Raw genomic sequence first — 144,179 nt, forward strand, 5'->3', positions numbered from 1 at the left:
AAACAGAAATGTCCTTCACTGAAGTTCAGGATTGACAACCAAGACAACAACCAAGTCTTTCAGCCCAGAGGTTCTAATCATAATCAGTCCCAATGTTCTTTCTCAAGGCTCAAATTCCAGCCATCCATTTTCTAGCCAGCTTTGTCCAGTACAGGGTTGCAGGGAAGCCAGAGCCTATCCCACCAGACATCAGGAGCAAGGAGGGATACAACCTGGACAGGGCGCCAGTCGACGCAAGTTCATCACAGCGAACATGCACAGACATGCACACACTCACACCTAAGACCAGTTTTCCCAGAAGCCTATTAACCTACCAGTATTGTTTATAGGAGGAACCCAGAGCACCTGGAGGAAACCCATGAACAAGGGGAGAACATGCAAACTCCACACAGACAGCATTGCAGGTCTGGAATTGAACCCGGGGCCCCAAGACTGTGAGGCAGCAATCCTAACAATGGGCCACTGTGCCGCCCAGGGCTATATATACAATCTGCAAAACATAATTTCACCTCATACATCCCTCATCCGCCTTTGCAACTCCTCTTCCTCATCCTAGGGCCAGGGGGGTGACTCTCAGCCGAGTGGGTGAAGATACTCAATAAGTATCCTCAAACACATCTTGGGTACTGTGACTCATCTGAAGCTGTTTTCAGCAGATTAACATGAGATGGGTTTGCAGGCCAAGACACTGTGAAAAGCTGCTCCTGGACGCTGTGACAATTGAAAAAAGAACAGTGCAAAATTGTTCTGACACTGTTCTGAACTTTGGTACAACTGAACACAACCCCAGCACAAGATTAGCAGGCAAATTGAGTCATTTGTTGACGGGGGGAGAAAATGTAACTGTTTTAAATTTTTGGCCACTTATCTGGATGCTTGTTTTTAGTTTAGATAATAGAATGCATTTTTCACCAGTGATTAGTCAGACATTGCTGGCATTTATAAATGCAAATCAAAGTTAAATTTGTTCCATAAACATGAAGACACAAATGATTTAGTCCTGCCATATGTTTGGAGTCCCATTTCCAAATGTTGCCATGTTGCCAGCCTGCCTCGGTGTCAATGAATATCAAACACTGCAGAATTGCTTCAAGTGGTTGCTGTTGCTGTTGAACCACGCTGCTGAAATCTTGAAATGTACTGCAGTTTCCAGGTTTCTGCTGGCGTAGCTCAGACTCAGGGGCTGGTAGAGGAGCAGGTTGACTGAAAGAACAAGTTTTTAAAAAAAACCCACCCGAAATAAAATATGAAAATGATTAGCCTAAAGGAAAATGTGTTTAAAGTTTTCTGCAGAAATTAACCCCCATGATACACAGGCCTCTTGGGGGTGGGGGGAAAGAGCTAAGGGATGTGACGCTGGAGTCATTAGAATAATAACTGTGCTAAATCACGTTTGAATGCAGAGTACCTGACAGGTGTAAGAGCAGGAAAGATCTTGTCGGCTGCAGCAGGTGTGTTTACAGTTCTCATCTTTAACAAAGGGCCTTGTCATATCTTCCGTGATTGATGCACGGGCATATAAATTGTTAAACGGAATTTGCATTCATCCCCCCTGAGCCAACTGCAGGTAAAGGTTTCTGCTAGGCCATTGTTTGCTCTTAACAAGCCTCGTGTAATACTTGCAAGACAAACCTGCAGCAGCAAGCTGCTCCACCTGCTTTCCGTTAATGAAGTCGGTTTACTGCCCTGACAATGATTTACTGCACAGCTGGCTCCATGGCTCCTTCTGCAGCACTGTGTTTGACCAGCGCCTCAGAAAAAACAACACATGACTCATGTTAGTACCAATTTAGATGTTAATGTCATTTCGACCTGTTTGAAATGAGGGTAAAACTACCGAACTACTAATATTTCAGGGAAAAAAAAAAGTGAAATAGAAGTATTTAAAGGAATTTAAACTTTACAAAATACAGATTCATGTTCATTGTATTGCCACATTGGCATTAAGTAAAGAAGGTTGCAGGTTCGAGCCTGTCGTATCATCAGCTGACTGACTGGCATTCTTCAAATAGTGGCGCACACTCTTAATGGGAAGAACGGCCTCCTTTCAGTTAGTCTTGTATTTGCTGTAGCCTCCTTTGTGACAGTTTGTAGTTGTTCTAAAGTGAACAGCTTCTTTACATGATCACTGTATTATCCAGCATCCTATATGATGTACAATACAGTGCTTTTTCATACTTGTACTGGCAGAGCTAGATAATGCAAAAAGACACAAGTTCCAACCATTCCATGTCTTTTGTATGCTGAAATATAGGTCCTGACTGGCCTTGTACAGCAATTATTGAACAGTTTGTTTCAATTGCAGACAACTAATGCAGAGAGAGTTCAACACATTAAACAGTAAGGGTTGCAAATTGCATTTATTACAGAATACTACCCTCTTTTTAAACATTTCCCTTTTAAAGTGTTTAGTTTAATGTGCTAATTATCTCTTTGCTCATTCTCCATACTTTAAAAATATTTAGAGCATAAATATTTATGTTTACAGTTAGACCCTTTTGGAGAAAAAGAGTGATATGTTGCTTTATATTTGTGTTTTTTTTTCTTCAAGGAAGTGTTTATAGGGACAGTAAACCCCTGGAGTTGCATAAAGTTTGTTGTTTTTTTGCAAGAACACTTTATGTTTAAAGTCTGGGACAGAGCTTCAGAGACTGTGGCTGTCTGTGCTGACAGTTGTATTCACTGGGTTCTAGTGCAGTGCCTGTAATTTAACAACAGTGTATAGAAATCCTCCTCTTATAGGCCAATCGTTACATTTGACTTCAAACTCCTCTCTGGCACACATTAACGCCTCAGTGCAAACACTTCTCATTATTCCCAGGAGACCTGTGCGGGTTATTAATCACACAATGTACCGTCAGTAATATTGAGAGACCAAACTTGTTAAAGAGAACAGTATTCACATATATAAAGACCCCCACCCCATAAGTTGTGCCTTTCATTTTGTACTCAAGAAAAGTTAGGGAAAAGTTTAAGAAGTGAAAGGCAGAATACTACCCCCAATGTTGAGATTTACCAAAGCGCAGATCTGTACAGAGTGAGGAACTGAAAAGCAGGCTTTGGACATTTCCTCTACAGTAAAAATTACCCTTCAGTCTTTAAACTCCAACTAAATAAATTTGGAAAATAGCCCTGCAGTTACATTCAATTCCGCACAGCTGTTTAAGGCGAAGGATTTCCAGTTTATGGATAATGAAAATATTTTAATTGCAGCTTTCTCTGAGAGCAAAACCCCAAGGCCTCTGGAGTAATCAATATTCATTAAAGCCTGAGTTGCTGTTATGAATATTAGTTCTTGAATAAAAGAACATGTGAAGCAAATGACTCAGGTTTGGCTGTGCACCTCTCCTTAAACTCGCAAACAAAAAAGCAGTTTTTGTTTGAGTCATTTGCCTATTGCCAAGATGACGGGCGTTTGGAAAATAAATAAGAACTGCAAATGCAGTAATTAAAAACACAGCAACTTTCTCACATGCGCATATCTGTGAATCATCGCGAGCTACATGCAGTAGATCAAAACACTTCTGATACCCCTGTCAGTACTCATGAATATGGAGAAAAAAACTGCCTCAAGTGCAAAGAAACAAGAATGAATTTAATAATAAATAAATCGGACCTTTCCAGTAGAAACTGTGTTTTGAAACAAAATAGCTCTTGTCTTCCACACAGGGAGGTGTGGAGACAGGCAATCACTGCTCACTGCTGGCACAGGAATGCTTAGACAACATACAATTACAGTTACAACATCCATGCTATATAACATCAGAATTTTGTGTTTTCATTTTTTTCAGACTGATTACACAAAGGTACAAAAAAAAACTTTACAAGTATTTTAACTTGGGTGCTTATTTTTTTTTACAAAAAGCTTATTTAACGGAGACATGGAGACAGTTAGTGAATAAGGTGCCTTTGACGTCTTGGTCATTTTTAAGATGTTAATGATAGGCCTTAATACGATTGCCACTTATCAAAACCCATATTTTAAAATTCAGCCACCTGCATTTATTTTAATGTTTCAGTTTCCATGTAGTTCATGTCCGTATCATGACAATACTGTACCTCCTAAACTAAATTGGAGTGACTTTCTCTTTTGGAAAGAAGTTCTCATAATGCAACATTTATGTTTGTGATGTAGAGTTTAGATTTATGCATTAAACTGCTCATTTTTGAACGATAGGTTAGAAATATTGGTTCCGGGTCTCTCTTTATTTCGTGCGGCTGGCTATATTTTTTTATAAGAGTTAGGTAGGCAGAACGCAGGCAGGACAGGAACAAAAAGATGCTGAAAGGAACAAAATAAGAAGAAAAATCAGAATGTGTCTGTTGGGGCCTCTTGAGCACCAAGGCAGGGTTAATTTGAGTTCTGTTATCAACTGTACAATGTAATTAACTTTAATTCCTTCTGCAGCTCTTCCTTTTCCATGGTCTCTAAATGCATGTGACATCTGTACAGCCTCAGCAGACAAAATGCAATCCACCTTTTGAAGGTACTTTGAATGTGACAAAACATGTCAGTGTCCTGTTCATCCAAAGCAATCCCTTCACCTGTTGCATCAGAGACTGAGAAGCTTGATTAATGTTTCGAACAACATCTCTGAACACCAATCTCATTTCCCTCACTGCGTTTGTCTAGGTCAGGAGAGGCAAGGCTGCGTCGTCCACAGAGCCTGGTTTTGATTAAATTTACATCAGTATCGACATGTGTTGATCACTTGGTGACAAAGACAATTCGATTTCTTTTCTCACCTTTACTTCGGCGATGTCAGGTGCAATCTCTTTACATGCTGTAATGTGACAGCCTCGCATGGATCTGAGACAGGAGCTACAGCAGGGCTAGAGCCACATCAGATCACAACATGACAACATGGCATTTCTACACAGGAAAAATAAATAATACCATCCCTGCTTGATAAAACATTGGTGTAGTCCCAAAATGTCATCAGATACAATGGATTGCCAATATTAGTTATAAAATATAATCTCTCCCCCATCTTTAAGTAATAGGGGGACCAGCAGACAAACTAGTGTTTAACATTAGATACTGTAGCTCATTGGGATACACCTGGCTTGGTAACATACATACAGCTCTGTTACACAACTGTAGCACCAAGTCATAAGCTAACAGTGCCAAACTAAGACCTTTGCATGGGAATTTCCCTAGATTCTGACTGGCAGGAGGGCATGTACTGTCATGGTTGTGAGGCCTGACCATCATTTCCAGAACCAAGAACAGTTTCACTGCATTCTGAGATCCAATTACAGCCAACAACAGACCTGCCTGCCCGGGAACCATCTGCTGGCTCTCTGGGTTAGAGATGACAACACTAGAAAGCCTTAATACTTCAGTCAACATAAGTAAAAACCTGCATTTTCAACCAGCTGACTATGGATCCTCATTGAATTTCAAATACTCTGCTGAATTGTACATGGTCTAGCAGGGGATTCGCTATTTAAAGCAATCATTTTCTATTTATTTTCTGCCAAATGGACTGGTATAAATCCCATCTGATGTCCTGCTCCCCTCACTTTGTTAATGCACATGGTGTTATACATTGATTTTTTTTAAGCTTGCATGTCCGATAAAGTCTTTCATTTACTAAAGGACCACTTCGGCAATTTCTTCTTAGACAAAAGTAGTGATACAATTATTCTGCTGTTTTATTTATGTGATCAGCACTTAAATTCAGGGTATGGGAGATTGTTCTTGCCCTGACACAGAAAAAATAAACCTTAGTCCGCACTGAAAGTCAGGGCTGTGGTTTGTCATGCAAAATTTTCAATGATTAGGTATGGCAGGCTGTGTTTATTATAGGATTTAATGTAATGCCTGTAGCTGGTTACTGAATCTTTAGACTTTAATACTGTATCAACTGACTGTTTTGCTGTTCACAGTACAAGTAGGCACATAAATATTTCTTACAGTTCTCATTAAACATAAATGTAAAAGCTACTATAAAAATTTATTGTACACTCGATATACTAGAGAGATAATAGAAATCATAAATTATAAATGATGTTCTGGTAATTTAGTTCTGGAAAAATGTCATTTGAGGCTGCTGTTCATTTTCCAGTGTAGCCGTTTATAAAAAGATCTTTTAATCCACATTTACAGAACAATGCAGAACATGGCCAAAAAATTAAGACTTTAAACAACAGCATTATGGCATTTAGCATGAGAGATTAAGAGAATTTTTAGGGAAAGTTGATCCTGAAAGCTTAGTCTGAAAAAATCAATCAATAAAATTCACTTAAAGTATTACACAGAAACTAACGAGTGCAAAAGTAAAATAGGAATGGCCTTGGCAGAAAAGGTTCTGCTAGCAGCAGCAGAATGGACCGCAAGCATTTACAGAGGGAAGGTCTGTATTTCCATGCTCACTGCATGTTTTATCCTGGGGAAGGTTGCAACTGAGTATGGGAGAATGATGCCCTCTTGCAGGGCATAGAGAAAGGGCTGATTTAGCACAGCTGATCTATATTCATCGATACTGATCTGAGGTTCAGGTCTAAATGTCTGACCCCTGGCACAGCTTTATGTCCTTCATATCCTGAGGAAAACCTATGTCCTCACTGAAGACTCGCCTCATATTCTTTATCAGTCTTTTGAAGCTTTGTCTTCAGGAAGACATTTTCGCTGTCCACAGTGTGAGACAAAATGAAGGCCACCAGGCTCGCAAACAATGAGTATAAAGAAGTTTTATCAATATGATCTCTATATCATAGAGATCTCTATATCAGTATATATCTACTGTATATCAATATGATCTCTATATCAATAGAGCCTCCTCTGCAAATGTACTGTAATTGTACTTTATCACTTTCTGAAATATGGAATGAACTGATAATTATTTCATTCTGTAGAATAGGACGGAGTCCCTACGAAGCACACTTTAAGGATCTTTTGTTGTTCTTGTTTATTTTTTTCTTAGAATTGTCATGATACCACGTCTTTTACTGTAGAGAGTCCAGAGGAATTCTGGCCCCGAGGTTCCTCAGTCTGTCGCTTGAGGAACAGTGAGGTCCCGGGGGGGTGGGGTAGAGGGGGAGAGGTGGCGGTGACCTGAGGTCAATTCTGCCCCCTGTTGCCCTCACTTTCCCTCTCACTCATCCACTCCAGCCACAGCTGTCTCCCTGCCTGATGTCCAGTGGGGAAAAGGTGATCCCTACAGTAGTTTTATATATACAACTCTCATAGGACACCTCACAGCTCACTCCTGAAGAAAGCTCTCCAGCCGAACACGTTGTGTCTCTCTGTTTTATTTTTCATTGTGGAATTAAACTTTACTTGTTCCTGTGCAGCCCACACACTGCAGTCCCAATTTCCTTCTTTATTCTTTATTGACACACAACAATAGTTGGTGGAATTCACTTTCGGTACAGCAAAGAACACAGATGAGACATACATACATACAACATACACAGGTGGGTAGCTGCGTCAGCATGCGTAGGCTGCAAAGGAACAACTAATAAGTTTATTCCATGCTGAAAAGAGAAGAAAGAAAACACAATGTTTCGGCCGTGGCAATAAACCTATTACTTGTTCCTTTACAACATACTGTATACAGTACAAATTAAAATAGGACAGAAGACAAACAAACATTGTCACACTCAGCCTGGTTATTAAATCTCAGTAACAAAATAAATGCATTGACGTTATAGACCAAATGTACTAGTTTTGAATCAAGCCCAAAATCATGAACTTTGTGAAAGGACTGAAGTCCACATGTAGTCGCAAACTTGCATTTGAGTTCCCACGAATTGCAATGTGAAGGAGCCCTTCCTGGTCACTAGTCACTTTAATAACTAATGTAATGTGATGTGCGAGCGAATAAAAACAGGTTGTGCAGCAGACATTTCACAACAGAAATGTTACGACGTGAACTGCATGCAGAGTTAGAGTAGTATTGGTCAGCAAAACCGTGTTGAAATCTAAAGCAATATTTCTCTAGGATTAAGAGAGGTGTATTCACAAGTCCGCTCGTTTACAATTTTTAATAGGACAGTTTCACGTCACCAGAAGTTTTGTTGTATTGTTCTGAATCGCAGAACATGGCACTTCACAGACCTGGAAATTCAATCTATTTTGTGCTGTAAATTGGAGGTTTCACAAGTAACTGTGTACATTTTACTTTCATTGCAGTTTAAAATGCACTCATCAGTGCTGATTCTACTGTATCTGACCGCGAAATATGAAAATAGCGTTGCAGTTCCCCTTTAAAACAAAAATACAACACACGATGTAGAAAATTTTACAAGCAGACGACAAAACATACAAACTGTAAGCATGTAGTACAACAAAAATATACTGTATGATCCATTCCCACTTCCTGTGCAAAGACTGTTAGGGTTAGGTGGGAGTCCAGCATATTGACTGGTTACCACTGCCTCTCTGGCCAGTAGCAACTGCTATCTCTTTCTTCGAAACCTGTTCTTTCGTCCACCTGCCCCTGAGTTTCTCAGACTGTATTTCACTTAATGCAGCTTAAGTCATTGTGATATACACTAGACAGTGCAATGTAAAATGCACACATCAGCCTTAAAAACACATCCATAAGTATATAAAATGTATTAGTTTTCATATAGGGAGGAAGCGATCTTAGCAGGTCTGTCATATTCTCTCATGGTTAATTGAACAGAATAGTTTAGTGTTGCAATTAATTACGATCTGTTTAAGAGACGTATGGCTCTGGCAGGACTGTTGGATAATAATAACAGAGATTTATTCACTGGCACTGTGCAGGCCCTTCCAGCAATGTTAAATTGATACACTTTTTGGATTCAAATTAAAGAAGAAAAGAGGGAGGAAATTATGTCAGATAAATGCATTGGGAATCAATGTTGTTCTTGTAGAAATTGTAAATGTAAAACTGGATGAATTAATCTTGTTAATGGAATTGCTGACACTCGCGTTCAATATTATGATTTTCGACCAAAGATGGATTATATAACCCACTCCTTATTTACTCCCTGGAAAATGGATTGCCTGCAGTCTTCTGGAGCCTCTGAATAAAGAGCTGCCTGGAAACGAAGAAAAAAAATAAAAGAAAAAACTTTTAGCAGATGTCTTGCATAGTAGAGTACATTCATGCTCCGCTGCAGTAAAAGTGAACGAGTCATGTAAAACAGAAAGTCAAAATTTCCAAAAGAGGTAGCAGTAGTGTAATGCACAGCTCTAATAACCTATGATCTTACAAGGATCAGGCAACTGACTGTTCTGCACAGGATTACCATATTAGACATATGATTTGTGATGTTGGCAGGCATATATTATCAATTTCTCTGCATATAAAAATAGGTCAACACCTGGTCATTGGATTGTGCAACGAGATACTAATTGAATTTTTTCAGGTGCCAGTGTGTTCACTGTATCTGTTTGTTCATGTTACAATAAACAGTTGCTCAGACAGATCATAAGAACGCAAGTTCAAACAAATGAGATATCTGCATTGTCACGTGTCAGATTCGTGGACTGTGGTGTGGGAGAGGTGCAAGTGTTATATCAGTTGTTCCTGAGGGTACTAAAAGTGCCCTAAGATAAAATATAGTATTAAAAAGTATCAATATACATTGCCCACAGTGTACCACAACCTAATGGATCACTTGCTGTAATAAGCAGTTGCATTTCAGCCAAATATAAAATAATCCTCAATAATATTATAATACTATATGCATCAAGCAATAAAGCAAACAATAATCCTGGTCTTCATTATTGGTGGTTATTTTTAAATGATTATTTCTGCATTTTATTCTACATGGGTATACTTCCCTGACCTTCTAAAATTAGAAAAGATCATGAAATATTGGATTGGATGTGAGATCATATGTGCAAGAGGAATTACATTTTCCCCATTAAAACTTTACTTTTCGGAGATTCAAAGCCTGCCACTGTGAGAGCGTTAATGTAGATTCTGTTTCTCTTCAAACGCAGGGCTAAAGGGAAGGAAATCTTGGTGTAATGTGAGACTGACAAATGCTTATTAATATCTGAAAAGGAAACCAAGAGAAGGCTACATGATTTTACAACAGCAAATACTATTTTACCAGAAGAGTTAACCACTGTGTTCTCTTGGAACTAACCGGCAGTACCATACAAGTGCCAGCATCATTAAACAGATGTGAATTCTTTGAGTCTGACAATTAATTTAGCTGTTGACTGACTCCATAGAAGGAAACAATTTTATTAAAAATCTGCTGCCCTATCAAAACATTAGAGGATCCTTACAGTGGTTTGATCTGCTTCTGCTAAGAAATTCCAGTTGTAAAAGCATCAATTCCAGTGATGTTTATGTCACCATCGTGATGAATATCCAGATGTCCACAGTTGTCTATCAACCTCTGCCTGGGAGCCCTTGAGGCTCTTTGAATTGGTACATTAGCCAGGTCTGCTGTTGCCTTTGAAAATGAACTAATGCCATGTCCATCAACTCTCATACCTTTTATTTGGATTCTTACCTCAGCCTTTTTTTCCAAAACACAGCACACTGCTCTGCTCCTGCTTTACATTTCTCTGGAAAAATGCTCAATGTCACAAACTATTTTGTGAGTGACTTTTATGGAATATACCATTCTAGAATTTTGTAGGACCGTTGTTAGAATTGTATAAGCAAATATTCAATTCTAATGTTTAAATATTTATATTTGTATAAGAGTTTATTGAGTAGTGCAGCCTGATACATATATATATAATACAGTATATATTATTTGCTTTATAGTTTAAATACATACATTGATATCTTAAATTTACAGGTAAGTTTGCAGCACAGCTGATCGAAGTTTCCGATGAGGAAAACATAACTAGACCGAGAATTATGAAACATTTAGGACATAGAAAAAATTATCTGATAATAAAGTGGTTGACTTCTAGCTTTCCTCTGGGATTAGAATCATTATGTCACAGATCTTCACACTCTATTCTCCAGCCAGTTAAACAGTCACATGTTCCCTCACCTGCATCTCAAAATAGACAGGTGAGATCCCAAAGCAAGCTGTATTAATTCTGTATTTTGATTTTGTGATCTTTAAAAATATTTTTTAAGTTATACAATCATTTAATTAAGGCAGGGCATCTTGTGGACTGTAGCCTTGTTTCTAACCACTAACCGTTCTCCATATAATAAGATGGTGCTTTGAGAGTCTGATCCAATCTCAAAGATGATATGACAAAGGTTCATAACCAATAAAAACATACAAGGAGTGCTGCTAGGCTTGCATACATCTTCAAATACGACACACTGTGCATGAGAATTGAAGCACTCCCAGGCAAGACTTCAATTCATTGGCAGAACAGATTATACTAATTATAAATCAAGCTAGGTGATTAAGTTAAATACATTTCACTGGGTTTCTAGGCATATCAATTAACATTGTGGATATATTAAACAGAAAAAGTTAAATGAAATCCAATTGTACAGTTTCACAAACAAATGTTATTAAGTGGGTTTATGTTTATGGATAATTAATGCATTTTTTAATTAAATGAGATGGATTATTTTAATTGCATTCAAATAAAACTCTTCTTTATGCATACAATAAGGATAGTTATTGTAATGAAACTATATGAACAGTGAGATGCAATTAATACTTCATCTACTGGTATGGAATGCATCCAATTATCTCCTGGCATGGTCATAAAGATTTGTTTTTGTGACAGTTGTACTTTCCAATCTTGATCACTTCAATCTTGACAAATAATTGAATTTAAACAATTTTAACTTTAAAGGTGTGCAATTTAAACAGAATGAGCATTTGTTTTGTAACGTGTCTTAAACCAATAAACACAAAACAGATGATTTGCTGCTCTAAAAAGAACATATTGGTGCCTAATCATTCAATGTATTGAGTGAATGCTTGATTAGCTTGACTTTATCAGCTAAATCATGATTATACAGGAACACATTTCTCATGTGTTCTCTTCAAAAACACAGTAGAGGAGGCATGGTCATAAAAATCACATACAAATTGGTTTAAGCTTTATGAAAAAGAGGAGGTGGAGAAAGCCACAGATCTCCTTGCCTTTATCTACAACTACTCAGAGAGAGCCCGAATTCTCCCAGCCTCTCAGATAGCATTGTTTTCCTGATGTATCACGTTCATAACTACAATCCCCCTTTGTCTGCTTGACCAGTGATCTGCAACCTCAAGCCAAGTCAATGAAGAGCCCATGTGTGACCCATGCCACATGACCAGTCACATCTCCCTGGCAGCAGTACTGACTCGTTTGACAGGACTTGTTCTGTGTCTGCTGTTTGTAGTTGTTTTCCCCTCAGAGTGAATCGACATTAAAAAAGAAAGATTCTAGAATTTGTTTGCAAGAGGTAAAACAGAGAAAGAAAATGAATAACACATTTCACTGATGCTGTTGACTATAATCATAAGAAGAAGAATAACAGGAAACACAACAATAACAAGAAGAGAATAATAAGGAGAGGGATTAGTGCTCAGCTGTAATTTCACATGAAAAGAAGATCAAAGAGTTGACTTGCATTAAAATGATTTAGATACAGTTGTCTTAGGCAGCTGCTATGCTAATCACATTTATGCAGTTGTCAGCTGACGGGCACTGATGAGCAGACTTAGCAGCAAAATCATTATTAGATCCCTATTGTGATAAATGTTATTTATTACTGTCAAGCGGTATTAATGTTTAATTCAGCAATGGGAAATGGGCAACACAGACACACAGTTCAGCCATTCACGGTCAGTTATGACAAAAGGGACCATTGAATGCAAGCCAGATGAACTTCATTTCTGTGAAAAAGGGGAATAATGGATTTAATTTGCATGTGTTTTAAAAGGGTAATGAAGTAATATGATGTTTATCTTGTCTGAAGAGTTTAATTTCTGTTGGCGGTCCTCCAGTCATGTTCATTGCTTTGTGTGCAACTGTGACAATTTCAGCTGGGAGAGAAGAATGGGTTTGAAAACAGCAGATGTGTGTATGGTTGGTGTGTGTGTGTGTGTGTGGGGAGGGGGGGGTTGGCGGGGTGCTGTGTGTTTCGATGGGGGGGGGGGGTTAAAGAAGGGCCACAGGGTGCAGACAGGGGTGCGTGTGGAATGATTAATTCATTAACACCACAAACTAACAGTCTGGGTATATTTGCTTTCTGATCACAGTAGCAAATGTGTGCGTCTCTGTTTACACCTTACTGGGCTGCTGCAGATTAATTGATTGTGTCTTTACTTCATTATCTTCAGAGCGTTCACTCTGATAGCGACTCCAGAATAATATGTTGCGCTGCTTGGCTCAATATGCTTACATGGTAAGGTTGTCTTGAAATAAATCTTGTGCCATTGGTGGTTCAAAAACCTATTTTGCTTTATCACCGAATAAAAAAAAAAAATCTTTGTGATCTTCTTCTATTTGTGTAATATAATTTGATTATATTTGTGACAATGGTAGATGTAGGTTGGTGTGAGAGGGCTAGCTGTTTAAAACTAAATTAAAGTTTTAACTTATTACACACTTTAACAAAATAGCCCATTAGGTTTGGTTGTTTTGTGATCTGTTATGTATGAAAGGGTTGTGTATCAAAAAAAAACAAATGAAGGTGAAATAGATTTGTGGCAAAGCAATTGAAAAGAATGTTTTGGGAAGGTCTTTTTTTACTTTAAATAAAAATTAGGAGAAAGTTTTTTGGCAGCTCACTCTACAAGAAAATGACTGCAATGCATATATATTTGGGGAAATATATTTATTCCTCTGGCTCTAATGCTCCCTCTCTCTGTCTCTGCCTTTTGCATACACCATGTGTAGAATTATTTCAATTTGAAATCTGATCTGGGTTTAATAGGGAATAAAAACACTTAAAATACTAGTGCCTTTTTAGCTCTTTCATAAGCGCTGACCTCTTTAATTTATGCTGCACAGAATATGTAAAAACAGCTGTGCTATTATCTTCACCTCTGTATTAAAAAGCCAGTATTTTTTAAAAACTTAATAACACTGTAAAACATTAACATTAGTGCCAGTCTGTGTCAACACCAGGAACAGGGGTAATAATTATTCCAGAGGATTGTAATTGCATTAAGGAAGTAGATCCTCAGTTAACCATCTCTTTAGCAATATTAGGGAATATTACTGCCTGAACATGAACAGAGCTGCTGTGTCTATTTTAAGCTCAACAAGCATATTGTGATAAAGACAGTTGACATCATCTAAACTGCACAGCCCATTTGTAACCAGGTTACCAGCTATCTTTCATCTGTAATTGAGAGCATGGAGCTTGAGTCAGAAGTGTATCAACAATACAAAATGTTGTTAGCCTTCCATCAAGCACCCTCTGAAGGGAATTAATGGCTATCATCTGAAAAGAATAAGAGGAAAAGAAAAAAAAAGTGTTTCTTGTGGAACTGAAGAACGCACCTCTGGAGTTTATTATTGTAATTTACGGTGTGTGTTTGTGAGCTGGGTGGAGGGGGGTGGCAAGAGTGTACTGGAGAGTAAATTACAGCACTGGAGTCTGTACACAGTTGGGAGACAGTGTAGGGGTGTGAGGTCGGGGTTTGTGGGTATTGTCTTAGGCTTTGCAGTAACTTAAATTGCCCAAGATGGCCTGTGTCCATGCCTGGAATGTTCTGGATTAACAGTATGTAAGACAGGCCTATGGTCACAGATGTCGGAAGGGGCAAACTGTGGAATGGCAGGAGAACGGAAAAAGACCCTATGCGAAGCAGCGGAACGGGGAGTTAGCCCAGGCTCAGCAGTTCAGGAGTTCAGGAATTACCGTATAGAAACCGTATAGAAACCTATGCCCTCAGGCCACGGAGGGAGCCTGGTGCTAGGCAGCTCTCAGGACATCCGAACGTCAATTCTGAGCCAAGGTGAATGAGTGACCCGGAAATATATCGTCCCAGAGAGAGAGACACCGGAAGGACAGCAAAGCATGGAAACTACAGACAGGACAAAGTAGGAACGCCCTCAGGCTGCAGACGGCGTGACACCTATAACTTATTTTTCTGAATTGAAACTGCTTACAGATATACGTACAGTAGGAGGAACAGCACACATCATGCTACCTCATCAAACACTGTTGTTCAACACCCTTGGCACATCAATGACTGGTTCACCCAGTTTCATCTAAACCTCCCTGACCTTCTTCTCTGAGTCCATTGACTGGTAGTATTTACAGAAGATCCAAATTCCACAGTAGGGACACTACTACACAGCACATAGTATAGCAGTAGTAATATACAAAGAAATAGTAAATCATCTCAAATAATTTTCAGTGCCATCACTATGTTATTTTTTTTCTGCATCTGACCCTGATGAGCTGGTTTATACACATATACTGTTCCTGTGTTACTGAATTACTGAATGCAATGCCAAGGATTTTCATAAACATTGTGTGGAGCAGGTACAAAATAAAGAAATAAAAAGGACATATTTTGACATATGGATAAAATATATATCTTTGCACAATTCTAAAAGCATTGGGCTTCTGCATCTGTTTGGTTCAGTATTGTTGCCTTGCAGCACTGGGGCCCTGGGGTCGATTCCTGAAAGGAATTTGTATATTCTCCCTGTGTTTGCTTAGGTTTCCTCCCACACTCCAAAATCATACTGATAGGTTAATTGGCTTCAGGAAAATTGTCCCTGGTGTGAGAGTTGTGTCCTTGTGTGCCCTGCAATAGACTGGCATCCCATTGTGTTATCGAGTATCTGATCTTACACCCATTGCTTGCCTGGATAGGCTCAGGCTCCCTCATGACATTAAATTGGATGAAGAGGATAGAAATCTGTGGTTGGTTGGATGTTCAATCAGAAACAATAAACCAGTCCCTACGCTGGAGAAACAAAGGTGGAAGAGATGGCTACCCTGTGGCAAGTCACAAAGATCAAGGATCTCAGCTTTCCAAATTTCAGCATTTCATATTTCTGCAATTTCAAATGAATTGTTAAAAGAATCCCTCTGATTGAATGACTTTTCAGGTGAAGAAAAAATTAGCAGACTTTGTATTATGTGATAAAGCCAGACAAATGGATTAAAATGTAGAAAATGTCAAAATTTAAAATGAGTGTGTCTGGGAACTAGAGGCATTAAGTAGTTTGATATAATGGGAAATTTAGTCTTGTCTTGTTTGCCTGGAAGCTGAACAACTCCAGAGCACTGCTTATGTTTGCTCTAATTACAGACAAGATTAGAACAGGCAAATTAAATTGCTACAAGCAACTGTTTGTAATTGCTACAAGCAAATGTTTGTAATTATGAACAGATTGCTTTACTGTCGATAATTAAAACAACAGAAAACTTACTTAATGACTGTCTGAAGATGGCACTTTAAAATGACAACATAACTAGTGGAAATTAGTTTTTCATCTCTGCATTTGTTTCTCATATTTTCGTTTTTGTGTTGTCTCTTTTCCAGAGAATGTCTACACATTAGTAAGAACAAAATGGTTCTTCAGAATCTGTATAGCATCACCCGGGCGCTAGCGGGGACAGGTTAATGATGTTACTCCCGATTTAGTTATTTTTCTTGCTAAGAAGAAACAAGCAATTTATCTCTCTGTGTTGAGGTATTGATACACATCCAATGTTTGTTCTGTGCTTCAGTTTGAGTATATTATTTGAATAAAAACCATCTTTATGCATGATTAGCAACAGTCATGAAAGCACAGTGTTACTGGAGCAAGTGCCTGGAGTTTGAGCCGAGGGATTGAGTGGACTGGAACTTGGTAGGGAGTAGGGTCTTGACGCAGGGGTTATTGGTGCTGTTCCTGAAAAGAGCTACTCCCTATTTTCCTTTTGCTTGCTAGCCTTTGCTTTCAGAGTCTGTGTTTTTGTGCGTTTGAGTGTGTTTGTGCATTTGTGATATCTGTTTCCCATATTCGTTCTGTAAAAGTCCCACACTCTGTGTTTTGTTCTCTGTTGAGGACATAGCGGAGAGGCTCTGTTTTTCTGGAGACTGTGGGTCTGTGAGTATTCTCTGAAAATAATGTGCTGCTTCCAGGGTGAACTCTTGGTCCTATGTGGTTTTCACACCATGTTTTATAATGCTGCAATGTAGCCATCAAGCATGATAAGCACCTTTTGCAGTCATATTGATGGAATATATCACAAAAGTCTACTGTACATTATTCCAGTGTTCTTACATATACATATGTACATGTGATATTCACAGAAACTGACAAAAAAAAATTGAAAGTCTTATTTCTTATATTTGCAGTCACTAGAGTGCAGACATGGTCTTGCATACTGCTGGCACAGTGGTGTATAAAGATATCTCAACAGCCAATGTTCATTAGATGAAAATGGCACATGGAGAAGAAACTGTGAACTCTGCTATACTGAAAGCCTTCATCACACACGGCCAATTGGGGATACGCATTAATAAAGACAGCATCACAGGCAGCTCGCTCACGAGAGAGGGCAGCATGAGTCACACATGCACACAACAGTCCCAGGTGTGTGTATTTATTTATTCTTCGTTGAACGGTATTCTGTTTGAGGGACAAATTGTTATTTCTGCAGAATCCAAGTATAATGGTCAAAAGGAAACAGCTTCATACCTGCATAAAAAGCATCATCTCTGCCCCCCTACCCGCCCCTCCCAACTAGCATCATTACAACGCAAATCAGCCCGAACACAGAAGATTGTATTCTGAAACAGCATGAAGGTCTGATGAGCACCCACTTGTAAGACATCAGACCTGACGCTAGCCACGCCCTCTCCTGGAGGTACGTGATACTGAGAAAACCATTCTCCATGGAGGGGTCAAAAAAGAAGAGTAAGAAAAGCACACATTCTATATACAAAATGTATTGCAATTATTAATTGTATTAATACTGTCATTAGTATTAATGATACTAATGATTTATTTTACATAATATGCTTTGACCAATCATTATAAATTGAAGTCCACAGCATGATACAGACAAGCAACCACAAAGGGTCTCATCAGTAATTAGGAATCTGACGTGGGCAGCATTATGCAGTGTGCATTAGACCTTTAACCACTCAATACTCAGAATCAAAGCAGTCATTCCTCCTTTATACTCTTATATTGTTATCATATGAGGCTCAGAGCAGGTTAATAATAGAAGGAAGCCTTCTGTTGTATGAACACATGTGTTTGTCAGCTACAGTGAAAGCAATAGCCCATTATGAGTTGGCCTGTGGACCTTTCTTATTCAACACTGTAAACACAAGGCATTATGGAGGTCAGATTCCTAAATTACTGCACATTTCAGCAACTGGAACTAGCCTGAATCTAATCAATTCGTTTATATTGTGATCAGTGTAAAGTAACCTTAGCTCCCTTGCTCTGAGTGGATTTTAAAATTAGCTCCCCCAGGCAAAAGGTCAATCGATTACACTAAACTAAAGGCTCGGGGAAAAAAATAAACAAAGAGAGAATGAGTTACGCTGTAAAAAAGTCATGATATTATCAAACCTCTGCAGCACTCTGGGGCAGAAATATGTGACTTTCTTGGGATTCGTCTGGTAGGAAGCAGTCTGTACTGTAACAAACCACAAGCCACCTGAAGCTTGTGAGAGAAGAGCTGAGAAGCTAGCTGTCAGACCAGTGAGTTCATTGCTGGTGACTTCCGTGCACAGTCTTGTCACGATCTGAGCACCTGTTGGAGGAACTGTGGTGATCCCTGCGGCCTGCAACTTCCTGCCTTCCCAGGGCTCCATTCCTCACCTTCCCTGGGATGTGTGCTTCTTCTCTTTCCACGCATTTCCGAACAGTCATAGACAATATCGCCCCACACCAATGTGAAATTTGTGCCTTTTTACTGTGTTGTAAATTACTGCTAGAGGGTGTGTACTCCATAGTGCTGCAGTATGTAATACATGTAATCGGTTAAGTACCAGATTTAAAAATGTATGCCGTACCTTGCAAAAGTATTAACTCTTCCTACCGGGTCCCATTTTGTGAAATTGAAAATGATACCGAATTTTTTAAAACTTAATATTTTATTCAAAACCTAAAATGCATGAATGTCTGTATGTGTTGCAGTAAAGGTCAGCAAAAGCTAAAGAGAAAAAAATAAAATATATCAACTGCATCAGTATTCAGACTTGTGAACTCACTATTGGGTAGAACCACCCTTGGTAGCAATTGCAGTTGTACTGTAAGTCATTTTGCTTAAGTCTTTACTGCATGTGCACACAATAAACACAATTTCTATGCTATACATAATGAATGTGCTCCCAACTGTCCATCTTCTAACAACGTCTTCCAGTTCAGGGTTGCTGTAGAGCCCAATGTTCTCCCGTGTGTACCTGGCTCTCCTCTCTTTGCGTCAGTTTCCTTCCACAGTCCGAAGACATAATGCCTTAGCTGTGGTATCAACTGGACGTCTCTAAATTGTCCTCCATATGCTTGTTGTGTGCACTGCAGCAGACTGGTATCCCATCGAGGGTGTAGCCAGCCTTGTGTTCATGGCCTGCCTGCATTCGGTTACCACCACCCTGCATCGAGCAAAGGGGTTAATGAAAATGGAGGTACGGACGTTTGTGATCTGGTGTGGATGGTGTCACGATCGCAAACCCCTCCTCTTAAGGGCGCTCCAGCCCTTCCTTGTTAGTTTCATCTCCCGCACCTGTTCCCTGTTCCAGCCCCTTTTCAGCCAAACGCTGACGCCAATCCAGGCTCTGCACTGGTTTCCGCGTCATGCGAGCCCTGGCATGTTATGCTTTTAGTTTCTGTTTCTTGTTCCCGTTCCCGTGCCCCTTGCCGGTCCCGACCCGGTTCTGGATTTTAATCGTCTGTCGGATGGATCGCCTGGCCTTGGACTTTTGCCCTGTTTTTGGATTTCCCGTTTGTCTCATCCCTGGATCGTTTGTCTCGGCCACACCTCCCCCGACCACCAGCACTCCATGGACATGGCCCCCTGTCTTCATTCCCGACTCCTGCATGCTGTTTTCCTCGTGTTTCTTCACTCTACCCTGGATCGTGCTGTCTGCATAGGGTCCGGAAAGAAGGCTTTCGTGACAGATGGGTGTAGCCCGACACACTCAAGCCACGCATTCACTGACAGGAGCTGTGGCCACAGAACACATTACTGATCGGACCCAGTCGCCTATTCTTGGTAAACAAGACCTGAAAGAAAGACATTTTCAGTGTAATGATCACATTCTATTTGCTCTTGTATTTATTATCCTTTATGGTCCTCACAATGCAGTCTGTTTGATTTTTATGTTTTAATAAGGCAGTCTTCGTACGATAACAGATGGTGTTTCATTTTCCCGGCCCCTTGCTAAAGTGCTGTGAGTTGTGATGTGTTTGATTTTATTAGAGATCAGATTTAACGCATGCATGCTACATTACTGCAATAACACTCCCATTTCTCATCTGTGAGAGAAAATGAAACTGTGATGAAATGTAATATAGTCACCCTCAGGCAAAACCAGTGGGACTGGGAATTGCAACACAATAAATTTATTGGATATTACTCCACACAAACACACACACTGACAAACTCACCCTCGGAAACCCATTTATTTTTTGTGCCAACCAGAACAGAGCTTTCACAAAATTCACTTTTCTCAATTCACATACTCCATTTTTTTTAAAGCTTTTCAGTTTCTCTGTCTGAACTTCCAATCTAATAAAGTCAATGCATTCTTTTCCAGTGTGAGAAAACTGATGATTTGGTAAAATAGGATAAGATCTATATGTTTTTATTTAAATAATATAAAAATAAATTGTCTCCTTACAGTTGGGCCTGATAGAAGAGTGTGGTTTTCTGGAAAATGTCCTCGTTCTGCTATGTTATTATTATTATATTGATTTCCTAGTTCATTCTCAACCTTAAGTATGTTACAGTATGTGAAATGAATGCGGGTCAGAAAGGTTTACCCATGAGTGGAATATAAACAGTGCACTGAAGAACACAAGGGATATGTCTTCTTTACTCAAAGACCTCTAGGTGAGCTTTTCAAAGCAATGGTAAGTCCATAGATACCATGAAAAACTGAGCTGCATGCAGTTTTTTTACATCTAAGTTTGCGATGGTTTGGAAGGACGTCTTATGCTCAAGATTGAAAATAAGTGGTGTTGCTGTTAGTCATCACGATAGAGTTTCTACCATCACACATATGCAGGGTCAATTGCACCAGGAGTTAAAAGATGTCTACACCCACACCATCTTACTACCATTTTTAAGTTCAATGAACATTTTGACTTGTAGACATTGGAGTCTTCATTCAATCCATGCATTACCCGGCATCGCTCTGCTGTTGTTATGATCTGGAAGTTGTTATGATTTGTTTTGTTTCTGAAACACTGTTTTATTCATGGATTGCAATGCAATTCCTGAGTGTCAGATTAACTTTGAACTGCTCCCTAGATTCAACACTTCTGGCAGAATCAATACACACATAGATAGCACAGCGGACTTCAGTTGATGCACACCTTCAGATACATGTTTTAAAATGTTGATGCAACGGAACCAGACTTTTAAAAAGGCTTTTATAACAATGCTGTGTGGCCGAAACATTAAATCTGACTCCAGTTCATTAATGTCAAGTAATTTGTTTTTGGAGGAAACACATCCAGTTTTCATTTCCTGTGAGTCTTGCTCTTCTGTGAGTTAATAGAAATTCTCTGCGTTGTCCATTTATAAAGGATAAGACGGAGTTGTAACGTTGGAGTAAGCAGACAAGACAAAGACAGGTTTTAATGTTCCGGAAAGGCTGCGAAAACAAAGCAAATGGATTCCAGTGTGAAGCAGCTTAGGTTTTGGAATTAGGTGAATAGATTGTGCTGGGGGAGGCAGCAAAATGGAAGAGGCATAAACAGTTAATTCAAAATATGCCAATAATATCCATATCCCTTGCCACCAGCCAGCTCTGTTATTATTCTCCTATTTCATCTCCCTTCAGAAACGACCTTCTGACATTTCTGCAAGAGTAACGGAGTCTTCCAGACAGCATTTAAGATGTTCAAGGGGATAAGCTCAGTTTTAATTATGCTAATGCAGTAAGAGAGCATATAATTTGTACACAATACAGTCCATACTGTACAATTCCGTCTGTGATTCTGGCAACGTCTGACATAAAAATGGTGTCACAAGCCTTTCAGGCTCTCTATTCCGTTCTGAAATTACTTCAGAAGCTTAGAGATATAAAGCAAAGCTTTATTGCACTGGGGATCTTGGGGTTTTGCTGGTGGTTTTCATCTTTCTCTTCGTTTAAATGTTAATGTTTGATCCTTGATTGGATTTGACATTATCTACTAAACTGCTTGGAAGTGCTCTTATTAGAGACAATAGTAGTTACTGCATTATTTACAAAGTTTGTGCTGGAGTGTAGATGCCATATATCTAGTGGGATGGGAGATGATTAAACAGCCCAATTAAAGTTAATGGATACCCCTCTATTAGACTGTACTCAGGTTGCCAGAGAAGCAAATTAAGAAGGCATTAACTCATCATGCCTTTCCTGGCCACAGCCAGGGTCAATACAAACAGATACATGAGCCACCCCACAGGTCAAACTCCCTGTCAGATCCGACATTCTTCAAGCATATTAAAGAATAATAGTATGTCAATATTGTCATTTGTCATGATCGTTTATATGATCATATTATTCCTAGCAATAGAATGCAATTATATGCAATTAAATGCAGTCACATGCAATTAATATATTTTAAAATACTTTTTGGAAGTTTGTTTTTCACTTACAAGTGAAAGGATTTCTGAGCTTCTGGCACTTTCATACTTTAACTGCAATGTCCTAAAAATAAATGATATAGTTGCATACCACATATCTCCTGTAATGCATAAACCACAATGTATATATACAATATTTCTATTCCACAGAATACATTCATAGCAGAAATGCATTCATACAACTCAAAGCTTTATTTCTTACAGCATTTAAATAAAATGTGCACCTATCTAGTAAAAGATAAATATAGGATTTAATATTAAGAAATTATATTATGATATACCTGTACTTACAATATATAGAAATGGACCTACAGTCGCATGAAATATAACAAGGGGTTAATCGCAGCTGCAGCATCTGGATTCTTGCATACCTGCAGAAACGTAAAAACATAAAAAGCAAAACCAAACGACCCATCCACACTCCCCCCCAAAAACCCAAGCCATGCCTTTTTGTTCAAATCTAATGCAATTTCACAAATGCATGCCGTCTTCTTTACATGCAAGTTAGAGCTCTGCTACCAAGGCGCTACAAGAGTTCGGCAGCTAAAAATCCGTGAAGCAGTGGACACAATGGGCAGGCAGTGTGTTGTGTGGGAATGTCAGAATGGCAACATGTGCAATGCAGGGCATATTGTATAGAACACACAATACAGTAACAGAGCGGGTTTCTCATTCGCCACGGGTACCTTGATGAATACGATGCTACACCGTGTGCCAGAGTGAATACAGATCTTTAAAGCAGCATTTTCCTGGTGTAATTCTATTCACTGGACCAACTCCTAGGCCGTCCATGTTTCTTTTGTAGCCTTCTGTGTTATTTGCTGTGAATTTGCCTCTTTCATGTTGCCTTTCATGCAATGCGCTTTATTCCACAGTGTGCTGAGAGAAAGCACAGGGTGATTTGTTACAGGAAACAGCAATGAGTAGGGGCAATGGCTGAGATTTTGCAACTTGAGCAGAATAAGACTGTAATGACCTTGTAAGCTACTATTTATAAATAATAAAAGGTTTGCCACTTGTTTATGTGATGCTGTTTCTAAGGGTTTTCTGATTCTGAAGGAGGTTAATGAGCACACATCAGAAAGAAAGTAAATGAACTGACTTTCCAATCAATTATCCTTAAGGATGTAAACTATAAACCGATTGCCTTTTTGGTTTAATCCTTTCTGTGCACTGATGGGATTGCATTCTGAGATGTGCATAATATAATCAATATTGCATAGTAACCCTTCCACTAATTCATACAGAACCCCGCACAAACAGTAGAATAGGTGCACAAACACAGATACACTTAAGCGTTAAAGTGGAAAAGGTTGTAGCATCAGAGGATTTACTTTTTTCAGAAATATTCCTAAAACAACCCCACGTCCTGAACAAACCAAATGGGAAATGACAAATCAAAGATAAGCAAGCTAAGAACGCTGAGTAAAACAGTACATTACATTTAATCTTACACACACCAGGCGATGCCCAGGCACAGGCCACAAGGAGCCTGAGACAATTCCTTGAAAACCCCCCAAAACCAGGCTGTAAATCTCGGGTTACCCATGTGTTCTGGACCCTGTTCGCTTATTCCAGGTCCTTGGCAGTAGCAGCTGCAGGGTGGCAGGCTCAAGACCGCAGGTGTTAAAAGAACACAGGGCCTACCAGGTAAAACACACTGGAACTGTGCACGGTGTTTGGTGAGGGTGGATACACTCACTACCTGGTGGGTGGTTTGAGGTAAAGCACGTCTAGGTAGGACCCAAAAAGTGCATTTTGGTTTTGAAATCTATACGCTATTGAAGTGATTCACGTTGCACACATGCGGGACGTATCTCTTGGTGGCCTCATCCAAGGAGATGGAACTGTTTTAATTACAGTGTGTCCATTGCTGGGACACTCAAATGCTTATTGACTAAAAGAGCCTTGTTTCATTTATATGACTTCCCCATGGCCATATGACTGGAGGCTGGAAACTTCAAGCAGTAGCCTTCAGCAGCATTAGTTAAAAGCAAAAATAGAGGCACCAGGGGAAGTATTATATTCTGAAAGTATTTTCCTATGACAAGATAGAAAGATTCACCACAGGTCTTTTGTCCAAAAATAATCTTAAATCTAGGAAGCCGGGTAGGTAGAAAACCTATGTTTCTTATTTTAATTTGTTTTTAATCGCAGAAATGGCCTTTCCTCATTTAAAACTGATGACTAATTAACAAAGTAATCTCTAATTATTCTAATCCGTTGTGCGAATGTAATATGATTAATCAATCAATTAATTAATTAGTCAGTCATTCAAGACTTGTCGCAAGCCAGCCAAGCTTGTTTTGCCCTTGCATGATCAGAACTACAGAATGAGCCCTTGCTCAGCTTTAAGAAACCGGTTCTGGTTCTGATTCAGACACTCTGCTCGTCACGATCTGGTGCACAGCCTCAGATTGATCTCACTGCCTCATTAGCTGTTATGATTTGTTTCTTCTTCGGTCCTCTTTAAAAGGCATTTCAGTGTTTTCCCACATTTGGAACAACGTGGGTTGGAAACACTTATTTACTCAACTATTGCTCATTATTTGTATTTGAAATGATTCATCTCTTCTGTTTTTTAAATTATTCTTAAAATATTTCTACAGAATGACATGTATATGCAATACAGTATATGCAGTTATTTCAAAGCTTATTGCACATCTTAGTTATGTGCTTGTTCTTAATCTCATTTCATTGACTGTACCTGTGAAAGAAAAGGTGGAGTTATGATTGTGACTGGCAAATGTAACAGTAATAACAAAAACAGTACCACTGCAAATGGAAAGATTTTTTAATCAAAACCCTCTGTGAAAATATCTTAGTTGTGATTGCCTCTGAGGAAGCAGTGCCTTGGTGAGGGGCTGTTACAATATTAACATTCAGGTGTTCCGTTGCAGTGAAACAATAGGAACAAATTGCAATTTTACAATGGAGAAACAAAGGGACCCCAGGGGAGGTTTTGGGGAGGTGGTGAGGGGAACACGCCGAGGGTAAACCAGAATGACAACTGAGATAATCAAAGGGAATGATTTTAAAAAGGGGGTCTTTGGGATTTAATGCTACCGAAGCCAATCGAGCTCAGAGTAACTTTATTGTTGCTGGACAAGCTGGTCGCTTAAAAGCAAATGCAGCCTGGAGGTGATGATGTCAGCATAATAAGCCTCTGTAACATGAATTTCCCTTTTTGTGTTTTCATGTGCAGACCATTTTTTCTTCTGTGCTTATTAACAGTGTCAAAACAATGAGAACTAAGGGGGGAGCATCGGTCACAAGACTGAGACTAAGAGGGAACACAGAGTAATTCGTATGGATTCTTCACGTCAGAGGGAAGCAGTATCAGTGCTGTCTGTCCAGCTACATTCCACACTTCTTAGCTTCTCAAGATGTCACTGTGTAAAAACCTACAGTATAGTACTAGAACAGGAGTCCCCAATGTTAGTTTTGGACAGCTGGTCTGTTTACAAGTTTTCAGTCCATCTGGGCTCTTAATGATCTGAGCATTATTGGTTTAATTAGTCCAATTTAACAACTTATCTCAGTTCTTCAGGTGCTGATGCTTTAAAGACAACTGGAAAGCCTGCACCGGCACCGCAGGACAAGGACGTGGGACTCCCTGGGCTAGATGAAGCATTAAACATTACACTAGTGTGCAGGTTATCCAGGTGTCTGTAAAACACCAGTATTGGAGAGCTTGAAAAAACAGACAGATTGGCCCAGTCCATCCAATTACTAGCTGATTTTGTTTGTTAAGAACTGAGATTGAATGGAAATCATGGATTCTCTCATTGGCAAATGCTAGGGAGTGAGATGGAGCTGAGGTTGGGTGAGAGCAGGTATCTGGTCCACACTGTTTACATGAACAAATATTCCATGGCTATTCAGAAAAAAGTCACATGCCTTCTGCTTTGTATTAGGAATACTAATGCATACTTCTTAGTTTATTCCCCTTGTGCACCTGTGCATGAACAGAATGCATATTGAGAACTGGGGATTGTCCTGAGCCAGAGAGAAGTTGGCCCATTGTTGCTATAGAATTCCAAAAGTGTGCAGCCTGCTGACTGAGGTCTGAAACCCTTCTCACGCTGTTTCAATGAGTGTGCAGTTGTGAGTGGGCTTTATGCTGTCACTGTGTATTCCAGTTTACATCACAAATTATACAAACTTTCCACGAATGTGCAGCGCCATATTCTGGGATTCAGAACAAGGCAACAAAACTTCCTATGACATGAAGCGGCCCTGTTAGATTGTAAACTAACAGGCTTGTGAGTGCTGTACATCTCTTTTAATCCAATAGAAATATTGCTCTTGACCTTAAGTTTTGTTGACAAATACTACTTAGTTGTTAACTCTGCATGCAGATCATGCTGGAACATTTCTGCAGTGAAATGTCTGCTGCACAACCTGTATTTATTCACTCACATCACATTACATTATTCACTACGGAGACTAGTGAGCAGGAAGGGCCGCCTCAATTCGCAATTTACGCAATCTCTTACTCTCTCTTGCTCTCTCTCGTGCTGAGACCATTGGTTTGCAGCAAAATGGAGATCACATGGTACTTTCACAAAGCTCCCATTTCTATTCTATTTTCTATTGCCATTTCTATTCTCTTGGAGGCACCAAGCCTGGGTCTTCATTCCCATTGCAGTCTGGAACAAGGTTTTTGAGGCACCTATCCACTGTGTAATTTAATCTGTTGTTTAAAGTAATTATTATTGCTTGTATTGTTGTTCAACATAATTGCTTATTAAAGGTTATTAATCTATAGATGTATCTGCCTATCAATCAATCAATCAATCAATCAATCAATCAATATGCAAAGTGATGTTCATAAGTATATTGTTTCCATAGATGTATAGATGTAATTTTTCACAGTGCTTTGTTTTACAGAAGTACACAGTGAACAGCATTCATTGGTGCAAGTTGTATAACAGATGTTGAATATAAAAGAGAATTTTTGATTGAATTTTTTTCTCATGTATTCAGCTGGGTTTATAAAAATCACTTGCAATGTAGCAGTACATCAATTACCTTCCATTTCCATGGATACCCGCTTGTATATTATTATATAACTGTTCTGCTTTGCTCCATTTTTAATACATAAAATAAAGTTCTCATTTATTTGGCTTTCCAGTTCCTGTGCTGAGTTAATAATGTCTTTTTGTCTAGCTCTGGACCTATTCAAATCTCTTTGTAAAACCTCTGTAGCGATTTCATCTATTGGAATTTCATTTTAAAGATTTTATAAATAACAACTGAACAATTTTCCTGTAATGTCAGGGGATTACTGTGCATGAAGGTCATTCTTCTGGCTGGGGCTGGGGTATGAATTTGGCAATTGCATTCCTTTAGCTGTGGATCTATCATGCCTCAATATGAGGCATATTTAAGATGTACGCATGGAGGACTATTTCATACATTAAATAGTTTTATGCAAGCTCTCCTACATTGAAAATTGAATTAAAAAGGAGAAGGAGAGAAAGAAGAAAGAGTAGAGTATAGCAAATCCAGGAAAAATAGGTCAGTATCTTAAAGTTCTGATGTCCTGAAATTTGGTAGAACTCAGAACTTGGAGAGGGAGCTCTGGGGCAGACAAGTTATATGTATTTGTATTTGTTATGGAAAAAATCTCATTTAATGCTACTCTTATCCCTGCTAATTTTCTGTGTAAAACTATGCAATCCATCAAATATCCCATTTGAATCTTTAGCTATCTTCAGAAATAAACCACATAATAGAAGCTATTTCACGTAATTGCTGCCTCTACCAATTTCAGTTCTTGTTTTTGAATGTGGAATTCCGATATAATGCTCTCAGGGGACCTGGGGGAGAAGAAAATAAGGTAGCAGTTTAGTATTGGACCTTCTTAATGGCCCTTCTGTGTCAAATGCAACAAATAGACAAAGTCCGGACAAAGAGTAATATCTGCTATTTCATAAAAAGTAATTTGGCTGAGGAAGTAAGATGGGTTGCTGTGAGGACCATCAAGGAATTTTACACAGTTTGGTTCACCAGAAGGTCTTGTCCTCTGGACACCACTGGTCAGACTGTTGTTCTTGCTTAACCAGATGATGGTGTTCATGCTAGGTGCCTTTGGTCATGTTTGCTGTATTTGTCATCATGATACACATAGCCCCTGGAAATGTGATCAGAGTCACTGTCTCTTCATTATGGGCTCAGAAACTCTTGCACAAAGCAAACCTATGTGAGTGTCATGCACCAGCAGTTGTTAAAACCCACGTTCTTGTCTCTTACCTTGATTGTTTGTTGTACCAATGTATTTTACACTTCAAAGACCACAACATAACTCTTTTAGTATGCGAAACAAGGCTGGTTTAATTTGTGCTCAGGAACACACTGTCATATCTTATTGATTCGTTTCCTCAAGAATCAAATTTCTACAAAGCTATATTAACAAATGACTTAATGGATCTGGGAATCGAATGCTTAACTTGTTAAGCAAATTGGCTTGTATGGTTGCTTCAATTTTAAAAGAAGGAAAGAATTCTATATTGTTGCCTGAATTGTGTACTTCACAGACAATACACTAAAAATATAAAAACGATATTTTTGAAACACATGACTGGTTGTGTCAGTGTGCATGTATAGTTAAATTGTATTTTAAAATCATGGACGGATTAAATACCAAGGAAAGCAACAAGTAACAGGCAGAGCGCATGGAACAATGGCAGTACTGGGGCTCATGCAGACCCTTTGTAGCAGCTGAGACTTCTGTGTAAAACAGAAGAAAGGACAAATTGTTTCCAATTTTCTAGCAAGCATTTGTAAGTAAATATTACAGAGGATGAATGCTTTCTCCCATTGTGAATCAAAAACCTATCCTGACAGGCAAGTCTAAGATGCTAAGACCTTGCTTATTTTTTTAAAAAAAGATGAGGTACGATCTTCAGAAAGCAGAAAGAATTCCTCTGAATTTTCTTTAATCCTCTTTCAAGGAGAAAATGCCAAGGCCTCCACACCCTCCCCTCTCCCTCTCACTGTTTTGTTGTGTGATTAGCACTCAAAACTAGCAGAATGTGCATAAAAATACTTCACTGGATGACCTCAATTTCTGTAGTAAGAAAGGGGACTGTGCTAAATATTTTCAGGGATCCATGCTGACACAGAGAAAGCTGTCAGGGGGAAGACAATGGACCTCATCTCCGCTGATGCAGCTTGACATATGAATGACACGGTGAATTGTTGCCATAGGAACAAATGTGTAGAATTTATGCATGCATTTTCCGCAATAGAGATTTGACTAATGGCGGCGTCTGAACATTGTGTGACAGTGCCATACAGCAGGCAGCACACCAGCTAAAATATATGCAAGGCAGGAGCCTTCATCGGGGGCTAGATTCCACTGCACCTCCCCCACGACAGAAGCCTTAGTGCTCTCTCTGGGCATTTAACCCCACGTACAATCTCTGGTCACTTTCACGATCTAGCCCAAGAACATTCACACTGCGGCAGGGGCTTAAGCTGGCAACATCATGATTCATTTTTTTTCTGGTTTAAATACTGTCATTTACTGTAAGTTCAATTGTAGCAGCGGACCCAATATCTACGGCTGGAGGAGCCAAAAGCACTAGGCTTCAAAAACTGAAATAGATTAATAAGTATTTAATTTCATTTCCAAGCTAGAGGAAATTCATTTAATTTACTGGTATACTCATTGTAATTTATTTACTTATTCAAAGCTTGTGGACTTGCATGTATGTATTACATATAAGCAGAACCCTCTGAGCAACACTCAGCACTCACACTCCATCTGCTTTCAGACAGCTGGAGAAATGGAGTTTTTTCAGGTCCAGTGCACATTGTTCCACAGCAAGGCAAAAAGTAAACTGACTACATTGAGATGCAAGGTTAAAATAAATAGATAGGGTGCCTTTTGCCATTAGTCTGTGCTATTGTCTCCCGCCTTTCATGACTCCTAAATGAAATGGCCTGCAGCACAATATGTGTAGCCAGTTTTCTTCGTTCGCTACATTTTCATTCACCAAAAATACAGAAAAAGAGGAAACGGAGAAGGAGGAGAAAATGAATCTGTCCCAGATTCACTGCCGCCCTTGCATTGCTGATGTACAAAATAAGCAAGACAAAGTACACAGCAGATCTGAAAATGAGCATTGATTAAATTTAGATTTTATGCTTGGCAGCACATGATAAGTTTTTATAGTTTAGGCAAAATACATTGTTTTTCATCCAACTGTTATTTGCATTAATGGCACATTTCTTCCAGTATGCAATACTGAAAAGCACCATCACAAAGGAGACAAAACATTAATATATTGTAAGTGTCTCCGCTGTTTGGTGAGCAGATTAGGTGCCTTTGTACAAAGAAAAGGTTGTGTGTTTTAGGGTGTTGCTTGACTGGATAAATAAACTCTCTTGATGGGTGTTGCTTTTATTGCAATAGAACACCAGGTGCTCTACTGTCTATCAACGATTAATGGGCCCTGCGAATCAGCATTGAACTTGTGTGCAATCTTAAAGAGAAACAGGCAGAAAATAGTGTGAAACAACATTAATCACACACAGCTAGCCATGGCCAGGGACAGATAATGCAGCAACTGGCCATGTAATTATTAACACCTTCCAGGAAAATGTACTACTGGAGCCCTAAAATGTAAAACACTGAGGATGCTGCCAGTGTTTATATAAAAGCTATGTCTCTACCACTAGAATCGCACCACCACAGCCAGAGACAACACTAATACACAGACCACTATACCGCACAAAGAAACACGCAATGGTATAAAAGCAGACACTAAAAATGAATTACACAATCGTGAAATAACTTCAAAGAGAAGTTAATTTCTTCCACGTACACAGTACCTGAAACAAGACACACGGTGAGGTAAGCAAAGCTAAACCAGTTGGAACAGGACGGAAAAAGAAAAGCCAGTCAATGGAGACCTGAATCTACTGCTGGGTGTAAGCTAATGCAATCATCAGATTTTGTGTTGTCAGGATAACGCTCCCAGCAGTCAGAGGAACAGTGCAGTGCTCTTTGAAAACCTGTAGAGGAAAGCTGGACAGGAAAGAAGTCTTCAGTTTGAGATGAAGCTGTGGGATAAAGCTGAACATTCATGAGTTGTCCAGGAACCAACAACAGAGCCCTGAAGTCTCCAGTCTCACCTGCTCACCTTACCTCACACTGGCATCCTGGAACAGTGAGCCCAGTAACACATACACGGTTTGCATTTATTGGGGTTCATTTATTTTATTTCTAAGCTACACTTATGCTGACAATATAAATCTTTGATGAGAACAATGCTTGTATCCCTTAGGGTGTCTGTGATACCAGGAGCAAATAAGATGTTTCTCATGGTGCGGGTCTGAGCTAACCACCAGACCAGAAGCCAGAGGGAGGCAAATGCAGAAATGAGCCTTCAATAATCCTACATAGTCCCGTCTTGTCAATTACGGCTCCACTGAGAAATCAATTGCTTAATTCTTATTTTTTATTATAGATATCTACTTATGATGGGCACTCTTTCAAGTAGCATTGCATCATGAGACTATAATAGAAATTAGAAGAATTCCAGTAACATGCACACACATCCTCCGTGGAATTTTAGAGAGATCGACCAATGTTTCACAGTACGTATCACATCTACCATCTACATTTTTTAGCAAAATATGAATTCTTCAAGGTGGTCTTTTTAACAGAAAAAAAGTATTTCCACAAATGCTGCAGATACTCTCTTGAATGTCCCAGACCATTAAGAAAAGGAATATTTCTGGCTGAGTGAACGATTCATTCACAACTTGTCACAGTGGATTTCTTCCATTATAAACCACTGTACTCTTTAAAACGTATTGGTCTTACCTTCACGGCCCAACATGTTTTTTTTCTAGACAAAAAAGGACACTTTCTATTTTTAAAAGCTACATATAGTGATTTCACGGGTGAACCGGCAGAATTAAGGAAAATTTCTATACATACTTCTTATACACTGAACAACAATTGCCAGCTCTTTCTTCCATTGATCCACTTTGTATCTGCACTGCAAAAGATCACAACAATCTCTCCTACTGCTTGTATCTGAAAAATATATCGACAATAATAGTAATAATCTAAATGGCTCTACATACAATAATTTTCAAGAACTAGCTTTTCGCCTCACTGCCTGTAGGGTCCTGCAAAGTAGCTCTATTGACCCGTAGTTAAAAGCATCAAAAATACAATTACAACACAGATGGAGGTTTTAGAGCTAAAATGTTATTTTTCTGTGTTTCCTCATGATGTGAGATCTTGAGTGTTTAGCAGTTTTATGTGATTTCCTCTCTCCCATCACGGCTACTGTCTTGTGGTTCACTGTGCTACCTCACAGCTCTTGCACAATAAGCTCTGCTTTTTCAACAAGTCAGACAGCTCTGACAGCCAAGCAATACAGATTGATGGCACCCAGATTGTAGTGGTGGAAGAATGGCAATTATATCAGCTTCAGAGAAACATGTGTCAGTATTCAATGATACAAAGTTCTTTTTTTATTGTTATTATTTTCAATAACAGGAGCTGTGTTTAGAGTGAATTACATGTCAGGGAAGAGCTCAGTCGCTTTTTCGTAGGTCTCTTTAAACATTGTGGAAAATAACATGGAGCCTTTCTTCAAGTGGAGGCATTTCACAAAGAAAAACTGGAGGAGCAACACCTATACCTGGCCCAGCTTTCATGCACTTAACCTTACTGTTGCTACTGGGCTGTAATGTAAGGCTCTTGGCCCAGCAATCTCAGAATAAGACTGTAACTGGATACATACTGTAAGCAGTGATGGGAAAAGTTACATTTAATAAATACTCCATGATAATTGCAAGTTACTTGTATAGGAGATATATTTTAAACTTAACCAGAAATTGGAGGAAAATAATTCTAGGAAATCGTCAATGACAACAGTTATGTATGAATTTATAAGTAATCCCTTGCACACATAACGTTCAACTGTAATAGATTACTTTTTAAATGAAACTTTCCCCAACACGGCCTGTAAGCAATCACTGCTTGGCAGCATTGGAAATCCTCTTCTCTTTTCATTCCCCTTTTCTCTGCGGCCCTGCACTCTGTGAGCTCGGCGTCCTGACCTTGCCTTTTTGTTTCTGGCTTTTTAATGAAGTATAACTAAGGGCTGCAGGTGGGAAAGAGCCATTTTTAATTGGTAGAAATCTCCTTTCAGGGGCATATGGCAAAAATGTCGGAGGGCCTGGGACCAGGGCAGGCTGTGTTGTGAACAGGAGGAGTTTCCCACAGAAATGCTGTCTTGTTTGGGGTCTGCTTTTTTGAAGATTTTCTCCATCTCTTTGGTTTTTCTTGTACATTTGCACTCTGCTGTGGAGATGCCTGCCAAGCGTTCAATGAGCACACACAGGCAGTAATGACCACTAAATGCTGTGAAGTATATCTATTTTAATAACAACAGTGGTGTTTGGCCTCTTTCACTGAATGCTGAAATAGTAAATTACCATGGCATAGGTGCCCCAGGCACAGGTGACTTGGAGCTGGCGAAAAAGCAGAATGTGCCGAAAGGCCAGTTCCCCTTTGCTGCTTTCTGTATCTATGCTGTTTGACCTCCCCACGCACCAAGGAAATAATTCAATTTAAAAATTGCAATTATTTTTTCAATAGCTGTTCATGCATACTCGGATAGAAACCCAACATATATAGCATGGCCAAAAAAATTGCTCAATACTTAATAGAAAAGCATCATTTTATTCAGCAGCTTGTGATATGCTGTAGCTCAGGGGTCTCAGACTCCTAAAAGGAGTGACACTAACACAGTCCCATGCCTGCAGAGGGGGGCTGAGTGACAGCTTTTCTGATTCGCTCAGGCAGGTTCCCTGGCCCGGCTCCAGCAGCTCTGCATTTTAACAGACCAACCTGGCGACCCTGCAGATCCTCTACCTGGGACCTTAATATGACACTTCATGTACACAGTCACCCCTGGACACAGCAGACTGGCCCTGCATGCCCTCAGACCCAGACAGGCTTTGAAATAAGAAGAAAACAACCCAAGTAAACACAGAGTTTCAGACAAAATGCCTAACCTTTGTGATAACTGGCATCCTTCGTTCCATAGCTGTGACTCGGAGAGAGAAGCCAGTGTATTTTTAAGTATCTGGTGTCACTAATGTAGCAATAAACGATGAAATGTAAGAGTAAAAGAGTAATTAATTAAGTGCTACAAATCAAACCACAACAATGTGCCATTTATTGGCCAGCACTGCTGTGCTAATTTATGTTAATAAGGACTGGGGCCCTTTACACAAGTCCCATTTATATCAGCAAATGACACATTTACATTCGGTGGAATATTAGGTTACATTATGTTTTACAGCCACTGTGGCATTTAGTTCTTCCTGAGGAGACAGAAGCAGAAATGCCAAAACCTTTTTTTGGGGGAGGGGGAGGGGGAGGGAGGATATTTTCTGTTGAAGCAGTTTAATAATGTTTAATACCACAAAACTACAGTACCATCACATTGCCATTGAGATATAATTGTAGATATTGGAGAGAAAGGCATTAAGATTAATTTAATCCATAAACAATGCATGGCATTATTATACAAGAGAGGTTTGCTTAAAGCGCTGTGCTGATTCTCAATAATGAGCTACAGCTGCATTGCAAAACCAGCCTGCACTGTATCTCTCAAAAGCGTGAACACACAAGCTTTCAGAAAACCGCTTTCGATGATATTTCTTCTGACAGTTCAATTTGTGAAATCAGCAGTGTAGAGTCAATTTTAGGAGCTGCTTCAGTGTATGTTTCTGTATATAAATAAGCTTCTAATTCCTAATTAAAAGCAAACAAGACACTGGATTTGGGGCCATTGAGGTATAAAGATAATGTCCTCCGACACCAGGGTTCAGAAATGTTTGTTCCTTGTTTTCAAATGAACGTCCTACCTTGTGTGTTCCCTGGGGGAATGGCGTGAGTGCAGTTTCCAGCTGAAGCCTTTGCACTATGGAGAGCATATGGCAGACTGCCATTGTTTACTTTTTAACTGCTATTTTGGGCCGACAACCACCATGTACGAAAAAAATGTTTGCTTTCAATTTAAAGCTTAAAAAGAACTACAGCCAATAAGAATGTCTTGTTAGATGATTAATCCAGTCAGCACTAGACAGAGGAGGGTTTTTAGGCAGGGAACAAGGAACAATCCAAAGGTTGTTTGATTCCTTTTAAGGGGATGGGCTACGGTTAAACACCAACAGTATATGTACTGTAGTTCCTAATAACTAAGTCTTATACGGTGTATATGTTAGTGCCCTCGGTTGAAAATGATTGTTAATCACAGAGTGCCTTATCACGCTGCTTAACTTATTTATCCTTAGAAAAAGTCTAAATTTGCCTAACAGATGTAATTAGACATAGCTGACTCTTTCTCACAGGCATTCAGAAGCTGGAGCTGGACCAGAAGTTGCAAACCTGGGCTCTTTAAATTCATGAGCAGACAAGCTGGGCTCCCTCAGTCCCTCCTGTTAAAGCACATCGAGCTACCTTTCTTGAAGGCAAGAACTGCAGATACTAGATAAGGAATCATCAGACAAATGTAGCCCTAGGGTCTCCAACCCTGGTCCTGGAGAGCCCCAATCCAGTTAGTCTTCTAGGCCACCTGTTTTTAGAGACTGGCTACACTTGTAAGTTATTGATGAATCAAGCAAGCCATCTGTCCAGTCCAGAGAACTCTGGTCCTGCAGGGCTGACGTGTACTTTAGACTTTAGTTTTTTAAGTGAAAATTAAAATGACTTAATTTAACAAGTCTGTTTAACTGATCACATTGGAATCGTTCCGTTGTGTTACAATTTGGTGATTTACTGTAATGGTGACACTATCAGAATGAGAAGACAGATCAGTGCCAGGGGTCCTTGTCGCCATTGTGTTTCATTCAGCTGGGTGCTGATCCTCCATACCTCCTACACCAGAGTGCCTATTATTTGCCTAATGAAACTGGAGATCTCAACAATAATGTAAGTGAAAAATGTTTAAAATCTGCTCTGTAAAACATGAAATCATTAAAAGGATTTGATGCATATGTTGTTTTTAAAAAAATGTAGAGAATGCCAACCACTGACATATCTCTGCTTTATTTTAATAGGATATTAAAAGATTCTTTTCCAGCAGGAGGCAATGAAAGCATGGACTAATTAGCATGAATGATGAGTACTAAAATGACTAATGCTGCAGAAGACAGCTTTTAATTGAGAATAATATAACTTAGTATTCAGTGAATTTATCAGAGTAAATTGGTGATTTGTCATCATTTTCCCCAGCGTTTTGAGAGGCCGGGGACAATTTTTATTATACAAGTGCTTTATAAAAAGAAAAGCTTTTGTCTTTGTAAAAAGAGTGTGTCATTTTCTAGAAAAGAGATGGCATCTATCTCAAACACTACAGTGCCTCACCAAAATAAATGTGCCTCCATTAAATCAGACTTCGGTTAAGCGCAACAGAAAATGTGTTCTTTAGATAAACAAACAAGAAAAAGAAAAGACCAGGAAAACCTCTGTGATTTGTTGCTGTGTGAGCAGACCAACTATGGCGTCAGGCTTATTTTTTGAGTTGATAATTAAATTTTAAAAAGAATCATAGCTGTGTTAGTGTTGGTGTGGGGATCTGAATTTCAAAGAAATCATTAATAAATGACAACACATGTCTGATACACATTCAAAAAATCTGCAAAAATGGAGGTTGCAGAAATATCCAGTGTATTTGAATCACAGGAAAACAGCCAATAACCAGTGTCCTCCCAGTAATCTTTGATCTCTCTCCGTGTGTCAGGAATTGTTGCTGAGTTGCATAATTGAGCCAGTTGCCCTGCGGGTATTTTGTACAAGACACATATATACTGTACAGCCTCATACAATCCTGGAGAAGGGGACTGTTTGGATTTCAAATGTGGAGAGTTATTTGATTTGACAACCTAAAGCATACAGTAGGACGTGCAATGTGATGTTTCATTTGTAGAAATAAATATGTGAAGAGAAATTAACTTCTGTATCCGCGGCAGATGTCAGGCAAAGTGTGAACAGTACAGCGGGATATTAATGGAATTACTTTCTAAAAACAACTTACACCAACATAAAACACTTTTGTAACCCTCATTAACAAGCATCTGTGATTCAAAGATAGTTCTGCTTGAGATAACACTTGAAATAATGTGTTTGTCACAAATGTACCTGATTATTTCACATCTGGGATATGAGTGGTTGCTTACTTGTCAGTGTGTGTTTGTTCTTAAAAAGAGTTTTTGCAGATCAATACAAAATACTTCTTTGATATTTCTTTCTCAGTAATATGTCTTGACTTATTCCAAAGGATTACTAAACCAGCGCCAAACGTTATCATTAAGCAAACAGGCAAAAATAAAGATACAATGGCCATTATTATTTAAAATTAGACAGCATCTTGATCAATACTATGGACACCTTGTGTTCTGTGCTGAGACTTTCAAAATAACAGAGAATGGATTAGAAGAAGGTAAATTACTTGCTACACAATGGTGTCTTGTTCACTGTCTCTGTGGGCTTTGGCTACATCATCCTTTCATGTTTATCCTTCAGTAGTCTGCTTGGGGCTGTATTTTATCAGAAAGCCTCTCACAGACTTCCATTTGTCAGGAATGTGCGTACTGTAACAGACTGATCACTGCTGGACTGCTGCCCTCAATAAGCTCAGAGAAATACTTGCACAAAGACACATGCTTCTCTCTTTCTCACAGGTGAGGGCAGGTTAATGCTCCCTTTGTGAAACACCTTGTTCATGAATAATGGTCAATTTAGATCAAGTGGATCTTTTAAAGTAAGTGACAAAGGTGAATTTTCATCAAGGCAACCTAGAGGTAGATTTGCAGGCACAGCAGTCTCAAGGAAACAGCAGAAGCAGATGAAAATAAAAGAAAGTCATACTAATTGTGTAATCTGTCTCTGGGTAAATACATATTTAATCAATATCATTTATTGTAACATAATAGTAGGTGGGCTTACAGCACTTGTGTCTTTGTTTCATGGTTAGTGATTTAATTTGCTTTGAATTGGACAGGGTAACTAAAGATTAAGAAGAATCAAACTGGATTACAATGGCACAAGCTTTATTACAAAGGTGGAGCAGCAGAGCAGGGGTGATGGCAGTGCAAATAAAACTATGCTGAGACAGAAATGCTCAGCTCCGTGCCATGTGGGCACAAGCATTAGAGAGCCAGCAATAGTGAGAATTTCAGCTGTAACTCATTAAGTCTGATGGGAGCCCTGGACCTCAAGATCACCTCTGTCTTAGATATGCTGCAATACCTTTGGTGACGTGATCTCCCAGAACAAGACTCTCTAAGGTTAATTGTTAATATGTGTTGATTTCTTAATCCCTCTGGCAAGAAGGAGAGCTTTTAAATGACCTTTGGTCGTCATTTATATCTTTATACTTTTTACATGTTTGACTTTATAACATCAGGGAATTTCCAAGAACAAATTACTGGAATCATAAATGTAATCATGAGACCTAACCTTAGGAGCCTGTTCTGAGTTAGGAGATTCCATATCCCTCTTAGAATATAAGAACATAAAAAGGGTACAATTGTTAGTAGTTAATTGATCTCAGGATCCCATCCAGTCGTTCATTGAAAGAAAATTAGGGATCAGCTTCAACAACATGGCTGGGTAGCTTGTTCCACACTCCCACCACCCTCTCTCTCAGGAGGTAACTTAATAAAAATAGTTCTGCTGCTTTTGTTGGGTTCTGCAGATTGAGTCCAGTGTGCTCCTGTTTTCCCCTGTCTGTTGTTGGGCCAGCTCAACAAGTTCAGTTTCAGTTTGCTTCATTCACTATTTGGATAAAAACTCAGCTCTCCTTTCAATCCTGATCAATCCCATGACGGCCTTTTGGCAGTGCTTTGCGGTGGAAGTACATCACGACCTGCATGAAAGCATAACATCAGAACAACGTTCTTTTTAAAAAAAAATACAAAAGTGGGATGTGTTTTTCAACCACGTAATAGAGAAATTTGTAGCAGTTCCAGTATTACATTTAGATACATCTCCTTATCTCTGAAAAACAGTATCTATATCACAGTATATACCACAGCCCCAACATATTTCTGCTTGAAATTGTTTGAGGAAATTGCTCAGCTCCCAGTGTGCTATGGCATCTTTTGTTTCTCCTTGATTCCCTTTAAAAATTCCTGTGTACTAATAACTATTTAAACTGATCCCATCTGCCACTGATTTGAGATGCCTGCTGTTTCTGTGTTTCTCCTGACTTCTGAGGGATTTGAATGGGTCCCTCCCTCTCCGTCTCTTCTATCTTCTGACAGATTCGATTGCACCTTGCTGATTGTTCTTATTTTAGAAACATATGTAACGTGAAACTGTAGTGTTTGTTTTCAAAACCTACTGTAGCTGTGCTCCGTTTTCCAAAAGAACCAACAGCATGCACTCCAAACAATGTTCTTTATGTATTGAATTATTATACATTGAGTCACACAACTTCAATGGTAAATGAGATTCATTTTTACAGAGCTTCATCTAGCAACGTGTCAATTGCGCAGCAAACTACAAAGTTTATCGACATATTCAAGTAAAAGGAATTGCTAACTGTCACATGTTGATGTATCTAATGATATTGAGACATGCCTCCCAAATGCTTCAGTGTGTATTGAGACTCTGATCGGAATAAATCTGTAATAATGGCACACAATTGCTCCTGCAATACTGAGTGACAAATATCGGTTCAACTTTGATGTCAACGTGTTCTCTGCCTAAAGTGCATTGTCATTAACAGAATTTCTTTGTTTGCAAGAGCATGGAAAACAAATACTTTCAAAAAAGACCCTGAGGAGAGCAGAAGATTACAATCATTATTAAGAACATGTCTAATGCAAATTAATGAATGAGCACATATATACTGAATGAATAAATACATACTGATACACAAAAAGAAATGCTGAGTTATAATGGATTTATCAAGTAATTTAAACATTGATTTCAAACAAAATCACATCAAAACAGATCAATGATCATTATACATTTTCACTATGGAACATAGTGCCATATTTAGTATCGAGTATGACCTCCCTGAGCATTAACAAAACCCCGGCAGTGCTGATGTGGATACTTCATCAGTCTCTGCACCAACTGCTGTGGGATGTTCTGCTTCTCCACCTGTACAGCTGCGCGAACGTTGGTAACATCTATGCCTATTGATGGCAATGTTGACTCGGTCAAACAAGTTCTGTTGGACTGTTGGCCAGGAGAAATCGCAGACCATGGAAGGATCTCGGCATTATTATTTTTGAAGTGATGATGGTTGTCCATCGTGACGGTTGTACTTTGTGCAGCTCATCTGTTTGGGAGGTGAGCTGAGTGAAGAAACCTGTGAGGAAAAGCTTTTTGAAGTGGGAAAGCCGTTGCACTGGGGCAGTCCCACTCTCTCGACCACAGAAGCCTGGGTCCAGCGGTACGAGTAGTCGTCACGACTGAGGCTTCCTCGGTTGCAGTGGATGGCCACGACGCCTTTCTGTGCCTTGTCATGCCCTTCGCTTTCCACAGAGTGTTGCAGCAGTATAGTGTCCCGTCACTATACTGGGGCATTAGGACCCACACAGACCACAGGGTGAGCGCCCCCTGCTGGCCCCACTAACACCTCTAACAGCAGCAATCCTAGTTTTCCCCAGGAGGTCTCCCATCCAGGTACTGACCAGGCTCACACCTGCTTAGCTGCAGTGGCCTGCCAGTTGTGAGCTGCAAGGTGATATGGTGATATTTTTGAAGTAGTGTCATTGTAATCACAGCACTACAGGGTCTCGCATTGTCCTGCTGGAAAATCCACACTTCCGGATTGGCTTGGAGGAATGGAAATATGTTTTTCTCAAGGACTCAGACGATGTACTGCTGAGCAGAAAAGGTGCCCTCAAACCAAACCAAAGGCATTCTTGTGTGAAGAACATTTGTTTCCACCTCACTTCCACCACCCTAGTGGTTTGCTTGAACAATACAACAGTCAGCAACACTAATGCTCTTGCTCACCAAAACATCCCCACACGCATTGTCTATCAAGGGTAAATGACATTTAAATAGATAAAGCTCTCTGTCACCTCCTCAGAATTTCTGTGACCCACAGAATACAGCAACATAGGAGATCTTCATTTCCCAAGAACTGATTGTATCTTTTCCTGTTTTTGTATTAATTAAAATCATACCTTTTCGAATGGTTATTTACACAGATTCTTAATCAACTCGATTTGGCAATGTTACCTCATCTCAAATGTCAAATATTAAGCATGCAGCATTTTAATGAAATCACACTGCGTGATCTCAGTGTTTCATTATCCCAAGGAACAATACCATTCCAACAAGCGATAAATGCAGTACTTCTGCTCACTGTTTGAAATGAAAAAAAACTTGATTTATGTCCCCATTGAGCAACTGGTGAAAACTTTGGATCTTACTTGTGTAACAGTACATAAATCTAAAACTAGTTGCCCCTCCAACAGTTTTCAGATCAGGTTTGTGGTGGAACAACCAGAAATATTGCAATCAGATTACTTTCTCATATGCTGTATTTTGGGGCTGGAACAAGTTACAGTCCTTAACCATGCTGTTGAAGCTGATATGGCTTCTTTAGAGAAATGGCTGAATGAGATCCTCCAATCAGGACAAGAGGCACTTCTTTTTACCTGAAGGGTGGTGGGAGTCTGGAACAGCCAGCCCAACCCAATACCCTGGCTTCTTGCTGGGAAAGGCTGAACGAGATTCCTGGATCAACTAGCTTCTACCAGATGGGCTTTAAAGGCGCCTTTCTTTTGTAAAATTGTAATAATCGTGTTGTTATTAAAAAATAAAATAACAACAAAACACATTAAAATAGTGTTAGTAATTGCTTTACATGTAAAGATCTGTCTTAAGGCTTGGTGAAGGGGGATTATCTATTTACTTAGCAGAGGTTCTTTGGTATACCTGCTTAGGCAGGGCAAAGTACATACAATTTACATTAATTGTTAGTACATGGAACCATCCTGCAGGTGTAATTAGGTAAACATAAATAAATAGTTATAAGGCTAGCACACACTGTAAAAAAAAACCAAAATAAAAATTAAATACAGCAGTCGTGAATAAAACAGGGTACAGACAATATGGAAAGATATTGGTAATGCAAACACTCACTTTGGTACAGTATGTCTATTTTGAACAGTTAGCAAGGTACAGCATATCATCTGTATGAGAATTCCAAACAGTGTAAGAGATACTTTAAGATGAAGTTGAGAGCTGGGAGATGACAGGGTTTCTTCTGCAACTGCACAGTACCGCATTCAGAAAGTAACAAAGAGGGAAAATCAGAAGCACTTGGAATCTGACTCAGTCAGGCCAATCCTACCACTTAAAAAAAAACATGTAAACATATGCAAAATGTCCATTCATGACTTCCATAAACTTCCTAAACATAAATTCCAAAGGTTTTGACTAGATAGAGGAAATTCCAAAGGTTTTTTCTGTATGGGATACAGCAATAAGAAAATTACATACTTATTTGAGGGGAACATCAAGTTAATTAGGTTAATGAATTATTTTACTTGCACATTTCTGGTGTTATACCTTAGTATAATCACTGTACACTCCTTTAATTCAATCTGAACAGAGGCCAGCACAAGATCATTTGTTTTCAGTTTATTTAACTCTGTGTGTGTGGATTGCCCATGCAAATTTGAAGGGTAAACAGAACATTTCTCTCTCCTCCACTTAAACTGCAAATACAAAGGAAACAGTGATTTCTCCCAGTGTAGCTGCCTGATGATGGTGAAACAAATCAACCTCACTCTCTGCTACTGTGCACAGTGAGAGAAACAGAATGCATTTTAAGGTTCTCCTATGCTGATGAGACAGCTCACTTGCTGACATTGTTTCAAATTATTCAAAAAGAAGATGATTACTAATCTAATAACATTAAGACCTTTGACATTAGACTCCTGCATACGTTTCATTTTTAAACTTCTTTGATTCTGTCTCAGGGGGAAAACCGCCAATTCTGAATGCAGAACACACACAAGCACACGCCCACAGACCCATGCCCTCAAGAGGAGCTGATCTGTAAGGATTAACTTTTAAAATGAACAAATTCAGTACAAACCTTCCTTCAGCGTCACCCGTACAGCTCCCTGTCTCTAGGAAAGCACACCAACCAATCTAGGACCTTGATTTCTTTTGGGTAGCTTGGCTTCTGTTCAGTCAAAAGAAATACATTTAGTATTACACCTGAACAACTTACTGGGGTTACTAAGTTTCTTGGCTGTAATGTCACGACTAAAAAGATCAATAGTGCAGTGTTTGTTTTTAGATTTGCTACCAGCAGATCTTCATCTTCAATGACTCATGTAACAGTGACAGGCTGGGCTGTTGCTAAGATTAACGTTACAGCATGCTCCAAGCTGAGAGGTGACTCGAACCACAGGATGGGAGGCTGGGTGATGGCACACGCTCTTTGTGAGAAGGCCACTCAGTGACAGCGAATGAGCGAACACCATTTGTTTCCATTTCTGGCTGCCGCTTGCTTTCAGATCTCTGCAGCAGTGATAAACCCAGAGGCAGGCGGCTGGTGGGAGTGACTCCGGCTTTGCCCCCGATAGAAAAGATGGAACCCCATGCTTTCAGCCCCCCGTGCACACACACAGCTAGTCAGCGGCTATCGGACCACATTAAAAATAAGCATAATACAAATGAGATAAGATAAGAGATAAGATCTTATAAAAATATAAAAATAAGCATAATACAATACAGTACAAGGATTCTTGATCAGCCGGACTCTGACACACTTCCTGATGGCCAAGCTGGGCTGCTTGGTCTCAGCACCCACTGTCTCCAGGACGATGCCTTTAGCCTGGGAAGCCCCACTGAAGGGGTTGGCCTTCAGGGCAGTGCCCAGGTGAGCCCTTTTGTACTGCTTATCGGGCCATTTCTGCGCACGGCGGTGATTGTGCATCTTTCTGGCTGTACGAAGACCACGACACTTACCCATGTTTCTGGTCTCAGTGCCCTAGCAGGAAAGGCACTACAATACAAGCATAAAAAAATAAGAGAGAAAAATAAGCATAATACAACTATGGTAAAACATTGTATTTCTGCGGTTTGCATGGACAGCGGAGCACAACCGCTCATGTCAAGTCTCGAGATCCTGGATGGGACGCTGAATTACCCCCGAGCAAGGCACTTCACTCAGACTGCTCCAGTAAATGCCCCGCTCTTACACTCTGGTCTTCAGGCTACCAGTGTAAACAGGAATTTGTTCCCAATTGATTTTCCTGGTGAAATAAAAAATAATATATGGATGTACCATGTGGCGTTTGGTCCAGTGTGCTTGACAAAGACTGAGCCCAAACTCACAAGGAATTAGCCCAGATAAATGGCACAGAGTTTCAGAGTATCTGTGTTATGCCAAGGTGCAGGATTATGATTTTGAAGAAGATTCCCAGTGTACGCAGTCTGTTTCTTGATGTTTCTGAATCATCTCGTGGCCCTGTATGCGTGGGGATACTAAATTCTTAAAATATATTATTGGGTTTAACGATCCAGTAGGAGCAGCTCGTTTTTTAAAAAAAGGCACAGGAGTACTGTAGACGAGAAGTTTAAGAAAAAGTCTGTCTAACGACTTCTTCCATAATAGGTCATGACGAGCTGTGCGTTTCACTACAGAGGAATTCTTACCAGTGCAGGTTTTATTTTGGTACAGACAGGTCTAAAAATGTGATATTCTCTGTGAGTTCCAATCTGGATTTGATTCCTACTTCGCCTCCCCTTCACACCCTCACAGCTATGTGTGCGTTTGAAAGGTTTTGTAAAAATGACAAATACGAAAGACAGCAGAATGATGTGGAAACATGAACAGCAGTAATGTCACGCTACACGTTTGGGGGAGTAGGACTGCAAGTGGGACTAAAAAGAAACGTCTTTGTAAAAAAAAAATACTTTTCGATGAGTTTGGATAACGCATTTTGTGTTCACACAGTAGGTACAAATTCAGCCCGTGTTTCGGTCATGTAGAATAAGTCCATAGGACCATCGGATACACTGATAGAATTGTAGTAATCCGTAGTAAACCGCAGCTGCATTAATCTGGTGTCGGGACGTGAATTAAAAGCAGTAATACACAAATCTGTGGTCACACTGACGTGATCTCGACCAGATTCTGAAAGCGCTTGCCCACTTTAGCCAACTGCATCAGGTGCAGAAGGTGAGGAAAGGGTGTGTTGGCGGAGGCTTTCAGGAAAGTAAATACTGATAAAACGTGCAAACGTCTCGGCTCCGGTGTGCCGGTGTAGCAGGAGCGTGCGCCGGGGCGTGGCCGCGGGGCCGCGGGGCGTGGCGAGCACAGCTCGGGGAGGGGCCCCGGCTGTTCACGCGCTTTACTTATTCATTATTGTGGAGCAGGAACCGTGCCAGCAGCGGAGCGGAGCGGCTCTTCTCCAACTACAAGCTGTCACCACTGGATGGGAAGACTTCTGGACTTCTGCTTTTTACTTCTTTCTTTAAAAAAAAACTTTAAAAGGGCCGTCGCAGAGGGTAGATTCCTTCATCCCGAAGGAAACAGCAACAACAACAACAAAAAACAGGGAAAAGAAAGAAAGAAAGAAGGATACCGGCATGCTGTAATTTCTCAATCGCCGCACACAAACAGCAACAAACTTAAAACAAACACTGCTGAAGCAAGAGAAGGCGGAGGGGGCTGAAGAGGGGGGAAAAAAAAGGGCGTACGAGTGCTGACGGACCCTCCTCCATCCCGTGTGCGCTTTCCCCCCGCTGTTATCAGCGTCTGAATCGGCCAGCCTGCCGGGCTGTGGGGTCGCCTCCTGCCTCTGTCGCTGCCGGTCGCGTGGCTTCTTTGTGTGCAGCAGCTGCTGCTCGATGCCTGGGCAAACACTGCGGCTCGGCGCAGCGAGAGCCCCTCCGGTTTACCTGCTTCCAGCGTCCCAACTACAAACAAAGAAGAGGATTCGAACAACTTGAATACTCCCCCCTTCCCCACACACCTCCTTTCTTCTCCCCCCCCCCTTCTGTGCTGTTTTTATTCTTACCTTCTCCCCCCCCCCCGCCTCCCACACACACACACACAACCCCCCAGAACCGTCCCGGGAAAGGTACGGGCTTGTCTTCCTCCTCGCCCCGCCGGACCGCGCGTGGATGTTAAACGAAACGGAGAGCGGCGGCTCCTGGCGATCGGGTTTCTGTCTTGATCGATTCCGCCTGAGCAACTTTGATCCGACAAAACCATGGATGTAAGGTTTTATCCGTCGGCGGGGGGGAACCCCATTCCCGGAGAACCGTCGAACCTGGATTTTCCCCACTGCCTGGGTTACTACAATTATAACAAGGTGAACGTTTTATATATATATATCTTTTTTACTTTCATTCCTGTGCGTTGGTGCCCCAGTTTTCTTTCAAACCCTGTTTTTGTTTTAACTCACTTGGAATTAGTATTTCCACAGAGTTAATGATTGAACAAACTACTTCCACTAGAATTGCCGGCCCTGTCGCAGCTGTTACTAATATTGCTCGCCTTGTTGTTGTTGTTGTTGTTGTTATTATTATAATTATTATTATTAAACTAAGCGGCACGTGTTCCAAAGTTTGGGCGTCGTTTCGCGTGTGGAAGTGTAGTTTGCTGGCAGGCTTTGGGCTGCTCTTGATTGTTCACCTCGATACAATGTTTGAGCCACGAGTTACAATGTTGGAGCTCCCGGCTGCTCGCAGGTGCACTTTGCGAGCGCCGTCCGGTAAATGCCGGGTAGGAGGCGACGAGAAAGCGGGGTCCAGCTTCCATGCTGTGGTTTTTTTTTTCTTCCGACGGTTTGATTTTCTTTCCTTTGTCTCTCAGGATGGCATCGGAGCATTCGGGCTCAGATAGCCGCTCTGTTCACTTTCTAAGAAGTGGGGGGGACTAACCCGTACCGCACATCATCTTGTCTGAAAAGCGTCTCGGGTGTAATGTTATGTACTGTCCGGTTTTCGATCTCTTTAATGTTTGGTCATGATCCTAGGGGGTGCCGACCCTGCATCGCCAGTGCAAAAGAAGCACAGAAGTTGTAGAAACTCTTCTCGAGTAGTGCTGCGAACCGTGCTTAAGCCCCGAAGCTGTGCGACTTTACAAGGTTACACACATTTCACGTCCCTGCCCCCATCCACATCCACGTACAGGACACGGCGTCAAGAGGCTGGGGAGCCGTGGACAAAGAACTGTCAGCTCGGGAGCCCTTCGTGCGGCCAGATAATGGCTGATGGGGTTGGGAAAGCAGGGTGAAAACGAGCAAAATGTGGTGTCGAGTCACATGTTTCGGAGCAGCTTAGATAGATAGATACTTTATATGTGAAGGAACTGCTCGATGTCGGGTCGGGGTTGAAGACCCTGGTGTTCGGATTCCCTCTTGGTTCCTCGGCTCTCCCCTGTAGTCCGAAAAAGTTTCAATCCAGCCTTCCTTTGCAGTTTCTAATGAACCGAGATGTCTTGCGATGTGCCGGGCTCTTTGGAAATCCTTCCCAGGTTGTCATTTGTGAAGCGTGAACCACTCAACATTGCCTGTTTCCGCTCAGAGATGCGGGGCACTGGGATGGAAACAGTCTTGTTTTAGAAGGTGGCAGCTGCGCTACGCGGAACGCTTGCGTTTGAAACGTTAAAACTCACAATATTGTGCGTCGTTTTGTGTTTGACTGCGCTCGAGCGGCCGGCTTCTGAAAGAGAATTCCGACGTGTTTGGAAAGGTGGCAAAAATGGGGGGGGGGCGATAGTTTTAATAATCGGGCAATATTTAAAATGACAAAAGGTACCGCGAAAGCCCTGATGTTTCTGAGGGGGGACCCAGGCTACTCCAGCAAGAGCGCGCCCGGCCAGAACTTGTGAACTTTGGCGGTGCAGCCATGTTTAGTCGACGCGGGTTATAGCAACTCGCGCCACTGAGCGTGTTAAGTGGACAGCTGCACGTCTGTTGCATTCTGTCGACATTAAGAAAGAAAAAAAGTGTGTGAGCTTCTTGAAGCCTTTGCTCACGCCTTTTAATGGTACGGTGGTGGTTTCTGGTTTTTAAATGCTGGTCATTTTAACTTGTCACCCTATAATCGCCATTGTTCGCGCTATTTGTTCAGTTCTTAAGCATTGAATCACCGGCGATGGCAGAAATATTCAAGAACAATATTGCGTGTCGCCTAAAATACAAGGAGCAGTACGTGACACAACAAGACGTAATACACGTGTGGTTGTTTTATGTGACTTTTTGTATTTTGTTGTAGACGGCGTGGTAAAATGCCATTAAAATGGATGAGCCTAAAGTATCATTCTAGGAAATGCTGAGAGGTAATCAATTTTTTGTTGTAGGGCATGAATCATTTTTTATTAGAATCAATATTGATCTAGGAAATGCCTTTCCATTATAATAAGCATTGTCCCCAGATTATTAACAATTGCTTTTCCTTGTAGGAAGCAAAATGAATCCATTTTGATTTTTTGGAATAGTGATGTATATTTAAATGCAAACCTGACCAGAGATTGGACTAAGCAAGACTAAGATTTCATAATTTATTGATGGTCACAACACGGTCCCATTCAGCTCTGTAAATATAAGATAATTGGCTCGAGAGTGTGTAAAATAGAGGAGATAAATCTCAGCAGGGCAATGGCCGAAGTCAGTCTCCTTTCAATTGCAATCAGTATCACAGAGTGAACTTTGTAGTCGGGTTTGTTTCTTTGTGATCAGTTCTAATTTAGTTTGTCAGATTCTATTATCCAGGGTCTCCTATAAGATTTAAGCAAAATTTTAAAATCCCAGATGTGTTTAAAGGATATTGTGCCTGTGTTGTATGGGCTGTGAGAAAGTGGGTTTTACTGTTTGGTCAGAAGAAAGCTATTGAAATAGTCATAGCTTGTGGGATGCTCTTATGTAGCACCTGGCCCAGAATATTGTGCCTGTCGTCATTTCCTGTGTCCTTTCATCCATGAGACGTGTGCAGGCAAGGGCTTTGGTTTTTTGGAGGCGGAGGATCAGAAGTCACAAGAGAGCTGTACAGTCTTAGGAGGTGAATGTGAGGTCTACAGAGCCAGTGCACTGAGGGCTTGCCTGCTTGGGTTGAAATATCAGAAAGGTGCAGAGGCTGCTGGATGAAAGAACCATGACAGATCGCCCATGGGTGCACGTGCCATGTCAAACAGCGACCATTGTCCAAACTGTAGGTACGTCTTTCTCACTCTGAACCTGGCCCGCGTGCGTTGCAGTTGACACGAGTGATTGCTGTCCTAGAACGGAGAACACAAACTCCACACAATTCCCAGCCTCTGCAGGACAGAACCATGACCTAGAAGATGCACCTGGAAATAAAGCACCCGCAGATTTTGTTTTAGTGGGGGGGCACAGCAAGGTGCACACTATCCTGAAGTGAATGGGTGCAGGCAGTGGCACGCCTCCCCTGTGATTTAGGAGACTCGTTAGGATCTTTCAGGGTCTAAGGTTCACAGCTCAGCTCTTCAGATTGTGAGGCTGTTAAGCACACTTCTACCAGTTGCCATATTTTCACTGCAGCGAAACTCAATCTGTTCATTAAATCCCTTTCAAACTGTCATCTTCAGTGGGAAGATGCTGATGAGCAGGTGAGTTTAACGGAGTTAAATGCATTGGGGGGGGTGGGGTGTAGTCAGCGAATCTCGCCTTGGTGAATAGTGGTAGGTACAGTCTTCAAATTCATTCAACCTCGATTATTTAAAAGAGACATTTTTAATAATGAGGGGCAACGTGGGAGTGGCATGGTGGTGCAGTGGTGAGCATCCTGGGGTCCTGGGTTCAATTCTGGACCTGGGGTGCTGTCTGCTCCGTTTTCCTGCCGCCGTCCAGAGTTATACTGGTGGGTTAATCGGTTTCTGGGAAAGTTGGTGTAAGTGTGGACGGGTGTGTCGGAGAGTTCCCCGCAATGGACTGGCGCCCCACCCAGGGTGTATTCCACCTTGCACCTGTGGCTTGCTGGGTTAAGCTCCAGCTTCCCCATGAATCTAAACTGGAAGTGGTTGGAATATGGGTGGATGGGTGGGGGGGGGGGGGGGGGGGGGGGACGTATAACATCAGCTTTGGTGGGAGACTCCCCTGGAGGGCCCTGGTGTAGTACATCGTAAAGGTCGCCATACATTTTCTATTTTTTAGGGAAGTAGTGGCCTTGAGGGTTAAAGAGTCTCTTCATGACCTAATTAAACAAATCGCCCGTTTAAGTGATCGCAGTCCCACTTCAAAACTGATGTTTTAATGGGTACTTATAAATCCTCCTGGATATTTGCTGTGCAGCAGCAAGTTTGGAGCCAATCTCATTTCTGGGATGAGCATGATCTTCCCCCAGTTGCTAATCTGCTAATTATGATTTTACGTTGTGTTGCTTGATCAGAAGGAAGGTTTGGAAGATCCCGGCTGTGTTGTCTCACCGTTTTCCCTGTCTTGCCTTCTTGCTGAGGAAAAGGTCTTCGCATTGAGCTGTTGTTCTGCTGGAAGGAACCTTGTAAAGTCTGTTATTGCTCAGTTTGTTTGAAAAATAGTTTTAAAAACTTCGCTGATTTTTATGACATCGAAATCTTCTCGCAAAAAAAAAAGGCAGACTCCAAATTTACTGATGCAGGAGACTGAAGAGTAGCTGTTAAACATCTCACAGTTCTGCCAATGTACAGGATAATCCCAGATGAACCTTTACAGAGTCGTAATTTGTTTGAAGAGTGAAACCAGCAAACCAGACAGGGTTTATAATTATATAAATGTGTGTGAAAAGTGGTGAGAAAATTTACATTTGCAACTGCCTGAAATTGGATCTTTTGGGTAATTAAATTTGATTTTACGGAGAAAGAAAATGACTAGAATTGTTGAAACAGCATTTTGTCAAACCATCCTATAATGGTAATATATTGATTATATTATGAAACTTTATAAACACTCTTAAGGTTGTTTCTGTGGTGTGTATTTTACTCTTGTAGAAGCAGACCATGGCATATCCCTGTATTTAATTCTTAATCACCTGAATTGTGTCCAGGTGTATGACAGATTTGTCCCAGCAGGGTGTACCTTTTAATAAAGTGCTTTGATATGAATTTAAACACAAAGGAAACAGCACTCAAGGGCATTCCTGCAAGCTCCTTTGAGGTACTAATTGGCCGGCATTTAAAAATGATATGTGAAGATCTACATTACATTTAATTCATAGGGGATAATGACTGTGCTTTTGATTTTATTGCAGGCTATATAGGATTATATAGAAAACACGTGCAGAATTAGTCATTGAATCTTAAAAACCCAAATGCAGTTTTAAAGAGTTTAATGAATACATGTGCATCCGCTTTGGTAATGATGTAATTTTTTTTTTATTTTGTTAAAAGCTTGGTTCTAACACAAAAGTTGTAATGTATTGGAGTTGATTTGAAATGCAGAGGTCTGTGGTTTCAGTGAGCCTTATTTGAAAAGAAGTTTCCAGAAAAGAACAGTCAGAGGCGTTAACATTGTTTTCTATTGCATTATGGTAAACAGGAAACTTAAAATTACCCGGCTTGTTCATATTCCAATCGCTTCCTTTTATCCCTGACTACTGAAGAAGGAAAAGGGAGAGGGGGTATCTTTCAAAGCTATTTTTAAACATGCTTTATAAATTAACAGGCTGAGTGTACCTGATACTTCATTGATTATGTCTTTTGAATTAATAAAAGCAAATATGCTCTGCATGTGTGTAGTTGAAAGGGTTTTCCAATCTGCAGCCCTCATTTTCAGCTACAAACGAGGGTCGGGCGAGATCAAACCTTACCTAGGTGTTCACGGATTTTGCTTAAGAAGACTTAGACGCTCAAGCGACCATTATTTTTATGCTCAGGTTCTTCTTTTCAAAGTGTAGCTAAATGGGACATATAAAGTGGAGTTTCCATAATCATGCACTGATGCAGACTGCAGGCTATGTCAGTGTTCTGGGGTGCTTGTAGATATTGCAAGTTATGACAAGATGTTTTTTCCGAATCCTGAACATTTATATTTAACATTCATCTCTGGTTTATGTAATGTTATTCAACTGTTGGAGATTTTTTCTTAGGAAACCAGTCATATAGTCAATTGGAAAAGGAGTCGGTTGTTTTCTAGGGATGGGGCTAAGGAATTGACTCCATCGTGCATTCATAAAAGTCATACATTTAAAAGCTTTGCGGCTTGGACTCCATTCTGAGCTCTTTGAGATATTTGCTGCAAGGTGAGGATCAGAAAGGAGCCTTTTCATTGTGCTCCATTGCATGTTGCAGTTTTCCTTTCACATTCTTAAGTTTTCTTTGTTTTTTATGGTATCATATTTTCAATTATTAACATGGTCAAACGGTCCTTCAACAAGAACTGCACACAGAAAAAGAAAACCATGACTTTCGCTGCTGGTACACTTTGAGAGCTCCCATTCATTCTACTATGAGTGAAGAATACCCCACCCCCCACAGTTAGCCCTTATGCTACAAAAACAAACAGGAAACAAAGAAGCCCTAGAAATACTAAATTACATCCCCCACCCCACTGCCCCTCAGTCCTCCCTGACCGCATTTGCTACCAGCGATGAAAAGGTTAAAGAAAGTCCCAAACACTTTGCACGGGCCTTCTATTTTAACACGAAACCCTGCACACAATGCATTCCAGAAATACTTTCCACATCGGCCCTGTGAATAATAATGCGAAACCTGGGACAGGTCAATTCTTAACAGTGCTTACAGTAAATTTATCTGTATGTGCGGGCCAACAACTATAATTAGGTGTGGTGACCTTGGGTTTTCCTCTTGGTTTTCTTTTTTGGTTGCAGTTTGATGCATCTTCTTACTTAAATGTAACCAAAACATTGTTCTTGAAATTTCTGTCTACGCTTGAACTCCTGTGAGCTACAGTAACCCGGAAGCTCCCATGATGCACTGCGGCGGTTGCCATGGAGGTTGTGATTCAGTTCAAGAATGAGTAGAGGGTTCCTGCCTCTGTTAGGAAACAAAGAGCAGAGAGAACTCAGGGTCCCAGTGCAGTGAAATAACCTATTGATTTATCTTTTGTGATGCCCTCTAACGCTCCTGGGGAGGGGGGCCTGGGTGGTGTGAGTTTATTTCTTGATAAATAGGCTGTATTCTCTTCTGGATATTTTTTTTGCTTCGTCTGCGATGTCGAGTTTGCATGTGCTTTGCTGAAAAAGGGAAAGGTTCAATATTTACTTCCGTTAAATCTTCAGTAACGGCAGTGCTTTTCTGCAACGGAAAGAGATATTCATCCACAGATTGCTGGTTTTTGTCATTGCTTTGAGTGCTCAGGCCTCAGTACAATGTGTGTGTACTTGCTCTTCTGTGCTCTGTACTCCCAGCAATAAGCTGACCTTGCACCATACTGTTCTGATCAACAATGTCAACATGCAGCAACAGTGTGCACAGTGTAAAAATAAAGTAGTCCTTTATGCAGCATACAGTCATTTATCTTCCAGATGAACTCCGCTATAATATGATTATCCTGTCAGTATGAAAGAAGCGTTGTTTGGGAGCTGGACCGAAGCATTTTACTGTAAGCATACAAGAGAGATTTTGTGCGTAATGAAATTTTCCATGTTCTAATTTAAACATTTTTTTTTGCTTGGATGTGATATGTAGCAACCACCAGGATTTTAAAAGGGCTTGAACACTGCTGTGTCATGTTAAACACGTGTGGTAATAAGTAAAGATTTAAACGTGTTAAGTTTTTTTTGTAAGTTGAGTGCAATGCTTAGGTGGATTAACTACCCCTATGATAAACCACTGGGAAGCTGTTGAATATTTAAGCCTTGGCTGACACAGACTGCTTCCCTGATCTGTTAAAGTGCATCTTTAATCTTGTTTCTCCTCAGAAATTGCTGCTATGAAATATTAAAAAAAAAATATATCTGTGCTCGTTACTTACGTAAAGCATGTGTTCGAATCATACTTCCCCAAAAAAACACATTAATTTTCCCTAAGAATAGAGAATTTTCTGCTGGAGTCATTCTGAATGAGATACTGCGATTGTCAGTAGAAATGCTGCCATTGTAGTAATTTCTGCCTTTGATCCTAGTGAAAAGCACTATATATTAATGTAATATTCAAAGCGTGATGGCCGTGTAGTCTTGGCTATGGGAACTTCATACATATTTGGATGAATGTTCTCCTACAGAATATTTCTTTTAGCAGCCCATGGGCAAGTAAAAACTAAGAGTGCCAAAGATCCTAAAATTACCAAGAGGTGCTCTAACCCTTGTTGCTGCCATTACCTTTCTTGCTTATACTGTGATGTTTTATGTTACGGAACAGCATGACACAGTATTTTGTTTACTTTACTGTAGTGCCCCCTGTAATTCTTTTCTGCAGAAAGACATAAAAAAGTGAAAATTTCCTTAAGTTTTTTTAAGACAAGAGCAAAGAGTTTTTTTTAGTTTTCCTGGCCGAAGTTGTGTACGGATGGTTCACTCGCGCTTTTGAAAAAAATCAAATATTCCATTGTTGCAGTCTTTGTTTCGGGTCTTGCAGTTGCGGAAATCCAGTTTTAAAATATTCAATGCATACATGCATAAAAAACATTGAGAGGCATGGTGATTAGCCCTGCTCTTGCATTTCATTTAATTTAATTCCATCTTGTTGTCCTTGTGCATGGAGTTTGCATGCTCACCAGCTAGGTATGATTGGCTGTTCTCGGGGATCCCTTTCGGTGTGCCCCTGTGATAGGCTGGCGAGCACTAGTGCTTTCAGTCCCACCTTGCTCCTCAGCTGGGATAGGAAGAGGCCATAACCCCCATCTGGACAAGTGTTGAAAAGCCACTTACACCTAGACACTTTAAGTATAATGATAATATATGAATATGGTTTAATATATATATATAGTAAAATGCTTATACATTATAATTACTGATATAGTGTGCATTCGTTTTTATGTATTTATAATTTATTTATACTAATAATTATTCATTTCTATGCAAAAACACTATAGTATTGCTGTCTTTGGACTGACAGACAGAAGTTAAGCCAGTGCATAAAAACAAATTGCATCCGATTATTTTGCACAGTGTTCAAAATAATCAAATAATCGAAATAAGTGTTCTTACCTAATTGGACATATTGCCTTACAACATATGCTCTGATAATCAAAATTTTCTGAGGTTATTTTTATAGCATTGTGCTTTCAGAAAAAAGCTTTAAGAGCCGGGATAGCAATTATCCACAAGGATACAGTATATCCACAAGTATCCTTGGTGTTTAATTGCTTCCTAATTGCTAATTTACTTTCTCCAATCTTGAATTTCAGAAATCATTATTATTACACTGTAATTATTTAGAGCTATAAGCCATTATTAGAAATTATAATGACACTTACAATTAAGGTGATTAAAAGTGATTATCCAGTTTTCAGGACCGTAACAATTAATAATTTTGCACAGAAAACAAAATAAAAATGAAGCGCAATAATCATGAATTTAAAATGTAACCCAGAGGCGTTTTTTAACCAGTTGACCTTCTCAGCCCAGTTCAGCTGCTTTTTGCAGTAAAATGTTATTTGGAATTTTGTCCCCCCCAGATGTGCTACACATTCACATGGTAACATTTAATAACTCAATCTTGCTTTTTAAATGGAAAAAATAACAAACGACAAACCTTATGATGTGGAAACCCCCTGCATGCTCCTAAAATTCTGCAGTGTCTAGGATAGTGAGAAATAGTAGATCTGTGCATATCAGGCCAGTGTCTTGTGCGAGATTTATTTTTTGGACTGTGAGAAGCTGTTTCAGTCTGGCTTTCACTCTGTATATCACTGACAGGATCAACTTCACTGACTTATTACAGAAGAAAAATCCCCGTGCCCTAGGAACTGGTTGTATTCTGAATTAAGCAGTTTTCGAAGGACAAGTCAATCATTTCTGGTTGGGTGATTTTATAAGTGTTGCGTCCTGCAAAATACTTTGCCTTCCAGTTAAGATGCACATTTTTAAAGCAGTATTGCTGGGTAATAGCTGCTGCATTATTGTGCACTGGGACCTGCATCTTTTTTCAACAAAACTGGGAAGTGTACAGTGCTTTAAATTTTGTCTTGCTCCCCTTTGGATCTTGTAGCTGATGTTACGCTGGCATCCATCCCATTTGTAGCTACTGTATCCAGTACAGGGTTGTGGGGGAGCCAGAGTCTATCCTGACAAGCAACGGATACACCCTGGACGGGATGCCAGTCCATTGCAGGGCACACACAGGCACACAATCACACCAGGATCAATTTTCCCAGAGGCCAATTAACCTACCAGTATGTCTTTTGACTGTGGGGGGGAAACTGGAGCACCCGGAGGAGACCCATGGAAATGTGATGGGAACGTACAAACTCCACACATATGGAATGCAGATAACAGCCCAGGAGTTGAACCCAGGGCCCCAGCTTTGCGAAGCCACAATGCAAACCAATGCACCACCCCTGTGCTGACATGCTGTCGAAAAATATTAATGCCCAGAGTCAGACAGCAGGAAGAGAGTAAAATCCTATGTGCTGTTGTCAATCTTTTTTTAGAATGTAGGGAAAAACATGGATACTGCAGGAGGGAATTACAGAACACAGTTTTTTTTTTTCATATCTTAAGCTATAGCACTTTTTCTGTTCTTGAATATGTTTTTAAATAATTACAGATAAATGTTGTTATTTAATTTTAAAATGATAAAGGTCATTCTGACTTTCAGGGGTTCATGGTATTGAATCATCAGTAACATCTACAAGGGCTATTAAAGACCCCCGAAAAGATCCATGCTTTCGGGTGAGACCTGCATGGACATTCCCACCCTAAGCCCAGCGTCCCCCCTCCTGATCAAGCAATGAAATATCACAACCTCATGTCAAAACGGTCTCGCCTCTGACCTCTTGGCCTGACATTTGGGCTGATGTAGTTCATCTGTTTGCTGGGATGTTTTTCACTGGTGGTGGTAATGATTGCACTGGTGCATTGTTCCCCAGAGAGGACAGATCTTCCCCCTCCACCAGTAATTGTGAAGAGTTGAACCCTCTCGAGAAGACTGGTGCTCTGTAAAAAATGAACACAGTCCTCAAGCGATTGCAGATCTCGGACAGTGTCTGGGCAGCTGATGTGCTTTACAGGCAGATCTAAAGAGTTATTCCTTGCAAAAGCTGGAACGTCCAGACTTAAACAGGGGCATTGCTACCTGGCTTCTCAGTTGTAACTAAGCACACAAAGACTACAAGGGCTCTGGAAATAGTCACTTATTAAAAGACATACTGCTTGAACTAATCTTATTGGTCTTGGAACCTGGAAACCATTCAAGTTCTAAATACACATCTTTTCTGCTTAATATAGGGAATTAAATGTAGCTGATGTGACAGTGTGTCATTATAACCTAATGATGATGATGATGTTTATATAACCATAGATGGAACGGAATCTGAGTCTGCTCAGGTCACTGGGCTGGAGCTCGCTTCTGTGCTATAAGGCTGGCAGTGTGCTGGACAGAGGGAATGACCTAGATGTGTGCTGTAACACTTGGCTTTTATTGTCAACTAGAATAATTCTATTGAAATTTCTCCTTTGCAACAATTGACTTTTTTGAAGGGCAGAGCAACCGAGTAATTTGCTTTGTAATGCCTGTAGAGTCAAGACAGTGACAAGCGTGTCACCTGCTAAATCTTTCATATCAGGGAGGGGGAAATGTGTTCTTCCTGGTTATTTAAAAGACGAAAGAAAGGGGATGATGCTTATCTTACCAATAGGAATGTAAAATAAGATTTGAAAGGACAGATGAACATGCAGTTCATCAATGTGCACTGTAATTGTTTGATTATTGGTCGTGCTCTATTGTGCACTACCTGCTCCTCAGATGTCCACTCGCAAGCTCGACAGTATCCTTTTTATCTTGTCCTTTGCTCTGTTCTTTGTTCTCTACCTATTCTTTGCTGAGACCTGGATTTTCCAATATGGAAAGTGTTTTTAATCCTTTGGCATGTGTCATTGGATTTTGAGGATTACAAAGTCCGCTACCTTTGAGAGCGTTGCGTCACAGTTCTGTATCGGTAATGAGAGCCAATCCCAAGAATTAAACAAAGTTTGTTGCCACCTTGTTTCCTCTACAATAATCTGATCACCACATAGGCTATGTCATTTTTTTATGCATGGCATAACAAGGAATCATCATCATCTAGCCGGCTGCCTCTCCATGACAATGATGCCAGATGTAATATATATATATAGTATGTGGAAACTACTGAACAGATGATCCAGGTAATAGACAGCAGTATTGCAGACAATTTAAAAGACATACCAACCTTTATCTGACCCTGAAGTATAAATGATGGCTTCTTGAGTAGCATGCATTCAGATGATGCTCTTTACTGTTCACGTTCATTACAGTTCAAAAAATGTTTGCATAGCAAATCAGTCTAGTGACTTTTTGTGCCCAGAATCCCCCCCATCTCTCTGCATTCTTGGGTAAAGTGTCAAAGTGGGGGAAATGTTTGAGTTGCTTAAAGAATTGAGTTTAGCTTTGTGGAAATTGAGTGAGCAGGTTGTATACTGCTAACTCTACAGGACATCCCCTGCTACGCCTGTCACTCACCTCACAAGCTGTGTCTGTGTTCTCCCACGCTTGTTCCCTGTGTGGGAAACAGTTGTTTTTATATAGTTCGGTTTTGCTCCTTTGCAATAGGTATTTTTTGTACTTTGAGATGCAGCCTGCTAAGCTTTGATTGAAGGGGGGTTATAGTTCGTGAAAGAGGCTTGCAGAATTTCTGCACATTTTTGTCTCCAATGTTTAAATGTTTCTACACATATACTTTATGCGTGTACAGTATTGAAGGCTGTTTGTTTTCTGACATCAAAGACTTTACTCTAGACAATCATCGGATTTTATCCATTGTAAAATTCTCTGTAGACGTTCATTATGTTGTGGTTTCCAGTTAACCTGTTACAGCTTACAAAGAGAGATGGCGGCTTGGCCTTATGACCTGATCTGTGAATGTAGCCATACATCAAGAATAGCCGTTATCATAAAAAGTGACTGCTAATCCAATATTACTACTGTATTAATTCTGTAGCCTTTAAAGGTCTTCTCTGCCCAATAAATATACATTAGTAGTGTTAGAGGAGGCCAATATAAATAATAGTTTGAGGGCAAAATTATACTCTGGCAGATTTTAATTGAATATTTTATAGACATGCATTAGGCTGATAACACTTTCTGAGTATTTAATTACCATGAGTTTTTCTTTTTGGCTTGAGTGGCCCTGAAAGTATTTTAAATATTAGCAGTTTGTATTTTTCATGGCAATTGCTAGAAAAAATAAAGTTCTTGTACAGCAATTCCTTAAGGTTTCTAAAAGCCTTTATATACACTCTATAGCATGGGGCTCCAGTTAAAATAAGAGAAACAGAGCTGAATTATTGCACTCTTTCCAATTCTTTCTAACGTCTTCTTATGTTTATGGAAGGGCACTTGCCTTATGTGACATATGGCAGTTTCCCCAGTTTATAGCGCTTGTCAATCGTTGTTCTCAGCACTCAAGAAGACATAAGAAACTGTTCATCGTATTTAAATGTTTCACAGGATCCCGAAGATATTTTATTTTTCTCTTATGTGGGAGGAAAATAAACCACAGTCCTGTACTGTGGCCATATCTGCTCCAAGGACACCTTATTTTAAACTAGGCAGCTTGTCGGGTGCTTTGTCTTTTATAGAGCTTGACTGTACAACCTAGACCAATTAATCATTTTGATAGCAAAGTGAACTGAGTCACATGGCGAGGTCTAGATCAAAGTAATAAGAGTAGAAAAGATGAATCCATTTTTTTACAAAACCATTTAGTTAATAAAAAAAATGGCAGATCCCTGGAAATTGCTGTACAGCTACTTCAGTTTACAACCAAAGTGCATGTTTGGAATTCAGTCCAGTTGCCTTTAATCATGCAAGAAAGTTACGCTTCAGGTGGAGCCTGATCACTGTTGTTGGATGTGTTGTGCTTCTCTAACTATTAAAAAGATGGATACCCATAATAATAGAGACCTTGAATAATTTTTCCTCAGGTGGCCAGTACTGTTATCCTTTGGTGAAGATGCATTTCTCCAAATGCACCAGAAAAAACAACAACAGGGATTTGGACTCCATTACTACTGCAGGAAATGAGGTGCTAACCAGGAATGATCGATGAAAATGAGGAATGTTTAATTTTCACAACTCTTTTTTGCTGTAGACAAGCAGAGGCACAGAGATCGTGGGGAAAAACTGCAATAGACAGAAAAGCTTTGCCACCAAGCATATGGTTTCTTTCATTTTTGGCAGCCGTTTAATATTTATTTCATGTGCATATTAAATTGGGAGAGTGGTTACTTTGTAGACTTATTCCAAAATTGTACAGCGATTGCTTCATTGCTGAATGCGATTTTATTGGCCTCAAAAGTATCCTTAATAAAAGTGGAACCACCCTTCCCTTTGGACATAATTGAATGTTGCATTTAGGATGTTCTAATAAAGACTCAATTAGTGTTACGATACAGCTGGCTTCCATCTGTGCTTTCTGAGCAGTCTTGATGTAAGAGAGAGACTTAGAAATTCACCCTGAGGTTTATTTATAGTGCTTTCCTTTAGCTAGAAAACAGTTGAGGTTATAGCATGAATATCAACACAAGAGTTACTCTCTCGTTCATCACCCACATATCACTAAACATTTATGCCTTGGGTGTCCCGATGAGGTTAATTTCATTCTTGGAATGCTTTGAATGATTTATAACTGCCTGCTACTGCAGAGTATCACATGTTGCACCACGGTACACTGTCCTGAACGTCACTTTACACACAAAATGATGCAGAAGGCCTTCAAAAGCCTAATCAAGGAGAACTTTGTAGGGATCGTTACTGTTACGACCCCAGGTGTCAGGATGGGTTTGGATGCAGGAGAGTTTCTGGTGAGGGACTTGGGAAGCGTGACAACAAAATTTTGGGGCAAAAGTGATTTGTTTACAAGGTTAAAAAAAAGCGAATAAGTGACTGGAACGTATTTACACGACACAAAGAACACAGGGGGGGACTTGAGTGGTGCCAAAGGAAACAAAATAACAAAACAATACTAGCTAATACAGTGAGGTGTAACTTAACCAACCCAAATAAACAAAAATATAAGGTCTATATATTCAAACGCCCTAACTCACCTACACTGACTGCCCAAAAACCAGAAAATAGAAAGGCGGCACTCGCCCCTAACCTAGTGTGTCTAGACAAAAACAAGCCTACGTGTGCACAATGTAACCCGACGACCTTGCCTGTACCCTTTTCCCTGGTGTGCAACAAGTTCACGGCTAACACTAACACGACGCGAGTGAACCAGTCGCATGATTATGGGAAACGGGTAAAACACGAAGAAATACAAAAGCAAGGAATGGGGTACAATGAGAACAAGTAACGAGCAACGAGCAAGGTAATGCAAGCACAAAAAACTCAAAACAAAAACTAAACAAGCAAAACAAAGCCGAGGCTAGCAAAGCAAGCGAAAGGTCGAGCAATGAGCGTTTTAAGTTGAGCTGGAGCTAACCAAAGATGAGCTGAAAGGTGATGGAGTCGAGACTTCTTCAGGTATATAAACTGTTGATCTTGGGTTCTGATTGGCCAGGAGTAGATTGGTGATGATGTCACAAATGCAGCAACCAATGGGGTGGGGTTGGGTGGGGTACCTGAATACAGGAAGTGTGGAAAAAACGCACGGACACGCACGGGGACGTAGTAGTTACCTGTAGGCAGAAACAAAAAACCCCGTAAATGCCCCTGTTTAAATATTATACACGGCAAACAAAAATTTTGTAAAAAAGCAAAAATGTCAGTTCTTTCTTTGGGAAAGACAGAGGCAAATGTAGTCATTTGGAATAAATAGCTTTTGAAGACGTGTCCCTTTGTTCTGTCAGTATATATTTCAGTATGTGTAATTTTCTCTCTTGTATACGTTTGACAGTTCTCGGAAGCAGGGTTTTGTTTTTGTTGTACAGGCAGTATCTAACCCTCGTGACTCCCCATTAATGTCTGCCTGACGGCTGGGTGGACACAGTTTATCGACTAAAGGCTGCACTGATGAATGCTGGGAAGAGGAGTGTGGGAGGTCTAGGTGCTACTGAAATTTCTTCAAAGAGTTCTTCAATGGGTCTTCAAATATTAAGTATTTTTAAAAGAAAAAACAACCACCTTCTGCATGCCATTTGGGAATAGCTTCTGCTTTTACTTGATAAGATATAGGATTCCTGTACCAGCATGCTATGAGCTGAGCAGCCAGTGATAACTATTGGCTTGACTGGCTGATTAGTTATTTTCTCAGAACATCCTCCTGCAGTGGATGAGTTCATGTACAGACCAGGACAGTATGGCAGAGAGGCTGTGCGATGACAGTGGAGCACGTCAGCGGAGGAAATAACAGCCTCCTAATTGAGATCTTTTTCTGCAGATTGATGGTCTCTATTAATTGATTAATCCATTGATTCTTTTACCAATAAACTGAAACTAGCCCTTTTTTTCAGGGCACATAATGGCCCAGACAACCTTCACTTAAGCTTTTTCCAGCACCTGCAGCAGCTTGAAAATGAGTGCTCTTTAATGAGGCAAAGGACATTTCCACAAGCTGATAGAGAAGAGAAACAGAATGATTATTGTATCGGGGAGATTATATACAGTTGATTAAAGTGTTCATTTCAAGTTATCCAAGGTTAACCTTCCATAATGAAACACTGTAAAAATAATGATACGCTGAACAGTTTTATTAAGGCTTCTTGCCTGTTAAACAGTGCTGCGATGACCTTCAGCTGTTGGAGGACGTCATCAGGGAGAACATTCAGCACCCTTGTGTTTCAGGAAATGTGTATTTCTTTCAGTGCATGGTCGACATTCGATGTTCTTGGGACTGCAGTGTTGTCAGATTCAGTGCTTGATTTAATGTACTGTATTTAGATATCTAGAAATATGAGCCACAGTAATGAGGAGCCATTTTTCCATAGGTGAAAAGTGGCAAGAATATGCCTAAAGCTTATAGACCGTGTAAGATTCAAGCAGTGCACCATCTACTCCTGTAGTGGTTATAATGTACAAAGAGAGGAAGTTGTGAGTGTTAAGTCAAAGGTCAAATGTAACAGTGTAAAGAGGAGAGTAAGTAGAGTAAACATGAGTAGAGATCAGAACTGGTGTGTAGAAAAACCATTGTCTCATGATGGCAACGTAAGTTTTTTTTTTTCCCCAAAGTGGGTTTCATATCTAGCTATAGTTTTTGCAGTTCTGCAGCAATCAATTTTTATTTTTATGTAGAGCCCCACCACAGTACACCGTCTTGTACAGCATAAAAGTCCCAAGGGAACATGCCAAACCATTTCAGGAAAGATAAAAATCCATCTGTACAGTAAAAGAACTGCATAAAACTAACTGGAGTGAAAGGCAGGTTTTTAATCACCACTTTAAAAAATATGGGAAATTCTAAATGCACAGTGGGTTAACTCCCTAGCAAACTTGTGAAATTCATGCCCACCTATTTTCCTGGCTCAGACTTCCACATGCTGACTCAATGATATTATATAGTGATGCCAGCAGCCCTATCACTCTGCAACTCACAACTGGCAACCCACTGAAGCTAAGCAGTGTGAGCCTGGTCAGTACCTGGATGGGAGACCTCCTGGGAAACACTAAGGTTGCTGCTGGAAGAGGTGTTAGTGGAGCCAGCAGGAGGCGCTCTCCCTGTGGTCTGTGTGGGTCCTAATGCCCCAGTATAGTGACAGGGACACTATACTGTAAACAGGCGCCGTCCTTCGGATGAGATGTAAAACCGAGGTCCTGACTCTCTGTGGTCATTAAAAATCCCAGGGCGTTTCTCGAAAAGAGTAGGGGTGTAACCCCGGCATCCTGGCCAAATTTCCCATTGGCCCTTACCAATCATGGCCTCCTAATAATCCCCCTCTCTGAACTGGCTTCATCACTCTGCTCTCCTCCCCTCTGAGAGCTGGTGTGTGGTAGTCGAGGGGATCCCCATTACCTGTAAAACGCTTTGAGTGGAGTGTCCAGAAAAGCGCTATATAAGTGTAAGCAATTATTATTATGATGATGATGATGATGATGAAGCCACTATATGAGTCTGTATCTAATTAGATTGAATTTAGTGGGGGGAAAAAAGCAAATTATAAATCAGCCTGACAGGAAGAACATACTGTAGAGGCTAGTATTGGAGTAAATGGCTGTATGGAAATAAGAAAAAGAAAATATATTTGTAAAATGCCTGATGTTTCATGCTTGTTTATAATTACGTTTTTCCATTAGGGATAGATTACATCTGCACACTTTGGTATTTACAATAGTAGTGATTATATTTTCAAGGTGTTGTTATATGTGCAGTGACTTTCTGTTGGTGTGCTTGTATTCTCTACTGTTGGTAATAGTCTTTAATGTTTCTGCACTTTAGGAGCTTTTTTAACTGCAACTATGCATTGATTGTTTTTGATTTCAGCAATGGCTCTCGGAGATTCTGGATCGTAAATGTTGTCAGGTTACAATCCGTCTGCTGTTCAGTGACATCTAAGTGCAGTTTGAAAGCAAATCTGGACTTGGTTTGGAACTGCAGGGAAAGCCCGCTCAGTGGATCCAGTGTGGAGAGTAGTTTTGGTACTCCCAGTGTAAACAACCTGTTCAGTGGAGGTATTTAACGAGTAAACAGTGGAGGGTTTGTGGTCTAAAAGATGGTCAGTGAAATAAGAGCTAAAGCTGTCTCCTGCAGAGAAGAAACAACCAGGTAGTTCTTACATAAGCAGGGACCATTTGTTTAATTGTTGAAAGATGTGCAAGTGTTATAAAACCGATCTGCTGTGCATTATTGTTCTTTTTAATAGCATTTCACATCTTATCGGAGTTCCAAAAGGTGACAAGATTTTCAGTTTTAATTGCGTGTAGGTGGAGATAGGAAATAATGGGACATGTTCTCATTTAACTTGCAGTTTGTTTATATTTTCAATGCAAAATATTTTAAAAGTAGCTAATTAACAAATAGTATAATTATGCAAGACGTCTTATAATAGGCAAGCCTCAAGCTGAAATAACAAAGTAGCACATAAATCAAAGAACTTCTCAGTGCCAGCTCAGACCCCCCAGGGAGTTACCTCAGCGGTTAATTAAAATACAGAAGTATCTCTTTTAAAGAGTAGGTGCCCTTAGTTTGCTCACCAGAGGCCGTGACTAAATCAGACAACTTTCCTATGATTTCCATAACTACTCTGTTAGAAAGGATCACACTCTTGCCTTTTTTCCTTTGTGTTATGGAAATTAAAGTTTCTCCAGCTATCCTAATAAAAATGAGTACTTGCATGTACTTGAGAGAGATTTAATGCAGTGAAGAAGTAAGCTAATTAGCCAACTGTATAAAAAATGATGGGAGAAAGACAGCAGAGGACAGCAAAGCTACTCTGGACACTTGGGAAACTTCAGTAGGTAGCCAGTCAGTACGAGGGGCACAATGCCATTCATTTTAATCTGGGGGAAAAAAAAACTTTTTTTTTTCTAAAGGGAGGGAATTTCTCACCTTTTGTACAAAGAGAGTATAGAGATGTATTGTAGACCCTGTGAATCGCTTTGAATTTTCCAGATAAAAAAAATGCAATTACAGGAGGGATTGACAGTCAATACCAGGAGGTAATTGGGTCGATCTCTTTAGCTTTGATGAATGTAAAGATTAGCACTCCATTCATGGGCAATGTGGGCACTGCACTCTCTCAAGGTAAAGTACCTCTATGACAGGAATGGAGGAGAGATTTCTCTTTTTCGTTTTCTTTCTTTTTGGGAGATTTTACTGAGAAGGCTGCCACTCACGCCACAGTTGTTTAGAATATAGGCAGATCATTATCCTGGCAAAAAAAAGCACATGTCTCTCATTACCTTTGAAAGAGGCTGTGATTAAGACCTATCATGGAGATCACATTGAAGAGATCCAGCGTACATTGTTAGGAAATACAACAGCTCCCTGCAGACCCTGTGCTGACAGAGATGCGAAAAAGCAGGTCAAACGAAAGCCTAATGAAGATGAATGAAGAGAAATTGCTGTACAAGAGGCATGTGTAAGGAGCTCAGTCCTGAATTGTGAGATGGATCCTAACAGCTTCATTTATCAGTGCCATATTTAGTTGTAGAGTTCACACCAGAATTCTGATTTTCAATAAAAGCAGAGGTCAGTTCTCAAAATTCTGGTGAGATCTCTGAATGGTTATTTTGGCATGGCAATGTAAAAACTCGTTTAACGGTAACGGTTTGTTTTGTGGTTTGTATGGCTTGCGAGGTGCGCACTGCGATGGAAAGTAAAATGATATGCATTTAAAGACATTTTATTGCTCACATGCTTTGTCACAGGAAGGCAAATCACTCATCACTTGTAAAGGTGACAGAATTCTTCAGTGACTAATTCTGTAAATGCGTTTATCTGTATGATATTACCAGTGAACTCAATTATCATCGGAACTGGAACTGAAGTTAAGCGGTAAATGATCTATATAATCAAAAAATTGTATAATCCAGGATTGCTTCTGCACAATTCACTTAGTGTCATCAGGTTTTGTTGAGTTCCTAATGGACTGCTTCTTACTGGGTTAGTCATGTTCAGTGCACCGTGCAGTCGTGGGATATTTAAAAGTGTGCAAATTATTCAAGTATCTTTTAATTATATTGACTCGCAATTACTACTGAAACACCCTGCAAACAGGAGTTTAACAGGTTTTACACTGTTGAATAATACAGCTTCCTTGCTTCACAGACAGCCCTGGAACACATTTGCAGGGAAGCGTCAATTGCCTGAGATCACAAAATGTTAATTGTTTGAACATTTTAATTTTAAAAGCCAGCTTTGACGCTGCAGAGTAAGGGTGGTTTCTGTTTTCCTTTGGGAATCTGCTAAAGCTGCATTGGTTGTCTGTGTAGAGTAAACCATAAATCAGGGCTACCATGAGGATGTATTACCCATGTTCAGTGAAGGCAGCTGTGTGGAGGACTGGTCAGAGCTCTGGACTTGAAACTGGATGGTTGTGGTATCATATCCCAGGTGAGACATTGTACTTTTACCCAAACTGCCCCAGTAAATTACCTTGCTGGATAAATGGGTGCAAATGTAAGGCACTTTGTATGAAAGCCGGATAATGTTGGGGTAGAAATCTTTTCTGTATTAGTGTTTATTGTATGAATCGTCCTCTTTCCCGGTTCCTATTCTGAACATGCGCTATACCTCTATTTCCTATCCATAATAAAAGAACTGGCTTCAAATGCAGGAATGGCTGAGAGTCGTGCTTTTTTCTGGGGTCCCAGGTTATCTTCTTTTAACTGGTAAGGTTCAGAATTCAGTCATTGTAGCTGACTGTAGCCAGCTCCGTTATGGCAAAACTGATGCATTGTATATCCATATTGAACTGCATACTGCACACTCCTATTATGCCGATTCAAACAGACTTTATTTTGAGAACCCTTTTAATGGGCCTTTTATGCTGTTTGTATAGCACTTTAACTTGTTCATTAGTAATTGTGTTATTTTGCATATTTTCAGAGAGACTGTAATCAATTGTTAAACCTATCAAGAGTTTAATGCTATTAAGAGCTTTACTTCACCACTAGCTGCATATGATACTAAATTGTGCTGCTTGTGCTTAAGCACATTTGTTTGAATTTAGAACGGCAAAAGGAGGGAAAGAGTTAGAATAATAAATGTATAAATCTGATCCAGAGACCCGAGCTCCAACTGAAATGATTGATTTGTCAGAAATGGGCACGTACGCCAGACCTCTCTCTGGCTGTGTTTCTCTCCTTTTTTTAAGAGCTGGCTTTGGAAAACGAAGCCACAGCTCTCTCTTCACCAGTTCAGCCATTGTTCCTGTGGTCGGAATGCTTCTTTAATAGACTAAGTTACACAATTTGGTACGATTGGTACATACATTAGCGGCTAATGTAAATGCTTAATGTAATGTTGCCCTTTGGGGAAATGCGTAATGTACTTAAGGTAAAAGGATTTTGTTTTGATAGTTCCCTTGCCATTGCAGAGATGCATCTTAAAAAGGTGATTTTCTAAGGTCTGTTTTTCCACACAATGAATGGAGTCCTCACAACAAAAATTCTAATTGTGCTTTGAAACACAGCTGGGTACTGTAAATATCAAACTCAGGTTTCATAGCTGCATTTCATGTCCAGCTCCCACTATTTCATTTTGTTTTCATTAAAAGGAACAATGTTGTAAAGCGTTGTAAGGCAGCCTCCAGACAGCTTGAGTCCTCGGGTCTCTGAGACGGTAGGACTGAGTAAAAACACTAGCCATATGGCCGGGATATTTATAATCTTCGTGCCAGTCAGCTTCATTTTTCCAGCATTAAGAAAATACAATCAGATGGAATGGGCCCTGTTTATAAACTGTTAAATTTGAATAAGCTAACAGTTGAATTTGGACTGCACGACTCAAAATGGCTCATCCTTTTAAATGTATACCGACAGCACCTGGTGCTATTCTGAGATGGAGCCTTCAATTCCATCTGCTTATCTGTTATGGCTTATTTCTAAATCCTCTAATATAATTATAAAAAAAAGGAATTAAGCAAAGCAGACCGAAAGAGGGAGCGAATGTGGCGTTTCTGATCACGGGCCTGGCAGCGATGTTTTCGGAAGTCACACGGGCGTCTTCAGAACGCAGTACACTTCGTGGCTGTTTGCAAAACGCAGGTGCCACCCTAAGTGAAAAGAAAACATATGTTTCTATAATTTAAATTAATTTGCTACAGTCATACTGTTAATCTTTACCGACTTGTTGATCGGCAGTTTCCAGACACATTTTTGGAAGGAGACCAACTGTATTTTCAGCGAGGCCTCTGTCAGTAGCACCGAGCTGCTCTGCCACAAATTGGAATCTTGCACAGAGCTGGGAATGCAGCCAAGATTTAAATTAGACAATAACCTCTGCTCCCTATATTGCTTTGCTTTTCCAGCTGTAGGCAGATCCATTTGTTTAATACAGTGAGCCCCGTAGTGTATAATAGACTGATATATGAGCCACCGCTCAGCAGTTTGTGTTTCTCAAATTTATATAGATTGAACAACTGGTTGGGATTGTACTTACTGTAGGTTCTGTCACAGGAAAAACAGGGCGAGGCTAGGCCAAGTGTGTCCACATCAGATCACAGCTCTGTTTGGAGAATGGATGGGGAGGTCAGTTTTTAAATCGTAAAGTAACTCCTGAGGTCTGGTTAGCAGCCAGCGAGAAAAGCGGGCGTTGGCCTTAACTGGGTCAGTGATGATTATTGCCTGGGTCCACATAGCAGTCAATTCTCTGTAATGGGGGCTGCATTTTGCTCTCCTGTCCCACTAATATTTTTTATGCATTTAAAAAACACGGTTGAAAAGCTAGTGCTGAATGCACTAGTGTCTGGCATTCGATTCTCTGCTTGCTCTAGAGAATGCTGGTCTCTTTTCTTTTTTTGCATCATCAGCTGTGAAAGGTCACGCTCTTGTTGGTGCTGGGGACTGATACTGTCATAGGCAGTTAGGGTAATTGGACTTGAGCAAGAATTTGGAAGATGTGGTGGAGAAACATAAGAATTCATAAGGATGTGGCAAAGGCCATTAAAGAAGGCACTATTCTACAGCAGCCACACAAAATGCTTTCCCTTTGCACACATCCAGCTACATAGAACAAGACTAACTCTAAGCAAATGAAATAAATTTATCTTTCTGTTACTTTGCAAAGACTTTTCTTCAGAGTATAAAAACTCCAAAAACATACGCCCAGCAGATATTAATCGGAGCTTTTGGTACCTCCCATCTTTAGCCAGAGTTACATCAGTTCCCATCATAGTAAACAAACTGGGAAGGGGCCTGAAGGCACGAGACCGCGCTCTGCAGCTCCATCCTCGTTTTAGTTTCTTCTGCCTTCCTGAAGAAGGGCGTCTCTGTTTGCTTACTCGAGCCGAATGCCAGCGCAGAGATTTGGAGACCCTTGGTGGTGCTTAAGCCTTTTGTGGCTGAAAGCCAGCAGTTTTGCACCCCAGTAGATCAAAGCTTAAATGTTTTTTTGGCTTTTCATTTTTTTTGCTTTCAGGGGAGCTGACCAGATTCCAGATGCCAGCTAGAGCAGATCTTTAAAACAAATTCTAGGGTGCTTGTTAAAGTATCGTATTTGAACAGTGTCTGTACATATCGTGAATTTATATATATAAATAAAAGTTTTAACAAATCTTTTCTTTTGACTATTAGTGTCAAATTCCTAAAATCTCACTTTGTGTAAAGGTGGATGTGTTCACATATACGGTACGTCGGCACCAATACAAGCAGGATACAGGGTGCAACAAAGGAATATCTATAATGCACTTTCCACAGTTTTAATATTAAAGCTCTTAGATTAATTTCAGTGAGGCATAGGAAGAAGCCACAGCCCTTCAGCTACTGCTAATTCCTCAGCTCCCTGTTCACCTCAGGACTGACATAAAGATCACAATCTTGGAGCCTCTCTAGACCATATTCTGTGCAAAGCAGTGAGAAAGCAGTAATGCACCAGTCTAGAGTTGGGCCTTTCACCTCCAGAATCACAGCAGAGACTTTTATTATGGAGGGATGTCGGCAGTTCACCATGAGCTCATAATAAAATTGACAGAGCATAGTTCTTCCTTCTTTCCAATATGTACTGATAACGGTGCTACTGAGATTAGGATGAAAAAGAGTGTTTAATTAAGATGGTGCAGTACTATATATGGGAGTATTTGAGTGTTTCTAACTACAGAAGAATTCCTTAAGCATCTGTTTAGAAAGTTTGTGCCCTTTAAATCAATCAGCTTGAGTATGAAAATGAAATTCTAATTTCTCCAAAATCCTCTGAAAGCTCTTTCTTCAATAGTATTTGCCAGCATCACTGAAATGATGGAATAAGTCGCTGTGATTTAGTAAGATTGATTTCTTACTCAAGTCAAGCAAAGCACAGGGTATATGCAGGATACATATCTGCATTCTCAAAAACCTGTTTCTCCATCTTTAAAGGCAGGTAGCCACAGTTTGCTATTTAATAATAGCTTTCCATCCCAAAACACTATACTTATAGTAGGGGAACTATTCTTCATCTTTTGATAATGCTACATTTTCAACATCATTAAGGGATTAACAATGTATAGAGCAGATTGCAGAATATAATATACAGGACAGGATCCAAAAATAGAAGCAAATGAGATGCTAGTCAAAGATTATCAGTGCAGGATCTGCAAAAAAAAAATCCCACAAAACAAAATTGTATCTTATCTCAACGCTGTCAGTCTGATAGGAGCCAAATCTCCGAAGACTCTAAAGTGCTTAATACTGTTTGCACCAGCTAATCCAGTTTCCTGTGGGTCCTTCTGGGAGAACAAAACACAAGATGTCTGGCAATCTTCTTATAATGCTAATTTAAATGAAGTCGGCAGGCTGTGCAATGCTATCTACCTGGTCTGAGGTTAGGCCTGGGTACGTTTGTTCGTGAAATGTGTTTTGCTGAACAAGCAAATCATGTCCTGGTGCTCAGGGCATAGGAACTGAAACCTCACACTGATTGTGAAATATGAAGAATCAAATACGTACCATGTGCATAGTCTGTTGTTTTCTGAATGTTTTGTTTCTGAATGAATGTTTTTTTTTTCCTGTCGCCCCAAAATTCTCATTACAAATAGGTATTATATTGTAATAGTATCGGTGTTTCAAACCATTAAAAAGAGTTTCTAGGGTATTTAGAAAATCCATCGGAGCTGTATATTATATTAGAAGCACAGCTGTTCAGTCTAATGTTAATATGCTAAATATTGCAAATAGAACTTCTATGTGTTCAGGATTATTTCATATTTTATATTGAGCATCTACATTCTAAAGTTAATTCATATTGCAGTTAACCTTAGTTTTGGGGATTGTAATTTCTTTTAATGAGAAGTACATGTACAGTATAACTTAAATTGGATTTCTGTTGGATAGACCTCTGTTTTATATGTTCACCAAACTTACATTTCTGGGCTGGGGCACTTTCTGTATGTAGTTTGCATGTTCTCCCTATGATTACTTGGACCTTTTCTGGGTCCTTTCCACCTATATTCCAATCCCACACTTAATACTGCATCATGTCTGGAGTATCTGTGTCACAGGGCTGACCCAGATGAGCTTGGGCTAAGGAGCTGGTGAAGAAAAGGACACAGAAGTCAGAGTAGAAAATCAATAGGTTAGGCAGTGGTAAACTGTCACGAGCCACTGATGGGGTTAACGCACAGTGTAAGGCAATGGCATTGACCCCCAACTTGGATTTAACATCAACTCCTCTACTGTTGAACAGCTGAAACACTCTTCTTGCACCTTAATCTCGGCTGTTTAAAAGAGCTGTAGGACTCTTGACTGTGTTGTCCTATAGCCTCCTGCATTGAGAATCTACCGAAAGCCTTTATGCTACTGCTACTGGTGCACTCCTCTTTCAGCACAGTCTTATTTTGTTATCAATTTACACTCTTTCAGTGTTTTTGACTGCAGTCTTGTATTTAAAGGCGAGGAAAACTAAGATTCCTTCTCGGTGGGGGGGATAAAGAAAATGTGTGCCATGCAGGAAAGCAACTGTGAGCAGCAGAAGGAGGAACAGGTGGTTTTTTATTGGCATTTTGATTTCCCAGAGAGATAAAGCGAGCCTTGAACCAAAGGGTTTTTAAAGCTCTGTCCACTGTGATAGCACAGTGCAGAGTGGCTTTATCAGGTAAAACAGCAGCCATGACAGAAACAAAATCTGCCTAGCTGGTCTCTGAAGTAAACATGCTGTTTGTATTGTCAGTGGCATGTCAGGACAAGCTAGCTAAGGTCCCCAAATCTTTTTTTTTTAAAGCCACGTACAAAGGTTTCTACCTTTTTCCAGTGTTGACACCTCCTGACATCTTTGACATTCACCAGAAATTCAGTCTTAAACTGAGAAATGTATGAATACTTAGTGTATGTTCTTAATGTGCTGAGAAGTACATCTAAAACTAACTTGGTGACCTCAAAGAATTTGACTTTTTGTGCGAGTGCTGCCTGCAGTGGTCCTGATGATCTTGTTTGGACAGCTGCTTGGGTAGTGGATAATTGTGTAGTGAATGAGTTCATGTTTGTCCGGGACCTTGGAAATCAAACGGTAACCTTTCAGAGATTGTATTTACCCAGCAGCAGCTGGCAAAGGCAGAAACAGAAGGAGAGGCTGCTGGGAGAGGGGCTGTTCTTGTCTGGCCTCACAGTGCCTTCTTCCTTATAAAGAGAGCAAAGCTTTCTTTTTGCCTCAACTTCAAAAACACTCAGGGCTAGTTACAGATGCCTTGTGGATTATTATTTCTGTTCCGTGAGATCACTTGAAAAGCAAATTAGCTTGGAAGGGATCTTGCAAAAGGGAAATTCAGAGACCTGTAACTTGTTTTGATTACAGAGCTCAAGATGAACCGTAAAATTGCTTGCCAGCAGCTGATAAAATTTGTAGTTTAAAAGCTTAATTAAGGTCATTCTGTTGGGATAATGATGCCCTGATTAGGAGTGCATACCTACAGCCTACCTGCTGTTAAGTGGTAATAGATCTTGATATCATTGCATGTCTGACTGAAAGAAAATCGAATGTTAAAAGGTATTCTGTTTAATTTTTATAGCCTATTGATCCTTAAAAGTATTTCTGTAATGCCTGATACCAGATTGTGTATTTCTGGGAATTAACTTGCTCTTAAGCCTTCTGTTTCAGAAGCCTCTTCAGAAGTATTTTTTTTATAATTAAAGGCACTAAGATACTAATCGTGTTAACTAGCAAAGATTAAGAAAAACAAAGAGCAAGTGATAATTCTTATTGGCTCTGTTGCTCCTAATTCAAAATGTTGAAAAACCAAAACCATATATTCACACAGAAGAAGTGTTAAATAAATTCTAGAAGTTTCCTTTAAAACATCAATGTCTGAGAGGAATGTTTAGGAAAGGGGAAGTATTTAAAATAATCTAATTTAAATTTTTATGAAAAGATTGCTGCCATCCTGTCAACCATAGGCCAGTGGTTAGCCATACTGTCACTTGACCAGTTTTGAGAAGTTCATTGATTGAAGGAGGGCAGGTCATTGCCCACAGCCTTCTGGGGAATGTAGTTCAGACATGAGTCTCCATCTTGTCTGAAGCCGTTACCCTATCACAGTGTAGAACTCAAGAGCACTGACCCAAAGTCATCACGGAAAGAAAGTCAAGCAGGCTCCATTCTAGAGCACCGGACGTGTATGAAGAGGCAGTTGCTGTGTCTCCTGGTGTTACAGTACCTACCGACAATCTGTGCTATAAACCCTTTAGCAACACTAATGTTACACAACATCAATTGAAAAAATAAATGACCTCTATTTTTGGCATAATACAAAATGTGTATAAAATGAAGCGAAAGATCAAGGTCGTGAAGACCTACTCAAAAAGGCAGCGTGAACTACTGATTACTTAAACTGCACTACCTTTCTGTGATGGGGTAGTGAGAGTGTGGTGTCCACGACTGCAAGATATAACTGTGATTTACAGTATGCTTAAAACGCTGCTTGTGGAAATGGAAAAGAAACAGCACTGTGGTATGGAAGGATTTTTTTTTTAATTGTGTGTTTGTCATACGGGTGGCAATGGCAATTTTAACCTTAGGAGGGAAGTGAGCAAACTGGGACAGGTCGTGGCCTATGATGTGTGCTCTAATCTCCTAAGGTTATAAGACACACTAACAAAATGCTCAAAAGTTCTAGTGACCTAATATTTCTCATTAGCTACTAAAATAATATCGTATTGATTAAAACTGACATCTTTGGAGAACCTCTTGGGTGTTTCCTGCTAAGGTTACACGTAAAAGACATTAATGGGCACACACACGTGTGAATAATTGGTACGTTTTTTTGGGGGGGATTGTTGGTATCATTTGGTATGAAAAGTCTTTTTAAGTGCTAATATGTAGACTGGGAGTGCAGTGCAGAGCCAGAAGGTTTCTCACCAGGAGACGGGTCAACAGTCTTACACTGGGTCCTTGAAGGAGTAAACGATTATAGGAAAAACTTGATTTATCTGCAAAAGGCTGACAGTGAAATCAATGAAATATAGTGTGAAGAAATAGCCCCAACCCCAGTTCATGTAATCTTTTCAGTTCATAAAAACAAATACTGTCCCAGTATTTAAAAAACGGAGAGCAGATTAGGAGTATGGGGAAATAAATCTCACTTGACCTGTTTTCAGGAACGATTTCAAAGAGGAAAGAGGAAAGACAATTCAACAGTTGATGTAGTCATATTTTTTTCCTTTGTATCCTCAAACACCTGTTCTGTTTTGCCTGTCCATAAGAACACTTACAGAAGGAATTTAATGAAAATAGTTTTCGTGGTTTTTAACCTAAAAACCAAGACATAATTTGTTTTTACATTTAAATGCTATGTTACATGTTAATTACATTTTTAAGTGTGGAGCCTTCCCAAAACAATGGAATTGTGCTGTTTAGGCATGTGTGCATCTTCAAGAGGCTTGAATTAAGGAAACTCCCTACAGCAACTGACAACTGTGTGAATAAAAGCCTTCTATCCTTTAGCTGTTTTAAAACCGATCCATGCTTACAGCGCTCTGGAAATGAGATGTCCTCTCAAGATGAATGCACTGAGCAGTCAATGCAGAATATTTGAAAGGCCTTCATCATTGCTCAGACTGGGGACTCTTCCTTCCTGTTGACATTCAGTGATGGGTTTGTGGTCAAGTGGTCTTTTAGATTAGATTTTTAAGCTCCAATCGATTAAATTCCTGCCTGGGAAAACATTCATCATTTATTATCCTGTGTCAGAGTACATCTGGTTGTTGTGCTTATGCTAAGAGCAAAGGCTGCTGGTTTGGACCCCCTGTTGGTGCCGAAATTCTTTCCGTGCACATTGTGCTGTTTGTGCTAATAAGGCTGAAACAGTGCTCGTCCAGCTTCTCATCTTTTAATTACAGACTGTCCATTGTCTGTGCTGACCCATTTTCGCATGGCTCCCCACCAGTAGCCCAGATTTCCCAATCTCACTTAATTTAATTTGGCATTTTGTTCAGTCTGACAGACTGTGAACACGATAAAGAAATATTAAAAAGATAACTTGCTCCGGAGTCCTAATTGAAGCCCCCCTCTCAGCCTTTGTCTTTGGAAACGAGTGGAGTTTGGGACTGGGGTTGGAGCGCAGTGCCCCTGGCACAAGCACAGCCTGCCTAGGCTCAGTCTAAAAGAGATGGAAAGAAAGACTGACTCTGCATCTGAAGCACTGTGGGTGCGGCTCCTGCAGCTGCTGTTCCTGCCTTCCTTTCCCTGGCGAAGTTAAGCAGGTGGAGATAAACCTCACCTCTCTGTTGACTGGAGAAAAGTCTCATTGCAAACTCCTTGCTGTGAGCACGCGCTGTTGAATGCAGAAGCACTGTGCTCATTGTTGTCACAGTAGCTACGTCAGCACCTGGCCCTCTAAAACCCATCCGAAGTCATGTTCACTAGAATTTCATGGCTGCTGAACCTAGAATGGTACTCTCCAGTGAATTACGCACCCTCGCTAAATTTAAACAGATCAAACACATCACATTTGAACAGTTGGGAAGTTGTTACATGACAGAATACGTAGCACACGTGACAGCACTGATCCTAAAAGTTTCGTGTTTTTGTTAAAGAAACCCATTACATTATTGCAGTGTGGATTTGGTGTGAAGCTGATGTTGATGTAAAGTGCATTTTTTTTAATTGTCTGCTAAGATAGTTTTATTGTTAGTATGAACATGGGACTCCCATACCTGCTGGTTTTCATTGCATGGGACCTCCCTCATGAAACCTTAATCGAGCAGGTTGTGCAGTTCGGCCCCTTAGAGGAAAAACCTTGTACCCAAAGCTTGGAGATTTACAGTTACTTACAGTAGTATCTAAAACAAAGAGTTCAGATTAAATCTATATTGAATTATCTAACTGATTGCTCAGGGGGAACTGGAGCCAGTGCTGTGTGTCTTCCCAGGACCATCATTCAAAACCGCTGTCCTACAGAGACATCGTGCACCTGAGCTGAATGAAGTGTGTGGCAGTTAAACTTCAGCAATCGCCCAGGACAAGGGGAACATTGCTACATGAAGCTGGGGGTTCCAGCCCACCTGAAGTAGTCTGTCCCCATGTGACATGTGATCTGCTTTGTGTGACATGGCCATGAAAGGTGAAATTAAGTATTCATCCGCCTCCAAACCGTTCCCCTACCCTCTGCTTTGCCAGAATGCTGAGCAGTCTGAGAGCTAATGAAGATCCTGTTGCCATGCTAAAAAAATAGTGTTTATTTCGTGCCCGAGCTAACGTTTTCTTTCCAGAAGTGCGTTATCTGTCTCTTTTTGGTAATACGATGGAATAGAAAGTAGAGCATAACACTTCACAGATTAGCTTCTTAAGGCTAATTACAGCTACCCTGTGACATGGGTATTCATTCTAACTCGGCAGGGTCTAGTGCTGAGGTTCTGGAAACGGGTTGGGGGAAGTGCAGGAGTGTGCCTTAAGAAGCAGACTTGTGCTGGAGCTTAACTGATAGCTAGGTGTTTCTTACCAAAGGTGATCTCTTTCTGGGTTTCTGAATGTGTAGACTTAAGCAGAGAGCTGTGATCCAATTTAGTGGCAGAGCTTCAGGTAAGAGGGTTGTAAATTTCTTGGACTAGTGAAGCCACCTGCATTGCTGAGTGCTGTGGGCCCGTGTTTCCCCACTCATTGGTGCGTTACGCTGTTAACATTGTTACTGATTTTTTTCCCCCGTTTCTCCAGGGTATATACTAATTAATGGATACCATTCTCAGTTGATTAGCAGCAGTTTCTTCGGTAATTACATTGCCATACTAACTGCTCAGAAGACAGTTTCTTTGAAAAAATCTAAAAGATTAATCCACTTCTCATTTCACTCTGGTCTTAATTAGTTTCTCCTATTGTTTGTGGTGGTTTAGATAAAAGCCATTTTTCTTTTTTAGTTTGTCCTGCAGTGATGGTGTAAAGTACAGTATGATTTGGGAGAGCTACAGTGTTCACAACATTAGGCAAAAGCAGAAGGAATGCTGGGCCTTTTCTCAATTTGACGGTTTGACAGTGAATTCCATTAAAACCTTGAATAAAAGAGCTTGTCGCCATTCCATACCTCTGCACAAAAGAAGGAAATAATGAAGTGGACACAAGAAGGTACACTGAGTTTTAGGTACAGATGTTCGCCCATAATTCTTCATTCTATGCTCCATTGTTCTTACCTGTCGCTATTGTTCTGTCTCGGTAGAAGGGAACTGTCTGCTATTCTACCACCAGGCTGTGTGGGTAAGAGTCTGGGTGTGAAACATTGCTTCCTATCACAAGCACACTACAATGGTTCTACTGCTCAAGTAGACCCGGCTCAAAACCATTGCCTTGAAAATGAATATTACGTGAACAAATGCATTCTTGTACTGTTAGGTTCTTGTTTTACACCTTAATTGCTTTCTCTCCTAGGGTTACTGAAAGTTAATAACCTAATGCTGCATCTTGCAACTTTAATTCTGTGATGCTTATGTGTCATTAATTGCCATCCTGTGGCTATGAATAGCCACTGCAGATTGTCACTGCTTGATATTGAATTCTCTGTGCCTCAGAGCCTCTTCCATCTGATGACACTTTCCCATAACAGCATGTGAGACACGAAAAGCATTGAGTTTCACTCTGCATTATAGCAGACAGATTTCTTTGAACATAGGATACATTCCTTCATATTCTTGCAATGACATTTATAATGTTGTGTCATGGAGCATTTTGTCAGTAATTGCTTTGTTACTTATCACAGTGGAGAAACACGTATTGAGCCTATAAAATACAGTTGTTTCAGGCTGGTTTTGCCTCTTTCCTTGAAATAACCTCAAATCAGACAAGGTTGCCAAAAATGTATGGGGGTGTGGGGTGGGGATTGATGCTATTGGAAGCTTTTGCAACTTTTTAGCTCATACATTTTTGCCTGTACCCAAATTTTGCATTTAAGGGCAGTTCATATTTGCTCTCTCACAAACCAACTTGTCATTTAAATATTAGCATTAGAGAGCTTTCATCGCAGCTACACATCTGCTTGTTTGTGGACGAAAGATCAATGCAGGCAATACTGTGTAATTTATACCTCACAAACCCACAATATACAGACCTTCAAAAGCTGCTTTTCCATTTCTCAGATTACTGGCAGATCAGATTCCCTGGTGCCATTCAACAGTGCTTTTATCCAGCTCATTCACTGCAGAAATAATATCAAAGAATCTAATGATCTGCTTGCTCTTTCTTTCTTGCAGTTTGGGAACAACAATAACTACATGAGCATGGCCGAAGCCAGCAGCGCCCTTCTTGCAGCCAGCGAGGCAAGTATCCATCTCCCTGTCCTTTTGATCCTTTGTGGTCTGCGCTGATGACAGAAATGCACAGCAGACAAATGAGACTGATTCCCCGAACCGGAATGTCTTTATTTTCTGTGATGTGTAGAATATGAAAGGGGGTTTAATGAGAAACGGAAAGCCGTGCCATTTCTTCATTACCCAGTCCATCTAGTTGTCCCTGCCTGGTGCACATGCCTGCAGAATAGCTGAGTGTCCCAGGGAGCGAGCAGGAGAGAGGAGTAGTGCTGGGCATGAGCAGGGTCTCTACAGAGGTCAGGGGCTGAGTCTGCAGTGCATCGCAGGAGTATTCTGGCCTTTGCACATTGTGGTGCTTGCAGTCAAGACACTTTGAAGTAGCAATTAATATTTGTTATATACAGAACATACTCCACACCTTCTATGCAAAACACAGAGAGAGAAGTATGTAGATAATTAGCACGAGGGGAGTCATGCCAGCATAAGTATTCAAATGGTATTGCTACCCTTAATATAGTTAAGGATATTGATTCAGGTGCACAAAATTACCCGAACGAGCCACGCAATTAGTTGAGTGGTCTATCTGGGCAATAATAGTAGTTCACATGAATTTGGAAATAAGTACACCTGTCTCAGAAAGGTACTGTATTTCAGTCAGGTAGATCAGGCTGCCCCTCCAAACTGAGCAGTAGGGAAACTGGTTAGGGATGCCACTGTGAGACCAACCACAGCTTTGAAAAAACTACAGAATTTAATGGCTGAGACGGAAGAAAATGGTTTAGGAGTCGACGCTGACCTCTATAACAGAGTGGGAAGAAGGAAGCGATTCCTGAACAAATCTCAGATCCTGCCTGGAGTTTGGAGCAAAGTATTTAAGTGATACTTCAAACACGTGTCAAGTGGTTCTGTGGTCAGATGACCTCAAAACAAAAGGTTACATTTAGTGCAAACAACGTGGAGCATCACCCAGGCAGCATCATCAAGCATGGCGAAGGTAGCATACGCTATGGGTCTGCTTCTCAAGACTGAGGGGAAATGGACTGAGCAAAGCACAGGGACATTTAAAAGACCCACCTCGGTCTGCTAAAGACCTTAAACTAGATGAAAATTCATCTTTTGGTAAGAGAATGACTGAAAGCACAGGGCTAAAGCTATCCTGGAGTGGTTTAAGTGAATGTGCTTCAGCAGCCCAGTCAAAGTCCCGACCCGAATTCTACTGAGGACATGTGGAAAGCCAAGAAAAATAGGTAAACTTTTCACCAAGTCGGTGAATTCTGCAAGTCAGTGTGCAATGTTGGTACTTATCCAAAAAGATTTATGGCTGTAATTGCCACCAGAGATGTTTCCACCAAATATTGATTTCATGGGTCTGGATATTTTGTAAAGGTATTGCAATTCTTTATTAATATACAGACTTGATAAATAAACTTTGATTTGATTTGAAGTGTCACATGGAGGGGCACTGTAATGCAGCAGGATTTGGAGCTGTTTGATCCAGGAAGTCATCTAATCATTTGCTTGATAAGAGTTAGGTACCAAGACTCAAAACTTACACATGGACCCAATGAACAGGTACAGAGAGGGTCTTGTCCCATGTTGTCTGGTTTCTTTCATTCTGATGTTTGACAGAATGATGGCTGTTCAAGCTCTAGGACTGTAGCTCCCCAACTTGGTCACAGGGATGAGTCACAGTTGAGTTCTTACATAATTGACCAAAGGTTCATAGTCAGGAGGAGAATGCTTTTTAACTATCGTGTTCCATGAGTCACTAAAGATTTCTGAGCAGAAAAGGAATTTAAGGTGGTTATTAAGCAACTTACTAGTTCTGCCGAGGAAGGATCTACGTTGGACTAATTGACTAAATGTTTGCGCGGTTTTTAGTTCTGGATCCAGTTTTGGTGGCTTTTTGCTTGGGAGTAATTCTGTTTGAAAGCTGGATGTTCCGATAATGTCATCCACCGAGAAGGACAACCCAGAGCCGTTTGTCCAGATTCATGACGATTCTCTTGTTTTCATCCAAAAGCTTTTATGTCAAGGCGCATTAGCAGGAATCAGGGTCGGAACGAACCACCTGTGTCCTCCTTAGTGAATAAATAAGAGCTTTAAAGCGTGGGGAGAGCTGCTAAACCGAGCCGTCCCTTTCCACTGCTTCCAGGGTCTCCACCTGCTTTCCTTTGGCTTTTCTGTCCAAAAATAAATGCACTGATGAGTATCGCTGTGAAAAACATATTCCACCCCCCTTTGCCTTATTTGAACCCATCTTTAGGATCTGTGTAATGTTATTCCCAACCACTGGGCAGCGCTGTCCTTTCGAAAGCCACGATTCTGTTTTTGTTATGGGCAGAGTAATGATCAACACTGCAGAGCTTAAAGACAACATGGGTATTGAAGTACAGTGGGGGCTACAAGAGATGGAACACGAGAGGCAATAGAGGCAATCGTTTGCGCAGGCCTGCGGAGAAGGAGCTGGACTACGGACCCGGGACTCTTCAGTAACGCAAACCCAGAAAGAACCTGGAGGAAACATACGACGGTTCATCCTCCCCACCCCTCCCCCACTGACAGACGTTTGAATCAAATGTCGATGAAAGCTGTGCTTCCACCAGCTGTTCAGAGACAATTTAATTCCAGCTGTGTTAACTCTCCGCGTCAGGCGCTGGCTGTTGTGTATTGATATAACAGCCCTTCAGATTTGCATTTTATCAAAAGGAACAAATGTTTCTAGTGTTACGGTGCAGATGGATGTCTACACGCATTCTAAAAATTAAACTTGTAACCATATAGGCTAGGTTCAAAAGTGGGCTTTAGGCATAAAGTATTGTTTATTGTAACCCAAACTGGAGGGAAATCAAAAGTACAGGCTCTTATAGTACTGCAATTTCACACAAAAATTAGTTTTCTTTTCTGCTGAAATACTATATTAATCCACTTAGTGTTTCAGTCTTCTGTGTTGTGTGCAATCAGAGTAATGGCCGTTGTTCAAGCACAAACCAGAACTTGATTTTAAATATACAACTGGGGCACTTATTGGGTTAGTTCCATAGGACTACTAAAACTTTTCATTAAAAATCAACACACACGTTAGCTGTAGACCACAGTTTCAAGCACTAACTGTACCTTAAATAATGGGTGGGAAAAGCTCATTACAGCAAGACAAGAGTTTATCTCCTGGTTTTGTGCTGTATTTCATTAAACTATAATGTCAAATGAGTCACAAATTATAGCTGCATCTGTTGCAACAGCCTGTACCCTTCACAGAGGCTGTGCAGGAGGAGCATGATTACTCTGTAGCTAAAACTCTGACAAATGCTTTGGCATTAATTTTCTTATGGCATCAAGGTTCAATGTAGCAAAGCATGTGTATGTTAAACAGATTTTTTTAAATTTCATAAGAGTTTAGTCAAATAACAAAGGAATCATGCTCTGGAACACCTTAACACTACTTCCCCCCAATAATTTACAGGAAAATTACACAGTTTATTACAGCAAATGTGATTTAGCAAATGATCTGCTTTCGAAGTGCAATATGCGGATAGTGTCCACAGCCTGTAAGTTTGAATGTGTAGAATGTGTAGTTTGAATTTGTAGAACATCATCCGGCGGCTTTGGAAGTTTTTTTCTTAACTTTTAAAATATTTACAGTTTTTCAGGTCCTGGAGCAATACAGGGTGGCACTCATAATTTTAAATTCAGAGTCCTCCTGTGTTAGAGACATAAGAGTGGAAATTATTACACTTAAATTACATGTATAACAAAAAAACACATTAATTTTCAACCATAAAGGTTGAATTAGGAAATGAATTCCCTGACTGATGTATAGTCAAGGCAAACATGTATTGTACATATTAGTTCTTTAAAATTCCTGTTGGTATTCAGATGGTTTAAATTGAACCTGGATGTGAAGGACTTTTCATTCAGCATTACATCTGTATATTTCAAGGAGAAGATACTTTATTATATTTAGCAGATAGAATCTTATTCAGAAGCAACACTTATCAGGTTTTATTTCCTAATTTAATGTTTATAAATGGAGTTTAGTTTATATAGATTTGAAACGAGTGATGTTAAAATGCAAAAAATTATACTGCTTGTTTTTGCATTGTTAAAGACCCTGTGTTTGTGGTTTCTGTGTGGTTTGTGGTTAAAACCTGTCAGTTTATTTTCTCATATCTCTCATATTCATGAAGCTGTAGCTAAGATGAACTTTGGATTCCATCTCTAGTGTCCATATGGTATCTTAGAAACACCATCACTCAGGGGGATCTTTTTTTAACATGGCATTTCATAGCATTGCACTGGTTTCCCCCAAAAGACTTTGCGAACCCTTGTTGTTATGGGTTAAATAAAGTAAAGTTCATTAATAGCCATTGCTTTAATGCAGAACGACTTGAATTTGCTTTCACATTTAGACAGCTGGGGTGTATTACAGGAAAAATCTGAACGACGGCCAAAACTCATGGGTGTTTCACCAGAGATTTGAACCCATAACCTTCCAGTTATGAGTCCAGAGTCATAACCACTGCTTCATGCTTGCATTTGTGTCTGGGTTGGGCACGTCACCATTAAGCCTCTACTTGCCCTTATTCATTAGAGTAAGCAATCAGGGGCAGGAGCTGATGGTCCTGTGTGTATTTATTTTCTCACCCCGAGCCAGTATCTGGTCTGGCGCTGTCTTACTTAGCTTTCAGAACAATTTAAAACGATAATCGGCCGCCTGACATCTGAAGAAAGTGGATTTTGCATCTTTTAATCTCAGATCAGAGTGTAAGCCTCCCCTTGCAGAATTAAGCAAGCTTTATGTGAAGTGACACTAATAGAGACCGCGGTGTAACACAGACACTGTTCCACCAGGCTGTGCCAGTCTGGCACCTCATCACGTTACATGAGAGACCAATAATGACAGCTGACACATTCTATATGCAAGTGAAGCCTCTGCTCAGTATGTCTCAATTTTCAGCTCTCTGTGGGCAGCTATTAATTGATATCATCATTAAGACTTTGAAAAGGACGACAACTTTTGCAGCCTTTAATAACGATGATCTCTGGGTCCTCTTGTCTTACTCCGTACCAAATTAAGAAATACAATTTTTTCTTCCTGTCCTTCTGAAATAACTTGTCAGCATTCTGCTTAACTCTGAATATGGGAACTCTGCATTCTCTAGGAAAGTTGGCCCAGAAGTAGACAATGTGCTGTGTAGTGTGAGAGTGTCAGGAGTTGGGGTCTTTCTGAAAGATGTAGTCAAATCATGTTGACCCCAATCATTTGATTCTTTGCATAAATATCTGTAGATTTCTTCCTTCTGTTTCTCTGAATCGGGGTGGGCCTCTTGCCTTCTAAAAATTCTTTTTTGCCAATAGGAGCTGTCGGCAGCAAATAAAAATATTTCTGAAGCTCCGAAAGGCGGCCATGTTATACTCTCTAGTTATTTGTTGCTCCTGTTTCATACAATCATTAAAAAGTGAAGGCAGTATCTGGTGAAAAACAGAGGATAAAAAGGCAATGACACACTGTAAACAGTTTTTGATTGCGAGGGAGGTAATTTGTTACACATGCTATACCTATGGGGGAGCCTGGATGAGCTGGGTTGCCGTAACAGGATGGAGGGCTGATTTAATGGTTATAATACAGATGTCAAAGAAGCTGAACACTGTTATAAAACAAAAAAGAAATGCTATTAACTACCTCTGCAAGCATTTCATCACTGCTTGTCAAGAAAGTGGCTTCCAGTGTAGGCAATGAATTTAAATTTAAGTGTCAATGTGTTAAACCACTGAGAGCCATTTTAATACACTTTAATCGCGGATGTGTTAACATATTCCCTTCTGTGCTTGCTTTCATTTTTTCACCTTAGCTCAGATAAGAGGAAAAGCTTTGTTTTAATAAGACTATGGACCGGTGGCTTCTGCTCTGTCCAATGCAGTGTCCAAAAGTAGAAATCATGAAATCAGTAAATTCTTTTTACAACCTACCAAACTTACACGGGGTTTGGTAGGTTGGTTCATTGAGCTAGTGAAAAATAAACAGACTCCTTCAATTGGCATCTTAAGATGGGTTTAAAGCTAGGTTGTCAAAGAACTTGGGCATGTGGAAACAGTGTTATTAAATGGTTTGTGCACCATGCGGCTGATGTACACGAGGCAAGGAAGACTGTGAAACTGCACACTGCAGGCTTGATCAGGTTAGGTACAGAGAGTGAAGAAGCCCTATAAGCAAATTAACTGTCATTTCTTAGGGATATAGATTAAGCCAGTTTGATTAGCAGATTTGAGGGTGCAGGCTTAGCGAAGAAAGGGAAGGGAAACAGACCTAGCCAGCTGGAATAACCTTGTAAAATATTAGACGAACCTATCTCTCAGTGACGTGTATTTTCTCCACACTTAACCGAACATCTATAACTCTAGATTAAAAGCTCATTTGTCGTGTAATCCTCCTGTGATGATTGCTGCTGATAAGCTGGTATTGGTCTTTTTTTTTCCCTGTGCCTCTTATTTGAGAAGGTGGAGCAGGCTCTGGGAGTCTGAATTTAGCCTCTGTTACTGTGCATCTTCTGTCAGTCCTCTCGCCCTTTTCTGCTTTCCTTATTTTGGCACAGAAATACCTATCCATTTCCTTACCGCGAGATTTAGTAAATAACTTTCAGTGACAAGAATAGAAGGCGGGGAAAAAAAATAACTGTCTCCTGAAATACTTCCCTACAGATGTAAGGGTGCTCTCTGTATTCCATTATGCAGTATGCTAAAATGACCAGTCACATCGTGCTCCACAGTAGCTGGCCCAGTGATGGACGATGACACTCTTCTTTTTGTCCGTGTTACAGCAAACGTTCCACACACCCAGCCTGGGAGACGAGGAGTTTGAAATTCCGCCTATCACCCCTCCTCCGGAGACAGAATCGGGAATGGGCATCGCGGACATGGGCTCGCCATTTCAGGGGCTCCCCAACCCCCCGAGCACACAGGGTGCCCGGTTTACCCCCCAGTTCCCCCCACAAAGCCTGGAGCTGCCCTCCATCACAATATCCCGCAATCTCATGGACCCGGAAGGAGCTGTCCTCAACAACGGCCTACCTGTGGTGAGTATACTCAGACACTGTGCTACAAAAGCTGGCAACGGGCAGCATTCTCATGTTGGTATTAAAACAAGCTAAGCAAGTTCTCATTTATACCTATATCCATAGCCCTGCTCAACAGACGATTCTTTTGTTCATGTTTATGTGTGTTGTTTGTGTGGTTTCTTGATATCGTCTGGTGCTGTCAAACAAATTGCCCCTTGGGGATAATAAAGACTCTCTCTCTTGTAAGGACCTTACACCAGTGTTTCTCGATCTTCTGCATCCCGCACCCAGGGACTTTTGAGGACACACGTCACCAGCCTGAACACGTTGTTGTTAATATTACAGCTCAGGCTCATCTCGGTGTTTAATCTGAGTTGGCGTCAAAGTGCACAGTTGCCTTTCCTGATGCCGGTGAAACATGGGGCGCCTGTGCCCAGCAGCTCTCAGACAGCAGTTCTTCTTTTTTTGTTTTTTTATGTCCGTCAAACTTGAAAAAATGGAGTTCGCGCCACTCACGACTCCCACAGGGACAGACTTGGAGCGCTTCCCGTCTCGTGTATGCACCGACACTTTGCTTACTACGGAGAACTGATGCATCTTAACAATATCTCATTTATTTTTCTCATACGTGACTCTTCCAAGAATTCTGTGGTATTTTGAAGGCATGACGCTGTGACGTGCCATGGCGCACTGCTGGAGAAATGTTGCCTTTTACTAATATTATAATGATTATAATAATAATTCCTTAGACTTATATAGCGCTTTTCTGGACACTCCACTCAAAGCGCTTTACAGGTAATGGGGATCCCCTCCACCACCACCAGTGTGCAGCCCCACCTGGATGATGCGACGGCAGCCGTAGTGCGCCAGAACGCTCACCACACATTAGCTATCGGTGGGGAGGAGAACAGAGTAATGCAGCCAATTCAATGATTCAATTCATTGATTCAGCCAATTCAATAATATTCCTTATTATTAACATGCTGCAAAGATGCCCCTTATACAGGGTGACTTGCATTGTCTACAGAGTTTCACCTTCGGAGGAAGCCCAAAGAAGACAATTAGGTGCAGTAAAAATAAGATTAATCAAATTACAACACTATTATAACAGGGCAGGCGTAACGATGTAGTGCAACACAAGTGCCCTGCAAGCACAAAATAAAAATAATGAAATAGTACTGGTAGTGATAACAAGGGTGTACAGACAGTGTGGCTACAGAGTGGTAATGTAGACACCCTGTAGGTATATATTCCGTTTGCAGCTTGCAAGGTATGTTACCAGCCTGAGAGTTAGGAGCATGAGGGCAGTGCAATGTGAGAGTTACTGAAGGGTGCGTTTGAGATCAGGGAGGTCTAAACAGGTGAATCTTGGAACAGACACTGCAAGGTGTTTGGGAACTGGCCGATCATATGGATTTTGCCTTCTCTTTGAGTCTTTTGCCTCATATTTCAAGTGTTTATAAAAACAAATTATGACCTTGATGGTGGTTTTTCATGTTCTTTGCTGAGAAAAGGGTGTTGAATCATGTTTTTGCTCTTGGCGGTTTTCTGGTTTGATGTGCAGATTGACATGACTGTGCGTGGAAGTTCATGCACCCTGCCATTAAAATCTGCAACCATTGTCGTGAATATGAGCCATGTTTAACACTGAATTAGTCTTTAGGTTTGAAAAGCTGACCTTTCTTTTCCATTATCTGCAGCCCACAGCAAAGAAAATAAATGGTTTGGATTGCTGCATGTGTCTATATATTATGCATGATTTTCCAGAAACACCTGAAAATACTGCTGCGTGATACACATCTGTTGTGCCGATATGAGGGCTGTGTCTGCCCTCAGTGTTTGAATGTGAAGCTGCTGTGCATTGTTAGAAATGGACAAAAGACCCAGCCATTCTGTTAAAGAAAAACATCATTTATTCTTCCGATGCAGAGTCAGCAGCCTATCTTCCTCATTTCAGAGGGTGTGGGTGGCTCTGTCCAGAAATCCTGGCTGCTGTCCTGACCTCCAGGGCTGGGGGTGAGACTCTCTGCACTCTCTGCTCTCAGCCAGAGACTCGTCCACTGCTGCCCCAAAAGGCTGAATTAATTTAATGGAAATTACCTTCTCCAATGAATGTTTTATTTTCGTTACTGCCCTGGAGATCTCAGGGGAGTGCTATCTCACCCAAGCTGTCTGCCGGTTTTTATGCTGAAACTTTTTTCCAAAGCTGTGCCAGATTTAACTGCAGTAGGAAAAGTATGCCTTTTTTATTTTAAATGACCTCTAAAGGACAGCAGAACAGTGCAGCATTTTTTTTATTTGCATTTCTTTTATCCTGTATCTATTGTTTTCCTCTTCCCCGTTTCTTCCCCTTCCCCCATCACTCTTCCCCTCTCCTTTTCTCTCCTCCATCACTCTCTCGGTTTTCCTTTCCCATCACACTCTGCCTCCCCCCCCCTCCTTTGTGTGCTGTAGGCAGGCAGGGGGCAGATGCTGTATGCCAAGGCTGTAGAGTAGCTGCATGTTCAGAGCAGGTGCAGAGGAGGTAGTGCATCAGTCAGGTCACTGGTGCTGTACAGCTGCATTGGTAACTGATCATTGTAACTTGGGAACAAAGCCCTGATAATTACTGAAAAAGCATGTCGATTCAGAGAAGGATGGGGAAAATGGCCATTGCCTTGCAGTGTCCTCTGCATGTTTAATGTTATTAAATTTTTATTATGTTTTTATTACACTTTTTTTTGCATTGATTATCATGCTGGAGCAGGCTGGTGGGAGAAAAACTGCACAGACTCCATTTCAGGATTTGGCAGTAGACTTAATTACATGTCATTAATGTTTAGAAGCAATTTGTTACAGGAACTACACAGTGGAAGAGCTAAGGGAACACTGACTTGATAGAGGATTTGTTTTATGATCTCCAGATAAAACAAAACTTCCTTAAATGAACTAGGCCCAGCACTGCAGAGAGAGAGAGAATGTCAGAGACGACTTTGTTTTTCAAGTGCTTTTAAACAAATTCAGGCTCTCCGTTTTCTTCTTGTTTTTCCAAATGTCAAGTGCATTGGAAGCTGTATGTATGAAAAACAAAAGCAGAGCTGTGACTAGATTGCCTGTGTTCCTGTTGCCGTTGTGCATTAGGTAGTGCAAATAAAAAAAAACAGTGATGCTACCTATGTCAAAATATACTTGAAAGTGTAAGCAATCAGAAACAAACACAAATGATTCATTTTGTGGGGCACGTGGAGAGTTGTGCAGATATTAGGGATATGTACATTCCAATTCCTGCACGCGCTATAAATTTTTTATTGCTTTTTCCCTTTACTGCCGGCATGTAAAATAATTGCAGCTTTTAAAATATCTGTAATGCATAATATAGCCTCAGAAGGCTTTTGCCTAAAGAATTTTCATTTCATGGTCAGTTAAGCTTCCTACATCTGGAAGAAATGGAACCTTAAAACAATTATAGTGCTGACTGTTGTCGTGACTTTTGTAGTAGATTTTAATTTTTGATTTCCATTTGGATTCTTCCTCTTTAAGCATGGAATGTGTTCATTCCAAGTAAGCTTTTATTAAAACCCCCCTGGGAATGTTTGCCTTTATTTTGTAAGCATTGTTCCATGGTAGTGTCGGGTTAAAAGAGTTGGGGTAGCATTGTGGACCGGAGGAGAACGGAAGAAGGAGAGCTTCGTGTTTCTTTCACACAAGGTGTGTGACCTTCAGAAGGTATCCAGTCCTTGGTCACCTTGTAGGCTGATGTATACGTTGCTTTTTTTACTGGTGACTTTTTTCCCATCATGAGTAAGTAGTTTTTAATCTGCACAAATGTATGTGTTTTTAAACACACAAATGGAGACTTGGACCTGTGGCAGACGAGTAAAGGAGGTTTAAGTTTGTTCCCTTTATACTACTCACTCCTGAGAAAAGACTTTAATTGTGACCAAAGGTGATCATTTCATGAAGGCTTTTACCACTGAAAGGCTTTCTGGTTGAACATCTCAGCCTGGAGCCAATGGAGGTGAAGTTACCCAAGGCTGGAAAAAGACCTTTTTTTTTACTATAGAACTGCAGTGTCCCCTCTGGAAGACTTTCTTCAACTCCTAGTCGAGTGGCAAGAAAATGTAACGCAAGAGAAATCATTTGCACTGTAAGTGTGGCAGAATTCTGCATGTCTATGTGTCAAGAAAAAAAGGAACAAAATCAAATGACTGAGAAATGGGGATTATTTTTGCTTTGTTTTTAAGGGTACATGTTATTTAATGTCTGAATCCAGATTCAGGAAAGATTAAGAACAGCATATCACTGCAATCTTCAAATTACCTCTTTGCAGACTGATTGCCAAATGGGGCACTAATTCTTCTTTCCTAATGCTCCGCGTATGTCTTGCAAATTGGGTGCAGATGCTCTGGTGCTATAGAGCAAATGCTGCCCTGCTCCAGAAATCTCTTTTCTTTCTTGCAAGCAGTGAATCTAAAGTCATTATTTATTTAATCTGTTAGCCTAACAAGCTTCTGACTTTCATTTTAGTTTCACAGCATGTGGTAGCCAGTCTTTTAGACCTTCTGATATGTGTTTAGTTTCAATCATGACCAATATCAGACTAGAAAATACCATGGTTGTTCCCTCTCTGTCCACCTGTATGTCCTTCTTGTGCTTTTAAACACACATCTACATAAGCTGTAATGATGAGATATAGATGATTGCTTCCTTAAAGCTGAATTGTTAATAGGAATTCTATGAAAAATGAGGGCATGCCGACTATAGTTTTTGGCAGATAAGAGAAGCTTTTTAATGAAGGGCACTATCTTCCTGTACTTGAAAAAAATCCTATAAAAAAACGGAACTTTGCATACAAAAACATGATGTCTTTGGGCAAAAGCCTCACCATTTCTGAGTCAAATTACATTGTTTTAAAAATGTGACCTCTTTTGTCTGCAGTTCTTAGAAAATAAACCCCGGCAAACTCCAAAACGTATTAATCAGACTTAATAATGCTTCATAATTGCTGCTTAATAATCTCGTTGCACATTAGAACCTTGCTTAGTCCATTTTCAATAATGAAGAAAATAGTTTTACTGCAGTATAATGTGACATCTAGTGAAAGTTGCATATTTTTAAATTCCAACCTTAATTATGACTCATTATATTGAGTTTTGGTTGTTGTAAGAAATTGAGGGAACAGGAAATTGAATATGCGTCTGGCTTCTGAGTCTGTCCAGCACTAGCTAAGCACTGATTTACTTTGGCAAGGGAGGGGGGGTTTGCTGTAGCTTAATAACAGGCAAAGCAGGGAGTCCCCCTTCTCCAGGGTAAACCTGGCTGGCTTCCTTTTCGAATAATTCAAACACAACAGTATTATTTCCCCAAAGAAAGATACAAGACAGTTTGTTGAAGAAAGTGCAGTTAATTATTCATGGGTACAGACAAACAAAGTGCAAAGCATGGCTACAGCCTGGGCTCAGTTTGTTTTCCCTGGGTTATGAGAGGTAGCCAAGCCCCACACATCACAAAGCACAGGTACGGACGGACAGACCCGCCCTCATTGTGGGGTTGATCCCGACATCCGCAGAATACGATGCCGAAGACCGATATTCCACCGTGGCGAAACAGGAGCACCAGAGTAGAAGAACGGGGCAGATGCTTCGTGCTCAGCTCGATCTTTTTACATTGTTCACATAAACCAAGTAAACGAGGTGGCGTTTTTGTCGGCTGCAAGAGATGATTGAAAATCTCTATAAATATGCATAAAGCAGTGATTAGACCGATGTGCTGTGCTGTCACTATGATAGTCATTCAGATACATATTGGATCATGAAGACCGATTTTAAATTGGAGACTCCATACTAATTATGTGTTTGATATAGTATACATGTATAATTTTTCTTGCACTGCTATTAGAAATATGACATGGTACATTGGCGTGACTCCACTCAATAATAGTGGTTTGCAGGATACAGTGCCTCCTTCTGCTGTTTCAAATCCTTCACCAGTAATTTCTATCGAACAGATTTACATCGGAAAGAAGCAGCTGGCTCTCAGTAACTTGTTTATTAGCTACATCCAACACTGTACGTGATAACGCTAGATCCCCATTTGATTTGCTTAAGACATTGTGATTAAGAAGAATAAGTCTGCATTAAAGCCTCAAATTATTTGATGTTTTGAGGCTAAGGAGTATTTTTATTTTCTGAATTTCTTTATTTTAAACCGAGGGGCACTTTCATGCTGTCTGTTTAGATAAGCATTGTGAAATTATTTCAGGCTACAAAATGTGACATTTCTTTGAAAATATGACTAGTGTTGGAAAGAGTTTTTTTTTACACCTTTCTCTAATCTTCCTTGCTTGCTGAGTAGCATTGACATCAGTAGTACATCAATTTCAGAAAGTGGATTTTTTTTCTTTCTTTTTTTATGAGACAGCTATTGTGACATATTGGGTCAGTCAGAAATGAAAGATATTCATGCAAGCATGCAATACTTATAATGAAGTCTCAGTCTGACCTTCTGTATGATTGATTCTGTAATTTAGTTTTCTCAGGCAGTGCCTGAAATGAAATGAAATCATGTTGAACAAGTTTTAAATACCCACAGTGCACCAGGAGAAATGGGAGAAAAAACAGCAACCCTGTAGGCTAGAGAAAAAGGGAAGGGGGGGAGGAATTGGGATTGGGGTGGTGGGGGGAGGGAAAAAAGGAAGAAGGGGGTTGGGGATAACGAAAAGATGGGGGGGGGGAGTACTGAGAGAGCGAGAGAGAAAAGAGAGAGAAACTATTTATCTTCATGGTATTATAGCCTTTGCCAGCATTCAAAATTTTCATTTTTTTCGTATTTGGCTTAAGTACTTCATTCTGCAGGTAGCTGTAAATAGAGAAAATAAAATAGTGTTCCTGCTTTAAAGCAACAGTGCAGGAATATGTGCAGGGGACTGATAAACTATCTTTAATAGGACTGACCTTTCATGCTGGTGGGAGTTACTGGGGGGACTCAACCTCATAATTACCATATAGATTATTTTATTCCTCTCCTGCAATGAAACATTTCGAAGAGCTGCACTGCTGACTGAATGGAAATTGAACTTGTTAGCATTCTTTTCAGCCTGTTATATCTGGCACAGTGTCGCCGTTAATAAATTCTTTCCCAAAATTCTGGTTCTGATATCTGTAGAGCCAGATTGGGGCTGCTTTTATTCAGATAGCTCTTCACATGTTGCCCCGCGCATATTCTAATACTGTAATGCCAGGCTTTGCTCTTGCTTCTACTTTCATTTTTCGGTGTCCTGTGGGGTTATGTAGGGGTGTGTTAGGGTATTATTGCTGCTTACGCCTTGTTCAGTAGCTTTGTTGGAGGACATGGAGGTAATGGGGTCTCAGAAAACAGTAATTTATCATACAGCTCGGGGCACGTGCTACGTGTTGGCCATTCATTGGATATTGAAGTATATGGTTGCCGACTTCTTGGTAGAATTCGAGATCACAATCGCGGTTGGAATGCCCCAGCTCTCCCCGCAGTCCCCGGATTTGTCCCCCTGCCGTGCGGTGGCGCCGGACAGCACGTGCGACGGTGATTGAGAAGAAAGCAGGATGGGGAAACCTTGCAGTGTAACATTGCACTACAGGCGCAACGGGGTCAATACTATGGGCACCATGAGAATCCCCGTCCACTGAATTTTCTTTCTACCCAAATTTTAAACACCGGGACATCTTGTTTACAAGTGCTCATCTAGTCATCTAGTCCTTCCGTACATTGTTAAATGGTACATGAGATGCTGCTCAAAAAGCAAACGTTATTCATTACTTTTTCAGAAATTCTCATGTTTTTTTATTCAGTTACACCTAATACGGTATTTACTTTTGTACAGCACGCTCACAGTGTGGGGAGAATATCATATATGCATCACAGTTATACAGAACAACCAAGTATTACTGAAATGTGGAGTATGACTGAGTAAGACTTTACTGTAGCAATTAATTATTTATTAAATGCTCATAAATATAGAAAATGAAGTGGTCTATAGCTAATAGGTAATTTACAAATGGAGCTATTGTAAATTATTTTTACACAGGAGAAAAAATCTTCTTTCTCAATTTCAGTAGCTATTTATCCTTTGAAGAGACTAATCAATTATATTTGGCCTGTATTTCATATCTGCTTTGCATGAGTGTAGAATAAACCAGAACAAAATTGTGGTTATGATGTTACATTTTTTTCTAAGGTCCTGTTTCTGTGATAAATTTTATTAGTAATAATAATTGATGTTAACACAAATATTAATAACCTTACTGAAAAAAAATCAAATACATTAATTTCTTGGTTTCTTTCAAATGTTTTCATTTCCAAAAGTATCCATTATCTATTATCTAGAAGTATGAATACTGCTGGTGGAAGATGGAAGGATTCTGGGGGGGGTTTAAGTGGTGAAATTGCCAGTTAAAAACAATGGACTAATTGGTTTCAGGTCTGCTAAGAGATGTTAAAAACTGATTTATTTAAATAAGTGATCTCCTTAGATAGTGAAGATTACTGATCATTGGACTGTCCAACATTGCCTGACTAAATGGGGAGTTATTTTCCATCGCTGATTTCTGTACAGGAGTGATCTATGGACTTGAAAACTCTAGACCTTTTCAGCTTGCTGTTGCATTATTGTTTTACAGAAACTACAAGATTGTGTCAATGTTCTCAGCAGAATTCTGCCTTTGGGATGATATAAAAGGATTATTATATAGATATCAATAGCTATCGATTAAATGACGAAGGAGAATGGTGAACTACTGTTTGCACATAAGATGTATCCTGAGTGTTCCTGTGCCTTGTGTTCTGCTTCCCAGCACATCATGTTGCTTCTCGGTGCATCTTTGATGTCCTCCAGACCTAGATCCATTTTGCAGCATTGTGAGGAAGATGAAAAAGATTTGACTAAAGACCCTGCAGCAACCTTTGGTCTTAGATTTTCAGATTAAATGCTGTGTGACAACATACGTTTAGCAGCTGAAGTATTTTACAATAGCCAGTGGAGCATTTATAACATTTGGGTTGTTCATAAAGAATGAATTATGCTTTCAATTTTAGAGTTGCCCTTTTAACCCTTGCAGGATGTTGGCTGCAGAGAATTGAATGATTACAATAATGTACTGTTTGCGTTTAAGTGAAATTTGAGAAACGCAAAGGAGAAGTGGAATTCTAAAATCGATTCATGTTCTTCAGTCAGCGTTGCAATCATTGTACAAGAGCACACAGCTGTTGGCTCATAAGAGCTGTGCAGTAAGAAATCTGTACTATGGAAAAACAAAGAACACAGAGGCAGAAAAATCAATATTGCCTTTTTCAAGAAAAAAAAGATGTATGGAATTCAGAATTAAATAAGGGGTTCGTGGGTCTTTTTAATAAAGGTTGTTGCATGAGCTCCTGATATTACAATGAAATTTGAAGAGATTGAGTTTATGCAGCTGAATACCTGATGGATGTGTTCAGGGAGAACAAATCGCTTTCTCATTGTATTCAGTTATTTCGCACAGTTCCTTGTCAGCATTTGATTCTTCTTGATCAGTCTTCCTTCTGTTGGAATGGCAGTGGCTGTAACTTGTGTTCCAGCGCAGTCAATGCAAACAATTTTACTGTATTTTCCATAAAGGCTTTTCCGGATGAATTGTTACATCTGCGTGCTGTTAAGAAAAGAAATGAGGATGCTAGATGAGGCAGCGAAAGATAAGAATGTGTCATCATTCAGTTCTTATCCCTGTGTCTTGTTACTTACATATGTACAAATATTTTCAATGTATATTTAAAATTTTGGATTTTGTATCCAGGGGTACACAGCTCCAGTCCTAGATTGGACAGAAAAAAGTCTGTGGTTTTCTTTCCATCTCTGTTCTTAATGTCTTAATTGAGCTGGTCATTAGCTTAATAGGACCAGTTTTAACACTTTTCAATGCGTTTTCAGAAGTTAATTTTTTAAAGATACCTGGAAATTCTGAAGGATTCGGACCCTCAAGGACTGGAAATGTTCATCTACTGAACATTAGATAATATATATTGAAAACAGTCAGTTGTTTACATGCTAAACACACTGGGGGTATCCTGTGATGTTCACATTAAAGCAGTGCAATCTGTACTTTTAGATAACAGAGCTGTGCAGGCTATAACGAGCTCTAATTGAAAAAAAAACGTAACAGACCTACATCTAATTCTAACAGAGTAAAACAGTTATATATATCCTTGGCCACTTGAATTAAAAATAATTAAAATATAATTCTGCAGAACTGACTGACTGCTTCTGTTTTGTTTCTGTGTTTAGAACATTTCCCAAAGTCATGTGCATCACTGTCATCCCAACACCTCTATGGTCATGAGGTCTGTGGTCAACATGAGCAACCCCTCTGCAGGGATGATGTCACGTAATCAGCTGACTACTATCAACCAGTCGCAGCTCAGCGCACAGCTGGGCTTGAACTTGGGTGGCCCCAACATGCCACACACCTCCCCCTCACCCCCTGCCAGCAAGTCGGCCACGCCCTCCCCTTCCAGCTCCATCAACGAGGAGGACCCCGAGGAAGGAAACAGGGTGAGAGACAAATCCGTACTTCCCAGCCAGTGTGAAACACTCTTCCAGCACATCTCAGGGCAGAGATCTTCGACTGCCCTCGTGCAACAAGTCCTTTAGTCAACCTGGAGCTTGACCATTGGTTTATGTGTGTGCAGAAGAATCTTAAAGTCCTCTCTACATTTCTCAGAGCATTTCTCAGGTGCAATTTACCCAAGCATTTTTAGTTCGCTAAAATGATTCTGCAGGACTCGGGATCTGAGTACTGAGTGTTCAGATCCTTAGAAGATACTCTAGTAGGGAAGAAGGCCTGAACCGGCAGATTAGAAAGACCCGGGAGAAATTAATCGTTTTGTGGCTTTTGAAAGGCACATAATTGACAGTTACTCTCCATCACGCTTCTGGAGTCATTTTGCGCCACTCACAAATGTTTTGCACATGACCTGTTTATTTTCACCTGTTGTGTGTTGGCTTGAAACCACCTTTTGTTCTTCATAATATGAAAGCATTTTATACTCAATACAATATGAATACATGATTAAGTATGCATATGCATTTTGCATTTTTCTCCTCAATATTTCATACACTCAGCATGCAGAAGTGCACATTTATCTTAATTTCAGTGTAGTTTGTTACTGTGTGATCTTGCAATTTAATTCATCGCTTAATTCGTAATTGCACGTTTGAACCCCTATTACAGATCGACAAACAGATGTATTTATATTATATATTTTATATGATACATATATTTGAAAAATGTTGCCCTCTACGCAAAGAAACTGGAACACTGAATGAGAAGAGCAGAATTTAAACTTTAGTGTTTTTGATTTTGCTGAACTTCTGAATCTGTGCTGTAGGTGATTGGAGAGAAGCGTCCTGCCCCGGACACTGGGAAGAAGCCCAAGACCCCCAAGAAGAAGAAAAAGAAGGACCCCAACGAGCCCCAGAAGCCTGTCTCGGCTTATGCTCTGTTCTTCAGAGACACCCAAGCAGCCATCAAGGGCCAGAACCCCAGTGCTACGTTTGGGGAGGTCTCCAAGATCGTGGCCTCCATGTGGGACAGCCTGGGGGAGGAACAGAAACAGGTACCACAGCCCCACACCTGTACAGACTGCAGGACGCCTGTTTAAGACATCAGTATGATCCATCCATCCATAAATCATCTGGCCATTCCTGTTTTATGACTACAATATATGGCATGTGTATATAATGATAAGCATGTGGATTTTTTTCACAATAAGAACTCAAAGAAGTACTCTTCTGTTCTTTAATTTCTCTTTTTTTGTGTGTCCCACAGGTCTATAAAAGCAAAACCGAAGCCGCCAAAAAAGAATATTTAAAAGCCCTCGCTGCCTATCGAGCCAGTTTGGTTTCAAAGGTGAGATGTGCCGATATTCAGTTACCTTTTGCCCTAATGAGCCATCACTAATAAGCCTTTTAAAATGTTAAAAGCTACAGTAATAAAAACAGAGCCTTGGCCTGTAATTAATGCATATCATATTGTGAACTATGACAGCATACAGTAGTTCACAGCTTGCTGTACAGTGTCCCTCTATTCTATTGGCTGTGCTCCAGGCTTGCATGACTTAATCTGTGCAGAGCTGCTTTCCCAGAGTACTGTGGTCCAGCAGTGGACAAAGGAAATTAGAAGAACCCTTTTTCATCCAATTGAGTGTCTGGAAGAATTTCAAAGGAGATGTGTTACATAAATATCTTATTTGGACATTTCCTTTTAATCTGAGATCTAAGATCCCAAAGTGCTTTGAATTTTGTAGCGATGCTTTGTAGACATGCACAGGAATTGCGATGGCTATAAGATATAAGAGCGAACTTCTTCATCCAAAGAAAAGGGTCAACAAATCTCTCCAGTTCTTCCTGGCAGTTTCTTTTTCTTCTAGGTTGTCCAAGTTACAATGGTTATTTTTATGTACATCTGCTTCATTAGCAAAGTTTCATTTGCATGTTTCCATAAATTATTCTATGACCAATCGGACATAAATGGGATCTTTGGTTCTCCCCACCTGTCCGCAGGCAGCTGCTGAGTCAGCTGAGGCGCAGACCATACGCTCCGTCCAGCAGACCCTGGCGTCCACCAACCTGTCCCCTTCCCTCATCTTGAACACCCCGCTGTCCCAGCACCCCTCTGTTTCTGCAACAGCACAGGCCTTGCAGCAAGCCCTCCCCAGGGCCATCGCACCCAAACCACTGCAGATGAGGCTGTCAGGCAGCCAGATTGTCACCTCTGTTACTGTCTCTCCTCAAAACATGCCCACAAACATTCCCTCACCCCTGATCAGCCAGATAGGTGGGGGTATGGTGGGGGCGCCCCCTGCAGGAGTGGCTCAGATGAGCCCTCCCATGCAGCCTCCACAGCCACACCAGTTGCAGCACTTGCAGCAGCACCAACAGCAGCAGCAGCAACTGCAGCAGCAGCATCTTCAGCACCAGCAGCTGCAGCAGCAGCAGATCCACCACCAGCAGATCCAGCAGCAGATGCAGCATCAACATTTCCAGCACCACCTCCAGCAGCAGCTGCAGCAGCACCAGCACCACTTGCAGCATCAGCAGCAGCAGCAGCACCACATGCAACAGCAGCACATGCAGTTGCAGCACATGCAGATGCAACAGCTGCATCAACAACAACTGCAGCAGCTCCAGCAGCAGCAGCAGCAGCAGCAGCAGCAGCAGCAGCAGCAGCATCAGCAGCAACAACAACAGCCACATCCACCCCAGTCTTCCCCTCCCCAGCACTCCCCAGGAACGCCGCAGTCTGTGGGAGGCTCTGTAACCTTGGGCAGTCCTCAGTCCACCTCACAGCAGCAGCATCAGTCCCAAATACAAGCTCATGCCCAGGCCCAGGTGTTATCACAAGTCAGCATCTTCTGAGCCAAAATGAATTACAAAGAGGCGGAAACTAATAAAAGCATCATCGAAGTTGCTTTTCTAAGTTGCACTTAAGAAGTGTGTAAAAATAAAGTTTTACCAAGAACTGTCCATTGTTGTTGATGGATATGCAGACATAATGGGACAAAGCACTGAAACCAATTCTGTCTATAAAATAGGCTGGGAAACAGACAGTGGGCTTATGTTTGTTCTCCACTCTTTGGAATGGAGTTGGGGCACATAACTGAGAGAACTTGCTGCAATGATCACTGGGAGACTCCGTATTCTTTTCTAATGGCAAAGCTTTATTTACACTGGTGTCGGTGTCTGTTGTGCTGCGTGAAAGGACAACCACGTTGGGTTTGGAGAGTCACTGTACCATGCGTGTGTAACCTGGATCTGCCGTGAATCTTGAGGGAAGCCCTTTATAAGATGGGGATCACAAGGACATGATAACTTACAGTACTGGTAACCAGTAATGCATCCAATGAAAAAATGGATGTTTTTTTTTTCTTTTCCACAGGCCAGTTCGTTGTAAAGGTTGTGTTTTTGTTTTGGTTTTTTCAACATTCCAGCAGCTTTCTCTGCGTAGTACTGGCTGTCAGAGCTCCTAGTCCTAGGCTTGTTCTTTTTCAGCTCTCCCAAAAAAACATGAGACAATACCTTGTCATTGGCATCCAAACTGGAGGAATTTGGAAAGAGTAATGCACATGTGCTCGAAGCAGAAGGAAGATCGGACAGATTAAAAAAACTGCCATAGACCATTCACGTCATTGTGTGTCTTTAAACTGTGATGGTAAACTACTGTAAGTTTCAAGGGGGGTGGGTGGGTATGTGGGTTGGGAAATCTGAAGCTCATTCACTCTAAACCCAAAAACAGCACTCCAAATGGATCACCCTTTTAATGTATTTGTCTTTTGTTACCTCAGACTTTTAACGCTGTCCTAAATTATGTTTATTTTTTTCAATTTTGTGTAAAAAATGCAAATATTTTATGGTAATTGTAACTCACAGGTTCTAGTTCAATGGTCTCATGATCAGTGTATTTTTAAAACCGTATGGTCAGTACCATGTACTTATTGAAAGGAAAACGAAGACCTGTAGCAAAACCGTTTTGTTGCACTGTAAAAGCCACTTGAATAGGCGTGGAAATATTTAGTGCCAGCTGTAAAGAATTCCTTTAAGAATAAAAAGAAAAAAAGATGTACATTTTTTTTCGTATCACATGTTGTAAAGTTTTCATATGTGAAGCTTTAATATTCACATTGGTAACATGAACTGTGGATTACAACATCGCATAGTGCATTTACTGCTGTTTTATACTTTTTTATGAGTTACAATAGCAGCAATTAATTTGTTTGTATTTTGCTTAACAGAAAAAAAGAGAACTGCTTTTTTATCTTGCTATAGAATAAATACATTTCAGTAAAAAACCCCAAGTGTTTTTGAACTCTTACTAGGCAAATTTATTCTTGCTTATTTACAATGTAATATAGAGACCTTCCAGAACTGATATAACATGAATTGAGCCATAAATTTGCTTAATATTTCCTTTTGTGATCTTTGAGGTATACGTGTTTGGAATGAAAATGGTAGGATAAAATTCCAAAAAAAAAACACACATTTAGTAACCTATGACTTTCCAGTGTTCTGGTAACATGAGAGAATCTGAAGAGAAGATGTACAGTACATTTTCTTTTCATACAATAAACTTGTCAGGGAAACTGAACTCTAGGTGCTAAACAACATTATTGTTGCTACATTAATATCTTCGTTTAATTTAGTCGCTATTCCTAAATCTCTGCTCGGGCAGTATTGAGCATTGTGGAGCCCACAGCCTAAATGACATTGTTTAATTTGCCTTTTTTTTTGTTTCCAAGATGTTCTCCAAATCGGTCTGCTCTCTCTGAAAAGGTGTAGAGAGGAGGGAAGGAGAGGCACACTGATGATCATAAAACCACATGACATGTGTAACGCAGCTGCTTGGTGTCTTGTAGAATGACTTGATTTAAACACTGTTTAAAATAAAAGTGAACACTGCCCTGGTGTATTTTGGAAATACCTGTAGGATAAAGTGTTTTAATATTTTTTTATTTTGAAATTTGGTGAAGAGACCGTAATGATTCTCTGAATTCAGTAGAGTTGCAATTCCCTTCTCCCCTGCATGATTAATTACAGCATCTGTCCTGTCAAAAGCTATAGTGAAGAGGTCTGGAGAAAAACTGCAAATAAGCGCTGGCAACAATCTTAAACCGCTTATGATAAAATGAAAATTAAAAACAGCGAGTGTTGTACATGACCTGAATCTTAATAGAGGGTATGGGAGAATGTTAAAGTAGGTGTCCATGACTACCAAAACACGAGACTTAAAAACACACAATAATGAGGCTCTGGGAAATGGCATTTATTATTCTGAACAGATTTATGTTGAAGGGTATTAATAATGCATGCTGCTTTTGTTATTCCATAACCCTTTAGCATTGTGTTCACTGTGTACAAATATTTCACAGCAAGGGTTGTATTTTTGGGACTGTTCAATAAAACCAAGTTACAAATGTGTTTTTAAAAGCATTTTTATATGAGCCCTCTGTGTAAAACGAATAGAACCAAAACATTTCTAGCTTCTCTTAAAAATGGGAGGAGGAGACCAGATCCTGCAGTTGACCGAAAAAGATTTGCGTTTTTGATTTGCTTTCTCCTTTTTTTTTCTCTAATTAAAGGAAACAATCTTTGTAACCCATTTAAAAACTGACAACACTTCTCCTGGGGTTAAAATAATTGGTGCGACTTAAAAAAAAACATGCCATCAGGGCTATTAGAAGACTAGATGCAATAAATTATCCAGTGTAATTTGAATGAAAATAGTGCCATGATCTCAAGAACACAAAAGATACACTCGGAGTCGTTTTCATGTGGTTTAAATGACTTCACACAGCAACGTAACCTTTTTCATTGTTTCATTTAATGAACTTTTTTGTTTCCTTTCTAAATCATTGGCGAAACATCCAGAGAAGGCCAGGGAAGAGCAGGAAGAGGCTGGCTGGAGAAGTGTCTTTTTTCCCCTGATTTAACATGGTGCTGTGTTCCTCTCTCAGTGCACACATACAATGGTGCTGGAACAATACCCCGCTGCTGCTAACCGGGAGAGTGGGGGCTTGAGTCTGCAGCCCGGCTTCTCCCCCACAGCCCCTCTCTGAAAAACGAGCCCGCCTTGCCAGTCTGTAATTAATGCTCGTCCCCTGCTCTGCGCACGCAGACTGAACCCACGGCTATAACGCCTGCTCTTTCTCGTAGCTGGTGGAAGATTGCTGGCGGCATTTCAATTCGATGTTTGAATAAATTCCGTTTGTATAGAAAAGAACGATCTGATCGGGTCAGAATGGTTATACTCGCCGTAAATAATAAAAAAGACACGTCTTAAATTCTGTTGTTATTTTAATGCTGGTAATCTCTTAATCTCTCCAATGCTCCTTATCAAGACATTAAATGGTGTGGATTGTGTATCAAAGTGAAAATAACCAAGAGCGACAGTCTGTGAATTTCCAGTCTTAACTGGAGGCTTTGTCGCATGACATTTAGCCAATTATTCTACGCAGAAGTACTGTTCTTTAATGTTTGCTGTAAACAGGTTTGCCTTTTTTTTCTTTGCAAAAACGTAACTGTTCTAAATAATTATTTTTCAGTGCCATGAGGCTGCCCAAAAGGTTAAATCCAGTAAGAAACCAGCCGCTGTATGGGGATTACAAACCTACCAGCCTCTCATGTGGCACACTATCACGTTCCCTACCTTAAGGAGAAGATGGCCACTGCCATCACTGTCTTGACAGGCTGAAAGATTCATAGATGTTTTGGGATGCATTAGAACATTATCCTTCAATTCTTTCTTCCTTTGCAAGTATCGAACTCAATACCACCATGCTCAAGTCAGGCGCCATCCGCCATGCACTGTGCTCAAGTCATGCACCATGCACTGTGCTCAAGCCATGTGCCTTGCACCATGCACCACACTCAAGTCACGCACCATGCTCAAGCCATGTGCCTTGCACCATGCACCACACTCAAGTCACGCACCATGCTCAAGCCATGCACCATGCTCAAGCTATGCACCATGCACTGTGCTCAAGCCATGTGCCTTGCACCATGCACCACACTCAAGTCACGCACCATGCTCAAGCCATGCACCATGCTCAAGCTATGCACCATGCACTGTGCTCAAGCCATGCGCCATGCTCAAGAAGTAGGACAGATGTGCAGAGTGGAAAGCCAGTGTTCCATTTTGTACTAGTCAAAAGGAAGGCACTCGGGGGATGTGGCTGGAGTATGTGGACTGACAAAAAGTATGGCACTTCTCACAACATAAGGATATAAGTGAGGTTATAAGGAGGAGGATGTTCAGTTCAGCAGTCTTGTTAGTTGCTAGATGTTTAGTGTTAGAAGTTTCTTCCACAATCTGATACATTATTCGAAAGACCTGGTCTCCCTCCTTTTATCGTTTTCCTCTTTGGGGGATTTTCGAAAGCTCTAGAAGCAAAGATGTGGCGCAGGGGGAAGGCAGCAATGGTGAAGGCTAAGGACAGGGTTAGGGAGTGTTGGAGTGCTGAACAGGACTGTAGGCACAAGCTTGGTGAAAAAAAAAAAGTGATGGTTTGATCTTTTCTTAATAGAGGGGTGGGAAAACCGTTAAACCAATAAAATAAACGAGCCTTAAAAAAAGCCAAAGCTGTTTTGTGATTGCATTATGTCTATCTTAAATTTACACTAAATTGCTGATTTACCTGTGCATCTTTTGCAATCATGGCCGATAGGATGTGGTCTCAATAAGGAAGTGAAAGGTTTGGCAAAAAGTAGTGTTATTTCTTGTTGTTTTGAAAGCAGTAACAGCCAGAACTGTGATAATGCCTCCATTATAGCTCTGAAGATCTGATTGGGTCACATTTGTTTTTCAAAACTGCAAAAAGGCTAAAGTTTTGTTAAGTAAAAGATGTTGAATCTAATTGGCTGATGTAGTATCAAATCAAATTTTGTAGTATCAAATCAAATTTTCAATATCAAAAATATGATATTGAAAAACCTTATTGGTCCAATCACCTGCACTTGACCTTTCACATGTATTTAACTGGAGCAGTTCCCATATAATCACAAAGCATCATGGGATTGCTACCTCAAACACTTGAAAGAATCAACCACAGAAAACATTAGCTGTGACTGAAAAAAACATATGATTCTGCAACAGATTTTTACATTAAGTAAAATTTGTTCCAGAAAAGAGTGTAGTCAGATTTAAACTAAGGTCATCTTCAATAAAATCATGCTGATCTCCTTTGAACACAACTTCAAAACAAAATGGTTGACACTGTTACAGCTGCTCTGGATCCAGTAGAAACAACAAAACAGAAACTACAAGCCTGTAAACTCCAAGCCCCCTCTGGCTCGTGTGGATGTATCAGACCTTGAAACCTGCAAGAAGAAAGGAGGTACACAAGGCAGCTGGGAGGAGAGGCCATGGAGGAGCTCTAACCTGTGAAGAATGGGAAACTGATCTTCACTGAGTCTCACCTGCCCGTGAGTATCGAGGCTTATCTCTGAGATCTCATCATAAGCCTGTTGTACCACGTTATGATGTGGAAAATTGTTACAGTATGTAGTATCCATAGTGTGCTTGGGCATTCCTCTAGCTGCAGATACTCTTGCTAACATCACTTTGTACAGTTCTCTACATCTTTAGTGTATTTTCTAAAAACAAGCCTCTAATCTAGCTGCATGCCCTCTTTAGTGTTTTTGTGACAGTGACATGTTGTGGCAGTGCCCCCCAGTTCACTGAAACAAAGGTTGAGCTAATCCTCTTCAGTCTCTAAGCACAATTCTTGTGAACGGAAGAGTCTTTTTTTCTGTGCTACTGACCCCAGAGTCTTGACTACGAAATGGGATCTGTACCTCGTACAGTCCTGACAGGATTAATAAAGGAGAAGGGGTCTTTGTCCAAGGGTAGATACAGATGTATAAATAAAGGTACATAAGCAGAAATTTTGAAAAGCTTGTTCTACTATTATAGGTTATGCTGTGAAGTATGACAGTATTATGTAACAAGAAAGTTCTAATTATAACAGCTATAAAGATCAACATAATTTTTTTTGTTTTCCAAAGACCAGCCACAGTCATGCTTAATTCCATGAAATGAAAAAAGACAAGTGCACCTAGATGTTGTGTCTGTCCTAGAAGGGAACACATCTGTGAAGCCAATATATATATATCAGGAGAGTCGGTTGGCGGGATAAATTCATCAGCCAGTAAAATCCATTTCAACACACAGCAAAGCGTAAAAGGTCAATCAGCTCAGTTCTTTAAAGAAGACAGGTGGCATGAAGAAATGACAAAGTGAGCTACAGTAGATGTACATTGAAAAGATACAACTGACACGAGTCCTAAATATTTACTATACACTTACGTAGCTGCGAGTTTTGAGCTAACTTATTATTCTTCTGGTTGTTGCACTGTTAGAAATGCAGTGGTGCATGAAATGATGATGTCTAGCTGCTTAAAATGAGCTGAGGCAGCTGAGAATCAAAAGCATGCGAGGGAGTCTTTCAGCCACCCTGGTCAGTCCTCCTCCAGGTCAGCAGCCATACATTACGAGGGCTGCCTGTCAGGGGCTTGTGTCTGATGCAAATGACGCACCAGGTCAACAATAGAAGAAGAAAGAGTAACTTGAAGGTCTGTGGGCTGAACACAAAGGCTTCAATGTGACCCACTTCCCTGCAGCTTTCTTCTTCCTGGATAATGGGGAAAAGGGATTAATAAGAATATCATATCACTGTCCACAACTTTTGCTATTGAGCGTAATGCCGATCAAGTAGTTCAGATGTGACTGCTTGCTTTGTGATGGATTGTGCTCGTGGAAAATCCACGGAAGGGTTTTCAGTTTGTTTCAAATGCGTGGCTCAAGGCGGAAGCGGAGATCCATTTTATGTTGCATTTGCTGGGGCTGGTTTTAGAAGCAATCGGCGTGTGAGCACCGAGTTCTCCCTTTACCTTAGGAGTTTGTTTTCCTTTCGACCACCACGAGGGCGCTAGAGGGTTAAAACGCATTCCCTCGCGATCCGCCTTGGCGATACTCACTGGAAGAACGCAAGGCGTTTCTCGGCCCCTTGCCGCGGGTCGGTAAATGTTCATCTGCAAGTTGAAAGCGCAGAATGGACAGCGATGGATGGTGCCCGGCTTCATTTTCAGTCCTCCTTTACCACCTGACCCATTGAAGTCTGAAGCCTCTTCTAGACAAATGGATTAAATATTTCACGTCTAGCTGCAGCTTGGGTGCCTAGCTTGCTAAGTGCGTGCAAGCCCCCGTTGCCCACTTCACTGAATATTTCTCCACACCGGACTTGCGCCTAACCTTTCTTTACCCCCTTTTGTTTGGCTTTTCTTTCACAACAGCTGTTATCATCGGTTTTTGGTCAGCTGTGATTGCTCGAGGCAAAATAGGAGCAGATGGTGTTTTGCTATGCATGAATGGAGAGTTAGAAGAGTTTGGATTGAATAGGCCAAGTTTGAATGGTGTCTATGCAGCACCTGCCCCCTTTAGCAGCAAGAACACATCATAGTAGCATGATCTGTCTCAGTCTCCCTACAGTCAGATGGGAAAAAAAGGGGAACCTTGTTGGATTTTGTCCATATTTATTGATCTTCCTCAGAGCAGTGGCATAATGCGGTACACAGTCAATTTGAGTTAATTGGATATGACACAGCATGTACATGTAATCTATCATTGTGGTCTCCTGGTACACTTTATCAGTTTTGTTGCCATAGTAACATGTGAGCTCAGTAATAACTTACATTAATAGGCTAAGTAAGTTGCAATAGAAAGCAATTTCTGAGTTGGATTTTGCAAAGGAAATAAAGCCTAACAATAACGATGAAGGGAACTGGTTATGAGGGAGTGCCAGTAGGGTAAAATAAACATCATTTTAATGGTCCTGGCAACAAAACAAAAGGAAATCATTCTATATATTAGTGTAATGGTGGAGATATGCTTCAGCCTCTGGTGTTTAATGTTCTATTACGATGTACCCAGCTTAGTGTAATCACTACATTAGTGAGATTGCTTGCAGTGTCTTTAGCAGCATTGGAAAAATGTGACATAATTATCTATATACAGGGGTGAATGTGTGTTTATACAGTAGGTGGGTGTGTGTGGAAAGAGGAATTCGAAGCAAATATCAACTCTCTGTAGGGAACAAACGCAAATTGCAAGTAAATGGCAAACTCCACTTACATGTGGAATAGTTCTTTGTCTTGAAATGCTATCCTCTAATTCAGAACTGAAGGAGCTTTGAAAAACACCACCAGAACAGGAGTTGAGGTGCCTTGGTGAATGTGTGCATGTGATCAGACTGCCGAGTGCCCTCAGGAGTGCTTGTTTCCAGCCGTTTCCAGTGCGGAGTTATATGATTTGATTGCGGGTCTGCAGTACTCTCTTTATTTTGCAGTACACTGAGAGTTTAAGTGTTTATACAGTGACCTTTTAAAGGTCGACACTGAGGAAACTTTCCTTTACCGAGTTTAAGGAATTTGGTCTTGTTTCGGCGGGCTCCGTAACCTTTCAGAAAGCTAGCAAACACAGAGGGGGCTTTACAGGACAGAAAGGGAAAGAATTAAAGAAAGGGGAAACGAGGCACTTCCTGCTGAGGACGAGCCCAACACCTGGAGTCCCACATGGACTGAGAGTGAGGGCTCCATGGTTTGGAGAAGGCAAGGGGTGTATTCAAATGAAGGAAAGAAGTGAGAGAATTAAACAAGCCTTCTTTCACTGAAGGTATTTCAACATGGAAACAAAAGAATAAATCCAAATATTTCAAAAACTCCCCAGACAGCTGCTGCCTGGTGAATTGGGATGGGGGGGGGGGCTGATGATTTTGGTGAAGTACCACATTAACTACAGTTTTGGTCCATAATTATAGTTGCTGGCAAGACAAAGCTGAATATAAATTAGATGGCAGAATGGGACCAGGGCAGAGTATGACTGAGCTATTCTGAATCTTAATTAATTTGGAATGTTGTGTATATTTATTTAGTCAGACCCCATGTAAATGTGTTTTGTGAGTGTGTTACAGTGTAAAACTTTCACATTTCTTTCATATGGTCAGCATGACAGTGCAGGTACTGTAGCAAACCAATCTTGTTTCCCATTGGAAATAGAGGAGATATCTAAAGTCTTTCTACAAAATTGGCCATTATCTTTCACTGCACTGTGATCTGCATTTCCTTCTTTTGTCTTGCAGAAAAGCTGGAGAACAAAAAGGCCAGCAGCTGTTTTGGCGTCTTTTTATTTCTCTCTCTCTCTCTCTCAGTGGGGAAAATTGCTTCACTCACAAGTAAGTCTTGTGAGTGGCTTTCATTAAAATACAACATAGGAATGAAACGAATGATTTTTTAACACATTGCAGAAATAATTTCTTCTTGGCTGTCAGCATTGCAATAATATATACATCGGAGTACATCGAACTGTTTGGGAAGAGATGTTTTAAACTGTGTTTGCATTGTCAGAAATATTAATTCAAACTTTCAAACAAAATGTCTCATTTTCTACTAGGGTTCTCTCTCTATCTTCGGCCTTGGAAAAACATAAACATTTAACTCGTTGAAATTTCCAGGTTATTTGCAAGAACTCTAAGCGTAGGATCCATTAAATCCATGTCCAGGAGAACCCTTGCACTGTACATCATGCAGATAAACGCAGTATTATTCAGCACGCTGTCTCCTTTGGCAAACAATCTTAAATTGAATTAAAACTAGAGGAGAGGTAACAGCTCAAACATTTTGTTTCTACTTGTAATGAGAAAGCAAGAACTTCCATTTGCTTTGATGGGCTTGAGTTGCATTAACATTCACAGAGCTTTCCCAGTTCATTGGTGTGGACTGGTTCTTTTTCAGCCAAGGTCTCAAAATCAAAGATAGTGAAGGACAGCCTGGATCGTCCTTCAAATAATGAAAGAGGTTTTCTTCAGGGGTGACCGCAAAATAAACCCCAAGCAGCATGATCGCTCAAAAACAAAAATGAGAATGTTTCCTTAATTGCTGTCTGAAAAACGTGTGCTTGCTTGTATTGTCTCCTTTCCTGAAAGCACATTCTTGAGTTAGACTTCAGGATGCAATACAGATACCTATGCAAACAAAAAGTCCAGGTTAAGAATGCCTAACTATCTTGTTAATTAATAATTAAGTTTAACATCCAGAAGGTCAGCTCAAGGACTTACATATTTATTTATTCAAGTGGGTGGAGCTTGATCAGCATGATTTGATTTCTGAACCTGCATTTCTACAGTAGGTCTGAATTGGGATGGTTCATGATGTCTTCAGTCCTCTGGCCAAACAGAACATCTGAGAACTCCAGTTAATATCTCTTACTAGGCTATACAGGTCTAGAATAGGGTGTTCTCAGAGAATTTAGTAGTGGACTGAAGGCATTGTGCTTGTTACTCTGAATGTTCATCACCCATGCAGTTCAGTTCCATTTGCTTTGCATGTTCTGTGCCTGTAGGAATCTCAGGCAACATCTTCCAAGAACTGTCTGTGGACCTTCCAGTGTGCAAACAGCTGAGGCCTAGAACTGTGATGATGAAAGGTCTCCATAAAGGCTTACAAGTTGCTCAATTATCAAGGTTTTGCACTTTCAAATCTCACCAGCTGCAGCTCTTGTTCTAATTATCAGCTGTGTTCCTTGTACTGAAGACCTGTAAGGTCATTTTTCAAGGTCTTATTTCATGCTTTAGTCAGACATCTCTTTGTGTGCATGTGTATCCAGAGATGGCAAACAGTATGTTCTGTTTTGCAAACATGCTGGGTAGGATATCATATATACTGGGGGGAAAAAACAGAACATGCCTTTATTCTTTATTATTTAGGGTGATTTGTCTGCAAAACTGAACACAGTCCCCACAGTTTTATCTATTTAATGCAGAAGCAGCATTCATTATTTCTTTGCCGGGAGGTCAGCCTCTCTTGAGGAGAACAAGTGTGGGTTGTGTTTCTGTCAAAAGAGGTTTAGTGCTTGACCCCAGAATTCATTCAGTGCCCAGAGTGATCCATTGTTTATATTCTCTCATTGTTTGTACATTACAGAGTGAGGGGCCAGAGCAGGGTAGCCAGCTTGCAGTTTGTATGCAGACACAGTACCCTTCTGACCACCTTCCAAGATCCAAACCTCTGGGCGTTTGAATATTGCATGTAAAAGCTGCCTACCTGCGCTCCGAGAGCACACTGGAGTGGACAAAGACAAACCTAGCACTGAATTGTGCAGAGCTGCTCATGGATAATTTTCCCACATGACTCTCAATAGTAATAAAATAATTGCCTTCACCATGTTACAGGATACCATTGTAATAATGTATTTGGATAAATAATGTATACAATATTTTTGTCTTTTCTAACTGGGAGAATTTTGATTTTTTTCCTTAAGGAAATCCAATACTACTCGCACACAACCTAGTATTCAAGAGCTGTGTGCTTATTCTTCAAAAGATGTGGACCGGTTATTTCCAGTGGGGCTGCCAGCTCTACTTCAGCAGCACGGTTCAAGCTGTGGTTTTATCAGCCCCTGACCTATTCTTTTTCTGACGAGATATTTTATTAATGGTAATTAATGTGTTGTGAGCGCTTGTGGTCGTCTGTCTGTGGCGAGCTTGAGTGCAGAGCAGAACATTGGCTGCTCTTTTCTTTTAATTTAAAGGCCGCCATGAAAAGCTACTACTGAGTACAGCGTTACCTTTGTCTCCTCGTTTTCACTGTGACCTCGAAGTTACTGGTATCGGCACTTCAGTTCATTTGTAAACGCTACAGCTTCTTAGGCGATCGATAGTGTACATGTGTTTAATTATACCCTCACACTGAAGTCACTTTCAATCCTTATCCTCTCTCTCTCTAGCTCTTAGTGGCTGTTCGTTTGTGGATGATGGCGTATCATTTATAATGGCTAATGAATAACAGATTACAAATGCCACCTAATGAGCAGGCCAGCAGTAAGAAGAGAGGAAATAAAGGCAGTGTGCGAACACTTCAGTATACAACTTGAAACAGTTTAATCAGTGAGTGCTGGCAATCTGTCTTTTTGTAGGACGAAATGGGGGAGGAGGTCAGTCTATTTATCATATTGGCCCTAATGTGCTAATTCTGTGTTCATAATCTGTCGCGGCATCATCAATCACTGTCAAATTGACAGAGCCTGCCCCCCCACCCTCTTCACGTAGACGGTCACGCATTCGCACTTTGGAAAATTCGGAATTGTGTGACTTCACGCAAACGCAAATGAGCAAAACCCTGTCACTGCTGATTAATGGAAACTGCACAGCACTTTTCAAAATTGTATTGTGCTCATTTCTTTTGGTCAGAGAGCATTTAAAAAGACACGGTTCATGAACCTTTTGTTCTTTAATAGAGCTACCTGAATCACCACAAGCAATTATCTCTTGCTTAATCTAAATTGGCCCTATGAGAAAATAGGAGTCACAGCAAACTTAATTGCAGCAAAACAAATTTGCACCTATTCTTACCAAAATATCCTTTCAGATATCCTAAATTGAACGGATGCTTCTATACCTTACACTACAATTTTTGTAGCTAATACTGGTTATGATTTAAAATGCCTATGAGATTTTGTGGAAATGTGGAAATGTCTGTAAGATCTCATAATTGTGTGGGCACCACATCATTCATTTCTAGACCCAGAACTTCTTTATGCATCTGGACATTAGTCGGCATTTCTGCGTGCACGTTTGTTTTGTAGGTTAGGTTTTAGCCAAGAGTCACAGCATCGTAACCAGGGAGTAAAAGAGACCGTGCCCAGCCTTGAACAAAGGGCTCCCATTCTGGAGGAAAAACAACCCCCCCATGCTTGAGAGGCAGGTGCTGCAGCTCGGGAAGAAGGATGGTGACAAAGCAGATTCAGCAGCGGAAGGTCTTGCACACACGTGCTCTGACCTTTACTCCAGCTATGGGAACAGTACCCAGTACCTCGCGAGGTGAACTACATTAAAAAGTAAATAGAGGTGCTTTCTGAAAAGGTCAAGACACATGTTTCACTAAAATCTAATATTAGTCTGTTGGTCCGGAGACCTTTCTTCTGTGAAATGCTGGGCAGAGGTAATGCTAAAAAAAGGAATGAGCACTGAGGTGTTGGTGAGTGTTTTGGTGGGGGGAGGGTCACAAAAGAAGCACAAAATTAATATACCTGAAGTGCCTGAGCTGTGGTCCAACTTAACAGCAGGGACAGAGCTGTAGTTCACAGAACGGAGATGTCCTGGCACGTGCACAGGTCTGTTCTATGTTTTCGTCTGAATGTGATCTCTGTGGCACTTACATGCTCTCCTAGTGTGTGCGTGAGTTTTCTCTGGGTGCTCTGGATTACTCCTGCTTCAGCTTGGCCAGCTTGTCTCTGTACGGTCCTGTGCATGTCCTGCAATCGACTGGCATCCTACCCAGGGTGGCAAGGATAGACTTCAGGGATAGACTCCATGTTTCTGTGAATGTCCTCATGAAAAAGCAGATTTCTGATGATTAATGGCCTGTTATTGCAGAATAGTTTTTAATAGTAATACGTTACAAAACATTCATTTAATGTTACAAATACATATGGAAAATTATACAAGGTTAAAGTGCAGGAATCCATACATGGTAGACCAGTAGTAAACTGTAACAAGGCAATAGCAACACAAGATAACACTTACACTTATATAATTACATGTGATATGCTGGAACGAAAGCAGATCTCCTGTGAAGCACTAAGACAACATCGGAATGTTCTGCCTACACAAATTACACGTACTGTACATGAAAGAGTTAGAGAGTCAATTTGCTGTTGGCCTAAGTTCTTCTGTGTCATGGTTTACTGTGATGATCCTGCATTTGACATATTTTCTCAATTCCTTTCAGCAGTCCGCATTGCGATTGTCAACAAAAGTCGGGGTTACTCGAGAGGGGGTGCATCGGGAGGAGATGAGATAGAATCGGTACTCTGTTGGCACTTGGGGTGCTCAGCCACAGTGGTCAACTTAAATTCCATTCAGAGTAAATTGTCAGGACCTTGTTAGCAGTCCAGCAAATCATTCCTTATATCTTTGCCCATGTGAATGGTAATAAAGTCCAGTTTTGTTGTCACTGTACTAGTCACACCTGATGTTTTGTATTTATAGAGAATAATGTTATTGCATCACATCTTGTAGTGATGATATACATCCTTACATTGTGTATTGTGCTACAAAGTGAAAAGGTTTCACCTTTGTTTTAAATCACCCTGAATTTGTAGGAATTTATAGCCAACAAAAGAATTAAAGACCAATCAAAAATTTTTTTTTGTAAAGCACCTCACATGAATTCAGTGCAGTAATGTTGTCTAAAGGAATGACCTTGAATGTCTGGTTTGTATGCATGATATGTGTATGTTAAAAAAAAAAACAGGGCTGCACAGGCTTCATGTAATAAATCTGCACTATAGAAAGAAAAATGTTTTTGCGGCTGCTGTATAAAATATACTCGTGTAGCATTTGGAGATCCTCTGGAAAGTCTTCTTAGGCAATAAATAATTCTCTGGCCTTGGACTTCAAAACACCTTGCAGAAGTGAATGGTAAATATCAAGTTAATGAATCTTTAGAGAAATTCTTGTTTGAAGTGCCTGCTATTTTCTTGGCGTAAGGAAAAATCACGCAGATAAAATCTCAGGTCCAGCACAAACCATGCCAACAGCTCAGTGAAAAGATTTTGCAAACACTGAAAAAATTCAAGTTCCAGAAACTGTACAATCAATACAACATGCCACTTTCTAAAGTCACCTGAAACTGCATGGCTAAATCTCTTAAGATATAAAAGGCCACAGATGCTGTGCAATGTACTGATGTAATGAAAAATGCAATATAGTTTTTATCATTATTATTATTATTATTATTATTTTCCTCAAGATATGGTTTCATTATTATTTGGTTTAAGGAGATTCTTTATTGATTCACTGCTATGATTCTGAACAAGCATTTCTTTCTACATTGCAACTGATAATTTTAATTTTCTGTTTTCAGTGTAATAAAAATTGACATGAGAGTCTGCCTCAGGGAGAGGCCTCTAATGAGAAAATGAAATTAGTTTTTCAGTTGGCTGATCAGAAACATTGTATACATAATAATCAAGCATTTATTTGAGTTTTTTTGTTAGGACATTATAAATAATATAAACCACAGGCCTACTTGAAAATGGTTTTAGTCTGATTTTTCGTGTTCATAGTTAACCTTTAATGCAGTAAGAAAAAAAAACAGGTCATATGTCGTTCTTTGAGACAGTTTGATTTAAAACGCTACTGTCTTGAGTTTACACTATTCTCAGTTCTTGGGACGGTTCTGCTTAACAAAAACAGAGAGGTTCATTATGGGAATGTGAATATTAATAAGCTCTTGCTATTTCACAATGCTAGAAAAGGACCATCTGAGAAGGTGTAGACAATGTCAAGATCAGCCCTGGACAGCTATATCACACTTATTAGGGTTTATCAGCATGACGCAATAAACTTTGACCAGTGTGACACTGACTTTGACACTGCTACACTACCAGAAGTCATGAATATTCACCCATCTCATAGTACCGTACGTGAGATTGATTGCCCTGAGAAGACACTTTGTAACCCTGAAAGATATTTGGTAGATGGAGTTGTAATCACCGTACCAATTAGTAGAAGGTTTCTTTCTCATGATGTTAGGCATTTCAGGAACTAAAGGTTATGTTTCATCTGAGGTTTTGACCAGCACTCTTCAGGGACAGACCCTGTGTGCTGACCCACACATCCCAGGACCTAGAGAAGAGCCAGTGCTTCAGTTTTTACTTCAGTTAGATCTCTACCGATGCAAAACATGACTAGCTTACATTGTGACGGTGCTCTTTGCTGTATTAAAGCTGTAACAGAGCGTAGATATTGGTCCAAAAATGTTACTCTTATTGGATAAACTCTTAAAATTTTCCTATAAAAAATATTGGATTTGTTTTCACTTTTATTGAAGTCCTGCCCCATATTATTTTAATGTGTGTATCAGTCTGGTTTTATTTGCCTTGTCCTTGCCTTAAATGATACTGTGGCTGTGCCTCTTTATTACTGTGGCCCACAGTGAAGAATGCGGCTCTTTTGAACTTGTGCTGCAGTTGCTTCTTGCTGCCTGTTCTGCCCAGATCAGGGATGGCCTGCCCAGATCCTGAAGAGTTAACTGTATATTTCAACAGGTCATGTAGGCCGCCCTCAAATCATAAATTCGTAAACATCGTGAACATGTGCGTTCTGATCGATTTAGTAAAAGATTTGGTTCAGTTAAGCCAGTAACTGCCAGTGGTGGAGCAAGAGAGTGATGGTGTTATGATTTCAATGATCTCTAAGCTCCTTAAGTGAACAAATCGCGTCTTTCAGTGGTCAAAACGAAATTGGGCTGACTGCTTAAAAATGGCCAATTTCTCGTTGATGCATGAACCTCACTGCAATGAGGTTCTCTGAGACCAATGAGAAGTCACCCCTGAACTAGATGGTCTCCATGCCACAGAAATGCCTTCTGCTTCCCGATCTTCCCAACCTCTGTATCTGCTGCTTTTCATTCCAGCTGGACTGGACCGGAAAAGGGAGCTACATTCCCAAAAGAGGAAATTGCATGCAAATTGCCGTCTAACCCCACCTGTCTCTCGTTTAAACGCTCATCTCCCACTGTTTCAGTCACCACCGCCAGCCCCCCCTACCCTGAGGGCTTATTTTCTCTCATTCTGGGCTTAATAATTAATTGTGTTGGTTTAATAAATATTTCAACTTCTGGAACAATTTCTCCAGCACTTTACACTTCGTCTGTTAATGACCTGCATGTGGTTACTCGTCTGTTAACTCAAGGTTTGGGTTGGAAGGGATTCAGACAGGGTAAAGTAACGAGAAATGGGAAGTGGTAGCAAGGCAAAGATTACACTGCCCTGCTGCTGGTGCGCATAGGTGTCTGGATTTTTACATCGTTTCTTACAGACGAAAACCCAGGGAACGTGCTGTTCATTAAAGATTTTTATTTCCCGTTTCTGCTCCTCTGAGGGAAACCCACTGAGACAACATTTGCAAATCTCGCCAGGGCTCTTTTGGCAAGTGGAGACATTTAATTAATACAATTGCATAAACAGACAATACAGAATGTGCATTAAGGATGTGCCACGAGAAATGAGCAGATTCCAGTTTGTAAATGTCAATGAGTACATGCTTGGTAGATGTCAAATGAGTGCACACATAACGTGTAAGCAGACATCTTTTCTCAAAGAATGATTAATCGGCAACGAGGCATTGCACAGAAAGTGTTATATGACATTAATTAAATTTTCAGAAAACCAGCTAATATGTGCAGTTTGGTTTGCCTCTCATAAAACATCTCTTGGTTTTATTGAAATACCTACAGTTTAGGAGACAAAGGTCTGACGTCCCTTTGCAATGTTTTACCATCATTCTGAATGCTGAGATGAAAACATTTTCATTTAGCTTTGTGGCTTTTAATCCCATTGAAAGAAGTCTAAACCAACGCTGCTTTCTTACAATGTGTACAAATTTTAAATATTTCAAGTATTAAAATTGTTCTTTTGCATACATTTCCAGGCAGCTGTACCATGTGAGTTTAAATGGCCCATTTAGCAAAGCTCATACAGAAAGAATGACCTGTAGCCTAGATCAGACTTGCATAATAATCCAATTACATCTCCCTGCACAAAAGGTTTACAAGATTGCCTCTGTGACCCCCTCCGTCAGAAACTCCTGTAGATAGAAACAAATCTCATTTAACCTGGAGCACTATCCTTGCAATCGCTAGTATCAAACAAAGTCTGTTATCAGCTGTGGTTTTCAGGACACCTGTGATGATATATTAGCTAAGGGAATGACATGCATCTGCCAAAACACAAGAAGACCTGCTCAGGAAACCCAAACAGTGTGCTGTCCTCTAGTCATCATGCACTGAATACCCACACAGGCTGACAGCCCTGACTTCCAAAGTCTTCATTGCTGCAGCCCGGGATCAGAGCCTGTCTGTTATTAGTGTCTCCTACAGGGAGAGTGAAAGCAGGGGCTTGTCAGTTCAAAAGATTTAGAATTGTTGTCAGGACATGAGATTCTGACAGAAACTGAAAGGGTTTCAATCTTCAGTTTGCAACATTGTTTGTGGCGGTTTATAAACTGTGTTCAGTATTTATATTTCCTGTGGCAAAGGAAATAAAACATTTTAGTCATCCCTATTGATAGTTAGCAAATTCAATTTGCTGAAATGTTGTGTTTCCTTTCTTCCCTTTTCAGCCTGGAATAAACCTTTATGTATTCCTTTGCAGCCTACGCATGCTGATGCAGCTACTTTCTTGAACTACTTTTACTAATTTGTCTAATTATAGGATTTAAAAATGGTATAACAGAAACAGGCATAGTAACATTTTATGTGATGAGGTCAGATGCTACTGTATGTAAATATGTGAGGAGCTTAAAAGAACAACAGTAGCAGCAGTTCCTAGAGCTCCTAGTGAGGACCACTCATCACAGTGCTGGTCACTGTCCAGTCTGTGATGGGAGATCTCTGTGCTCCAGTCTCCACTTCTCTTCTGAGAGCTGAGGGGTCTTCCTGCAGAATCCAGAGGCCAGAGGTAATCAAAATAGATAATGACCCCTGTGAGACCTCTGCCATTCTGTCTCAGGACTCGTCTGTGTTGAACAATGTCTAGAATTCGGGCTCCAACCCTACGCCCACGTCTATAATTCATCGAGGGGCATATTTTCCATTTGGGTTTACTCGTTTAAATCTTTTTATTCTACACAAAGGGTTGTGGGAGTGTGGAACGGGCTACCCAGCCAAGTTGATGAAGTCGATCTCCTGGCTTCTTTCCAAAAACATCTGGATGGGATCCTTGGATTAATTATCTACTAGGAGAAAAACAAACTGGAATGGCTCCATGGCCTCTGTTGCTTTGTAACCAACCTTCATTTGTGTGTTTAAAAACAGAATCAACGTCTCCCTTTTCCATTAATAATTTCCTACTATTTTTAATTAGTTAAATCCTGTTATCAGGCATGGCTATATTACCGAGAGAGCAATCGAATAATGCTTGCAGAATTCTGAGCACACTAATTAAGACCTCTGATTGCATTTGCAAAGGTGACGCTGCTGTAATTCTGTTGCACCTAATTGAATGGAATTGAACAGAAGTTGCTAACTGTTCTTCTTCCAGTGAAAAGGTGCTGCTGGATTGTGCTGAGGGAAAAACATTAGTCGCAGGCTTTTTAAGTGCATCACACTGTCCAGCACAGGAGCGAGGCATAACTGAATGTTTTTCTCTAGTGCCTTTCAAAAGGAATGTGCAGTTCTTACAAGAAATGCTATCATGTACATACAGTAGTTATTACTTCTGAATATAACAAGTTTAATGTAATCTGTACTGCCCTAAACTACAGACATGACTGTAGATTTTTTAAACACATTGGTTGTGGCAAACATTTCACAACCTTCTAATTACTACAATCTATTATATTGCACTATTGTTTCGCAAAGTCATCTTACTTGATGCACTAATATTATGTGACCCCTTTGCCAAAACATTTTTTTTTGAGAGAATGAGTCTCTAGCATGTATTTCCCAGAGTGTGAAATGGACTATATAAAAAAACAATAAGAGTCCCTCTCCATGTCTATAATACCTCCTCTCTGTATAGTGTTCAGGTTATTTTGCTCTGTGGTTGCTATGCAACCTTGTGAGATGTTTGCTCCAAGTAATTCAGATCTGTTCTGCTAATAATTATTGCATGTGAAACTAATGTTTGCATTTGGAGGTATTGTTAAATAAATGCAATTGGTTTTATATGGTTCAGACACTAGTGTAATATTACATGAAGCAGTGCCACAACAGATCCATCTGATACTCCCGTTATAAACTAATGCCTTGATCTATTTATCCTAAGTTATGATAGGATGGTCTATTCATATGCATTTGTTGACCTTTAAGGCATTGAAAATGAAGACATCAGTGTAATCTAATCTTGATACTGAACATAACATTTCACTTTGAATTATCCCAGTTACTCGATCCATTATAAAGTGCAAAAACTACTTTCACTTCGATGATGATAACTAGATCATATAGCTGGACTCTGGTCCCAATCAAAATGCTTATTTTTTTCTTCTGTCTTCTTATTTATCTCCTGCTAGAAACAAATTAGTGGTTTTGCTTTACATATCATAAAATAAGGCATCACACGGCTTGACTAACCTTCTGACAGAGCGGGCAATGGAAAGTTTTATGACATTAGCAAAACAGCGGAAGAATTCGGTTGACATTTTCAGCAGACAGAATCATGGACCCAGTGATGTAAATTGACAAAAATGGAAAATGATGAAACGTGTCTTTAGAGTTCAGGCCATGTCAGAAAGCGCAGTGCTCTTGGCTGCTGGGTAATTTATTAGTGAGCTTATTTTCCTGATAAGCTTCACAAAGGTCCCACAGGCCTCACCTGTGCAATTACACGGATGAGACTCGACGTGTTTAAATAACAAATCTGCTCACACTGTCAGCTGCTCTGCTCTTATAAGACAAGTCACTTTGCAGTTACAATTAAAGCTGACTTGTTTCATTATGAGTCCGTGCAAGACCTGCACCAGAGAATACCTATATAGCGAAGAGCTGTGTGGTGTTGCAATGCCCCGAAGTTACCCAAATCAAAGCCTGGTAATACAAATTCCTCTGTTAAATTAATGTTTTCATATTAATTTAGTTTGGAAAAGGGCATGTCTACATGGGCACATTTAATTAACCTCTTTTTTACAAGTCTGTGAAGTATTTGACACCGGATATTTAAAATCTACATTTCATTATCATTGTATTAACAGAAAAAGTATTTACCAGTTATTGAAGTCCCGGTACGTTCTTGTAAAGAACTTGCTTCTTAACTTTGAAAGAGTTTAAATTCCATTAACCTGATTCCTAGAGAAAATGTTCTTAAAGAAGAAATCTTGCTGAAGATGATTTGCCATTGTCAATTCAGTGGGCAACACAGATTGTGTTGTAATGTCTGGTCAAATTCTATTGATTCATATTATCAATTATATTAATTTTATTGATCGTGTTTCTGACATCATGATGGGAAATTAGGAGGTATTACTCATCAGACCAGTTTTGATTTGCATCTTCCTCAGATACCCAACAAATAAGAAACAAAACCAAAGTCTTTAGGGTTGTTGAGCTAAGGCTTTGTCGGAGACATTTCTCAACACATGTAAAGTGGTACACTGCACTGAACAAAAGCATGTCAGTAGCATAAGAAAGAAAATCATCTTCCCTAGATATTGTCTGACCCTCTGAGCCAATTCAGCCTAACGTGGGCAATTTAAGGTTAGTGACAAAGAATGGGCAGCTTTTCTGGGTTTAATGAAATTCAGAACTGCTTCAATCTTACTTTCTGAGTGGTTTGATATCTCATGAGGGGAAAATAAGTAATTTTCTTAAGCATCTCTTTCAGATGCCTTGTTTCAACCAAACAAAGGATCCAAAAGGATAAACCAATGTTGAGCAATAACCTTGCTTTACAGCCTCTTGGAAAAATACATCTTAAGGTAAACCTTTCTCTCAATGATTAATTAGTGCTTTTAGCATGATAAAATGCCTCCCTTTAATTGAATGCTACCATGGTGACACAAGAAAAGAACTGAGATTAAAAATAATAATAATAAAATAGGACATTGTGGTCTGTTTTTTTCCCAGTGTAGCTTGTAATTAATTTAACATGTACAGTGGAATAAAAATGGAGAATATCAATACTATAAACAAGTGCTGGTGTTTTACCTGCCCCCAGCCCCTATTTCTTCCCCCTGTGAAACTTGCTTTTATTAACAAAGAGGGAACTGAGGGGGGAATAATGGTACTGGTATAGAGAAAACAGAGAGTTCATTAATCATTCTTTCCTTTCATAGCCTTGACATATGAGACAAGGAAATCTCTCTGTTTATCTGGGCTTTGAGAATAAATAGAAGAGTGAGCAGATTATTCCCGAAAGAGCAGCCAACCTTTCAGAGCGTGGTTACCAGCTATCCCTCACTTGGCTAAACGAGCAGCACTTATTTTCTTACGCCATACACCAATTAGTTACAGAAATCCCCACAATATTTATCGAATTGCCATTCCCGTGTAAGATATTGTCAGAAAATGGCTTTGCAGTCAAGAGCAATTTATGTACACTATATATAGTATAATCCTTAGTGCAGGCTGGTGCTGCTTTGACAGCATCATGATAGACTGTAGGTTCTGCCAGAACTATACGTACTGTACTGCATTAAAAGGTTGGGTATCCATTCATTACCATTTGCCAATTTCTGACCCATGTTTCAATTATAAATGTATAAATGAAAATAAAACCATATTCTATTACGTCTACAGAACACGTACAGTAACCGTGTTTGTTTTCTAACTCCCACCTCCAATTAAGTTCAGTTCAGTCCCAAGTCATGAATATTCTTTGGAGTTGGACGTGGGGACGTTTGCGCTTGAAATGCTGCGAATGAATCTGTCCAACACCCAGCTCCTCAAAATGTTCTCCCCGTGATGGCTTAAAAAAAACTATTAGAAATTATGCAACGCTAAAGCTCAAAGCCATGAAAGGGTTTATAGCGACCAAGGGTCAGTATCCAGTATCTTAATCAACTTCCCTCGACGAGAGTTACAGCGAACGCAGGGGGCGTGCAATTAATTAAGCTGCATTTGTTTTTGTTAAGATCATTAAGACGGAGTTTTTTGTTTGCAAGCACAGTCTGCAGACAATGAAAGCAACGAGGCATGGGCAGTAGTGCCTGCAGCAATGGGGTGAAGGCAGTTGCAGCGTCTCTCACATGTAACTTTAGTTTCTTGAACCAGTGGGGTCCCCCTGCCCTGTGTCCTCCTCCTCCTCCTCCTCCTCCTCTGTTACCCAGCTTTCCAGGAGTAGTGATCTTAAAGACCTCTGGGGCCTGCCCTCCGCTGAGTGAAGCGGTACAGTTGTACTGTAGCTCCTGTTATGTCTTCTGGCATGCGTGCCGGTCTCTTCATGCCTCACTCCTACTAAATCCAAGTCGCATTCGTCCCCGTCCTCGAATAAGAAGTACTGCATCATCTCGTTCCAGTCTTTTGTTAACAGGACAGTTTCTGGATGCACATTGTAATTGAAAAGGATTAACGGTCCTTTTCAAATATTTGGTAATAGTTTACTTCTATCATTAAAGTGTGCAACAGCAACTCATTTGCAATGCGTTTTGCCCAGTATGAAAGCTTAGATCCTACACTGTCTTAATACATGTGTAACAATCCATTTGGAGTTTTACTTGGCCAAAATTCATCACGTGTCTTGGATCCTATTTTATTCTTTGTTTTCTCCTTTGATTCAATTTTCCCGGTAAAGGGACATTTCCACTGCTAATGTTCCCTGCCCTGCTCGGCTCAGGCCAGGAACATCCTGGCTTTCTCCTCTTTGGGTTGGAATAGTGTGTGAGAGTCGAGCATATTGTGTTAATGTGAGTTTTGTCTGTGCTTTGAGCAGCTGCTGCAAAATGTAACTTAAATTTTCACAGTGCAGCAGCATTAACGGTAATACATTCATCAGATGGTTTATTTTCTAATGTATTCTAATAAATGCCAAGGACCGTGTTTTTTTTCTAATTTAATTTCCCTGTAAATGATTCTATGACCAGCCAAGCCCAATGCAATCGTGTTGTAAACACAAGGGCACTTCTGTTTAGCCCTTTAATACGCGGCTAGCATAATACATTCAGCCTCCTTATTTTCTCTTTTTTTTAGAAAAAAGTAATGGACTTGTGTGTTTCAGGTCACGTACCTAAGCTCTGGCAGTTCTTATCAATATCTGAGATGAAATGAACTATGAAATGTTACTTGAATGAAAAACAAGGCTTCTGGGTTGTTTTTTTCTTTTCTCTTTTCAGAACCTTTTCTATACCTAATCACTACAGAAAACATGGCATTTAAATGAGCTCTTGCAATTCATAATCATGCCCAAGCAGACTTTTTGTGAAATAAAATCCACAGACAGAAAGGCATGCTAGTGTATGTGTATGGGATGTTTACATTTTTCATGACACAAGAGCAGAAGAAACATAACAAGGGTTCAGGCTTGTTGAAGGCCGAGCTCTGAAATGGGTGAGGTCACTGCATGTTGGAAACATCCTGGACCTTCAGCACATTCAAAGAAAGTTCAAGTGAACAGCAGCTCTTGGATTTTATCAGAAGTGGGGTTATTCAGCAGCTGTGGTACAAGAACAGTTGGGGTGTCTTTTTTCCGAGCAACTGTAGTTTTACACACTCTGTAATATGATAACAGTGCTGAAAACAAGGATCACCACAAGTTCAAATCACATTTCCCAATTCTGTAATGAAGCTAGAGGTAACTGTGTGTTGAGGGCTCCATCTTAACTCCTGTGCTCTCCTTCCAAGGGTCCTCTGTGGATTTTCTATCCAGTGTGTTGGGAGAAGAGACTGGGTCGAGATTAAATGAAAGAAAGTATGATTTAGCACAGGTATAAATACCATAGACTTCTCAACTTGATAGTGCTAGTTTTTGTTTATTCTTAAGGGTGTTCCTACCTTTAAAGCTGTAACAAAAAGCTGTGGATTTCATATTTACTGTAATCATTTTAAAATACAGTGCTTATTTTGTTTCTTACCGAGACAGTGAAGAAAAAAAACATTACACACCTGAATTACTTCAGCCAGTGGGTGTTGCTGGATCTGCATAAGCAAAACTTGTTTTACTTTCAGCTGCTGCAGCAGTAACGACATCTAATTTGCTGAGCAGCAGTGGTGCTAGGGAGCCCATCCCCCAGTTAAATTAAACTCCCCAAAAGGTCCTGATGTTATAATCCTTTTTTCATTATGTTTGCAAGAAGCTTTTAGGTTTTTCCCACCTTCTTCAAACCATTGAAAGTCCGCAGCACAAGTAAGAGAAACGCAAACAGATTAAAAAGCAAATGCCTTTCTCTTTGTCAGAGTTGGGAATGTCGCCTGAAAGCAGCAGCTGGAGTCTGGTCTGTCAAAGGGTGTTTAGTCAGCTGCTCTGTACCTTGCAACTCCAAAATATTAAAGCAGGCTCTTTGTGTTTTACTTTTTCTGATTGTGAGATTAGCCTAAAGTTATATAGGACAGAGTACCAGCTCTGGTTATTTAAGGTAGGCAATGATGTCTCAGTGTGCAACACTTGACCTGGGACTATTTCAAGTGCGAAGTGACCCAGTTAGACAGGAACAAAACCAACCTGAGTGCTAAATGCAAATTGTCAAGTTCTAGCCTCTGCACAACATCTGCCTAGTAGCACGCCTTCATTGGGGCTGTGAAAAACGGGGTTTCACTATCTACTCTAGTGGCCCTCTAAGTGAAGTGCAAACAAAAGATGAAAGACTTTCCTCGTGTGACCTGTAACTGATGCCATGAAAAATGTCAAGAACCATCTGCCTCAAACATGTCCAAACTGTCATCAGGTATTCTAATCCAGCCAAACATGGAACAACTGGAACAAGCCACATAACTTGCTCGGGGCTCATCAAAGGAGCTGCAAATAAGAACAGAGGAAGGGTGGGCTGGGACTATTAACTGTATAACCACAAGTAGCTGGCAGTGGGCCCATAGCTGTGAAATACAATCCCATCCATTCCCTAAAGCAGGAGGAAAACAAATGGTTAATAGGGAACTTGCCTGCCTTTAAATGATTAATTTCAGTTCTGCAATGCCATTTTCCACATGTTGTGTTTTGGAAAACAATAACATGAGGGACTTTACCCTTTACCTGGAAATACTTAAAAATAAAAACACATTGATTTAGGAGATCAGTGATTTGATAAGTAAAACATTAACACGTCATTGAACTTTGTAACAGGTGGATTTCAGTTTTGTCCTATTTAATCGTGAGCAACAGTTCTCTGTTACAGTGTGAACAGAAGACAAAAATGTCACTTTCTTTTTGTCGGCTTCCATCAAGTGAGCTGTGGTCAAATGTGTTGCAGAGAGATTATATTTTTTTATTTTATTTCACAGGCTTTGAGGGTGTTTGTGGTGGAAAAAATGATGGTGTACAATGGGAGTAAAATAATATAATAAAATAAACATCTAAGCTACTTTTTTGCACAGTTGTGGATTTCAGTATGAGCCTTTAAACTTTATTTTACTTTTATTTGTTCAGGACAGGTCAGTATTTTAGAACAAAACCAGAGCAGGGCGAGATGGATGAAAAACCCGGCTGGGAGACCATGCTCTCAAATGGTTGGTAAAACATAAGCCAAATTAGGCTTTTAGATTATCGGTTATGTAAATAATTAGTTCCATTTCGTAATTAAAAGCTTGTGGGGAGTGAAAATTAGCAGGACCTCATGGCCCCTTAAGCACTGAATTTGAAAATATTGTGTGGTGATTAGTGTTGTTACCTCTAAGCTCCATGATCCTGAGTGTTTGTCTGTGACATGGCGTTTGTGGGTTCTCCCTGTGTCCGTATAGCAGAACATATCTTATTTTTTTCTCTGGTAATCTGGCTTCCTTCCACCTTCCAAAACACACAGGATGGATTGATACAAGGTCCTCATTGCAGCTGGGTATTTGTTCTGAATTGTGCTAACCAGTTTAATAAAGGAAGTTTTGTTATACTGGGAGTGTCATGGGTGCTGTGGACTGCTGGAAAGATTATGCTCATCCACATGACTATATTCAGTTTTTTGGGGATGAAACCAACAAAATGAGATCACCTCACGGGGACGCTAGTGTTTGAATAAAACAATCGGTGGTATATTATTTTGCTTATATCTTGCATTTGTTAATTTTGGCCTGTTTTGTCTTAATAAACATTTGCCTTCACCAACAACCAGCCAGGCATGAACAATTTATCCACTAAAGCCCAGTGTGTCCTAATCAAAACAAGGTAAGCTGTGCTCCGTAATTATGTTATAATTAGCTCACTTACACTCCAATTAGTGCATTTATATTCTTAGTGATTTTAGCTTCTAGGTGCATGTAATTCTGTCAGTGGAGTAAATAATGATGATTTAACAGAACATTGTGTTGCAGTGTGGAGAGCTGAAGAGTAGCTGAATTTGGAAGTGGTTTATGAACATTAACAGTGCGAGGAGAGTCCCCTCAACAGGTGGTTTATTCTCAGCTGATGCTGTACTTGCACTAACATGCTGGAGGCTAGGGACACCGCCTGTGTTTAGAAACACAGCCACACCTACCAGAAGCTGTTGGCGTTGCGGAAGGTTTCCCAATGATGCTGTCAGACTCATGGGCACTGAATTCTCTTGGAAGGGGACTCTTGTCCCGCGAAAAGCGCTTTATCTATATGGCTACACTGTGGCTTTTTATACAGTAAGTAGGTTTTGTACCCGAGGTGGGATTGATGAATGTAAAGCACTAATCAGGGCTCTGGACTCCTGGCTGGAGGACTGTGGTTCAAATCCCAGGGCAAGGTGAACCCATTAGCAAAGGCTGTTGCTAACATCAAATTATTAGACATTATAGATTGATTATTGTCACATTTAATGTTGTACTTTTAATTTTTTGTAAACATATTGCTTTCGTATAAAATGCATATGTTGCAAGGTAGCAAATGCTCATTTAAATTGTTTCTAGATTCTCTGTGTACATATAGCTGTGTGAAGGCATCTTAAATATTTAACCTGGCTTTGAGGCAATAGTACAGCACACAGTAATTAATGTGGTGCTCATGAGCTGAGGTAAAAAAATTATATTTCACTTTCAGTTTGATTTGTATCCTCTTTTTGTTTGGTGCTGGTGGGAAATGTGTGGTTTTTAAAAGGTTGAAAGGTATCCAGAAACACACCCTGTTTTAACCAATTCTCCTTTTCCCTTTAATCATAAAAAGTGTCCAATTTACAAGAGCCTGAGTAAGCTCACAGATTTTTGCAGAGTTGAACAATCCAGTACTACTGGTAAGTGCATGCACTGTAATTATAGCGTAATCGTGAGTTTCCACCAATGTAGTGACACTCAAAGGAAAGTATGACTTTAAAAATCATCTGTTTTGTTTGGTTGGTATGGAGGAATAATACTGTATTATTAGATATAAGCCTTGCTAATGTTTTCCCTGTATGTCTCATGCACTGTGCACATATCTGTGCTGTTTGCTATGGAGTTTTACTGAATAAACACAACGGGTCCTATGCATTAAATCCTGGAACAATGTCTTGCAGTTGCACAGGTGAGGTATCAGCCTGCTCCGGTGGTCAGCCAACGTATGTTGAGCTGCTTGACTGAAATGAATGTGGTCAGAAGTGTGGTTTGCCGCTCAGCTGTTATAGGGGCTGCTCGTGTCCCAACCATTGTCTCTGCAAGCCACACACATCCTCTCTTATCTGAGACTTGAGAACAGCATCAAGTACCTGAAGAGAAAACCGTTTCAGCCCCAGCCATGCTTATCAGCCCCCAGTCTTCCATCATGTTGTTCTGCTTAACCCAACACTTGTATTCAATGTTTTAATTCCCCATCGAGCCATTGCAGTGATGATATCACAAGTGTTACAGTACCTTTCTGTCAATCCAGTCCACTTGCCCATGGTGAATGAGGAGATGTAACTGATGTAACTGAACCTTAATGACCTGTACCAGAATTGGAGCATTTAGGGATTTTGAGTTTTCTTAAAGACAATGTTGGATTTCCAGCACCTGGAATACTGGAAGGAATTGTGGGATGCAAAGATATGAAGTCATACCATGAAAACTATTGCAGGTATTTTTTGATTGATTAAATATTGATGGATTTGGTGGTGTCAGTGAGTGAATAAAGACAAGCTGCAGGCTGACAGTACCAAGTCTCTCTTGCTTGGCAAATCCTGGGTAATTGCCTGGATATAGTTCACGAGCAACAGCAAACAGAAACAAATGTGTTTTGATTTCATTGCAGCCTGAAAGGTTTTTCATTTGCTCTTAATTAGTTGTTCTAAAGCAAGTGGAAGAAATTTGGAAAAACAGACGTGATGTAAAACACCATTACATTAATTACATTTTTACAGAGAGAAATGCTGCAATTTTATTAATTCCTCACACTGTTCTGTCGACTGGCAATGCTGATAAAAATTACAGATTTTCCCTCCTCTGCAATCTAATACAACCACAAGCACCTCAGCTTCTACTACCCACTAATATTATTAATAATAATACAAAGGAATTAAATGTACAGCTAAATCCTATTGATGCTCTTTATACCCATTTACGTTTTATGGGACAAATAAAAAGGATGAAATTCCCTGTTCAGACATGCCTCTCTCTTGGGCTCTGCTTCCCTAACTGATTTTCCAGGTCTGTTTTCTGTTCAGAAACCATGCACAAAGTTTGCAGCCCATAACTCTCACAGATACATTGTCCCCCATTTTAGCACTCACCTCCCAGAGAGATAGATTATTCAATCCAATGGCATATTTAGTTTGGGGATTTTGATTTTTGACTAAGTGGGCACAGAATATTTCAGTATTCAGTAACACTGCCCACCCCCACACTCTGTGGACATATTGTGATGTTCTTTTTCACTGTTCTGTGTATAAAACTGTGGTAACAAATAGAACCACGTCCTGGAAATAAATGATACACTGTGATTTTGCCGTGTTTTCTCTTGAAGAATGCTCACCATGTACTGCATATGTCTAGACCGATAATAAAGAATACTTATCTGTAACTAAATTAAATTAACTTAGAAAGCTTAATGTATTGTATATTCATTTTAATGTGGAATAATAAACTCCCATTGAACCCACTGGCTTCAAGCTGAAGCAGCACAAATGCAAGGTTAACGATTATATTATGATGTAGATTAGAATGGCCAGCCTGCCTTGTCTTCAGCTACAGGTTAGGAATTAGCTCAACCTCACACTTCATCTTTCTGATACAGTAATATAAACATGACAGCCCGACCAGGGGTCTGTCTGGGGAGCTGGAGGTGTTTAAGATTGGACCTGAAATTGCAGTTCTCCTGACTACACCTCCCCACACAGCTCTTTTTCCGGGCTCTGTAACAGAAGAAAGTCTTTTTTTTTCATGCCATTTTGGGTTTCTTCGCATCAAGCCTAGGAAGGAGCTGAAGACAGGAGTACATTTTGAAGTGCTGTGAGAGGACCTGCATGCCAGTTGCATTTTAACAACACAGTGTATTATCATTCCTACTGTATCCAATTCTCTTTTAAATGATTTCTGTTTCTGCTTTTCCCTGTAGCTATAGAATCCTTTTTCTAAAGGACAGTAATGTGCTTGGCAGGGATCCAGTGAATGTGTGTATGTACGCATACGTTAAAGGTGTTACTAATCCACAGATGGATTTCAGGCAGTTATTAGTATGAGTAACAGAGCAGTATCTGTGTTTTTTTCTCTTTCTTAGATTTGCCTTGCATTAAAAAGTTTTTTTTTTTTAATTCACCCTCATTGCCGTGTGGCTCAGAGACATTATTAAAGTGCACACTCCCCTAGGGGCTTAAAAATGGAGAAGTCTCTTATGGGAAGCAAAGAGACGCCCTCTTATGTGTCATTTATAAGGCTGCCAATTCCACCATACTCACCACTACTCTGTGGAGCTACGAGGGACAGCTGAGAGGCTTGGTGTACTCTGTCAGTAGGACTGCACAAAGGAACTGACGCATCAAACTGTTGTATAGTCGTCTCAGCAGCACAATACCTTCATCTTCAGGTTTGTGTACTGTTAAGTAACTGTACTGTATTTGCCAGCAGCCATATCATCCTGCAGGTGTGAGCCTGGTCAGTACCTGGATGGGAGACCTCCTAGGAAAATAGTTGTTGCTGGAAGAGGTGTTAGTGGGGCCAGTAGGGGGTGCTTACCCTGCGGTCTGTGTGGGTCCTAATGCCCCAGTATATATTGTAAAAAGGTGCCGTCCTTCAGGTGACACATAATATTAAGGACATTAAAAATCCCATGGTGTTTATCGAAAAGAGTAGGGGTGTAACCCCCATATCCTAGCCAAATTTCCTCCTGGCCTTTAACAGTCATGGCCTCCTAATAATCCCCATCTATGAATAATCTATCAGGCCACATCACTCTGCTCTCCTCCCCACTGAGCTGATGTCTGGGGAGCGTACTGGCGCACTATGGCTGCTGTTGCATCATCCAGGTTGGGGCCACACACTGGTGGTGGTGGAGGGGATCCCCATTACCTGTAAAGTGCTTTGAGTGGAGAGTCCAGAAGAGCGCTATAAAAGTGAAAGGGATTATTATTATTATAATGACAGGAAACCATTGTCAGTGAGATTACCATCGTGTGTTCAGGAAATTACTGCAGCTTCATGATGTTTCAGCAGAGGCTGGAAAGCTCCTTTTTTTAACAAGTTAAAGTCTTCGTTTTCTAGCACAAACTAGCCACTTTCTGTGGCTGCCGACTGCAGCTTTTGTAATCCATGTGCTTTTGTTTTGCTCCAGGCTCCCTTGTCCTTTGAAAGCCCAGCTTTGATTGCGAAGAAATAAACAACAGCGAATGGGCCAGGTGTGTTACTAAGAGACAATCTCCTATGTGATTTAATTAGTCATAGCATTGCATTAGGCAATTATAAGCTTGCACAAGTGGCAGTGGTACATGCTATCTTGTGCTTTTAAATTGGCTTTAAAGAAAGACATCATGATCTAATAACAATGCTTCACTGCTGATTGCCATCTCCTTTTAATTAGAGACATGCAAAAAGCCTAATTGACTAAAGCATTAATTAGTAAAATTGTGTTCTTTCTTAATTAGAAACCTTAAAATGGGTAAATTTAAAGTAAACATGTTTGTTGGTGCACATTGTTTTGCCCAGTAGTGTTTATAGTCTCTGGTCCTGCCAATTGGTTGAGTGTGTTTATATTGCTATGGATATGTCTTTAAAGCTTCAGTTTATGTTAAGATCAGAAATAGAAGTTTGGAATGTCCAGGGCATTGAGAGACTCCTCTTTACACAGGTGACTGTGGGAGTCTGGAACTAGCTCCTTATCCATATGGTGAAAGTTAACTTTAAGCGTTTCAGAAGCAGTATGAGGGAGTCCTGCATCATTAAAGGGAAACCGTAAAGCTTTTTCATATTTTGGGGTTATCAGCATTTATAATAATAATAACATTTATAAGTGTATTTCAAACTGCAATAAAACTAAAATGTATACAATAGGTTCTAAAACCTCCAATTTGCTTCACAAAATAGACTAAATTTCCAGGTATGCACAGCGCCCTGTTTTGCGATTTAGAAAGAGGCAACAACATGTCTGGGGATGTGTGTGGCCCTGAGACATTGTTAACATGTAGGCTTGTGAATGCATCTCTTTTAATCCAGGGGAAAAAGTGCTTTTCGATTTCAAGACCGTTTTGCCAACAAATACTACTTACTTGTTAACTGCATGCAAATGACATTGCAACATTTCTGCGGTGCAATGTTTGCCGTAAAACCTGTATTTATTTGCTCTTACATTGCATTACATCGGTCGTTCCAGTGACTAGTGAGCAGGAAGCGCTGCATCCCGTCGCAATTCATAGGAACTTGAATGTGAGTTTGCGACAACATGGCGACTTACAGTACTTTCAAAACGTTCACGATTCTGTGCTTAATTTCAAGTTTGTAAAAAAAAATGTTTATAACGTCAATGAATTTATTTTGTTACCGAGATCGAATAACCGGTCTGAGAAATTGTGAATGCAGCTCCCCTTTAAGCCACTAGTGTCAGAAAGAGCAAAACGGGCCTAATGGCCTTCTATCATGTTGTAAGCTCTGTAGCCTTTAGTGAACAAGCGCGAAATGCATCCTGGTGCAAGATAGCACTGTTTGGAACTCAGCTGAGCTGTACAGGTTTGGTGCTGCTGGGGTGTGACCATGGCTCAGATCTAGGGTCTGACAACATATACTGTCATTCTAGTACATTACAAGGTCCATTCACCTTCCATCTCATTTAAACAGGTGAAGTCGGTGAGGGCAGATATGTCTGGAAGATGCAAGAACCTGAAAAAGCCACTTTTGAAAAGCCACTTACTATTTCTTTGCTTTCAAATGCTGTGTTTCATAAATTACTGTATTATTAAAAAGACTGAAGATCCGACTACCTGGGCAGTTTGTGGCTATAAATGATTTTTAGAATGATGATGCTTAGGACTCAGCGAGGCAGGCCTGTAACACTGGGTTCTGTTATTCTGTTAATTGCTGACTAAGCTGGATGTTTCTTGGAATATTACTGTATCTAGTCAGCTCTTTTCTTGTTTCATCCTGTTATTGAAATTTGTGGAGCAAAATACTACAATGTAAATACTGTAAGTTTCGTATTTTCATTGTGGTTAAACAACTTTAATCTATTCAAACGTTACCTGATGATGTTTGAAGGATACTTATTATATACAGTAATTGTTCAGGTGGGCCGAAACATTGTGTTTTTTCTCTCTTCTTTTTTTCAGCATGGAATAAACCTATTACTTGTTCATTTTCAGTAATTGTATGATATATCATAGGTAAGAACTAACACCTGTCTGGCCTTATGTGTTCAAGGTGTAATAGTAGGGCCCCTATAAATACTGTTACAACTATCGAGTTATGAAAATAGAGAATATCGAAAATAGACAGAGCAGGTGGTCTAATTAGAGGCACCTAGCAGAATATTTTGAAAGCTAGAGTTAAATCTCTCTATATATAAGCCTAGATGCTAAAAATGAATGGGAACCTATCTTTCTATACTAAAAAATGTATCCACTAACTAGGAGAGACCGTTTTTAACATAGGGATTCTGCGGTAAATCAGTTTCCTAAAATCAACAGAATAACAAGCTCTTTTGATTTATCCTCTGTTCCTGTTGATGACTCTTAATCATTTACCCAGAGCTTAATTAATCAAGGTGAATAAGATTCAGATTCCTTTGATCAGTGTGTCTCAGACCCAAGTAAACACTTCATTTTCTTTGTTGCTTCGTTCTCCTGAGAACTACAAATGTTGACACTAGCTAGATGTTTCACTCTTGTCCCTAGAGTCTTGAGCCTAACAACACTATACTCCTAGCAAAGCTAAGTCACTTTATTGATTATAAGTTTTATGACTTATTTTATATTACATTGGCTAATATAGAGAGTAAAACCAAGTTTTCATTGAGACAATCAGCCCATCAACTTGAGCCTCATCTTTCATGTGGTCCTTTGTAGGTTTCACAGTTGTAGCACACGAGCAGGTGTCAGGATGCATTCTGCAGGCTCTCTGGTTCAAGGCATGAAAATCTCGCCAGTAACTGATCTCATTATGGGTCACTCGGGGGACAGCCAGCAGGCTGCGTCTCAACCCACCTTGCTCACTGTTTGGGCCATAATTTGTGTAATGAGCATTTTGCATGAGCACCCAGACTTTTGAAGTCCCTGATATCCTTCAGCTTTCCCCTGGTGTCCACTGAAGCATTGCAAATAAATCTGAGGAGATTTACACAGAAGATTGTCGGCGTGGCTGGGCTCAGCATGTGCTTTAACGCGAAGCATTTCCTCATTTCTCACATCCCTGACAAAGGGACCACAACCTCAGAAGCCCAAACAGTAAAATAAGGACATTTTAAATCATCCCACGCATCTCCAGGCAATGTTACTCACAACACATTCGAGGGCTGAGGCAGGCATTTACAGAGTTACTCAGTTTACTTAATTAAAAATCTGAAGCTAATGAGACTCCATACAATGTGTTATTTTCCTCTCCCTTTCTGAATATTTTACTTTGCTCTCACTCGTGCTGCTCAGTACTTCTCTAAGCATCTTAAGCTGAAGCCTGGGCTCAGGAGAAGGAGTCTCAGTTATCTCTGCTGATGGATGGAAATTTAAAGTTATAATGATAGCGAACTGATGTTCTGTGATTCAGGAGAGCTCACTGCTCCATGACAAAGTTCAAATCATTTGAAGATGCCTTAAATCCTTCAAACCTTATCAATAAATACTGCCAGGGAGCTGGAGCAGTCTGTAATGATATTTTTTGACAAGCAGAGAACTACCTCTCAATTACAATGACTTGCGGCTGTGAGCACCAGCGTGCACCAGTCTCAGACAGCTGGTGTGAAAACACAAACATCTGTTAATTTCAAAGAGCTATTTTTGAACTATGGAATCTGGGGCAGGTTAGGGTGTAATTAGATGATTGGGGTTGATTTAACCTTTATAGAAACAGAAGGTCCAATGCAGTCTCCTTTTTTTAATCCATGGAACCTGTGCTCTATACGGTACTTCAAGTGCAGTAAGCAATGGCAATGTTTGCACACTTCAGTGTTCAGTTTTCAGCAGGATGTGTACTGCACATCTTGCCCTGAAGGAATACACCTTTTATTGTCAGAAGCTCTGCAGGATCAGAGGTGCCAGTGTGGGTGTGCAATTAATTAGGTATCTCGGGTGCCAGCATTGAATTACTAACTCTTAGTCTAATACAGGTGTAAATTTAGAATTAACAGATGTCTTGATTTACCTCTAAATATGGCAACCAGTCTATTTAACAGTTGTGCCTAAAGAGAAGTTACTGTACTGTTTATGCTCTGTGGGCACTTCATCACCCAAAGGGCTGTGGAAGAATTAAGCAAGCTTCCCGGCAATATTAGTGATGCTGATACGTTGTTTTTTCTCAGGAAATGGCTAAATTAGAGCCCCAGATCAATTAACTGCTATCAAATGGACTTGATGGGTCAAATGGCCTCCACTCATTTCTCATCTTTCTTATGCTCTCATAAATGAATACTGCAGGTTGTGCACATGGAACAATCACGACAAAGGTGACAATGAAAAGTCTGATTAGCTGCTCTGGAGAAAGGGGTTCGCTGTGTCTGTGCTCGGCTCTGAAAGGTAATTAGAGCTCTGTGGGCACTGCCCAGCCTTGCCTGAGTGCTCACCTCTGCCCCGGGGGCAGGTGTTATTACAGGGTCCTATTGAAAGCGTGGCTCTTCAGTTGCAGTTATACATTCAGAACCAGAATTCAAGCCTCGTACCAACTGAGCTTTAGATGCATTTTGTTGTTATTATTAGGATGAAGGGTTTTGTTTGTGCAAGAACAATGAAATGTTAAGCTGTACTTCCAAATAGATATTTATTTAATGCTAACCTGTTAATCATATATTATATCCTGTGATTTATGTGAGGTCTGAGTGACAGACTTAACTACAGTTGTCAAATATTCAAGCAAAGTATACCCGGATGACATGATACAGCTACCCCCAGCCTAATCTACAGTAATTATTGCATTTTATTATGGAATCCTTTGATATGCAAGTGAATAACTAACATGCAGATTAAGTTTTTTAGTAATAAGGATAAATCTTCTGTACATTTTTCATCTTTTCAGCAATTCATTTTCTGTTCACAACTTATGCAGCTTTTGGTTTCGGCCAGTTTCAATTTGAGATGCTTACCTGAACTTTTAAAATGTGTTTTTCCACTACCTGTTTCCAAAGAAAGAGAGTGGCACTGTGGCACAAGCAAGACGCCAGAGAGCAATACATTTTGGACATCAGGGAATTATACAGTAGCTGCAATTTCACAGTATGAAAAGTCAGACTCTTTTACACTAGGACACTGTCAATTTATACCATTTTCAAAAACACCCATAATACTAAGAGTTCACCTTGTGATTAATGAATGGCAGCTTAACATTTAATATTTTTCAGTTGAATATTATTGTTACTTTTCAGTGAATAAATTGGGTGTTTAGTAGCTGTTTATCATTGTTTAATGCAGCAGTAATGTTATTAACGATATTGATAGTTCTGTTCACTAAATTATGATACAATATTCTGACAACAGAGTAAGACACTAATTAGAAAGATTCTATTAAAGTTTTATGAATATTTAATTGGTGGTTAATATAAGGAAAATAAACAATAAATTATTATAAAGGTGATATTATAATGTTATGTTATTATATTCACATCATTTAGATGACAACTAGAGAATATTCCTGTAGTTTGTAAACTCATTAATTGCTTTTATTTTATACATAAAAACATTTATACGTAGCACACTATAAGGTGTAACTAAACATTATATGAGTGCTTTTAGCTCTCAAGACTTTGACTAAGGCTCTTTTCAAGACTTTAGTTTTGAACACAATTTAATTTATGAACCATGTAAAAAGCTTTTTAGTCTATAAATGTAAACAATGTATCTATAGTTAAAAAAATGTTTTATAAGTTTGTAGAGAACTAAATATACTAAATATAACATTTTGCAATTTTAATGCAAAACCTTAAACACCTTTTCAGTAGTTTATACTGTATAATAATTATTTCTTCTTTTATGATGCTACCCTGCATGAATTGCAAATCAGCAATAGAAAATCTGCTTCTTTTACAAGACATGAATAATCAATACTGTATTAAAAAATTTTTTTGTATAAACTGCAGGACCAAACACATGCAGTACATGTAACTGGGAAATCTGCACAAATTGCAGCATTCTGAGATAAACCATGCTGCTGCAACAAGTGTTACTGAACCAATAGGTGGTGCTCTTCTCTGTGGATCAGAATTTTCCAAACTGATGCAACAGTATGGTGACCGGGACTACTGTGCTGCTCTATACTGATGTCATGAAAGATTCTGTGGCACCGTTCGAGAGAGTTAGTTAATTCCTGTGTCCTGACTAAATTCCAATCTGGGCTTGCACGATCTGACCTTTCTGAAGTGCCCCCTTATTTTGACCTTTGAAACAATATCTACTGTCTTTAACTGCAGTGTTGTGTACTAGGGACTGCTGATGCAGTTTTAGAGCAATTGAATTCCTTTGGCGGAAAAAAGTGCTACAGATGCAATTTGTGTCTGTACTGCAGTACAGTATGTAGTACTACAGCCTACAGCCTGTCATGTTTCAGTGAAACATTTAGAATTTTGGTGGACAACCAGAGGTGAAGACTTGGTATGGTATGTCTAGCTCCATGCTTTTCTGCAGTCTGTGTCCATTTATACCTCATCTAGCCTCATCACTCAAGATTCATCTCATTGAGTTGACTGTTAAATTTCTGTAAAATTCTTCTTCACAATTCATCGTGCCGTGCTGATTTCACTGCCCTGGTTAACATTCTCCATCCAACAATATTTCAGTAGATGGGTGAAATTGCAAACACATTGCCTTAATTGCATGAATAAGACATGTTAGTGCTAAAGGTAGAATTCAGTGTGCATAAGCAATTAGGTTGGGAAGGCATCTGTGAATCTGAATCCTGTAACTAAACATGACTTACAGTATAATAAAATCCTGCCACTGGTCCTTTGCTCCAGCTTTTCTATGGATTTGCAGCTGATGAAAGTATTTCACTGTTGTTAGCCAAGCAAGCTGAAAATTCTGTGCTGAGATTGTAGACTGCACCAACAGCTGCACAAATAAATTAAAAGGCAATAAAAACACTAAACTCTTAATATTACTTTGGCCTGCTTTGTTAAATTCTGCTTTGATTCTTTTTTCCATAGTACCCCAGAAGGCTGCTGTAAACTTCTAAAAAACTATTTTAAAGGTCACATCTGCAACATTAAAGCTGGAACACTGCCATACCTATTCGTGAAGCTCATTAAAAGCTCACCATAACGAGGTCTGTATTGGGGACGAGTCCCTTCAATTCTGTTGGGCTGACTCCATTGGGATCCCTGCAGTGCAGCTTTCAAAAGATTTGATTTCAAGTTTCCTTAAATACTTCTGTTCTCCAGGTGTTCTCCAACGCCTTCTTTTTAATTTTGCATAATTTTAAGCATACACATTTAATTCTTTTTAAAATACTTAATCAGCCTCACAATGCTACAGTGAACATGTCTCCTAGGGATTATTAGATCGATCTGATATGAATTGAGGTTCATTCTCATTTAAATTTTTATTAAAACCTGTTGTGGGCCAGAATCTATTTTACTCCATCAATGTAGAGTCTGCATGTACTTAAAACTATTTGAAAATAGGTTAGCAATAATTCATACGACATAATGGCACTACAGAAAACATTTTACTGTACATTTTATGAAAACATGAGCAAGACAAAGTTCACAAATGATTTGAATTCCTGTGGTATTTGATTTTGCACTGAGAATGTTGGCAAAGAAAATAGAATTCCAATCTGTGAGTCTTAAAATTCCACAAGCTCCTGTTAGATGAAATTCCATTGCTAAATGGATAAACCCTCACATTGTTAAAGATGATAAACCCTCAGTAGGTCTGTGCCTTTTGGTTGTCACTGTAAAGGATACAACAAAATGTTTTTAAGAATATTAATATACACAATGTACTCGTATGAGTGTGTCTGCTTTAATTATTGATTTAAATTTTCATGCACATCTCTCAGTTTAAATGAACTCCTTCAGTGCTGCATATACTGTACTGTAGCATGTGAAGACAGGGGCTCAGCCAGCAGGAGTTTCACACTATGGTCAGTATTGAATGAACACTCTCACCCAACAGTCAGTTATAAATTACAAGCCTGTTACTTGAAGAGGTTTTTGGGTCTGGCCTAATGTAACCCTATAACCCTGTCTGTAAGACTGCATGTAAACAAGTCTTGACATTAAGTATTTTTCATGACGTGGTCAAGTAGTAAACAAGAAATTATACATTTCAAAATATGGTGTTGTAATGCTGCTGCAAACTTGATTAAACTAATATTAATAATATTAATATTAATATAAACTAATATTTATATTTGTGAGCCTCACACCTGAAGAAGGCTCCATGGCCAAAATGTTGTGTTTTTTTTCTTCTCTTTTCAGCATGGAATAAACATATTACTTGTTCCTTTGCAGCCTATGCATGCTGACGCAGCTACCCACCTGAACTATCTTTAATGTATGCTTACATTTCCACTGTTGCATGTTATAAATAATAAAAATCTATGTGCTCTGACTACTTCAACAGCAAATGAAGTGAAATATTCAAACAATTGACAATTAAGATAATTGATAATTATCTTCAAAAAAAGAGGGGGCGGAGCAGTGGCTCTGTGGCTAAAGATCTGCATCTGTGGCTGGAAGGTTGCTGGTTCTAATCCTGCGGCCGGCAGAGGAATCCTACTCTATTGGGCCCCTGAGCAAGGCCCTTAACCCCAACTGCTCCAGGAGTGTTGTACAATGGCTGACCCTGCGCTCTGACCCCAAGCTTCTCTCCTTGTCTGTGTGTCTCATGGAGAGCAAGTTGGCGTATGCAAAAAGACAAATTCCTAATGCAAGAAATTGTATACAGCCAATAAAGTGATCTTATCTTATGTTATCAGACATCGTAAGAAATATAAAAACTCCCAATATGCCCCAAATGAAAGTTACACAATATTGATGGATGAGCCTTGAAGTATGACTGACACTGTATTGCTGAAGAAAACTGGCCAGTGATCTCATGCTCTTCTAGAGTGAGAAGCGTCCTCTTGCTTGATGTCCAGCCTCCCTGGGTTTTTAATTACTCACCTTAATTACTCAAAATTTCTTTTGATGGTTTGGGTGGCTACAGATGGGCCTTTGAGACTAGAGGGCGGTATCTCGAATGACTTTTACAAATTTGCAAAATTACAAAATAGCAGAATCCATACGTTGAAGGTTATTTATTTTACTCTTTCTAATATATGTTAATGAATTTCCTGGGGCAGACCCTGAGGCCTAATGTCAAATATATGTAAAATATTCTCAGCCTGCTGTGGGTGTAAGCATGTGAAGCAAACCAGGCATGAATCATATTGCATTATCCTTAGGAGTGCATTGTGCTCTTAATACAAACTCCGCTCCAGGAAATAGTGTGTTCAAAAAACAAAGCTTTTCTAGTATTTAAAAGATGAGCTTTAGCAATGTTATTTGCATTATAGAACATTCAATAAAAGTGCAGCACAAATTTTGATGAGCATCTTTGATTTTGTTTCAAAGAATTGTCTGTGTTTGAAAGGGCCCACTGCTCAAGAGTCAGAACGCATGCCTTAGGCTGATCCTTTTTTCACCATGCTAACAGAAGAGAAGAGAAAACTGATGTTGTGCTGACATTGACAGTGACAGATATTGTTTTAAACGGCATAATTTAGGGTAGTGCCTTGCCTTGGTTCTGTGATGTGATATATTCTGTCTTCCCCTTAAAGATGTATATTCCCAGCTCACCTAAAACACATTGCCTTGTTTAGGATTTAGTTTGTGTGCGTATAAATGTACAAAAACTCAGAAGTCACATAATGCTAGAGGCTTTCATTAGGGAACCGGCTGGTTTTCCAACTGAACAAATGCAGATTGTTCACCTTGTAGTGACCTGGGCTGTCAGGACAGCATTCTACTGCTGGGATTTCTGAAGTTCACAAGACCGTCCAAAAACAACACACGATAAGGCCAAAAAGGATAACCCAAATCTATTACCTTTCTAAATGTGTATTTTAAGTAAAAGTAACATTTAGAAAATAGGTTCCATCTAAAATCCTGAGGTATGAATTACAGACAATTAACATAGAAACATAACCTTCTATGTAAGCTGATATAACACTAATGAACTCTGTGGTGTACAGCTTACACCTGCCTGGCCTCCATCTACAGTATTTTTATTGATTTTTAATCTTTTTCACACATACATACCAAATTACTTACCAGTGGGTTGATAAATGTCTGTATCCTGTGGGTTTGCATTTTTGAATATCCCCTCTGTCCTTATCTCTCTTTTTATAGCACAGACCGTTAGCATAGATGCCCTACCTGCTCTGTGTCTTGTTCTGTGGTTTGATAATGTGACCACTTTTCCACCTAACTGCCATCCACCTGTTAGTATCTCTTATCAGAGTGGAGCAACAGGAAGATAAAAGCTCCAATACGGGCTGTACAGTACTTACCTGTAAACTGAGGTGGCCCTTTTGAACATTTCAAATGTATGCATGAGCTGATGCAACGGATAAAAAAAATCATCTTTCTTACACACCCTGGCTTACAGACTACAGCTCGCTGTAGTTTGGGATTCATCTTTATTTCCTTTACATCAACTTTTCTACATAAATGCAATAAAAAAAGATTTGTTGAATGCTGGCATGAGTAATTCTTGCTGATTGGCAATTTCTTGAGATAATAAAGTAGAGCGAACATTTGTGTTGGATTTAATTTGGGGAAAATTACTTCTAAGCAGAAGCTGCTGGCGTCTGGTGAGGCAGCTGCAGGATTATAATTGCTACAATACTTAATAAATGGTAAGTCTAGAAGCAACACAATACAGACACCACTTCACTTGGCCAGGAGGAGCTGGAAACTTTGCAAAGTAGACAGAACATTATTGTGGGCTTGGGCACTGTTTGTTCTGCTCTGTTCTGGTGTTCCACCAGGCTGCTCTTCAGATAGAAGTATATGAGATTCAGCAGCATGTGTGTACTATTAATAGCTTCAGCTTGCATGTTGTGAATTGGTGTCTCTGTACTGCTCAGTGCAACATTTCTTGCTTGCTTGATGTTTCTGAGCACAAAGGAGTGTTTTGTAGAATGCAGTTGGGTTCTGTTTGAACTGGGGCCTTATAAGGCATTCACTGGTGACTAAAGCTCTTCCATTAATGATTCTAAGTACCTCAAACCTGTGGCTCAGCCCTTATCCTAACCAGTGCCTGTTTCACTTGCTGTGGGGGTCTGAAAAGAAACAACACCTGACCATCTTTAAGGAAAATTCTGGATAAGATCTTTGGATCAATTACTGTAGCTACAATCAGCAAAGCAATCTACATGGACCATATGGTCCTCTCTCATTTCTACTTTTCATATACTCTAGTCCAAATTCCATTCCTAATCCTTAACTGCATGCTAAGCCCCACACCAAATCTAGTCATTGCCTCTTAGCATATCTAAACCTGAACCTAATTCATTACCCTAATTCTGGCCCAACCACAGACCACAACATTAACCCTAATTCAACTTTTTCGTCAGACCTGTACATTGAAAAATGAAAAGCGCTTGCAAACTGTAATGGTAGTATTACATCTGCGATGATCTCATCATTTTGTCCCTTTTGACCTGTCCCAGTTCTACAGATAAGAGTACAATGACCCTTGGTTGTAAACTGCATTGCAGATGTGGTTGAAATGCCTCTTTTTTCAAAAGTCTCAGATTTTAGAATTTGGGGTTATACTTTAATATTAAATAACAATTAGGTGCTGCTTTAAATTAGCCTGCAGATCGTCATAATCAATTAAAAATAGTCATTCAAAGCAGATGACCTCTTTCATTTGCACTACTCTAATTGTTTCTTAAGCACAGTTTCTATTTGTTTGAATACAATTATTTAATTATATTTTTCCAAATAAAGATCTAGCTCTGGAGATGGAGGGATTTTCCTTTCTTTGCTGGAAATCACTGTGACACAGATGAATTCTTCTGGAGAAATCATGAACACAGTATTTTGAATGAACAATAAAATAATAGCAAGCAGATTTTTTGGATTTCACACATAATGTGATAAGACCTCACTCATAGGACACATTAGATTTTGTTATGTCTCAGGATTTAGACCATAATATTACATCTGTAATAGATCCTAAGCTGTCTGATCTCTAAGGCAGTTTACATGAGACTAGTCTACCTTTATATAATAAAAGTCTGGGTACGTTTAGTACAACTATTCTGGATGGTGCTACCCAATTTAAGATGAGATTTGATTTAAATATTTGAAAGACACCTGTAATTAATGACTTAATTTGACAGGCAATGTCTTAAATTGAATCATACTGTAAATCGTGAACACATACACTGCAGTGTTGTGAAGGAAAGTCTACAGAAGTTCAGTGATGCTTTAAAAACAATAGGATGG

The 144,179-nt window shown here is 40.1% G+C and overlaps 1 protein-coding gene across 1 annotated transcript; it reads left to right on the plus strand.

Moving 5' to 3' along the window:
* The first annotated feature begins 46,012 nt into the window (after positions 1–46,012).
* Positions 46,013–102,496, plus strand: tox3 (TOX high mobility group box family member 3). Its single transcript, XM_088939209.1, has 7 exons — positions 46,013–46,979; positions 79,922–79,987; positions 86,797–87,051; positions 97,307–97,573; positions 98,410–98,637; positions 98,850–98,930; positions 99,584–102,496. Exons 1-7 carry the CDS (start codon positions 46,878–46,880, stop codon positions 100,436–100,438), a joined length of 1,854 nt encoding a protein of 617 aa, XP_088795335.1. The 5' UTR covers positions 46,013–46,877; the 3' UTR covers positions 100,439–102,496.
* The last annotated feature ends 41,683 nt before the right edge of the window (positions 102,497–144,179 follow it).

Source organism: Atractosteus spatula, chromosome 21 (genome assembly GCF_055471065.1).
Source record: "Atractosteus spatula isolate fAtrSpa1 chromosome 21, fAtrSpa1.hap1, whole genome shotgun sequence".
Classification (NCBI taxonomy): domain Eukaryota; kingdom Metazoa; phylum Chordata; class Actinopteri; order Semionotiformes; family Lepisosteidae; genus Atractosteus; species Atractosteus spatula.

Coding starts and splice junctions, on each gene's coding strand:
- tox3 (XM_088939209.1), top strand. CDS start 46,878: ATGGATGTAAGGTTTTATCCGTCGGCGGGGGGGAACCCCATTCCCGGA. Junction 46,980..79,921: donor GTTACTACAATTATAACAAG/GTGAACGTTTTA, acceptor TCTTTCTTGCAG/TTTGGGAACAACAATAACTA. Junction 87,052..97,306: donor TCAACAACGGCCTACCTGTG/GTGAGTATACTC, acceptor TTCTGTGTTTAG/AACATTTCCCAAAGTCATGT.